Consider the following 137,989-nt stretch of genomic DNA (forward strand, 5'->3'; position numbering starts at 1 on the left):
TTGATTTTTTTTTTTTAAAATCAGAAAAAATTCAAAAAAATAAAAAATATATATATATAAAATTTCAAAAATTATACTAGTTGTTTATAGCCGTTTTTTACAAATTTTTAATTTTTTTTAAATTTTTTTAAGCCCCAAATCACTTCTATAAATACCAAATCATTCCCACAAATTATCCACCATAAAAAACTCTCTATTCTCACTCAAACACACTACATTCTTCATCTCAAAACATTTTTCTTCTCCCAAATTTAATCAATTCATGGATCCATTTGAGCTAATGCGTCAACTAATGGAACAATCGCTAGAAGAAGATCGACGTATGGAGGAGGAGGAAGCCGCGGCGCGTTAAATTGTAATTTTATTTTATTTAATGAAGTGTGTTTTTTATTAATTGGATTTGTTGAAAATAAAAATGAAAAATGAAATTGAATGAATAGTTAAGAGATGAGATGGTTAAGAGATGAGATGGATGTGGGTGCTATCTCTTAGTTAAGAGATGGAGAAGTACAATGGGGCCCATGAATAGTGAAGAGATGAGACGGTTAAGAGACGGATAAGAGACACTGTGGTTGCCCTTAGATCTCCTTAACTTGATTTCCAAATGTTACTATAATGACTCTTGGACAAAAAGTTATCCGTGTATAACGAAAAATTGAGAGGAAAAAACGATAGAGATAGGCCAAAATTTTTAATAGAAAAACTTTGAATTTGTGGTGCAATTAAGCTCATAATTAATTATTCCCTTCGTCCCAGATAATTTGGGACACTTTGACCCGGCACGGGTTTTAAGAAATCTAATGGAAAGTGAGTTGAAAAAGTTGGTGGAATGTAAGTCCTACTTTTAAAATACTCCCTCCGTCCCACATTTGGAGTCTCGGATTTTAAGAAAGAGTTTAAGTGTGTAAATAAATGAAGTGAGATGGTAGAGTATATAATAAATGAAGTGAGATGATGGAGTTGGTTGAAGTTGGGTCCCTTTTGACTTTTGATTTTTGTTTTGATTTATTTTAATGTAGATAATGGCATTTTTATGTAATTTTGATGAAGAATGGGGTAAAATTGTATGACCAAATATGAAAAATTCTAAAAGTGACTTTTAAACTGGGACGAACTTTTATGGCAAAAAGTGACTCTTAATCTGGGACGGAGGGATATTAGTTTTATAATAAAATATGAGTAGGAATGAGTTAGTGGAATATGGGGTCCACTATAAAAAATGGTAAAAGTGAAATGAGACAAATTATATGGGACGGCCCGATATAGAATATTGGGTCGAATTATCTGGGACGGAGGGAGTACTTCATAGTCCATTCTACTTTGATTAGAAAAACTCGAATAAACCTAGGATCTCTAGTAATCTAGTTAGTACATCCAAATTGCAATTATGATAATTTGTTCTGATCGATGTGGATATGATACTCATTCTTAACTTTAGTTTTACTAAAGACAAATTACTCGATCTCCTTATCATTCGGTACCATTATTTTCTCACCCTTTTCTTTGCATCAAAATCTACAAAGACTATACCATTGCTGGTCTTCGGGACACTCATTTTCAACACCCCATGTCTCCTGATGGGCTGTTACATTGTAGCTTACGATGGTTTCTTATTCTCGAGCCATTTTGTCGATGTTATCCTTTTCTCTCAACAATCATTTGCAAACTGGTAATTTATGCAAGGGCGAAGCAGCATGTATTTTAGATTTTATTCCTATTTATTACTCCATGTTTATGCATAAAGAGGAGATAATGCAAGTGATTATGATTAGAGATGTCAAGTGGGACAGGCCGGCCCGGGCCCGGCCCGAGCCCGCCGAGGCCCGCCTATATTGAGGCTCAGTCCCGCCCAGGCCCATGTCTGAGGCGGGCTGGGCTGGGCCTGGCTTTTTTAAATTTTGCTTAGCCCGACCCAACCCAGGCCCACTTGCCATGTGGGCCCGGGCTGGGCTGGGCTGGGCTTTATTTCAATTTTGTGTTTATGTATTTTTAAAATATCGTAAATGTATTATATGCAAAAATAAAACATATAACTTGCATTTATATCTCATTAACTAAACCTAAATTTAAATAATGTGTTTAAGTTCATCTTATTGACTTTGTATTACCAATATTTTTCATATTCTTTATTCTATTTAAAAGAAATTGTATAACTAAAGGAATAACCAATATTGTTAGTTTTGTTAGTAGACAATGACACATGAGTTGATGTTGCATTTTATAATTACATGTATATGAACCTAACAAATTTAAAAATATTTATAATTATTCATCAAATATCAAGGTTTGAATACGTAATATTCTTAAAGTTAAACTTCAAAACCATCTTTTTTACCTCTTAGATAAAAAATATATATAAGAAAAAAAGTTGATATAGCCAAAATTGAATATCGCAATCATGAGTTAGTAGGAAACTTTTGTTGATATTAAACTATTACTGTTTGAATCCATTCGAAGACACCAAAAAAATTGGCATAATAGACAAAATTAACATGTCTCATGCACAAGATGACATGCATAAATAGGGAAATATACTATTATTAGTAATTAATCATCTAATTACATTAAAAACACTAATTATAGAAGGTGGGCCTCTGATGGGCCTAGGCCTGGGTTTACAAAACGGCCCAGTTGGAGCCCATCTCAACTAATGAGCCCAACCCAGTCCCGCTTCGTTTTCACTGGTGGGCCGACCCATACCGTGCATGGGCCGAGCTGGGCAGAGCTAGCGCGGCCCAGTTGACAACTCTAATTATGATTGAGGTCCTCAGCCTTTAATGCATGTGTTCGAATCTTGTTGCTTGTTCAACATTGAAACTACTTTATTAGCAGCAACCCCTTTTTTCCTTTTTATTAATGAAAATAATTTACCTTTAAATCATTTATTTGTAGTTTACATTAAATACGATATTCAGTTGCCGACCAAAATTGTTATTAATAACAGTTATGACAACCCTATTGTCGGCTATTTCGACGTTGACATTGTTTTTAACGGAAATAATTGTACATATCTTCCACTTCTATTACTATCCTCTAATTATTTCTCTCTCATTGTTCATCTATCTCGCATCTTATACGATCAATATCACAATTGCTTCCAGCGATGCAAGTATCGAAAAATACCTCACAATTATTAACATTAGTTTGGGCTCGAGTGTCAACTGGTTTTGTCATTCATTTTTATGGGATTGTGATTTTGATCAGTCCGAGCATACCTCATGAAACTTGTCACATGTTGCACTAATCTTTTGCAATGTGGTAAATGTGTTTGTATAACAATGAGTTGTTTCACACTTTTGACAAACAAGTATATAATCTACATCAAGTAGTTGAGACGTAATACATCGAATCTTCACTTAATCTCAACAAACGATACTTCATATTATCAAGTTTTCGGTTTATACCAAAATTACAAATTAGACTATGGGTGAGCAAAATATCCAAAATCCGAAAATCCGATCATTACCAAGCTAAGCCAAAATTTTGAATTTAGTTCGGACATTTCGAATTTCATTTCAGACAAGATCAGATTTTATATAAATTTTGGATGTTCTGATCAGATTGAATATTTTAAAATCGAAAGTAATTCAAAATAAGTATATTTATATCAAATATCAATAATAAAAATATATTGTTATCATAAACCTAACAAGTATAAAACTTTTATGTTGAACAATTCTTATGCTATTTGGTAGTACTAGATTTTTCAATTTTATTAGATTTTCAAATTTTTGGATGTTTCGTATAATTTTTTGAATATTTTATACAATTTCCTAAATTTTGGATCAGATTAGATTTCATAGTTGGTATTTTGAATTTTCAGATTCGGATTTTAGACAATCCAGATAAGCGATGAATAATTATCAATCTTTTATAACAAAGGGAAAAAAACTTGCAATCCATTGACTAATATCGAAAGAAGGAAAAGAAATGTTTGGATTAGTTTAAGTGATTCAAAGCCCATGAAATGGAGGCCCAGGAATTATAAACAGGCTTAGTTACAATAAATGGCCCAAATTGCAAATCTGAATTAACTAAGGCCATTTGCAATTAAAAAAAATCACAACACGTTTATTCAACTCTCGCTTCTCTCTCTCTAGATTTCGATACCTCTGACCATAAACTCTGCATTCTCTCTCTCTACATATACATAACTATACTCGATTGCATCCTGTTGTTCAGGCATTCATGGCAATGGAAGGTGATAAAGCTGCATACGTCGAGGTATCGACCGAGGTTCAGCAGAATCAATCGTCGCCGCGCAAATCATCGCCTCCTCCGCCAGGTTTCTCCTTCCTCTACGTGTTATATGTATTAATTTCATTTTCCACATGCACATTTGCGGTGATGATTTGATTTTCGTTCGTTTTCGGAAGATCTGTTTGATGCGGATCTGTTTTATTGGGTGAAATTTTGGATTAGTTGTGGAATTTATGTTCCCTTCAGCTCGTTTGTTGTTTAGTAGCTGGAATTGCGGTGAGATGAGGTTTGATGTCATTATTGTGGATTAAATCGGTTGTAATTTGTCGGTTTGAAACCATTGGAGCTGACATTGGTAGTGTTTTGATTTTGTTTGTGATTATTGATTTTGTTCGTGTGCGACGTTGGATGTTGAGATTGGATTATGATTTGTTGCTATTTCGTGGAGCTGAATTGCGAGACAGCCTTATCTGCGACAGTCTTTATTTTGGAGATTTTTTGCAAAGTTTTGTGGTCTCAATCAATTGAGCTGGGATATGTCGTATTAGCAGGAATAAAATATCCTGCTTCTTTAAAATTGGGATGTCTCAATAATGTCTTGTTTCTGAAAATGGCAATGTTGCTTTAAAAAGCTTCTTACTTGAAATGATGATGTCTCCAATTCTCCAAACACTAATTTCGTGAGAAATACTGTAGTATAAAGCCTCTAAAAATATTGCAATCTCAATGTTCGTCTGATTAGTATGGATCGAAGGAAGTTATTCATTTAAAGCTTCAAAATTTTTACTGGATGACTGTGTCCCAATTATTTTGATGTATAAACAGTCATATTTACTGTTCTGAGGTGTTTCCTTATCATTTTGATGTATGAATTCACAAACATAATTTATTCTTCTTTATTTGTTTTTTGGTAATGGACAGATAGCGAAGAGAAGACCACTCATGTTAGGTTCCTTTTATCAAACGCTGAAGCTGGTTCTGTAATTGGAAAAGGTGGTTCAACAATCAATGATATTCAGTCACAATCTGGAGCACGCATCCAGTTGTCGCGCAACTATGAGTACTTTCCTGGCACATCTGATAGGGTTGTCATGGTATCTGGAAGAGTTGACGACATATTAAAAGCACTTGATCTCATTATGTCTAAACTACTGGATGAGGTGAGAACAGTTTTTAAATGTTTTTGGAGAGGACCATTTGGATAGATGACTTTTGACTAAGTGGATATATTTTCTTCTTCGATTAGTTTTATGTGGAAGATGGTGGCCAGGTTGATCCTGAGTCCAAAATTAGACTGGTTGTGCCCAATAGCTCTTGTGGTGGAATAATTGGAAAAGGTGGAGCCATTATAAGGTCAGCATATAGTTTAATTTCCTTGTTAAGCCATACATTTCCAGATTTATGTTTTAGTAAGTATGTAAATAAAAAGATGCAAATGCATGTGAGATCATTTATGTGTTCCTTTGGATGCATGTCTAAAATTGTAAATTTATAATCTTTTCCTGCTCACAGAAGAATCTTGTACACATTTAATCTTGAAAGCGTTTCACTACTAGGTTATTATGCCACAAGAGAAGTGACTATTCCAGTTCTATCTGTCACTGTACTTTAAGTGAACAGAATTACCTATCATAGCTCACTTGGTATTTTATCTTTTAGACTTAGCCGCAAGACTTTCTCAATTTTACCTGTATTTGACTAGAAATTTCAATTATTGAGATCCTACTAAAATGTGTAATACTTGCTATTTGAGTTGTCTTTGGAGGTCTTTGGATAAGCTGTTATGCAATTAGAGAGACATGAGTAGCTTATGAGGTAGATGTAATATATGTTTGGATTGAAAGTTTGAAACTAACTAATTGTTGAAACAGGTCACTGATTGAAGACTCCAGAGCTAGCATTAAAATATCTCCCCAGGACAACTTTTACCCTGGCTTGCATGATAGATTAGTGACTGTGGGTGGTGCCCCAGAAGAACAAATGCGAGCTATTGATCTTATCCTACAGAAATTGGTAGAGGATCAACATTACCTGCAGTCTGCCAATGCTCCATTTCCATATGCTGGTATTATTCTCTTAAACATATACTTGTTGACTTTTGTTTTCCATTGCAATGATATCTGTACATATAGTCTTCTATAGTCTGTACTGTTAATGTAAGCAAAATCCTACAGCTGTGAGACCCTGATTCATGTTTCTTGATGAATTATAACAATACACCTTTCTACTTGTTGGCACTAATGACAAATGTCATATACTTATCTTAAAGGGATATATTTTGGCTAATATTGTCTCATGATGCTACATAATTTTCTCCAGAAAAAAATGTAAAAACAATGAATCTGGAGCATTCCTTCGAATGAATGAAGAACTTCATTAGTTAATCAATGCAGTTTCCTTTTTAGCTATGTCATCTCACTCACTTAATTTTTAATAGTTTGAGTATTATACAAATATTGCCCTTGTCTACAATGTGAAACCCAATAGTTCCATAAGTTAATGATCTTCAGTATCTAAGCCTTTCATTGGGGGGAAAACTAAATTTTTGACTTATTATAAGATGCTCTCTTTTGCATTGTTTTGGATTATTTTGAGTATACATGCTGCTGGGCTGCAGCTGGATAACATTAGAGGTCACTCGTTTTGATGGTAAAAATGAGGGTGTTAGGTTGAGAATTCTTGAAGTTGGAGTATCACTGTTTGGGGGAATTATGTAATCATAAAAATCAATTTTTGTTTTAAAATTGTGAGAGAGCATTGCTTGTGGATGTCAAATCATTTCATGAATGTCCCTGCGAAGTATTAGCAATAATGAACGTTTTTTTAAAACATGGTTGACATTTTTGTATTGTAGATGGAATCTTGTGCGTAAAGTAGGGTAGTAGAATTACAAAAATTGTTTATAAGCAAACAAGCTCTTGATGCATGCTTGCTGAAAATGCTTCAGAAAACTGTATGTATGTCAGGTTTTGTTTTGGAACAAAGAAATGAGAAGAAAACAAAGACAATAGAGTAGTACTAACAACCATTGCCAAGGTTTTGAGCTTCTAGCATGACGAGCATATGTTGCAAATGTCCTGAAAATACCTTCATGGGATGTGCCTATTTGTTTATTCGATAGTTATTTGAAATCTAACAAAATGCATATGTTTGGATTATGTGTATCATTGCTTGTAACCTTCATTTCAGCGGTGGCATATAATGGGATGAACTATGGACCAAATGGTGCTGGAGGGAAGTATCAGAATAATAGGCTTCCGAACAAGGTTCGTGATCATATTTAATCATTTTGCTCAATCTCTTATTTTGTGTAATCTACTTTGTGCTGAATAGTTTCATTGTATGTATAGCATATGTGTAAGTTATGCCATGTCCAGGTCATTATGAGTGTTTACGAACAGTAAGTGTGTTTGTGCAGACTCAGGAGGACAGAAGCAGTTCCGTAACTATTGGCATTCCAGACGAACACATCGGAATTGTCGTTGGCCGTGGTGGAAGGAATATTATGGAGTTGAGCCAGGTATGTAAAAGGTCTCAAAATTCAATTTGGCTCGTTCTTTGTACTTACGTGTATTTTCTACTGCAGCTTAGTGGAGCCAGGATAAAGATATCGGAGAGAGGCGATTTCATGTCCGGGACATCTGATAGGTATGCTAACATACTCTTTCTCTAATATACTCAGCTTATCAAAACACAACCCCTACTCACTTTACTCTTCTTGCAGGAAAGTTACCATCACCGGGTCTCAAAGAGCTATTCACATGGCTGAGTCTATGATATCCCGGAAAGTTGCTTCTGTTACTGAGCAATAATGTGAGCACTGCTCGTTTTCACGTCTGATCATGTTAAAGATACCTCGTTCTGGATCGTGTGGTATTTATTTTAGCGTTATCGAAAAAATAGAAACTTGTTCGTTTGTTACGGTTTAGTAAAGGAAGTTGATAAACGGGAGGGGATAATTACACATTTTGCTTCAGAGAGCTTCACACTATCTAAGTTGTTGGCATGAACTTCTTATTTTAGAAGAGGAAGGCAAATAGTAAAATATTTATTGAGGAAATTACCAAATCTGGTTTGCTCTGTCTTTATACAGTTGTAATCTGTTATGGATAAACTTCATTACATTTTCTGATTTCTGAACTATGGAATCTGTGATAAAAGTTTTGACTTGTTCTTGTTTGTAGTTTTTCTTCCTTAATTCCTTCTTTTAAACTTAATCTGTTGTTTTATTTGATCGTATCTCGTTTTGTCTGATTTGATTTTGGTTGTATTCAGTATTTTGGATAATGAATGTGTTCAATCCATATGACACGTGTTATAGTAATATCATATTCCAAAATCCTGCCAATATAGCTCATTTCCATTTTTTGCACATATTCGGAAAATACATGTGTTTTTTGAAAAATGTAAACTTGTATAATTTGACCTTTATTAATTGCGACACACATTTTTTTCACAAAAACTAAAGTTATTTTAGTAAAAAAGGGGATTGTATTTTGGAATATCCGAAAAAGGAGTACGTAATTAAGGACAAGTACTCAAGTTAATTTGTTGATCTCGGTACTAATAACTTCTAATTATTATACTATGCTTTAACTACATAACCATAACTAATCAAATTTTATGTACATTTCTCTTTTATTATATGAGTAAACTGTTTCTTCCAACCATTCAAAATGAGTGATTTTTTCTTGGACACGAAATTTATGTAGTGTTATAAAGAAGAGATGACGACATTTTCATTTTTGGAAATTTGTCCCTTTTAAGTGGGATATCCAAAAAAAACAGGTTACTTTGAGTGGAACGAAGAGAATATAATTTTAATATCTGAATTGAGGAATTTCAATAGAAAGTTGAAGAAAAAAGTCTCAGTCTCAACAGATCAGACTCTATTATACAGACTTCCAGCGCTATTGAGTTCAAAGATGTTAGTATTTCACAACTTTAGTCCATGAATAACTTCAATAACAATAATCACAGCATGATAGAAGCCAATCACACTGCTCCAAGACTTGAAATTAATCTATTCTTCCTAAACATCTGTTTCGACAGAAGCAAGCAAATCTCCCAGACATCCGATGAGCGTGCGGATTAGATCGTTGCTTACCCGATGGTATTAGCGTGTTAGCGCGATTAGAGATTCCCTCGTTTTACTTTGCACATACACAGCCCCCAATCTTGTAGCTGATGGAGAGCACTAGGATCCAAAAGAACATGAAGTAGAACCAGCCCCTGGATTGCATAATCGCCACTGTCTTCCCGGGAAGCAGGCTTATGCTCGACTCCAGACGGGCGGAACCATCCTCCCCTCGTGAATATCCAAATGAGAGTATGATGTTGAGGTTTGCAGGCTTGCTTAGTAACTTGTCTACTCCATTGCCATCCGTTGACAGGTTTCTTATCTGGAACATGCCGGCAGTGACATGAGCTGATGTAGAAGGCTGCGATAAAGTATTGAGACGACGCATGACATCTTTTGAAGGAAACTCGGCAGCATAGGCTGGTGGAGCAGGGATGCTTCCCAGCATCTGGCTGGCCTTGTTAAAGAATGGATATTGGAAATCTGCAGCATATGAGAGACCGGGTTAGATGGATACGCAAGGCAAGTTAATCGTGGAAATAATAGCATGAATACCAGGGCTTGGCGGTAAATATCAGAGCCTTCAAAAGAAGAGCATCTTGTTGTACCTGATTTGTACGTCGAGGAGTCAAGCGTATCAGATGATGGTGCAGCGTCGCCATTGTTGTTGTTGAGAGGTTGTCCGCTGGGTAAAGTAGATTTCTCTCCAACTTCGGGTTCCTGTCATGATAGAATGAGTTAGAGCAATCTGTTTGGAAAGAGCAAAGAACTCAATGTATCTTGGGATTAGTATTACCTCAAAAGGAAACAATGGCTCGCCAGGAATAAGGTCCTCGCTTCCCAGCATAGCAAAGGAATCATATGCAAAGTCTTGTGAATTGTCAACATTGGCATCATATAATGTAAAGAACTCCTCAAGCATGTCGTCATGAGAAGTATTAGCTTCAACGGGATGTGATAGATCACTAGCTTCAATGAAGCCCACATTGCCATATGGCAGGTCATCAGGATTCTCTTGGAATGGTTCATCAAGTAAGAAATCCAACTCATCAGAATTCCCCGATTTGCTGGATTCGCCAATGAATTCATGTTTGACAGCTCTTACATCCATGTCAAATGGAGCAGGTATATCATAATGCTCGAGTTCACCATACTGATCACCAGCGGTCAATAAGAGCTTTGGGCTATCATCTACGGACTCTGCAGTTCCCTCAACAAAGCTGCCATCTGCAGGCTGACAATTCGATTGAAGAGGGGAATCGGCAGATGGAATATCTGATCCAAGGATCTGGCACCAAAAAGTTTTAGTTAGGTATGTATGACCCTGAAAATAATACTGTAGAGTAATTATAAAACGTAGACAGATCATCCAAATTCTTTCAACAAAAAGAAGAGCACCGACTGTAATGATTGTTTTCTATAGAGTCCCAGATCCTATACCAACATTCTGGTCAGAACTAAGAAGGCAATGCCAGTTCAAGAAATAGAAGTCTCAGCCATTGGGTCCCATGCTTTTATTGACATGTTTACCATCAGGTAGAAACTGAGGCAATCAACTTGACAAAATATCAGTGATGTATACAAACCTGCTCAAGATCATCACCATCCAAATAAGCATCATCCCCAAAGTCAACCACCTCTCCAGCCTCTGCTTTTAGAATCAATTCCGAGTCATCATCCAGCCATTCCTCTTCCACAAATGGTGCCCCGTATTGTTCACCGTTCTTTGGCCCGGATCCACTCTTCTGGAAGACACGACAGAGCACAAATGCATCCTTTTCCACCAAAGTACATACAGTCAGCAAATAAAAGATTACCAGTTCTAGGATCATGGCAAATGATTACAATGTTCGCACCAGGTAAATCATCTACCATATATAAATATATATACACAGGCATGTGTGTGAACCTATATTATGCATAGTGGTTGGAAAATGGATAATGAACCTGATAGAATACAACTGACGCGTGTAGCATGGATTACACACCGCCAGTTCATATATCAGGTTCTTTTCTTCCAAAGTCCAAACCTACCCCGATTTTTTAAATATTTTTTCATTCATATTGATCATATACTAACTCTACCAGTGAAAGTTTTAAGCCATAAAAATGTGAGATCATACCTGATGAATCCCAGCTCTCTCCAGCTCCAAGTCAGTGAGTCTATACTCATGCATAACCCAGTTGGTTCTCTCTCCCTTTGGAGCACGCCCAATGTGATATACAAGAGTCTTCTTCATCCCAACAATCTGCCCTCTGTGGTAGACAGCCCTGTCCTTTCCAGTAGTCTTCCAATACCCTTTTTCAGTGGCTCTGTTCGTCCTTGCTCCGTTACCATATTTCTTATCCAACATACTAAAGAAATACCATTCCAGATCCCTAGTCTTCAGCTTCGAGAAGCCTGCAACCACCAAAGATTACTACTTTATTGCTTGAAACCATACACAAACAAATTGGCCAACCCCACTAGTGTCCACAGTAAATCATAAATCCATGTAAAGCAATAGTCTTGAATATGAACATAAAGATGACTATCACAGGAACCTCACCAAAGGACATGCAATTACAGCTGAAATTCAACCAATACACATAAAATTAGAATCAACACGATCCACGATTCAGATCAAAATGCAATTAGTCCAAAAATACTCATCAACTAGAAATCAATCCTATCAAACACAGAAATCATCAAAAACCTAAATCAAATAATCATCCTTCAATTCCAAAACCAGCTGAAGAAAATTAAACAAAAGAGTAAATAAAATAATGAACTACACAACAACTAAAGTCAGGAAAATCGGAGAAGTGCTTACTAGGAAGATCCCAAGGCTCAGCCTTGTAGATATCGATATCGGAGATGGCATGGAATCGGAAACCTCTGCCGCAGACTTTCCGGCGGAGATAGTAGCGCACCAATTCCTCGTCCGTGGGGTGGAATCGGAAGCCCGGCGCGAGCATATTGGGAGAGCTCTTCTTCTTCCCGGCGATGGCGATTTCCATTTAGGGTTGAGAATTTGGGTTGAATTCGAAATGAAGGAAGCGTGAGCTTTCTATAAAAGAGTCTATGCTTGTAGGAGAAGTAGCTAATTTCTAATTAATTTTATTATTCAAATAAATATGGATGATCCGAATTTCATTCGGGTTACGGTGACGGGCTGCGCCACGGCTTTTTGAAATTTCAACTGAACAACGTGGCGTGGGCACCGCTTTAGATTCTTCCGGCTCCGGGTCGCGCCCGAATACCCGTGTTCAATGTGATTTTTTTTTAATATTAACTCGGTTTAATTGGTTGTAAGATGTAACAATAGTAATTTTATTATATATAGAAATATAAACACATCTAAATTCGAAAGACGTTTTATGTGAGCACTGCGAATTAATTATACTTGATTGCAAACGCTATTTATAGTAAAATTGAGTATTAAATAAAGTTTGCAGTCTTCAAACTACTTCGGCAGTCTTAAATAATTTAAAAGGAAACTTTGGTTTTATCCAATGTGAAAATTATGAAGAAAAAAGTAACAATTCGATGATTAATCATATTTCTACAAGTGGGTTTTCGGATAATGTGACAAATTTAATAAACACAAGTGAGAATAATAAATATAGAAATCAATCCGGGTCGGTGATTCGGGTTATTGTTCGATTCGGGTCTGCGGCCGAAAAAGATAATTTGAGGGCGGTAGTATCGATGAGTTGTTATATTTCCAAGGAAATTCTTTTGGTTCCAGAATAAGTGGTGCTTGAGTTTGTTGTGCTTTTGGCTATATATGTGGTGCATAGGTGTGGGTTTAAGAAACTTTACAACAGAGCAAACCACGTCATCGCAATCGTCAATATACGGCGTTTTGGCTTGTGTGGTTTGACTAACGCCAAGTAATAGGATATTTCATATCACTAGTCTAAAACAATATTGATATTTAAAAGCGAGTGGGTGGAATATTCTAGATCCTTATTTCATATTCATATTTAATGGCTCATGCACGTTTGTTATATATAACGTGAAAATAGTTGTTTTTTTTGGATATTCATAATTTAATTGTATGAAATTTACATACACTTCGCTATGATATATTTTCATATGAGTATTATATTATGAAATAAATTAAAATCTAACATCTCAAGAAGTAGTGGATAGGAGTCTTAGATTTCGAACAAGTTTAAATTCCAATGACAAAAATTAGAAAGATTTCGTATTAATCTGCAAATGTTTGAAAGTGAGCTCGTAATTGAAAAATCAGTGGAATATATCTTGCTTCATTGAATAAGAATACAAACTCATTATCTATATCCTAATAGAGATTTAACTAAAACAATATTAAATCAATAAGGCCCACATCACAATATATCTTAGTTAATGATCATAAACCACACGAATGCGTTTGGTTGCATCTAATTTCATCTAACATATCTTAGGTGGTCCGAACAGTATATCCTTCCAGTTTGTCATGCTTCGAATACATGCCACGTTCATGTTGGCACACATACATTCTCACACTCCTGTGGCTTCGAGCTCATGACCATATGTCGATGCATGGAATTGGACATGCATGGCTCATGATCATTTTGTCATCAGTCCTCTTCTCATTGCCTTGAGTAAAGCTGCTTAATCCTTATTTAATAAAAATAATCCCAATTTAAAAGAAATTGCATTAAATTGGACCAACCCAATCGGAGCCAATTGTATTCTAATCGGCAAATTGATGGCCCAAATTTTCAAATTGGCCCATTGCGGCGGCCCGTAGCTTAAATTGAAAATTGGCATGTTTATTTCTCTCCTTACCTTATTTCCCTTTACGTCCATCTTCAATTGCTCAAAATTAAATTATCTCAAAATTGCTTGATTGAATTAGCCCAATATTATCGAGATTTATCTCGTTATATAAGACTCAAACTTATCTAATTCATACCTAATACATCACTCATGACCACACCTTAGCATCCGAACCGAGTCGAATATTGTGATTTTGTATTTGTATTTGAATAATAAAACGCAAAAACCTAACACAAGAGAAGCGGAGGCCGGAGGCGAACAACCATAGTTATTCTAAACATAATATTTTATTGAAACGAAGTAGGTTCGACAAAAGACCATAGAATTTTCGACAAATGCACAGTTCGTCCGCACCAAACTACAGAACCAAATCTCTCTCTACCGAAGCAATGGAGATGGAATCCGGCCCCGAAAATTACATATAGATACCATGTTCATCGTCCTCCTAGGCACGTCTCCGTAAGTCCTCGTTTTCCTTGGTCACTAGCTCCACCTGCGATTGAAGAATGTTGATCATTGCTTGGGCTCTCATCACCTCAATCTTCAACGTCTCCCGCTCCATGGAGACGTTCAGGATCTCGTTCTCTAAGTTGCTGATAAATTTCAGGTACCCGGGAGGCACCGACTTCTCTAGGTTGGAGGAGTCGAATGCCAGCGTGCTCACGGGCGGGTTTTCTATCGGTTCCATTAGAGGAAACTCCAGTAGTCCGGAAGAAAAATTTGTCGTCATCATCATTGTACAAGGATCCTGGCTGGTCGTGGTTGAATCTTCGGATCCATTTGCGTGGCCTGAGTTGGGATCCTCGTCGGGCTTCCCCCTTTTGCTTTGAGATAAAGAGAGCAACTCGGGGTCTTCAGATCTCTCCCTCTTGCACATAAACTGAAGAGATTGTGTCCCTGTCGGGTTATCCGCCTGGGGAGGAGCCATCGTGAGAGGCGGAGTCTCCTGTTAACAGATCCAAGCCACATCACAACTCAAACTGGAAAATTTACATAGTAGTAGTAAAATAAGCAAGAAGAGTGCGTATAGCCTAACCCACGAACAATCAAGATCTAGGACGAAATAATACAAGAGATATACGCTAGCGAAAGCCAGTTAACTGCATTGAGCAAGATTAGATAACAAGGCTCATCTCAAATCATGCTTGAAAGACACGATTTTTATGCATTTAATAGTGATAATAAACAAGAAGGCTAATCAAGGGCTAGAACGCATACATTACAAGAATTCTAAGCTAGCGAAAACCAGTTAACTGCATTGAGCATGCTTAGATAACAAGGCTCGTCTCATAGTATCTCCCATGCATGAAAGGCGCAATTCTTAAGCATTTTCTACCGGTTTATAAGTGGAAAAAGAAGGAATGAGCGCGATTCCGTTATACAAAGAAGGAGATCAGTTTTGTGACTTGTAAATTACTTCAAATTTGCAACGACACAAATGCCATAAGCTAAATAATTGCATTTTCTGCAGTTACAAAAAGATGGAGCATACGACGAAACCAATCACGCCAGTGGTGATGCAAATCCTAAATAGGAAGCATACAAGTAAACATCTCGAAAAGAAACAAACCTGATCGAGATCAGGGCACTCGACTCGTGCTTCATCACCATTGGCCACATCATCTTCAGTGTCTCCTCCAGGCACCACCACCACTGCATCCTCGTCCCATTCCTCTTCGACAAAAGGGGCATACCTGTCCCCATTCGGGGGTCCCAGGCCGCTCTTTTGGAAGATCCTACACAGCACATACGCATCCTTTCCTCACAAAGCAACAAACTTCTCTTAACATTCCACACCTTTGCAGCTTGAGAGATTCATCAGCTTAAATCACAATCACTTGCATACCTGTATGACCCCATCCCGTTCCAGCTCTGAGTCGCAGAGCCTATACTCATGCATCACCCAATTGGTCCGCTTGCCATCAGGCGCTCGCCCGCTATGGAACACCAACGTCTTCTTCATCCCTATGGTCAGATTCTTGTGGCGCACGGCTCTATCCTTTCCAGTCGCTTTCCAGTAGCCTTTACCTGTGGCACGGTTCAGGCGAGACCCATTCCCGTACTTCCTGTCCACGGGGCTGAAGAAGTACCACTCGAGATCTCTCGTCTTCAGAGACGAGTAATCTTATCCAAACCAAACAACCACATCAAATCAGTTAGCAGTTTAGGATCACCAATTCAATAAACATCCACAATCAAGTTTTGAAATGAACAGATCAACAACTAGCTTTTCCCAAACATCATCAAATTCAATATTTTTATAATCAACTTTTTGAGATTTCTTGCACTTCACTTCACATACTAAAAGCAATATTTCGTCATCTCCTACCAATTCATCAGTAAATTCACACACTACACACAGTATCAGCAAAATCAAAACTGAGATTAACACATCCAGCAACAATAATTGATCCAAATAAGCAATATTTCATCTTCTATCAAATATTCAAATCATCAGTAAATTCACACACTACACAGTATCAGCAAAATCAAAACACAGATTAACACATAAATCGATCCAATTAACGAAATTTAGCTGCGCCAACACAACGCTACACGAAAAGATACCAAACGAATCAAAAAATCAGAAGCAAAAAATAGAAAAATTGATTGAATCTAGAGCATACCAGCGAGCTCCCAGGGCTCAGATTTGTAGACATCGATCTCAATTACAGCTTGGAACCGAAACGGCTTCCCGCAAGCCTTCCTCCTGAGGTAGTACCTGACGAGCTCCTCATCGGTGGGGTGGAACCTGAACCCCGGCGCCAGAGAAGTCGGCGGCGGCGCTCCGGCCGCCACTGCGCCAACAACCGCGGCCTCCTGTCCCATTTCCCGCAGAAGCAAATGAAATAATCAAGTGGTAATCAATTTCGCATGAGCCCCAAAAAGAAGATGGAGAGGTGAAAAGTGGGTGAGGAGGAGGATTAGAAGGCAAGAAAAGGGGGCAAGTGAAGGAGATGGATAGGGGAATTTATGGAATTGGGGTTTGGTTATTGCCCATGGATTAAGAAATGGAGGTGTGGGGAAAGGAGAGAGAGGGAGAGTGGATGCTTGCTTGACACGGAAATCGAAGATTTATCCATGGAAAAGAGGGGTGGAACGCTATAAAGTAATCTTGTTTGCTTCTTCATTGTTTTATTTTATTTTATTTTTGGGTGTAAATTAATATTGCTTGCTCTGTGGAAGAAGCCTCTCTTGATATTTTGGCTATATATACGCTTTGGATTCCATTTCATTTTTTTAAGATTCCTATTTTTTTAGAGAAAAAACAAGTATTTTTCATATTGCTTGAGTAGATTGGAGTACAATATGATGGGCGGGTTTGGCCCGAATGTGGCAATGACTCAGAGTTTTCGGCCCGGTCATTTTCTGACCCGACCGGGTGAGGTATTCAAGCACTGATAAGCCCGGCCAGACCCGACCCACCCGTTTTGCCATATATGACATACTTTATCAAAGATTGTGCTAGCTTTAGAATGCGTGGATAAACAAAAAAAGATTCAAATTACTGTTATTTGAGTATAATTTTATTTTTAGTTGAACACTGGCCTTAGTTCAATGTTGTTATTCGACCACACATATGAAGCTACCGAAGCTTAAATATGGCAGCAATCATGCATTGGCTTCTATTGTTTCGTGTCTAAGTTGGCTGAAAAATTTCATACACTAGTGAATTTGTTGGAACCGGAGGAAATTAAAAAAAAATGCTATGGAGGAAAAAAAAAAGAGTGAAATGGGGACTAAGGGTATGTACAAATAAAAGAGTTTTGGATTTAATAAAATGAAAGCAACGCCACGAGACTGTCATTGACCCACGAATAGCGTACTTAACATGCTGCAACAACTTGTAATCATTGTGATGCATTGAGTACGTAATTGCGACCGTCCTTGTATATAAAATTTAAAAATAATTGATCACACTCAACTACAACGAAGATAGAGATTTTTTATTAAATATTTCACAATATATTCGTTCATGAATATCCGATGATATTATTAAAATTAACATCTCCTTTTTGCAATTGAAAATTTTGACTTTTCATAGTTCATAGTAACTATTCATAAACCATGTCTAAATCAAAACCCACATGATTACTTGTGTATCAATTAACCCAAATAAATAACACACCACTATGAAAAGATGAGTCTCAAGTCTCAATATTCATAAATCAAAACCACTTACATTTAAACATGACAAAATACATATAAAAAATAATTAGCACTTGGAACTCGAAAGCAAGAAACCAAGTTTGACACTCCTCTTCTAAAAATGTTACTTGCAGCTATAAAAGTTGATTTGAAAGCAACACTTTTCTGACTTTTTCTTGCAAAACAAACAAAACTTTATCATTTTATAGGAGTACATGTGAAATTAATTCTCCACTTTGCTTAAGCTATCTGTAACACTAGTCTATAAAGGGAAATGAAAATTTTACATTGTGTAACACAAAATATTCAATATTGTTGTTAAATTAAATTTTATGTAACTGTTGGAAAAAGTAACGTGGGCCAATCGACTAGTTTATGTTTTATTCAATCATATCACCTTTAATTATTACACTCCTATATTGTAATGCGTATTTTTTAATATAGCATTATATAAAGAAATCAACGTAAAATGTTTATCTGAATACAATAAAATGTTTCAGGCTTTCAGTTTTGGATTTATTTTTGTCACGTTTTATTTAAGTTGATGCATGGAAACGTTGATGGTCGTTAAATTTATGTAAATTCTAGTAGGAGTAATTGTTAATTATGCATCAAATCATACACAATTAAATGAATATTTAAATATTTGAAAATAAACTCAGCTCGAGTGACTCCCACACGCGTGAACCACCAGTCAAATTTTCTGTCGTGGAAGAGGTGTACGGCCACCAAACTATGAGAGTCTGAAAAATTTAATTCCAATATAAAAAATGACAAATTAACAAAAAAATTAATAAATTTGCTCAATTTCACAACTTTTATAAATAATTAATTACTCCATATTGTAACTTTGACATTTTTTCAATTATCATATTATTTTGATTTGTGGAAAAATTATGTAAGATATGAAACTCAGAATATTTAGTCTAATCTTATAATACTCTTTTATGGAGTACTAAAATCAAGTAACTGTTGTGAGTGATATGCAAATTTATGAAAAAAATTTATAGATTTCGGCTTCTACGCTATACACAATTATTTTCCAAAAATACGAATAAAAAATGAGAAAGTTTAAAAAATGTGTTATTCCCAATTATTTGTTACAGTATTAGTATTAAATGACTACTAACTTATTACTAGAATATCAAATTTTATTCTGAATTTGATGGATATCAATTTTTATTTCTGAATTTGATGGGTTGCTTTTCCTTATAGGAGAGGTAACAGAAGCTCGGTGCACTTGCAATTGATAGTGAAGATGAAAAAAAGTTGAAATGTACATTTTGTTGGTTTTATTAACACGTCACATCTATTTTTAGAATCATAGGTTTTTCTTGTTAACTTATGCAAGATTTTAATAAGGATTGAAAACAATTTATTTATTATTTTTTCTTTTGTGACAGAGAATACTCTTTGTCCGCTATTATAAACCCTAGTTTGATCGAACACGAATTTTAAGATATATAGTAGAAAATGGATAAAAAATATTAGTAAGGGTGGATCCTACTTTTATATACTATTAATTTTATAATGAATAATGAGAGAAATAAAATTAATGGAATGTCTATTATAGTAAATAAAATATTTGTTGTTGGACGTATAAAAATTATAAAATGAAATGATTTTGGTGGACGGAGAAAGGATATATTTTTTTAAAAAAAAGAATGGTATGGAGTTAATTTAGTCAATCAAATGAAGGTAACAATTTTAGCGGGCCAAGGCCACATATCATTTTGGGCCAGCTGAATAATTACTTAGGTATTCCCTCCCTGAAAGCCCAACTTAACGTAGCCATTCATCCTATTCAATAATCAATAAATTAGTATTATAAAATCTTAATCTTTTCGCAAGTGTACCAAAATGTTGACGACCATTATGCCACATTAATCCATTCTTAGAGCTAACATTTTCAATCAACTCACAATGATACCGTAAATATTTTTTTTATTTCTCTATTTTTGAAGTAAATGGACTGATGCACGTATAGTCGAATAATAGGATATATTCCTATTTGTTAATAACATAGCTAGTAATTTTGCCTATACAATTGCTATAAACTTCAAACATAAAAAGATAATGACATTTCGCTATGGAATATTTATATAGGTCTTTATTTAATACTTTATCTTTATCCAATACAAACTTCACCCAAATTGTCTTCTTTGAAGAAATATTCTACTACTATTTGATTAAAAATAAATCCGATTCTGTCCATGGTGAAAATCATAATAAAGGCGGATTTGTTTGGACTAAGTAACATTTTTAATCCTAGTAAATCAGCCATTTCCTCAAATACACAAAACATTTTCCCAAATACAATTTTTAAAAACTTCAAGCATTAAAGGATAAAATGGCATTTCGCTATGGAATATTTATAGGTCTTAGTTGTTGGTTTCTGGATTACAAGAGATAAAAAGCCGGGCGTAATACAATCCAAAAGGAATACAAGAGAAATAACTGAAACTGAATTACAAGGAGATCGAAACTATAAACCGTAGGAAAAAAGGAAATAGCCGAGTCGAGGAGGCCTCTTTCCGCAAGACGAGATACGCCCCGGTAGTGCTCTTCGGATTGACGTTTCGTCCCCAAAGATAAAACGGCTGCGTCTCTGGTGAAGCAGCACCGCTATCAGAGCTCCGGCGAACTGGATGGAGGAGAGGGCAGAGCTTCGACAGAAGAACATTGCAGAGGGAGGAGAGAGTGTATGATGCAGAGTGTAGATTCTAGTTTTTTGTGTCAAGAATGCTAAAATGACTAGCCTATTTATAGGCCCAAGTACCAAGCCCAAAGAAATGGAGGAGAGGGCAGAGCTTCGACAGAAGAACAATGCAGAGAGAGGAGAGAGTGTATGATGCAGAGTGTAGATTTTAGTTTTTTGTGTCAAGAATGCTAAATGACTAGCCTATTTATAGGCCCAAGTACCAAGCCCAAAGAATAGCCCAAAGACCACCCAAAGACCAATTGCCAAGATCCAAGGGCACGAGGCTTGAGGCGGGCGGCGCGCGCATGTGGGCTCTTACAGACCATCTTAGTCCACTATAATTATTACATGTAATAATCCTTCTTATTAAATACTACTAGTTTAATAAGGTTGTAACTTCCAATGTGGGATAATTAACTTTTTAATTATTCTCTAAGCTTCTCTCATAGCTCATTAAGTTTGCAAGTTTGCACAACTTTAATCCATTATTTCTCACTCACCGGGAATCGGATTTGAGAAAATGAATATACCACGGTCATCTACTCCGAACGTAGACCGACACTATACCATTTAATTTCACAAAATTAAATGCCTCGTTGAAATTTATAATTGGTCAAAGTCCATTGACCTGGATAGATTCCAACATTAGTTAGGTCGAATCCACAAAAGTTGTGTATTTTTTTTTCAAATATCAATTTTATATTGGTTGCATTCCAGCCAAAGTGTGCTTGTCGTTTCATAATTATTAGTTGGTTTAGTCAGAATCATGATGATTTATTTTTGTAATTAATCTATATGAAATAATAGAAAATATAATTAACATATGAATAAATACTAATTAATCACGTATTTAGCTTCTTTAGTTAATGCCTTGAACTGAAAATGCATTTAACACAAATAGGTCCCAATCCTGTTTTATGTATTGGCTAATTATATACACCATACATATTATCTAGTTTTTTCTCATATTATGGCATATTCTTGATTGGTCAAAAATATAATATTTGATCCAAAAGTCCCATGCCATTCACAAAAGTCAAAGCTGAAAAACATATTATGGCATTTTCTTAATATTGTACTATTAATTTGTTGAAATAATAATGCTTATGTATTAGATTATATCATTACCCGATACCCATTAATTATACATTAACATTTAAAAGTGGACTAAATAATAGTCCAAATTCCAATTTTATATATTTCTCATGAAATTCTATTTGATCCCGGAAATCTTATGTAGTCAACAATAATTTAGTCGATCTCAATTGAACAGTCAACACACAAATATATGTAAATCCAAGAAAACATTTTATCAATTTTAATTTGGTGAGTTATAAAAAATTTATACTTCCTCGACACTATAAAAACGGTGCATGGAGTGTTTATTAAAAGCTGAATACACAATACTACCAAAACAAGAATCATGTTTACTAATCGCAACCATGGGTTTTTCTCTATTTTAATCACTTCGTTAATCTTGAATTACTCATGCTTTTGCGTCGCAACAAAATCAATCAATACTACATCACGTAACTCCTTCTCCGAAGCTATTGCCACGTGGTATGGGGCCCCCACCGGAGCGGGAAGCGGTAATATGTCCAATGTGTTTTCAACACCGTTTCATTCGAGCTATCCATCCCTTCTACTTTTATAATCTGTCCCAATTGAAGTGATTCATTTATTATTTATTACTACATTTTTCCCATATTTTTTTTCTCTTTCATAAGATGGGGGAGCTTGTGGTTTGGCACGTGACATACAAAGCCATCCTTACCACGGTTTCGTTTCTGCTGGAAATAACAAGTTATATAAATCAGGAGCAGGCTGTGGGACTTGTTATGAGGTAATGTATTTTCCTTGCTAACTATTATAATATCCTTAAAAAAAGAATCTATCCAAGAAGATTATTCTAACAAGAGAGATACTATTTGATCTATAAACTTGTACTAGCTAGTCTATATCTGATAAAATGGGATTGATCAATTTTATGTCCACAGTTGCATACGTTTAAAAAGTAGTTAAATGACATGAAATTTATGTATATATATTTTGTTAGGTGAAATGCAGATATAACAAAGCTTGTTCACAACGGGCAATTAAAGTAACAATTACAGATGAATGTCCCGGTTCATGCAACGACGATGGCATTCACTTCGACTTAAGTGGAAAAGCCTTTGGAGCTTTGGCATATTCTGGCCAAGAAGACAACTTGAGAAATGCAGGAAAGATCATGGTTCAATATAGGAGGTACTATATAAGCATCATAAGCAATTTCATTACACACCAATTAGTAATTTTAAGTTAGAATTTAATAAACTTCTATTATATGTCACCGATTGTGAGAAATGATTGACCCAATAACATCTGTATATCTTTAGCCGAAACAGAATAATCGACCCAACAATATATATGGACTTTAAATTTGACCCAATTTTTTGAAGGACTAGTTTAATCGACAAGAAAAAGTCCAAAAACTCCAAAATGCACCATGGGATGACTAGAAAATAGGGGGGGTTGGACATACCTGATCAGGGAAAAGTCCAACTCCACTAGAATTTGATTTGTCTCTAATTTTTCAGTGAAAGATATCGTACTAGCTCTCACAAAATCTAACATTACGATCTTCATTTGTTTTGTGATCAGGGTAAAATGCAATTACAAATCAAATATAAAATTTAGAATCGACTCCGGATCAAATCCTTACTATCTAGCCTTTGTGGTGGGGAATTTGAATGGATATGGTGATGTTGCTCGTGTTGAGTTGAAACCTTCAAACTCGGATTGGGTGCCAATGCAGAGATCTTGGGGAGTTACGTGGAAAGCTGATTTGAAGGATTCACAAAAAGGTCCTTTCTCAATAAGGATTATTGGATCAATAAACAGAGCTTCAGTTATAGCATATAATGTCATTCCTTATAATTGGAAGGCTGGACAATATTATTATTCCAGTGTTAATTTTTGAGTTATTTCCATTGGTTTTTATTTGAGGAATGGATACTATTAACATATTATAATTATAAGTAGTTATTTAGTACATTGGTTTTTATTTGCGAGAAACCAATTTTGTCGTTGGAATTTTACTCTTTAAGTCATAACCTCACATGTTAGAGGATAGCTATTATTTTGTTCTGAAAATTAAGTTGATACAGTTGCTAAAGGTTAGAAATAAAATTGAGAAATTACTATTAAAGTTAAAGTTGGAATAAAGATGATTTAAAAAGGGATAGATTCAATTATATACCCAAAAAGCCAACCATATTTTGACTCCAAATAAAATTTTCTATTAATACTATCTTCATTATGTAAAAAATTATTTAGTCTGTTACCATATACTATAATAAAATTTTACCCTAACAAAATACTTGTAATTCAGAAACACATTCGAGAAGGCAAATGCATCAATATAGTTAACCATTTCTCAAGTTCACACCCAGCGTTATTAATTCACACATTAAAATCAGTGAACAAACTCACAGTTTTGGTTCTTTAATTTTTTAATTTTATAAAGTCTAATAAATAAAATTTATGTTGATCTAAAGCTAATTTAACTCATTAGTATTTCAATTAAACTAGAATTTTGGCTACTTAAGTCAAATATTTAGTTCACTACTTGCATATGTTTTGCATTGTTTTTGGCTATTGAGTTTTTGGTTAACTCTGCTTAAATTAATTTCAGTCATATTATTAACGTAATTTTTTTAAAAAAACAAAGAATTGAAAGTGAAATCTTACCCCTGAAGTATTGGGCGTGGATTTTGGAAGGGATTTAGAAGAATGATTGCAATAAATTAGAATTATATAACTCTATAAACCCCATTTTCTAGCATTTAATATACTCCTATGTATGGATAAAATATCATTTACAACCTCTAAATCCTTTCCTAGATAAAAAAATATCTTCATGAACTGATGATAATTACAGACGGATTTAGTTTATGAGTGATAGTGTATATTTATGTATAGTGTATATTTACACAAATTTGAGAAAATTATAGTATAAAGTTAACATGAAATCAACCCTATAAATACGAGTACTAGCTAGGTAAAACACATATGAATTACTTCAAGCAATTGATTGTTTAGGTCACCATGTCCATTTCTAACAACTATAGTCGTTTCACTAGTATCTTATTATTGATTTTGTTTGTCTCAAATGATTTATGCCTTTGCATTCCTTCGAAATTATTGAATGCTACACTCAATGAAGATGGTTTCTCACCGGCGGTGGCGACTTGGTACGGCAGCCCCACTGGAGCAGGAAGTGGTAATAATTTTATTTTAGTCTAAATTTATTTTATTTGATATGGAATATATATGTAAATTAATTTGATTTAATTTTGTAGGTGGAGCTTGTGGTTTGGAAAATGATGTGAATGATGCTCCTTACTATGGCATGATTTCAGCCGGAAATGGCAATTTATTCCGATCCGGTGCTGGTTGTGGGACTTGTTTTCTGGTAATTATGATTTATTTTTCCTATATATAGAGAGAGAGAATGACAAATAAATTATTTTATAATATTGCTGATTTTTTTATAATATTGCTGATTTAATTATAGGTGAAATGCACAAATAATCCAGCTTGTTCAGGATCTCCAATTCATGTGACAATTACAGACGAATGCCCTGGCCTTTGTAATAATGACAATATTCACTTTGACTTAAGTGGAAAAGCTTTTGGTTATTTAGCAAAAACTGGCCATGAAGATGAGTTGAGAAACGCAGGAAGGATCGACATTCAATATACTAGGTAGAGAAGACCATTTAAATTATAGAAAATTGTTTGTCGGTGCAGTTTAGGGCTTTATTTTAGTTTGTGTTTGTCTTATGTGATTTCTTCCATTTAGCTTTATTTTATGCTCCTTATTTGATCAAAATTGTTAGAAACCCCTTTTACATTTGGGTTTCGGTTGGTTTATATTTGTCTTTCCTCTCATTAAATGTGATTTTATGCTTATTTTATCTATCTTAGGGCCTTGGTTAGTTTGTGTTTGCTTTTGCGTGAGTTCTTTTTAGTTTTTAATTTATGTTTATTTTATTAAATAGTTAGAGATCACCTTTATAGTTTAGGGCTTTGGCTTAGTTTGTGTTTGTCTTCGTGCTATTTTGTTATTTGTGATTTTATGCTTATTTTATCTAAATAATTAGATAGTGCTTTCATGGTTATGCAGTGTGCAATGCTATTACGATTTTAAAATAGCAGTGAAGATTGACTCGGGGTCTAACCCTTACTACTTAGCCATGGCTGTGGAGAATGTGAATGGGGATGGTGAGATCGATCGAATCGACATAACGGCTCAAGGATGGAAATCATGGGCACCTATGCAACGTAATTGGGGCGAGACCTGGAAATTTGATGTGCCATCCGGAACCACTGGACCATTTTCAATTAGGTTTACCGATCGCAGTTCAAGATCAGTTGTGGCTTATAACGTCATACCAAGCAATTGGGTTCCAGGAAAAAAATATTATTCAAATACTAATTTCCCTTGATCAATTCGATCTCTAGTTTTGAATTTTAGATTTTTAATTTTAGATAGTTAGGGTTATGTCAAATCAATTATATGATGATTTGTATTGTTTGGAAGTCTTATTTTGGACTTATTTAACATAATATAAATGCAAGTTGTCTTTTTCCAGGAGTGGTTAGTCGTTCACTTAAATGACATAGTATTAAATAATTCTACTTATCAATAACAACCTACATGCATAATTAGCATTTAGATTTTTAGCAAACCCACAGAATGAACAAAATAAAGATTACATTTTTATTGCGACCCACAATTTTGAAAACGCGCCCACTTTCAACATTCTATTTTTATTGAAATTTTGATTTATTAATCTTCATTCAAAAGTTTTACTTTCAAATTAATATTACCGACGTAATAATTACATTCATGCTTTTTACTGATTGATTTTTTTTTTATCTTTTCTATTTTTTTTATAATTTAAATTTTGGTTGAATTAATTTGCATTCATGCTTTATAGGAATTTAATCCTTATAAAAATTGATAAACATATAGATCACTTACGAATATAAATATTCTTAAAAACCAGCTCAAGATAATAAAACCTAAAAACTCTAATTATTATATAACGTGATATTTTGGCCTCAAAATTCTAGTTTCCGATTTGATTGTTTTACAACTTTTTGGTTGATGATGTTATCAATACTGTGAGACTTAATGGACCATATTTGATTTAATGGTGTCTTGGGCTTTCTTGTTTTAGGTCCAATGACTTATTAATTCGAGGCCCATGTGTTTGGCCCGGTTGGTGGATGCCTTACTTACTAGAGCCGCTGGATTGCTGCCACGTTGCAACTCCAAGCGGATCGCCTCTCTACACCGTTGAATGTCTTGTGTGTTTGTTGTGTGAGAGTTAATTAGAGTGTCTCTCTAGTTTCCACTCTAATTCGACAATATACATTCTCTCTCTCCAGCTCTCTCTTTCTCTCTCTGGCGATTCTAGGGTTTCTTCCTTCCTTCGTCATTGATCTTCTCTTCGGTGAAATCACTAGCAGAGGCAACCTCTTCGGTTCCCTTGCAAAGTCCAGTGCTAGGTTTGACTTCACTGTCGAATCTGCTAAGCTGGAGGCAATTTCATTGTGTTCTTGTGAGGATCTGTGAGTTCGTGAGTTCTAGAGGTGTTATCTCGGTGTAAAGGAGGCTGTGCGTGTTGAGACGACAACGTTGGTAGCAATCAGTGAGGTCTTGGTAGATCTCTGATTCAGACGGTTTCACTACACTCATTTGGATAAATCAGTGTGATTGAGGAGGTCCTTGGCCCGGAGCATAGTCACATTGTGACTTGAGCCATATCCGCAAATCTCTGATTTCTTTGTCTCTTCTAAGATCGATTTAGACTCTTCGGAGTCTTGTGCTATTATACTAACCGGTCTATCTTAGTGTGCAGATTTCCTATTGGTGATAGCTTGAAGTCCAGATTGGTTGAAGATCTTGGATTAGCTAGGGTTCCAATTAGGGTTTGCAATCTGTAATAGATAGATAGATAGTGTTAGAGATTGTTTGTAATCTTGTTCTTGATTGCTTGTACTTGGCTTGTAACTTCTGAGATTAGACATCTCAGAGCTCAATCAATAAAAGAAGTCCCGGTAATTAGTGAATCCCGAGTGATCTGATCCTTACAAATACTTTGTAATAATTAAACAATTCTTCAATTTGTTAAATAGTTGACGCCATATATATAATTTTCCATTTCCTATACCGACAACAAGCTTCTCATTATGATTTAAGCCTTATAAAAAGGATAAACACATGGATCACTTAAGAATATATATACTAGATTTGTGTTAAAATGACAACTCCTGTTAAAATGACAACGTGACAACGCTTATACAGCAATATTATTAACGCTACACAGCAATATTCAATACGGTAGACAGCAATCTATAGATTGCTGTATAGTGTGTCGGATATTGCTGTTCAAGAAAAATTGCTGTTTAAAGAACAGCAGATTGCTGCCCGTCTTTTTCCGAATTTTTTTTTTGCCACGTGGCAGCTTATTATTCGTCCACGTGTACAAATGATTGGCTAGAAATGGTGATATGGTGTTATTTTAAGGGGTGGTGGCACCCTAACATGCCCCTATATATACTATTCTTAAAAGTTAGCTCCAGATAATAAAAATAAAAACACCAATTATTATATAAAATGATATTTTGACCACAAAATACAAGTTTCCGATAATTTGATTATGTTATCAAAAATTTTTAATACAAAAGTTTTAAAAGTTATTCAATGAGATTGTAATATCTAATCATTGTAATATAACCCTTGGTTAAGAATGGGTTGTATGCTTTAATTACACGAGATTGTTCTATTTGTTAAATAGTTGATCGCTATATATATAATTTTCCATTCCCTATACCGACAACAAGCTACTTATTATGATTTATGTTCATTGATTTTCCTTTTGTCAATCCTCATTTATGATATCAAGATTTGATTAGTTTCATCAACCGAATATATTAATAGGGTTACTAGTCTAGTCTTTCTCCCATCACTATAAAATGTAATTATGCATGAGCTTTAATCTTATTTCAAAATAAACATACAATACACTCCAATTAACATGAAAGATTACACAATTACCATCCTATTTCTTTTCATAATTTCTTCCCATAACTTTCAAGTAACTATAGCATGCATTATTACGGTCAAATATTTCTCAGCTCATATATCCAATAAGCTAAAGTTGCAATGTTTATCCAAAGATGATGATTTAGGAAATCATACCTTTAGTTTGCCAGGATTTAGGAAATCATACCCTTAATTCTCAAGTTCAATTTTCGTATATAATTTCCATTAGAGTTTATTTTGATCCCTTTTTTTTGGGTTTCTTGACACAATTTTAATGATTGCATTTTTTTTATCTTACTTTTCAAAAAATATAATTGAAATTTGACTAAATAATCTTCATTTTCAAAGGTTTTACTTCCAAATTAATGTTGCCGGTGTAAGAATTATATTCATGTTTTTTACTGATTGAATTTTTTTTTATCTTTTCTATTTTTTGTTGTATATAGTTTAAATAATTTGCATTCAAAAGTTTTTCTTCCACATAATTTTATTAGTTTATAAGAATCCTTAACTTTTATCACGAATTTATTCCCTATAAAAATTGATAAACACATAGATCATTTAAGAATATAAATATTCTTAAGAATCGTCTCAGGTAATAAAAAATAAAAACCCCAATTTTTATATAACGTGACATTTTTGGCCTCAAAATTCCAGTTTCCGATTCGATTATGTTTTACAACGTTTTCATTGACGATGTTATCAAATATTATTTAATAAACAATTCTTCATAAGATTATAATTTCTAATCACTTATTCTTGGTGAAGAATGGGTTGCATGGTTTAATTACACGAGACTGTTCTATTTGTTGCATAGTTAATCGCCATATAAATTTTCCATTTTCTAAACCGACAACGAGTTATAATGATTTATGTTCATAGATTTTTCTTTTGCCAATCCTCATTTACAATAATCAAGATATAATTAATTTCGTCAACCGAATATATTAATAGGGTTACAAATCTAGTCTTTCTCCATCACTATAAAAAGGGTTCATGGAGTATATTTGGATAAACACACATTCAATATAACAAGACAACAATCATGTTAACTAATCGCAGCTATAATCTTTTCTCTATTTTAATTAATTTGTTAGTCTTGAATCACTCGTGCTTTAGCATAGAATTAAATAATGTTAAAGCAAAGGGTCCCTTCCACAACGGTGCTGCCACGTGGTATGGCCCGCCCGACGGAGCCGGAAGTGGTAATCGAACATTTTAACTACGACTCAAGTGATCAATTTCTTTTCGGCATGGGATTTATTGCCTTTTAAATTGAGCAATTGAATTTTAATAAGAAATGTTGGGATAAAGATTGTTATATCGTTATATATATTTAACTTAATTATTACTATTTCATAAGATGGGGGAGCTTGTGGCTTTGGACCTGATGTAAACCATGCTCCCTACTATGGTTACATTTCTGCTGGAAATAACAACTTATTTAAATCCGGAGCTGGCTGCGGAACTTGTTATGAGGTAATGCATCCGTCCACCAAAAATAGAGCTGTTGGACAAAAATAAAACCTAACTCTAGCTATTTTTATGTCCACAGTTACATACATTAAAAAAAATAATTAGATGACATGCAATAACCTTATTAATATGTATTGGCAGGTGAAGTGCATAGATAACCCTGCTTGTTCAAAAAAGGCAATTAAAGTAACAATTACAGACGAGTGTGCCGGTTGCCATGACGCTGCCATGCACTTCGATTTAAGTGGAAGAGCTTTTGGAGCTTTGGCAAATCCTGGCCAAGAAAACAACTTGAGGAATGCCGGCAAGATCAGTCTTCAGTATAGAAGGTATGCTTCAATTAATGAGACTAATTATAACATAACAATCTCCACTAATTTGTTGTTGTGATTAGGGTAAAATGCAACTACAAATCAAACATAAAATTCAAAATTGATCCGGGGTCAAATCCTTACTATCTAGCCTTTGTGGTGGAGAATTTGAATGGATATGGTGAAATTTCTCGTATTGATCTGCAACCTTCAAACTCGGATTGGGTGCCAATGCAAAGATCTTGGGGAGTTACATGGAAATCCGATTTGAGAAATGCACAAAAAGGTCCTTTCTCAGTTAGGATCACTGGACCGGGAAACAATGAATCGATTACCGCATACAACGCCATTGCTAATGACTGGCAAACTGGAAAATTCTATTTCTCCGAGAGTAATCTTTGATCATACTACTATAAATTATTCAAAATGAGTACTTATGTATACATTGCTTTTTATTCGAGGGGTGAAAAACCCTTTTATTATCAAATGTAATGAATAAATAAATTATTTTCCGTGTTAACTCCATTAATTCATCTATGTGATTATATTATTTTCTTCTTTTGGCCAAATCGTGAACCATGATCATATGATATTTAGTGATTTTTATCAAATTTATCACAACCTCTACGTACAATTAATCAATTCTTATCGCAAGTTTTAGCCATTGTTGTGTCAATTATATACATATCCCAATTTTTTCATTGAAATTTTACTCCAACCATTACAAGCCATGTTGGAGAATAACCTACCAACTGCCAAAGGTTGGAAACAAATTAAACTGATAATTTTATATAGCAAGATAGTAAGGGTTAGACCCCGAGTCAATCTTTACTGCTATTTTAAAGTCGTAGTGGCATTCCACACTGCATAACCGCAAAACAGTCTCTAATTATTTAGATAAAATAAGCATAAACTATGGTTGTGGAGAATGTGAAACGGAGATGGTGAGATTGATCGAATTGACATATCGGCTCAAGGATGGAAATCATGGGCGCCTATGCAACGTAATTGGGGCGAGACTTGGAAATTTGATGTGCCATCTCCCTTTTCAATTAGTTTTACCAATCGCAGTTCAAGATCAGTTGTGGCTTATAACCTGATACCGTGGAATTGAGCTCCGGGGAAAAAATATTATTCAAATACAAATTTCCCTTGATGAATTCGATCTCAGCTTGCTTTTTGTTTTAGATAGATAGGGTTATGTAGGAAGTCAATTAGCTCAATAATATGAGCTGGTATTCCAATTCGAATTGATGATGATTTTTATTGTTTTACATCCTTATTTTGGTAGTATCAATATAAATGCAAGTTGATTCAGAAAAAAAAGATATGTATTTGTCCCAAATTGTAAGTTTTTAGCCTTTTTCCACCAGCATTGGTAAGTCGTTCACTTGAATGAAATATTAAATGATTCTACAAATCAACGTCATTTCGAAAATAACCTTATTACAATAAATCAGTAAATTTGAAAACGAGAATGCATGCATAATTAGAACGCCCACAGCATGAACAAAATCAAGATTGCATTTTTAATTGCGACCACACACGAGCCCACATTCAAGTAAAGATTTAGAGCACACAATGAAATTAACTCAATGATCATTCATAGTTGAATGATTGCATCATGAAATTAAGAACTAATAATTTAAAGAATTGTTTAGTAGTATAACAATTCGATTTGTAATTTTGATCACCATAGCTTTTCAACTTAGAATAAACGGGGAATTAGCCACGGTAAAACCAATTCAAAAGATATTTTTGTTTGTAGGGGAGAAAGTTTAATTTTGACAAAATGGAAAAAGAATTATTTCATTCTTGTTAGTGTGGAAAAATAAATTATGCGACTATATAATGTAATGTATGTTAATCTACAGAATCAATTACGTAGATATAGTAAATCATTTCCTGAATGTGTAAATATTGAATTGAAAAAATTAATCTTTCTTACATGATCATAGACTGATAGAAGGATAACTATGTTATACTATTAAATTAATTTATAATTACAAATATGCATTAAATGTAAAATATCTAAAATTTCCAATTAGGTATATACCACATTTTATGTAAATTTATCAGTACTCTAAATTAAAATCATGTAACTCTATCAGCCCCCATTTTCAGGCATTTTATATTACTATATTTGGAAAAAATGTCAACTTCCAAACTAAGAAAATATCTTCATGGACTGATGATGATTACTTACGGAAATAATTATAAAGGAGTATTATACATGTTTGACAAAATTATATACTAAAATTATCACAAAATCGACCCTATAAATAAGAGTATAGCTAAGTAAGACACATACTACTAAATTACTCCAACGACTAAATTAATTAGGTCACCATGTCCATTTCTAACAACTACAGTGGTTTCATTAGTATTTTATTATTGATTTTGTTTGTCTCTAATAAGTTATGCCTTTGCATGCCTTCGAAATTATTGAATGCTACACTCTACGGAGGTGGTTTCTCACCGGCGGTGGCGACTTGGTACGGCAGCCCCACCGGATCAGGAAGTGGTAATAATATAAATTTAGTATATAAATTTTTTAATTTGAAATTAACAATGTTGGTTAATTTTTATTATTTTTTATAGGTGGAGCTTGTGGTTTGGGCAATGATGTGATATATGCTCCTTACAACGGCATGATTGCTGCCGGAAATGGGAATTTATTCCGATCAGGAGGTGGTTGTGGGACTTGTTTTATGGTAATTGTGATTTTTTTTAAAAACTATATGTACATAGATTGAAAAAATCTTTAGTTTTTCTGATATTATTGATCATTATAGGTGAAATGCACAAATAATCCAGCTTGTTCGGGATTTCCAATTCATGTGACAATTACAGACGAATGCCCTGGCCTTTGCAATAATGACCGTATTCACTTTGACTTAAGTGGAAAAGCTTTTGGTTATTTAGCAAAAGCTGGGCGTGAAGAAGAGCTGAGAAAAGCAGGAAGGATTGATATTCAATATACTAGGCAAATCCTCTCACCCTAAAAACTTTTTACTACTGTAGTTTCGGTTTTTCCATTTACTTTGCGTTCATCTTCGTTTGATTTCTTCCTTTAGTTTTAGTTTTTATTTTTTGCTTATTTAATCTAAATTGTTAGAGATCACTTTTGTAGTTTAGGACAGTAATTGTGATTTTATGCTTATTTTGTCTTGTTCGATAGAGATTGACTTTTTTTACGATTTGCAGTGTGCAATGCCATTACAACTCTAAAATAGCAGTGAAGATTGACTCGGGATCTAACCGTTACTACGTAGCCATGTCTGTCGAGAATGTGAACGGAGATGGTGAGATCAATCGAATTGACATATTGGCTCAAGGATGGAAATCGTGGGCATCTATGCAACGTAAATGGGGCGAGACTTGGAAATTTGATGTGCCATCTGGAGCCACTGGACCTTTTTCAATTAAGTTTACCGATCGCACTTCAAGAGTAGTGTTAAATTCTCTAAATTCTGTCCCACATCGACTTGGTGATGATCCAATCTAATCTATATAAGTGTGAATAACCCTCCCCCTTATGAGGCCTTTTAAGGGGTGAGTGGCCCATTTCTAATAAGTAGCTGTGGCTTATAACCTCATACCAAGAAATTGGGCTCCAGGACAAAAATATTATTCAAATACCAATTTCCCTTGATCAATTCGATCTTTAGATAAGTTACGCTTATGTAGGAAGTGAATTAGCTCAATAATATGCGCTGCTCTTCCAATTCAATTATATAAATGCACGTTGATCCTGCTCTTCCAATTCAATTATATAAATGCACGTTGATCCACTTAGCCTTTTTTCTGCAGAGATTCTACAAATTAAACAATAAAATGAAAAGGAAATGCATAATTAGAATACCCACAAAATGAACCAAATCAAGATTACATTTTTAATTGCGACCCACTATCAAGATTCGAACTTTATTTACCCAAAATCAAAACCCTTGAAAAAAAATGCCGCGCAAAATGATAATTGACTCGACAGTCGATTCGAAGTGGGTGCCCACAGTCAAATGTACAATAATCTCAATGAAAACGATATATTTGTACCATGTGGATTGGAAGGGGAATCCTCCGATCCACAAACAATAGATATATTGTTGTTCGGTACGGGTTTTAATGTAGAATTGGTAAAGTAAGAGAGATAGGAGAAAAAGTAGGTAAAGTAAGAGAGATAAGGAGAAAAAGTGAGTAAAGTATGAGAAAGGGAAGAAAAAGTGGGAAAAGTATGAGAGATAAACTTTCCATTTTTAGAAAGTGATCTATTTTTTGTGGACGTCCCAAAATGGTAAAAGTGATCTATTTTTTGTGGATGGAGGGAGTATATGAATAATGGGTTCAAGAAAGGGTAGCTTTGGGGTCAACTATGATTACTCTTTTAAGGCTCTGTTGATTGGGGATTCTGCTGTAGGAAAGAGCAGTCTTTTGCTCAGTTTCATCTCCAACTGCCATCAGTTTCCTCATGAGCTCTCTCCTACTATTGGTATGTTGTGTGTGTGAGATTCACTATTGGGCTAATTGTGTTTTTGTTGTGAATCAGATAATTCTAGTTTTTTTATGATAAAGTTTGGTTCTTGAATTCTTGTGACGTGTATTGACATGATAGTGTTAGGGGTGATGTTTAGAATATTTTGTGATTTATACTTGGAATTTCCTATCAGAATTTGTGCCTTTTGAAGTTTATTGTGTGGTCTTAAAATTTGATCATTTAGGGGCAGATTGTTTTGAAGTTTCCAGCAAATGGTTTGAAGGTTATTGTTGAAGCTGGATGTGTTAGTGTTGTATGGTTTGATGGCCTCAAACTTGATCATTTAAGGTGGTAGAGGAATCGTGTTTGATGTTGGTAGATTGTTTTGGGTTCTCTGTTTATGTTTGTTGGATTTTTCAGGAGTGGATTTCAACATAAAACTGCTTGAAAAAGGCTAAAACTAACAATTTGGGATACATAAATAATTTCACTGCTTCTCCTTATTAATGAGGTCTATCATACTTTTAAAAGCCTTATTGTTAGAGAAATTATATATGTTTTTGCTAAATTTTGATTGGAATTAGTACAATCAGAAGAAGATGATAGTTGTCACTTTTATCTAATAAGGATTGCTTCTCTTTGATCAAGATAATAAGAATGAATAAGAAATTGGGATTCATTAGGTTTATGTTGGTGAGAATATGGTTGTGGTTGAAGTGTCTTTTCCAAAAGGTTCCTGCTATTTAGTTGAAAGTTGTGTTCCTTATTTATGACAGTTAATTTCATATTATGTGAGATCGAATTTTGTCAGAGATAAAATGGAAACTCCAATGTTGATGGGGATCGTTATGACAGTTCTACGAAGAATTTGTAGAAAACGTGTCGGCTGAAAGAAATTGTGATTGAGAAGCCTGATTGTCGAATCTTTTCATCACATATGCCTTTGTTTGGTACACAAAAAAATGGGACATCAAATTACATTACTCTTGTAGTCATAGATTTCTTTGGTACACAATGAAGTTCATTGCCTTTTATCTACTCATTCTCTTATTCTTTGTAAATGGAATATAGCAAATTGTGTTGATCTGTCAGTTGCATTTGGTTTTTGTCTTGGCTTTAAGAACTGAAATATATATATGGTGCTCATGCTTTGCACTTGAGTGGTGTCAGTATATGCTGTTTTACTATCATATTGACACTCATAATGATTTTGGCTTGTCAGTTAATAAGAACACTGGCAAATATGATTTTGAGAAAAAGTTTTACATAAAATTCAATAGCAAATGCAATAGAAAAAAATAGTGATCAAGTGACCTATAAGCTATCTATTTTATATTGTATATTTATAGGGTTTCAGAGCCAATAAAAACTACTCCAAGAAAGAAACGTTTGGGGCAAAAATTTAGGACTATAATTCCAAAAACTTATAACTCCAAAAGCCGTTGAAAATTGGCTCAAGGAAGAAGAGAACGGAGCAATAAATATTGTCCATATTAAATTTGTTGTACATTAATGTTAGAAGAAACAGCTGTCAACATTTATCACGTGTTGATATAACAATTTTTTATGAAAGGAGTTTTGTACATTTAGTTTATTAGTAAATAAAAGAATTTAAGTATTTTAAATATATTTAACAGCTGCATTTCAGGATACGGAACCATGTACTCCCTATGTCTCATAAAAGTTGACTCACTTCATTCCGTGGACCCGTTTTAAAAAGATCGTAATAAATAGTTAAAATGGATAAGTAGTAAAGTAAATTTGAAATTAATGTAGAGAAGACTCTTATCTACGTTATTCTCGATTTTAATTTTAATATTTATCCATTCTAACTATTTATTACGATTTTTTCAAAATAAGTGAGTGCACAAAATGAAGTGACTCAACTTGCATGGGACATAGGAAGTACTATTTTAGAATGTCAAAGTTTTCTTATCTTTTTATTAAATTAATATAGTAGTACTACATTAATTATATTATAAATCATAATCCCCTGTTATATTTAAATTGTGTATTATATTGTTGATACATACTGTATATTTGTAGGCTTTAATTATAGCCCATCAAAACTGTCAAAAACGTATATATGGTGCAAACATTTAGTGCTATAAATATTCAAAATATAGATTCAATATAGCATAAGAAAAATCATGTTCACTAATAGCAGCTATAATCTTTTCTCTATTTTAATTAGTTTGTTAATTTTCAATCACTCGTGCTTTTGCATCGAATTAATCAATGTTACTGCAGCCAGCAACTCATTCTACAACGGTGTTGCCACGTGGTATGGGCCCCCAGACGGAGCCGGAAGTGGTAATCCAACGTCTTACTAGTTCCATGTTCATTGAGTCATTTTTTAATTTTAAAAAATTCTCAATTGATTATTTTTATTTTTGATAATAAATAATAATCTTTTTTATTTTATCCTTTCTCCATCTTTATAATAGTAGTAGTACTTTATTGTCTTCTACGTAGTACCATTTTATTTTTCCTCTCCACATTAAAAATATTAAGCATCTTTTTCTTAATTTTTGTGTCCAAAAAACCTAGCTATTGCTCACAGAAAGAAGAAAAATGTTATAATGTTATTTATTAAATTATAATAATATGTTTTTTTAACTATTTTATAAGATGGGGGAGCTTGTGGCTTGGGATATGATATAGAAAATGATCCCTATTATGGTTTCATTTCTGCTGGAAATAACAACTTATTTAAATCCGGAGCTGGCTGCGGAGCTTGTTATGAGGTAATGTATCCTGGTCACGAAAAATAGAGGTGTTACGCAAAAAATAAAATCTAAGTCTAGCTATTTTTATGTCCAAAGTTACATACATTAAAAAAAAAAATTAGAAGGCATGCAATGACCTTATTAATATGTATTTGTAGGTGAAGTGCGTGTATAACAATGCTTGTTCAAAAAAGGCAATTAGAGTAACAATTACAGACGAGTGTCCCGGTTCATGCAATGACGATGACATTCACTTCGATTTAAGTGGAAAAGCTTTTGGGGCTTTGGCATATCCTGGCCAAGAATACAACTTGAGGAATGCCGGCAGGATCAGTCTTCAGTATAGAAGGTACGCTTTAATTAATGAGACGAAATGTAGCTCCCGTGAAATCTAACAATCTCCGTTTTTGCTGTTGTGATCAGGGTAAAATGCAACTACAAGTCAAACGTAAAATTCAAAATTGTTCCAGGGTCAAATCCTTACTATCTAGCCTTTGTGGTGGAGGCTTTGAATGGATATGGTGATATTGCTAGTGTTGAACTGCAACCTTCAAACTCAAATTGGGTGTCAATGCAAAGATCTTTCGGAGCCACATGGAAAGCTGATTTGAAATATGCACAAAAAGGTCCTTTTTCTGTAAGAATCACTGGACCTGAAAGCAGAGCATCGATTACCGCATACAACGTCATCCCTTACGATTGGAAAATTGGACAATTCTATTACTCCAATGTTAATTTTTGATCATACCACTATTATATATTCAAAATAAGTACTTATTTACATTGCCTTGTACTCGAGGTGTGCAAAAATGTCAATCCCTTCTCATTATTGAATGTAATGAATTAATAAAATATTTTCTTTGAGAACTCCGTTCCTCTATGTGATTAGATATTTTTCTTCTTTTGGCCGAATCGTGAACCATGATCATATGATATTTAGTGATTTTATGAAATTTATACAACTTTTTTTTAATTGATCACAACCTCTCTATGCGTACAATTTATCAATATTTATTGCAAGTTTTAGCCATTGTTGTGTAAAATAAGAGAAAGGTAAAAAATTGGATAAAGTAGGAGAAAGAAAAAAAAAAGAAAAAGTAAGAGAGGGGGGAGAAAAGGTGGATGTATGAGAGAATATTTTCTTTTTTGAAATGAGACTATTTTTCGTGGACATTCTAAAATGATAAAATTGAACTATTTTTCATGAACGGAAGGAGCACTATGTATGGATAAAACATCATTCACAACTTCCAAATCCATTCCTAGATAAAAAAAAATAAGTATATAAAATATCATTCACAACATCCAAATCCTTTCCTAGATAAAAAAATATCTTCATAAACTGATGAATAATGATAATTATTGACGGATTTAATTTTTAAGAGTGATATAATGTATAGTGTATATTCATACAATTTGACAAAATTATAGTAGTAGTAAATTAACTAGAAATTGACCCTATCAATACAAGTACTAGCTTAATTACTCAAAGCACTTGATTATATAGTGAGATTGAACAAATAAATTATTTTATGATATAGTTGATTTAATTACGTGTGAAATGCACACATAACCCAACTTGTTCAGGATCTCCAATTTGTGTGACAATTATGATGAATGCCCCTGCCTTTGTAATAAACGCCATATTCATTTTGGAAAAGCTTTTGGTTATTTAGCAACACTTGACTGTGAAGATGAGTTGAGAAATTAAGGGCGGGCCGACATTAATATATACTACTACTACGTATAGAAGACATTTAATATATAGAAAATTGTTTGTCGGTGCAGTTTAGGGTTTCGATTTAGTTTGTGTTTGTCTTCGTGTAATTTCTTCGTTTTACTTTTATTTTAGTATTTACTTTATCTAAATTGTTAGAGCCCTTTCACAATTTAGGGGTTTGGCTGGTTTATGTTTGTCTTTCTTCTCATTAACTATGATTTTATGCTTATTTTAACTGTGATTTTATGCATATTTTATTCCACTCGATGAAGATTTTATAGTTTAGGACCTTGTTTAGTTTGTGCTTGCTTTTGTGTGAGTTCTTCTTTTTTGTTTTTAGTTTATGGTTATTTTATTAAATCGTTAGAGATCACTTTTACCGTTTAGGACTTCTGTTTGGTTTGTGTTTGTCTTCATGCCTTTTATTAACAGTGATTTTATGCTTATTTTATCTAAATAATTAGAGAGTGCTTTCACGGTTATGCAGTGTGCAATACCACTATGACTAATTTAGGATGGCAGTGAAGACCAACTTGGTGTCTAATACTTACTACTTAGCCATGACTGTGGAGAATGTGAATGGGGATGGTGATCGATCGAATCGAATCGACATATCAGCTCAAGGAACGAAATCATGGGAGTATATGCAATGTAATTGGGGCGAGACTTGGAAATTTGATCGGCCATCTGGAACCATTGAACCATTTTCAATTAGATTTATCGATCGTAGTTCAAGATCGGTTGTGACTTATAATTTCCGTTGTCCGTTGATCAATTCATCTCTAGCTTTTAGTTTTAGATAGTTAGGGTTATGTCAATTCTATTATATGATGATTATTGATTTGTATTGTTTGACGTCCTTAATTTGGACTATTTATCATAATATAAATGCAAGTTGCCTTTTTCCAGAAGTAAATGACATAGTATTAAATACTTCTACAAATCAACATTCAGTCGAAAATAACTACCTAAATGCATAGCATTTAACAAACTCACAGAATTAATTACCAAAATAAGATTACATTTTTATTGCGACCCACAATTTTTTAAACGCGTCCACTTTCAAAAGTTTTACTTCCAAATTAATGTTACCGGTATAATAATTATATTCATGCAATTTAATCCTTATAAAAATTGATAAATATATAAATCAAATAAGAATATTTTATAGTTTGTGTTAAAATGACAACCCCTCTTAAAGTGACACCGTGACACCACTTATACAGTAATATTATAAACGCTACACAACAATATTACAAACACTACACAACAATCTATAGATTGCTGTATAGTGTGTCGGATATCTCTGGACAAGAAAAATTGCTGCATAAAGACCAACAAATTGTCTGGCTGTCTTTTTCAGATTTTTTTATTTTTTTCCACGTGACAGCTTATTATTCGTCCACATGTACAAATGATTGGCTAGGAATGGTGGTATGGTATTATTTTAAGGGGTGGTGGCACCCTAACATGCCCCATATTTTATATTCTTAAAAATCAGCTCAAGACAATAAAACATTAAAACTCCAATTATTATATTAATTGATATTTTGACCTCAAAATTCTAGTTTCCAATTTGATTATGTTTACAACTTTTTAGTTGACGATGTTATCAATATTTATAATAAACAATTCTTCAATAAGATTATAGTACTAATTTCTAATCAATTATTCCCTTGGTGAAGAACTAATGGTTGCATGCTTTAATTACGCGTGTTTGTTAAATAGTTGATCGCCATGGTATATAATTTTAACAAGAGTATTAATTTAATCAATCATGTTGAAGATGGAAACAATGTTTTTGCAGGCCAAGCCCATGATTATTAATGGTCTAGCTAAATACTCCCTCCGTTCCACAAAGATAGTCCCACTTTGATCCGCACGAGTTTTAAGAAATGTAATGAAAAGTGAGTTAGAAAAAGTTGGTGGGATGTGGGTCCTACTTTTAAAGTATTAGTTTTATAATAAAATGTGAGTAGGAATGAGTTAGTGGAATATGAGGTCCACTACCAAAAATGGTAAAAATGAAATGGGACAAACTTTGTGGGACGGACGGAAATGGAAAAATGGGACAATCTTTGTGGGACAGAGAGAGTAATTAATTTGGCATCCCTCCATAAAAGCACAACTTAGTGCCTGTTCGGTTAATCATATAAAATAAGAATAAAGGTCAAAATTGGTCATGAACATATGCCCATTTTATCATTTTGGTACTAAACTTTATCTTTTGGATTTTTTTTTCATGAACATATGTAAATTTGATCATTTTGGCCCTCCGTCAACATTTCCGTTAATATTTAATGGTCAACCATTTTAATCACAATTTTGACCAACTTAAGCAATTTTTAATTAATTAATAACTCTTAATCATAACTTTAATTATTTTAAGGATTTATCATTTAAAATAAAATATAAGAGTTTTAAAAAAGAAAATAAAGAGGAGGTCTGCAGACATTTTTGAAAAAAACGCGATTCACTCTAGCCCTCTCTCACTTCAACGGCGCCGGCGAGCGCCGGCTAGTTTCTCAGAAGATGGAGAAGGAGAAGGGGGAGGGGAAGGGGAAGAGCACCTGCCTCTCTAAATCGGAGGTGGTGGTCGCGGGCCCATACATTACGTCTTGGAAGCCATGGAATTTCAGTCGGAGGTGGTGGTCGCGGTAGATTTTGAGAGGCAGGTGGTAGAATTTGAGTCGGAGATGGTGGTTGCAGTCGATTCTCAGTAAGAGACGGTGCTTGAGGTCGATCAGTCGGATTTGATTTTGAGAGGCAGGTGCTGAGCTTTTTTTTTGATAGAATGGACTTTATCTAGGATTGCTTTAGTCGGAGGGGGTAAGGCTAGATGAATAGTCTAATAAAAATAGTTATATTGCATTATTTATACAGGCTTATGTGCGGGCCTCTTACGAGTTGCGGGCCGTGATTTTTTCAACCGAACACCAATTTAAATCGTCTTTGACACTTAATACTGATTAATAGTGCATACAGAACAGGCACTTAACGTAGGGATTAATCTTTCACGGCCGAGTTAATTTCCTCAATAGGTGTCCAAGTGTATTCTCTGACTATAGAGATCTTTGGAGAATCGCAAGATCTCAATTTTCATATCCTTATCATCATAGGCAGACCCAAATGGAGGTGACTAAGGGCTAAAGCCCTTAATGAATTTATTTTTTAAATATTTTTCTATTAATTTTTTGTGAAAGTCATTGATATTTAATGCAAATTATTGTATAACAGCTCTTACAAGATGAAACTTGTCCAAAAATATACATTGATATAAAAATTAGAAATCTCAGCCTCAATCGATATATATTTCTGCGTCCACCTCTGCTTATCATCCTACTTCCACTTTTTACTTGCTCAATCTGCGATAAATATACAATAATACACTCCAATTAACATGAAAGATTACACAATTACCATCCTATGTCTTTTCCTTTCTTCCCACAACTTTCAAGCAACTATAGCATGCATTATTACGGTTGAATTCTCACTTCATATATCCAATAATTAATCTCCCTCCAAATTCTCGATTTAAGTTGCATTGTGTATCCAAAGATGATGATTTAGGAAATCATAGCTTAGTTCTTAAGTTCAATTTTCTTATATAATTTCCGTTAGAGTTTTTTATCCCTTTTTTTAGGTTTCTTGATACATTTTTAATGATTGCATTTTTTTAAATCTTTCTACTAGTAATTTTTAAAAAAATAATGGAAATTTTGATTAAATAATCTTCAGTTTCAAAGGTTTCACATCCAAATTAATGTTGCCGGTGTTGTAATGATATTCATAACTTTTTACCGATTAAATATTTTATCTTTTCTATTTATTGTTGTATTTATATAATTTGCATTCAAAAGCTTTTCTTCCACATAATTTTATTTTATTTTTATCAGATTCCTTAAATTTTATTATGAATTTAATCCTTATAACAATTGAAATCACATAGATCACCTAAGAATATAAATATTCTTAAAAATTAGCTCAGATTATAAATAATAAAATTTTTAATTTTTATATAACGTGATATTTTGACCTCAAATTCCAGTTTCCGATTCATTATGTTTTACAACTTTTTGGTTGACAATGTTATCAATATTTTTAATAAATAATTCTTCAATACACGAGACTGTTCTACTTGGTTAAATACTTGATCGCTATAATCTTCCATTTCCTAAACCGTCAACAAGTCATAATGATTTATGTTCGTAGATTCTCCTTTTGCCAATCCTCATTTACAATAATCAAAATTTTAATTAATTTTATTAACCAAATGTATTAATAGGGTTACAACTCATAAATCTAGTATTTCTCCCTTGACTATAAAAAAGGTGCATGGATTATTTGAGATAAACACACATCCAATACAGCAAATCAACAATCATGTTGACTAATCTTTTCTCTATTTTAGTTACTTTGTTAATCTTGAATTACACATGCTTTTGCATAGAATCAGTAAATGTTACTACAGAAAATGACTCCTTCTACAACGGTGTTGCCACGTGGTATGGCCCTCCCGACGGAGCCGGAAGTGGTAATCCAACATCTTTAACTCTACTACTCCATCCGTCCCATTTCAAGTGATCGATTTCTTTTTTGCACGAAATTTACTGCCTTTTAGATCGAGGCATTGAGCTATTGATTTTTTTAATAAGAAATATTAGGACAAAGATTGTTATATTGTTATTTATTTGACTAATTGTTTACTATTTCATAAGATGGGGGAGCTTGTGGCTTGGGATATGATATAGAAAATGATCCCTACTATGGTTTTGTTTCTGCGGGAAATAACAACTTATATCAATCCGGAGCCGGCTGTGGAGCTTGTTATGAGGTAATATATCCTATCAAAAAAAAAATATAAAAAATAAAACCTAAGTCTAGCTATTTTTATTTCCATAGTAACATACATTAAAAAATAATTAGTTGAAATGCAATAACCTTATTTATATATATGTATTTGTAGGTGAAGTGCTTATATAACAATGAATGTTCAAAAAATGCAATTAAAGTAACAATTACAGACGAGTGTCCCGGTTCATGCAATGACGATGGCATTCACTTTGATTTAAGTGGAAAAGCTTTCGGAGCTTTGGCATATTCTGGCCAAGAATACAACTTGAGGAATGCCGGCAAGATCAGTATTCAGTATAGAAGGTACACTTTCATCAATGAGACAAACCGTAGCTCCCGTAGAATCTAACAATCTCCGCTTTGTTATTGTGATCAGGGTAAATTGCAATTACAATTCAAACGTAAAATTCAAAATTGTTGCGGGCTCAAATCAATACTATCTAGCCTTTGTGGTGGAGGCTTTGAATGGATATGGTGATATTGCTCACATTGAACTGCAACCTTCAACCTCAGATTGGGTGTCAATGCAAAGATCTTGGGGAGTCACGTGGAAAGCTGATTTGAAAGATTGGCAAAAAGGTCCTTTCTCTGTAAGGATCACTGGACCTGAAAGCAGTGCATCGATTATTGCATACAATGTCATTCCTTATGATTGGAAAATTGGACAATTCTATTACTCCAATGTTAACTTTTGATCACACTAATATTTGAATAATTAGTATCCACATTGCTCATTAGTTGAGGTCTGGAAAATGTCAACCTCTTTTTATTGCTGAATGTGACGAATTAATAAATTATTTTTGTGAGAATCCTATTCCTATATATAAATATAAAATTTTCTTTATCATTAAATTATGAAATGTATTAATAAAATCAGAATTTGTAATAGAATTAAGCAGATTATAAATAACTTAGTAACAATTCAGTACAGTATATGAAGGACACAAAAGTCTTTTTACACATTAACTTGAATTCTATCCATTTTCATATCTTACTCTACCAATCACAGTACTTGTTACATTATCTAGGCTTAACCATGATAATCTATCCAGCTTGGAGTTATCTTATCATATCTACCAAACAGGCACTTAGAGGATATCCTATCATTTGCTTCTAAAATTATTGATACAAATACAACTGCCAAAGGTTGGAAATAAAACTGATAAATTGGAAAGAAAGATGGTAAAATTCTTAATTAACAATGAGATAGATTCAATCACAAACCCAAAAATCCAACCATATTTGACTCCAAATAAACTAATTTACTAGTACTCCACTAACTTCATTATGTAAAAAATCTTGTGTACAGTATTTATTTAGTCTGTTACCATTATTAATCCACTAAAAAAAAAAATATTTTTTGGGACACAAAATTTGAGATCCAATTATTTACGTTAAAAATTTTCAAAAAATAACAATAATTTAGGAGGTAAAAGAAAACGTTTTTAAATAAAGAATAAATTAATTTAATCTTTTATTTTTTAAGGATACTTCCATTTACCTTCTAATTTTAGTCGAGACATTAATAATAAGGACTCTTTTAAAGTGTTTATGATATATTTAGAAACACATATTATCATCCTTAATTGCATTAAAAAATGTCCTCGATGATTTTTTTTGGTTGTAATAATTTCTCAAGTTCACGTATATCCAGCATTATTAGTTCACACATTGGTTCAGACGTTCAGTAACATAAACTCACAGTTTTTGTTCTTTCATTTTTCAATTTTATTTACTCTAATAAATAAAATTACTATTTCCAAAGTTAATTTAACTCATTTGCTACGTAAGTCAAATATTTAGTTCAATCCTCACATACTATGTTTTGCTTTTGCTTTTGAGTTTTTGGATAATTCTAATTCTACTTTAATTAATTTCATTCATAGGCCTTTATTAAAGTAATTAAAGCAATTTAATTATTTATTTTTGTGACAGAATAAGAATTCGATTTTTAGAAATAGAACGTTATTGATTTAATCAATCATGTTGAAGGTGACAACATTTATGCAGGCCAAGCCCCTGAATTATTTATGAGCCAGCCCAATAATTAATTAGGCATTTCCTTCATACAAGCCCATCTTAACGTAGTGATTCATCTTATTTGCTTTTTATTTATGGTCAACCCAACGTAGAGGAGACCGTTCTCTACATCATTTTCTCTCATATTTTATGTTCTATTTATTTTAATTATTTAATACTATAATTTTTAAAAATGAGTTCAAAATAGAAATATGATACTATATGTTACGTGACAGGGGGAGAGGGAGTACTAATAAAATTTGAACATTTTCACAGTTGTACCTAAATGTTGCTAACCATTAACTACATTAAACCATTTTCAGAGCCTAACATTTTTAATCACCAATTCCAAACCAACAATGATACCATAGTATTTATTTTTTACTATTTCTCTATTTCTGTAGTGATCATGTGCCTATAATCGTTTAATATGACATAATTGTTAATAACGTAACATAGCTAGTATTTTTTCCTATGCAATTTTACAAAACTTCAAACATGACATTTCGGTATGCATCATTTATAGGTCTTAATTAGTTTGAATCCAACAAAAAATGTGTGCATTTTGTTCTATTATATATTAATTTTATATTGATCGCATTTCAGCCAAAAGGTGCTTATTGTTTCATCAAATACTTAATTAGTGGAGTAGTTGGTTTAGTCACAATCATGATGATTTTATTCGTAATTATTCAATATGAAATAATTGGAAATATAAATAACATATGAATAACTACTAATCATCTTTTAGCATTTTTACTCAATACCTTGAACTGAAAATGCATTTACCACAAAATGATTCCAACACTGTTTTACGTTTATATTGACTTATACCAAACATTTTATTCTAGTCTTTCCTTATTTTATGGCATTTTCTTAATTGGATAAATATGATATTTGATCCAAAAATCCGATACTATTCACAAAAAGTCAAAGCTGAAAAACATATTATGACATTTTCTTAATACTACATGTATTAATTTGTTGAAGTACTGATGCTATTGTATCGGATTAAATATCGTTACCCGATACTAATAGAGTAATAGTGGACTATATTAATCCAATTTCCAATTTTATATGTTTATCACAAATATTCTGTTTGATATAAATTCAACAATCAACACAAAAATATTAGTGAATCCATGAAAACATTTTATCAATTTTAATCTGGTTAGAAAATAAGAAAATTTATACTGTCTCAACACTATAAAAAAGGTGGTGCTTATATGGAATATATATATTAAATCTCAATGCACAATTATAGCAAAACAACATCATGTTTACTAATCGCAACCATAATATTTTCTCTATTTTAATTACTTCATTAATCTTAAATTACTCCTGCTTTAGCGTCGCTACAAAATCAATCAATACTACAACGCGTAACTCCTTCTCGGAAGCTGTCGCTACATGGTATGGCCCACCAACCGGAGCGGGAAGCGGTAATGCAACATGTTTTCAACTCCGTTTCAATTCCTTTCGTTCTACTGAATATGATCCATTTTTCTTTTTTTTAATCTGTCCCAACTAAAATGATTTATAGTGTTTCTTTATTTATTACAGTGTTATTTATTAATTTCACAGGCCTTTATTAGAGCAATTAACAAAAAGAAAGTGAAATCTTATATTCTAGAATCTAGACATATATAGATCAGTTTGAAGGGTAGTTTGTTGCTTTTGTCCTATTTTTTGACCTTTTCTTATTTGTCTCGTTTTCTTGGCTATTGCTTCTGAATTAGTATTTTGCTTTAGAATAACTGCTGAATCAGTAAACATGACAAAAAGACAGCTTAGGCTTGTTCATAACAACCTTGTTAACTCAGAAGAGGATGAATGAACATCGGTCTTTCCGAATTCATACAAATCAACTCTTTTACTCTATCATTTGATGTTCGTCTTCAAACAAGGCCTGCTTCTCTTGTACTGCCACTATATAACATGATCATAGACGTAAACTGACTAGTTCTCAAGTGCTTCAATGGCTTCGTTCGAGCAGCCAAGAATCGCACTTCTCTCTCTCGTGCTCTTATCTCTTATGTCTTGTATGAACTGCTTAGACATCTACTATGAATGGATTGTCACCGGAGATTTCTATTCCACAACCAGCAATCTCACGGTAAGTTTATACTCCCTCCGTCCCATTCTAAGTGACACATTTTACGTTTTCATTTTTTGGATGTCTCACTCTAAATGACACATTTATAAATACAGAAACATCACTCTCTACTTTACACACAAAACAACACTACATAAAATCTCGTGCCAAATTAGAAATTTCTCTCAGACCACTCTTGTGTGTCGCTATACTTGTATCAATGTATGTATGTTTTTCAGGTTATCAAGATCAACGGAATGTTCCCCGGGCCTCTCATAAACGCAACAACTAACGACGTTGTTCATGTCAATGTGTTCAACGATTTGGACGAGCCCTTGCTCTTTACATGGTACAATCAACTGGTTCAAGAATGCTAGTAGTATTTTTTTTTTTTTGGATATTTTTTTAATTCTGTTTTTTGATCTTCTCAAGGAATGGAATACAACAGAGGCTGAACTCATGGCAAGACGGAGTGTCGGGCACGAACTGCCCGATCGAGCCCGGGACGAACTGGACTTACGTTTTTCAGGCAAAGGATCAGATCGGCTCCTATACTTACTTCCCGTCTATAAACTTCCAGAAGTCCAGTGGAGGATACGGCCCAATTCGAGTCAACAACCGCGATGTCATTCTCGTGCCTTTCCCTAAACCAGAAGCCGAGTTTGACCTCCTCGTTGGCGACTGGATGGACGACTACTACAAGGTACTAACAATCTGCGACAGCCATTTTTGTCGAATGATCCTTAATTTTCTTGATGGCAGAATACTCGGATAACGATACAAGAAAACTCGAACCGAACGTACCCAAATGCCATGTTGATGAATGGGAAGGGGCCTTATGGAAGCCTTGATTCCACATTATACGAGTCTTTCAACGTCACAAAAGGTGAAAATGAGTTGTGGCATTCTTGCAACTTTTGTCTCGAGAGTTCTTGATCTTGGATCGTGTTCGTGCAGGGAAGACCTACCGGTTTAGGATCTCGAACGTCGGGACTCAGTTCAGCTTCAACTTAAGGTTTCAGAAGCATCCAATGGTGCTTGTGGAGACGGAAGGCTCCTACACGAACCAGATCACGCTAGATTCTCTGGACGTGCACGTTGGCCAGTCGTACTCGGTTCTCGTCACCGCTGATCAAGACGAGGCCGACTACTACGTGGTGGCCACCCCGAAATTTTTTGAATTTGATCCATCCAATAGCTCCCTTGTTGCCAAAGGGATACTTCATTACCTGAACTCTTCATCCCCTGTCCAAGGCCCTGTTCCCGACGGTCCTGGTGCGTTCGACGTTGACTTTTCGATGAATCAAGCTAAATCCATAAGGTAACCAATAATCACATTGTTCTCAAGAATTGAGTTAATTTCAACTTATGTTGTGTTTTTGCATGGGAAGATGGAATTTGACTGCGGGTGCTGCGAGGCCTAATCCACAGGGCACGTTCAACGTGTCGAACGTAACGCTGTCTCAGACGTTCATCCTGCACGGGTCGAGAGCTTTGATCAATGAAGTCCAGAGCTATGTTGTGAACAATGTGTCTTATCTTACTCCCACTACTCCCCTGAAGCTTGCTGATCACTTCAGAAATGGCTCGGGTGTATACCAGCTCGACGAGTTCCCTACTCAGTCGGTCAATGGTGTCGCGGTCTACGGGGTCTCAGTCGTGACAGGGGTGCATAAGGGGTGGCTCGAGATCGTGTTCAAGAATGATCTTGTTGATGAGATTGATTCTTGGCATCTAGATGGCTTTGGATTTTTTGTTGTAGGGTGAGGCCTTTTTAACTAACATACAATTTAATGATACTTAATTTTTACTAGTTTTTGTTTTGATGGATTTATTGAGACTATGATTGTAGATTTGGCTGGGGGGAATGGACGGTGGATTCGCGTGACACGTATAATTTATACGATCCGGTGGTTCGTTCGACCGTGCAAGTGTATCCGAGTGGATGGACGGCTGTGTACGTATTTCTTGACAATCCCGGGATGTGGAACTTGAGATCCCAGAATTTGGTGCATTGGTACATGGGGCAAGAGATCTATATTAGGGTTCACAACGACGACCCGAACCCGGCCAAGGAGCGCCCACCTCCTCAAAACCTCCTCTTGTGCGGTGAGCGCTCTAACCTCGACTAACATTAATTATTAATAAGAGCTATGATAATTAGTCTGATGTTCGGGTTTAGGCCTATGTCTGGCCCAAAAATAGCCTGGACCGACATTTGTCGATAGAATTTGGGCCCAATGGGCTCAGGCTGAAGCCGAATAGTTTCATATATTGTTGCATTGTTACAGGAGTGGTGGATGGTGATGATGCTTTAGCACCTGCGCCGGCTCCACAAACCGGGTGGTGAGGGAGATCCAAACGGGTGACTAATTAAGTGCAAGCCGAGTTATCAATTAAGGGTTAATTATGCAAACCAAATATTTGATTAAATTGAATTCTTTCATTACTCGTCTTATCATTTAAATCAAACGTTTTTCAATCGTAATATTTTTTGTACCAAATAATCGCGTTACAACTTTCTTTAGCTTTCGAATTCATACACCCCACCTTATGTAGCCGAAGACTGAAGTGATTCGAACTTTCACTTTTGATTAGTTCAATTCGAACTTTGGCCTATTAATTAGAGGAAGAATATCTTACAATAAGCTGAAGTGATTCTCACTATGATCTATCAATGACAATGAGGAAGTATTTCTTATGATCAATCGGGCATAGTTCATGGTTTGTAAACTACTAATTAATAATGTGTTGTTTGAATCTCTTTTGCAATCTGTAAAAGAATAAAAAAAAAAATACAAGTAAATACTCTAATCAATACTCTATGCAAAACCACTACATCAAATGTAAAAAAATACACATCGGATAATGGTATTATCAGTCAATCTCATCCACTACAACCTCTAAACTATAGCACTGTATTAATTGTGAACATTCCAATTGTATAGTTTGGTGAGATTTTGTTTGGGGCCAATGGAATTGGCATAATAGACCCCATCCCCTCTTGCTTCATAGTAACATGGGTTGTTATGACATCTATTGTCATCCTTTAAGTTCCTAGTTTTATAAACTACTAAAGCTTGATCCTTATTATACCACCAAAAATGACAGAAGAATAAAGTATTATCCCAAAAACTTGTACAAAATGTGAAATGATAATCACCGTTACGACCAATTTTATGGTGGCCAAGATCGTCGTCTCCAGATGCACAATGTGCCTCGAGGCTGTGAGGATTTGGAGGGAGATTATTCTTTACATATACATGTATACGATCAGTGAAGCAATCTTTTAGTGATTCCAGTTCCACTGGTTGTACTTGAATTAATATTTGAGCCCACAAAATGAAAAATAGGAGGAATTTCATTCTGTCATTATTCCTCATTTTGGTTGAACAAAAACTTGAAATTGCGAGTGATGATGAAAATATATACTTTTTTCACTTGTATTTATAAACTATGTTTGGTTCACTTTTAGCCACTAACAAGATTTAAGTGTTAGTGTTTGGTAGAAGTTTATTAAACCATGAATATGTTGTGTACTATGTTTGGTTCAATTATAGTACTATATCATAAGAACAACCAAATCAAATGACAATTCTACCCCCATATAATTTATCTATTGACTAAAACGCACTAATCTTGATTTGTGAAAAATTAGGACGACAATGGAAATTTTCTTCTTTTGGGGATTTAAAACTATGGGAGAAATAGAATAATAATTTCAATAATATGTTCCCAGCATCAATTTAAGCATGCATAATGTGTGTATGTGTAGAAAATATTTCAAAAACTACATAATGTACATATATATACAGAGCTAACATTTTGATCATTTTGTTACAAATAAATTGTAATATATTTATTGAAGTTACCTTTATTAATCCAGAAAAAAAATTCGGCAATCGAAATATCGACGCAGACGCCCAAAGTTACTCATCGAATGCCAAATTACACGTAGATTTTACCAAAATTATACATAGATTACCACACCGGCGTGTAATTTCGGTTGTCACTTCAATTTCGATCGATGGAATTTTTCACAGCGCATTTTGTTTCCAAAAACGGTACAATGGATATTAAATGGTTATTATCTGAACAATGGGACAAAAATCGACCTTTATAAAATGGCATTTGCAAATTTATGTTGACCGAAATTTGGGTATGAGATTTAGAGGTGATCACTATATACGTATTTCAATCAAGAATTTTGTTTATTCTTACTTCTTATGCAAGTGCTGTCGAAAAATATATCAGCTAGGTTCAATAAATATTTGCGCTTATTACAAAATACGTGATCGATGCGAAATTAAAAATTACCCATGTTCATGTATTTTAGTGACAATTTATCCAAAATATGAAAAAAGTATTCCAAGTTAAAATGTTGCAAAAACTCGAATAACAATTTGCAATAACTAAAGATAGACTTTATTCATAATACATCCACATATTAATTCATCAACAACATTTAATGTTCCATTGATACCTTTTCGCTTCATAAAAATAAATACCATCGTCCTTCGCTGTCCATTTGCATGTATTGTTAGGACGCCATTGTCTCCATTCGGAAGAGTAAGCAACAAATCCTACCTCCTTTGAGCCTGGTCGAAGATTGCAACTGAATAAAGTATTTCCCAACACACTATTACAAAAACTCCAATGGTAATCTTGATTAACACCAACCACATGCTTTCCTAGATCATCTTCACCAGATTGACAATGCACTTCCAGTGATGGAGAATTTGGGGAGAGATTGCTAATGATGTGAACTTCAACTTTAGGAGTAAAAATACATTTCTTTGATAATGCAAAGTTAATGTGTGATATAATCAAGATAAATAATAAAAATGTTCTCATTTTTGTACACCTAATTGATTATGATACACATTGATAAGATGTTGTCAATGTCTGTTTTTATAGTTTTAGAGATAAATGGACATTAGCCCCCCATTTTTTGAACATTGGACATGATGAGAGTGATTATGCAAAATGAATTTATGATTACTCTATAATTAGAAAACTATGGTAATGTCAAAATGAATTGCATATGATGGAGTAAGTTTTTTGGGTCACTATATATATGCCGATATGTGCATAATTTCACATAGGGGTGTAGCATGTAAAACCAGGAATTTAATACTTCAACTATAATTAATAATAATATGCTATTTTTCAGTATCAACGTTACCGAAACTATTGGTATAGCATTGGCAATAAATTAAATAAAGACTTTCATGATTTATCTAGAATTTCCCCTCATTACAAAGTACAATTGAAGACAAATTTCATTTGAATACAATTGAAGACAAATTTCCCCTCGTGTAATCATATTCCGAGAAATCATAAATCTCAGAAATTATAATCCAAAGAATCATAATCCCAGAACTCATTTTTCCGGATAACTTTACTTTCCTATCAAATAACAAATTTAGTGATGAAGACAAATATCCGATGGATAGAGAAACAAATGCACAAATTAATGTCGATCCTTTAAAATTAATACACAACTTTAGGAAATCATATATACTCTAGTTTATGATAATCACGATTTATTTAATTTACAAATGCACAAATTAATGTCGATCTTTTAAACTAATGCACAACTTTAGGAAATCTTATATACTCTAATTTATGATAATCATGATTTATTTAATTTCATCAACCGAATATATTATTTATTTGGGTTACAAATCAAGTCCTCCTCTCACCATTATAAAATGATGGCAGTTAATCTTAGTATTTCGAAATAAACATAACGTACAATACACTTAAATCAACACGAAAGACTACACAATTACAATTTTATTTCTTTTCCTAATTTCTCCCAACCACTTTCAACCAACTATAGCACGATCATGCATCTTTACGGAAAAATTCACAGTTCATATTAAAAATACACTCCCTTCAAATATTTCTCAATTGAAGTTGCATTGTGCATCCAAAAATGATGATTTAGGAAATCATACCCTCATCGTTGGTCAAGAATATACGTGGGGCTTTTGTGAGAATTTTATTCCAAATACTTTATTCTATTGTGATGCTTCGTGGGGTTCAAAAAAATGTCATTTTGATGCTTTTTCATCGAAGTGGAAGGATGGTAGATGCAGCCATGGTAAATGTTATTGGGAAGCAAGAGAAGATGGATTTTACTCTAATGATAATCGATCAATTTATAAAAAGTATCATGATTGGAATTAATATAGTGTGGTTATGATCTTATTATCTTATTATGTACTGCACTAGTAGTATTATTGAGATGTCAAGAATTAATAAAGTGGTTTATTTTTAATTTATAAAGTGGTTTGATTATATGTAGATGTATTTTACTAATTGTCAATTAAAAGAATTGGTGTACTTTTCATTGGCGTATGAAAGTTGCCGTGATGGACAATTGAATCAATAGTCGATCAAAGTCGTGGAATCGGACGAGAAAATATATACTCCATACGTCCGTAGATCTTTAGATGTATTCTACTAATTTTCAATTAAAAAAGTTGTTGTACTTTTTATTGGCGTATGAAAAGTTGTGGCTATGGACAATTGAATCAATAGTGGTTCCAAAAATAGACTGCTGTGGAATCTGACGAGAAAATAAATGCTCATTTCGTTCCATAAAAATAGAATTTGACAAGAAAATAAATACTCATTCCGTTCCATAAAAATAGATCAATTTTGACATTTTCAACCATATCATAAAAATAACTTTTATTTTAGAAAACTTTTTTTCTTTCTAATAAATTTAGTAGGCTTTAGTTTTTACTAACTATACTTTAATCACATTTTCTTTTTATCTTTCTTACTCTACAAACTGCGAATTAAAACTCATGTCGTTTCAAAAATTGTCTATTTTTATGGGCAGATAAAGTATAAAGTTAGATTATAAATTTTTATATTAAAATACATGACAATTTAAATAAGAGTACTACTCCTACTTGATATGTGTGATAGTTTACTCCTTGAACTTGAATTATCTACATTTCGCTGACTCTAAATCTAGGCCACTTCTTCTGAAATAGGACTTCATTCATCTTCCATAAACATGTAGCATGAAATTGGGATGTTTCCATTTACATTATTATTTGACAAAACAGAGGATGCAAGATAATTATTAGGACTTATATTGGTCTAATTAGCAGAAAATAAGAAGAGTAAAAACTCCAATTATTATACTCTTTATAAGTTCTAGTACGTGATATGATCTTAAAGTTAAATTAGTAATTCACCTAGAATTTTATATTCAATTTTCTAGTTTCGAGTATAACTATTTATAATCCCCATGTTTTGCAATTTTCTCAAGTAGTAGATGTTATCAATGTCTGGTAATAATCTCCAATATTCTCAATTAAAAGAATTGATGCACTTTTCATTGGCGTATGAAAAGTTGCTGTGATGGACAATTGAATTAATAGTGGATCCAAAAATAGCAGGTCGCGAAATCAGATGAGAAAATAAATATTCATTTCGTTCCATACAAATAGATCTGTTTTAACATTTTCGATTGTATCACAAAAATAATAAATTTTATTTCAGAATTTTTTTTCTTTCTGAAAAGTTAAGTAGGCATTAGTCTTCACTAACAATACTTTAATCACATTTTTTTTTTATCTCTCTTACTCTACAAATTGTATATTGAAACTCTTGTTTTCAAAAGTTGTTTATTTATATGGGACAAATGAAATAGTATAATGTTAAATTTTAAAATTTTAAAATAAAATTCATGACAATTTAAATAAGAGTACTACTATTTTTGCTATGTATGTGTGATAGTTTACTCCTTAAAGTATCTATATTTTTTAAAAAGTAATCAAATTTCTTTGACTAGTACTAAAATTATCTGTAGAAATTAAGTGATGTTAGTCTGTCCCTGAAAATTTGATACATATTACTGTTTCGGTCCGTCCCTGAAAATTTGATACACTTCACTATTACCATTTTTAGTAGTGGACCTCATATTCCACCAACTCATTCATACTCACATTTTATTATAAAACTAATACTTTAAAAGTAGGACCCACATCCCACCAACTTTTTCAACTCACTTTTCATTATATTTCTTAAAACCCGTGTCGGGTTAAAGTGTAGCAAATTTTGGGGGACGGAGGTAGTACAAGATAATCTCAATCTCACTTCATTAAATCATAAAAAATTAATTATAATTTTATAATATAATTATGGTAGATATTTACGCTATAGAATCCTCTTCACATAGAGGTAGTAGTAGTTAATAAAACTGTGGACCAAAAATAAATACTGAAAGCCCACACAATCAATCCTGGCCCAATTTTAAAATAAGGATTAGGTCGACAAGCATTTACGATCTCTTCCTTTTCTTTTTTTAATGTCGATCCTTTAAAATTAATGCACAATATTAGGAAATCATATTAATATATACTCTAAATGATAATCACGATTTATTTAATTTCATCAGAATATATATTATTTGGGTTACAAATCTAGTCCTTCTCTCACCATTATAAAATGATGGCCATTAATCTTATTTCGAATTAAACATACGTATAATACACTTGAATCACCATGAAAGACTACACAATTACCATTCTATTTCTTTTCCTAATTTCTCCCAACCACTTTCAAGCAACTATAGCACGATCATGCTTCTTTGTGGATAAATTTATAGTTCATATTTTAAATAAGCTCCCTCGAAATTCTCAATTGAAGTTGCATTGTGCATCCAAAAATGATAATTTAGGAAATCATACCCTCATCGTTGGTCAAGAATATACGTGGAGCTTTTGTGAGAATTTTATTCCAAATACTCTATTCTATTGTGATGCTTCATGGGATTCAAAAAGATGTCATTTTGATGCTTTTTCATCGGCGTGGGATGGTAGATGCAGCCATGGTAAATGTTATTGGGAAGCAAGAGAAGATGGATTTTATATGTCAAGCGATAAGGATGTTCCATCATTTTATAAAAAGTATGGTGATTGGCATTAATATAGTGTCATTGTGATTTTATTACTTTAATATGTACTGCGTCAGTAGTAATATAGTGGAGTAGTATTTAAATGTCAAAAATTAATAAATTGGTTTTGATGATCTTTAGATGTATTTACTAATTGTCAGTTAAAAGAATTGATGTACTACTTTTCATTGGCGTATGAAAGTTGCCGTGATGGACAATAGAATCGTCGTGGATCGGAGGAGAAAATAAATATCCGTCGATCTTAGATGTATTCTACTAATTTTCAATTAAAAGAATTGATATACTTTTCAATGGCGTATGAAAAGTTGCGGCGACAATTGAATCAATAATGGTTCCAAAATTCGACTGTTGTGGAATCTGACGAAAAAATAAATACTCATTTCATTTCATAAAAATAGACCAATTTTAACATTTTCAACCATATCATAAAAATAACTTATTTTAGAACACTTTTTTTCTTTCTAATAAATTAAGTAGGCCTTAGTCTTCACTAACAAAGGAAACAATATTTCTCGAATCCCCATGACAAGGAACATGGTATTCAAGTCCAATTTTTGGAACCGAACAACAGAGTTTATAATCATTCACGTAGTTGGTGAATTTGAAGGTTGAAGATGACAAGTTGAGGTTTCAGAGCGTTTGCACAAGACATTTTGTGGGTCGGAGAGATGCATTAATTGGGATTTGTAGTGATTTTTCATTTTTATTTTGAGGCTAATTGAAATGAGTAAGTGTCGTGATTTTTGTTGCAGTAGACGTCGAAACCTGGATACCCGCACTTTCGGGGTTGTTTGCCTCTGATCCTGAACGAGAATCGGATTAATGGCCGCTGCCTCACTGACAACTTTGTGGCTTACACTCATCTCTGCTTCGAGTAGAGTAAACATACTAAAAAACAAAAAAATTAAATAAGACGTGACGCTGGAGGGGTGGTTTCGAGAGAGCTACCATGGCTGAAAAAGAGAGAAGGGTGATATAAGGGTGAAGGAAATAAAAGGAGAAAATTCTTTTTTTCGTTATAGGGAACAATTAACATTCCATTATGCATTGCTGTTAATGAAACGCATGACAAACATGCGTCTCTAAGACGCATCTCCTTTATGCGTCGCTTAAGACGCATGAGCCTTGTGCGCTTTTATAAGCGACGCATGTGGCTCATGCGTCTCTTAACATTGTTTATTGCATATTTTGTTTGGTTTTTTCCCAATTTTGTAAGTTAGGGTTTACTCATTGTTGGGCGTTCCAACATCTCCAACACTTTTACTCATTGTTGGGCGTTCATCGGGATTTGTTCGTATGCACCACAATCCAACTATCGTCATCTTCTCTTGAATCTTTCCAATCTCATTCTCATCATCAACATTATTGATCTCTGCCGTGAAATTTGCAATTCCCTTGCCTCGATTCAAGTAGTCATATATCCAATATGAAAAATACTAAGAAGAATTATTAGTGTTTCTCGTCATCCCTTTGTTTACGTCAGCTATCTCTATCAACAATATCCCAAAACTATATAAATCGGGCTGTGAGACACTCGGCCAATGCTTGTGTCGATGATTTTAGGAGCTACAAAGCCTATGGTGCCTCTAGCAGTGGTCAACGTCACACTCTCTTTGTCTGTAAAGTATAGTTTTGCCAACCCGAAATCGGAGATTTTGGGGACAAAATTTTCATAGAAAGTATATTATGAGGTTTAATATCAAAATGTAAGATCTTCATATTACAACCACCATGCAAATACTCGATACCTCGAGCAACTCCAACTATGAGTTTGAATTTCATTCCCCAATCCAAGGAAGCTGCCTTTTCTCCTTCGGATATATACTTGTTGAGAGAACCATTTGGCATGAAATCAAGTATGAGAGCACGCTTGGATCTTTCAACCCAATATCCGACAAGTTTGATGATATTTTCATGATGGATACTCCCAATTGATCTGATCTCATTGATGAAATCTTGGTGGTTTACTCTGCCTTTTTCTCCCAATAGCTTGACAGCCTCATAATCGTCACTCCGAAGCTTTCCTTAGTACACAGAAATGAAACCACCTTCACTTAGTTTTTCTCGAAAACTATTGGTTAGCTTCTGTATTTGTGAATAGGAGTACCGGATTGGGGATAGTTGGTTGTCACTTTGTAGATAGCTGTCTATGTCCTCATACGACGACAAATGCCTTCTTTGGAACTAGTAGATCAAAAACCCCATTGCGCAGAGAAATCCCACGAGGATTCTTACACCAAAGCTATAAACTACCATCTTATAAAGAGCTATGCCATATAAAAAAATAGTATGGTTTTGAGGCATAAAAATGGGTTTAGTAGCACCTAGGGGCCAATACATTTCCACACACATGATAGCAAAATGGTTCAAAAACATATTCAAATAAGTAATAACATAAAATAATCAAGAGAAAAGGTGTGTACTGTAACAAGTCTTACATGCTACTGATTTAGACCAATAATAGGCCGGATTTTCCGAGAATGATCATGGTTCTTGCTGCAATGCTTACCCTTATAATTGCAACAGCTGGAAATTTTTATGCAAAGTTAGTTACTTACTACCTACATATCAATGAAATCAATGTTATCTAGAAATTGATACTACACCATTAAATAGTAAAAGCTCACCAAGTATGGGTAGGGCTGGGTCGATACGATATACCGTATCGAAAATTTTATTTCGTTATCATACCAAAAATTTCGATATGAAAGAATTTCATATCGTTATCGTTTCGAAAGTTTCGGTATACCAAAATTTGGTATGGAAAAAAACTATACCGTTACAGTTTCAAAATTTCGATATATTGTACCGAACTTCGGTATATCGTTCTGAAATGGATATTTAGTACGATATACCAGAATTTTATATCATTTTGAATACCTGTATACCAAAAAATATAATTTCAAAACTGAAAAATAAAACCAAAATTAAGTTTTGATATTGCGGCGTGAGATAGGGATTTGATTCCTATTAGGGATTTAGAGTTTCCAATATAATTAAGTTATATGGATATATATTTATGATTCAAACTTTTAATCTTAAAATATAAATTATATCATTATTATTATTATTATCAACGGTATAAACGGTATGTATCGATAATTCGATACGTATTGATTTTCGATATATTTCGGTATACCGATAATACCGATATATATCGCATATTGGATATAAAACGGTATATCGCGGTATAAGAAAATTCATATCGTTATCGTACCGAAAACTTTCGATACGGTATTGTATCGTACCGAATGTTTCGGTATACCGAAAATTCGATATTTTTTTATATTTTTCAATACGATACGATCGATATACTGTTTTTTTGGTATATTTACCTAGCCCTAAATATGGGCACCTAATGAGGAGTACGAAAAAAGTTGTTGAGAAGTAGCAAATCTTGTTAATTTATAAACGTGGAACTAACCAATTATCTTACCATAAGGTGGTCGGAAGGAGTACATGATATATGCTGCAATTTCAAGAACACAAAAAGGTATCAACAATAGAAAAGGAATCCTTAACTTGTAAAGCTAGCAAATGATCTTACCCTACTTGTAATAAAGATCAGAATGATGCTATAGCCGAGTATTCATTTTGGCACCCCAATGCAGATTAAATCCATATAGCAATGACTGATGGATTTTTGAAAGTGATACATTATTCAAATATGCAAATTTCTAAGATGTTGCTAGTAAAGAATCTATTGTGCACATATATTCCATATCTTTGATATCCATGAACTGAACGTGTATATATGTATATCTGCTAGATTGTTCACAATGAGTAAGTTGGGTAAAGGAGTAAGAATTATGCAACAGATGCTCGCAGCTCATCAAACTAATAAGATCAAAGTCATAGCCATAGCTAGGGTAGATAAAAGAATATTTAAACTTATAATCGTTTGCATAATGTATAGGAAAAGAACAGTTGTTGTTTGCGGAAATATCAGAGAGCCTGATGGTGAATGTTTGGTAATTGATTGCTTTGGCATTATATTTACGAGAATTGAGATAAACCAATGGTACGTTGTTTACGCAAAATATCTCGAAACTGGAATCGCTACAGTTGCTAAGATGGAAAGGGTAACTAATATTATGAATGAGGCCACAGGCAGAAGGAGTGCAATTTGCATAACATGTTTCAAAGAACTCTAGTGAGAGAACCAAGAGAGATGAACAAGTACGGAATATGAAGTTTTGAATGTATTCACGGGTGATAAAGAGTACACATATGTTAATCCAAAACAACTGTTTTATAACTCCAGAAATTAGAAATGTATTCACAGGTGATATAGAGTATATATATGTTAATAGGGAAGAAAGTGAGAAACTCACAACTTCAATTGGTAAGGTCCGAGAGAGAAAGGAGAATAAGAGAGATGAGATTCGATCATAAAAATTTATAGGAAATAAGAGAGCAATAAATGTCCAGTGAGCTAGATGGCACGTGCAGCAATTCCAAATGAGGGAATTATATACAGTGCAAATTTCTAGTTATTCCAACACAGTGCAAATTTCTAATTATTTCAATACAGTGCGAATTTCTAGTTATTCTAACATTGTGCAAATTTCTAGTTATTCTAACACTGTGCAAATTTCTAGTTATTCCAATACAATTCGGATTTCTAATTATTCTAACATAGTGTTTAGGATCACTTTTGGCCTTTACTCTTTTCAATAAAATCTCCAACATAGCAAAACACAGAACACGCGAGTGAAGGAAGGAAAAAAGAAGCAGCAACGAGTTCCAAGCGATTTTCCGACGAATCCAGTCGATTGCGGTAATTCTCTTCAATATCTTGGTATTCCTCCCTTAAACACGTTATTTATTGCATATTTTGTGTAGGTTTTCCCCAATTTCGTAAGTTAGGGTTTACTCATTGTTGGGCGTTCCTACATCTCCAACACTTTACTCATTGTTGGGTGTTCATCGGGATTTGTTCGTGTGCACCACAACCCAACTATCGCCATCTTCTCTTGAATCTTTCCAATCTCATTTTCATCATCAACATTATTGATCCCTGCCTTGAAATTTGCAATCCCCTTGCCTCGATTCAAGCGGTCATATACCCAATATGAAAAATACTAAGAAGAATTATTAGTGTTTCTCATCATCCCTTTGTTTACGCCAGCTATCTCCATCAACAATATCCCAAAACTATAAACATCAGCCTTGTGAGACACTCGGCCAATGCTTGTGTCGATGATTTCAGGAGCTACAAAGCCTATGGTGCTTCTAGCAGTGGTCAACGTCACACTCTCTTTGTCTGTGGGGTATAGTTTTGCCAACCCGAAATCGGAGATTTTGGGGACGAAATTTTCATTAACAAGTATATTATGAGGTTTAATATCAAAATGTAAGATCTTCATATCACAACCACCATGCAAATACTCGATACTTCGAGCAACTCCAACTATGAGTTTGGATTTCATTCCCCAATCCAAGGAAACTGCCTTTTCTCCTTCGGATATGTACCTGTTGAGAGAACCATTTGACATGAAATTGAGTATGAGAGCACGCCTCTATGCACAAAATCGGACAAGTTTGACAATATTTTCATGATGGATACTCCCAATTGATCTGATCTCATTGATGAAATCTTGGTCGTTTACTCTTCCTTTTTTCTCCCAATAGCTTGACGGCACATAATGGTAACTCTGAAGCTTTCCTAGTTATTCCAACACAGTGCAAAATTCTAGTCATTTCAATACCGTGCAAATTTCTAGTTATTCTAACAATATGAATAGCATTATAGTCACCAAAATTATTGATCTCACTCTCGGCCCTAAGATTAAAGTAATCCTATTGGTTTTATATCCCTATTTGTTGAAGAGGAGTAAAAGTTTAGTGTTAGACAATTAGTTACAAAGTGATTAAATGTGCTTTTATTAGCAATCAAGCATAATTTTGCTATATATGCAACCCTAAAATAACAGAATGTAGCCTTTTAATCGAGTGCAAATCCAGCTAATATAGTAATATGATTAATTAAATTAAAAGAGACTTATGTCGTTAATTGTCAGCCGCCAAAATAATTTTAATTTTTTTTTTAAAATCCTTAACTTTTAGTATGTTTAATCCTTATAACACACATACATATAGATCACTTAAGAATATACATATTCTTAAAAATCCGCTCAAGATAATAAAAAAAATAAAAACTCTAATTATTATATAACGTGATATTTTGACCTCAGAATCTAGTCATGATTTTACAACTTTATTTTTAGTTGACGATGTTATGAATATTTTTTAATAAAAAATTTCTTCAATAAGATTATAATATCTAATCACTTAATTCCCTTGGTGAATAATGGGTTGCATCATTTAATTACAGTAGATTGTTCTATTTGTTAAATAGTAGATTGTATATAATTTTCCATTTCATATGTTCATAGATTTCCCTTTTTCCAATCCTCATTTATGATGATCAAGATATAATTAATTTCATGATCAAACGAGTTACAAATCTAGTCTTTCTCCCATCACTATAAAATGTAATTATGCATGAGCTCTAATCTCATATAAAAAAAATATACAAAACATGACTCCAATTAACATGAAAGATTACCCAATTACCATCCTATTTCTTTTCCTAATTTCTTCCCACAACTTTCAAGCTACTATAGCATGCTTTATTACGGTTAAATTCTCAGTTGATATATCCAATAAGCTCCCTTCAAATTCTCAATTAAAGTTGCATTGTGCATCCAAAGATGATGATTTAGGAAATCATACCCTCAATTTTGATCAGGATTATACGTGGAGCTTTTGTCAGAATATTTTTGCAGATACTTTATTCTATTGTGATGCTTGGTGGGGTTCAAAAAAATGTCATTTTGATGCTTTTTCAGCAGCGTGGAATGGAAGATGTACCAAACATACATGCTATTGGGAAGCAAGAGAAGATGGACTTTTTATGTCAGGCGTTAAAGATCAACCTTCATCTTATAAAAAGTATGGTGATTGGATTTAATATATTGTAATTGTGACTTGATTATCTTTAGATGTCAGTGATTAGTAAAATGGTTTTATTATCTTTATTCTTTTAACCCTTCAATGAATTAGCTATCGCCCCATCAATGTATGAAAATTGTTGTTATTGAAAATCAATAGTGGATCCAGAAATAGACGACCTTGGGATCGGACGAGACAATAAAATGTACTCCCCTCGTTCCATAGTAGTAGGGTCATTTTGCTATTTTGGTACGTTCCGTAGTAGTGGAGTCATTATTTTTTTTAGTAAAAGTCAACACATTTCTTCTCACTTATTTTTCGCTCTCTTACTTTTTTTTCTCAACTTTTTCCTCTCTCATACTTTATTATCTTTTATTTAATCTTAATCTCCATACCGGAAAGAAATGTTTTTAATATTATGGAACGGAGGAAGTAATATTTAAATAATAATTATTAATACATTGTAATTTTAACTCCTTGAGGGTTGAAGGGTCTATATTAGTTAAACTGATCAAAATAATTGAGAGATATTTGGGGTATTTAAACGAATGCAAGATCCACGAGCATCAAATAAGATCGGAGGTCAACCATTAAATAAAATTATGGCCCAAATATGACTCTTGGAAGCCCACCCCTTTCAAAAATTCACACGATCGATCCAGGCCCAATTTGAAAGTAAGGATTAGGTCACGACATGCATTAACGATCTTTTTCCTTTTTAAATAATTGATTTTTTTCTAAAATATTCATAAGTTATATTTCGAAATTATTTTTATCTTTTGTGAATTGTGATAATTATATTTACGATTTTTTTTTTTGTATTTTTCAGTATTTGAAATTTTACGCATATAATTTGCATTAAAATTTTATTTTGATCCATTTTTTGGGTTCCTTGATAGTACATTTTTAATGATTGCATTTTTCCATTGTCTACTTTTTCAAAAAAATAGTAGTTGAAATTTTGATTAAATAATGTTCATTCAATAATTTATTTTTTAATAATTTTTTTATACAGTAATTATATTCTCATATACACATGAAATTCATAAAAAAACTTATAAAGTTCCATATATGTTGGGCTTCAGCTCGTTATAAGTTCTACTCCTTTTGTTCCTTGTTAATAGAGACACTTCTTTTAGGCATAGAGATTAAGAATAGTATGTTAAATAGATGGTGAATAAAGTAATAGAGAGGGTTACTTTTTGCTAAAAGTAAAAATGACTCAATTATTATGAAATTTTCCAAAATAGAAATATGACGTACATGAAATGATCTTATAGACCCCCTAAAATTTTGTCCTCAATTTGCTAGTTTAGAGTGTAACTATATATTTATCACCATGTTTTGCAATTTTCTCAATTAGTAGATGCTAATCAGTATCTAATAATCTCCATCCGGCATCCATACACTTTGTTGAGTAAAATTTATTCAATAGTAATTATATATTTTTAATTGTATAGTTCTTGGGTAAAGAATAAAATTGGATGCTTTAATTACACGATATAGTTCAAGTAGTAATTCATATTCTCATCATTTAAGAGCTTTTAGGATAATGGATGTATCATATTCATCTCCAAAATTAAATAAAAATAAAAAACAAGAAGACATGAAATAGCATGAGGGAAGGGAAAGAAGATGAAAAAGTTGTAGATAGATTCACTATAATTATCATCAACACAGCGAAAGACGTTGCAATGATTAGCGTTGGTAAAAACGACATAATTGAAGAATAGAAATATTAATTGAATAATTGGTGATAGATAAACTCATAATAGCAGCATATTCTGGTAATTATGATGGTTTGATATTGCTTATGTCTGAGCATATTATTTTGGCAGCAAGTGAACTACTATCACAAGCAACATTTAAGAGGTAATTTAATGGTATCTATTGTTTGGATATAAACGCCGAAGCAATTAATGTTTAGTGATGAAAACAAATACTCGACGGATAGAGAAACAAATGCACAAATTTAAGTCGATCCTATAAAATTCGTCTGTTGTAGTTCCATTTATTTCATGATATTAGAGATATATCCATAATATGCTTACCATAAATATATTAGAGATATATCCATGTCATGCTTAAAATAAATATTAAAGAATTAAATTGAGTGGGTAAGTGACGGTATATTGATGATGAAGTATTAAACAAAACAACACATTTTTGAATGGTTTGAAATTTTTTTTATTAAAAAAAATATATAATATGTATGTGGCATTTACTAGTACAAATTAAATATGAGAATTCAATCTAAAAGATAAGTAGGTTAGGAGAGAGAGCTTATTTTTCTTTTATTTAAAAAAGGTTAATTAAACCATTCATATGATGAGCAAAAGAGTACAAAAGTTTGTACAAAAACTAAAGCTCCCAAAGCAAAGAAACACCACAAATATACGAGTTGCAAATTTTAAACTATATATATGGGCAATCGACCCTCATTCAGAGGCAACATACGTTATCGTTAGTCACGGCTGGTTCTCAGACCGCACCTCTATGTGGTTGGTCACGACCAGTGGCGGATCCAGGAATTGATAAACGGAGGGGGCGAAATATATATTAGTAGGTTGGTTTAGGGCGAAAATAACAATTTTTTTCGATTTTCGGGGCGACGTCGGGGCAAACGGAGGGGCGGACATGGTAATTTTACGTCCGGAAAAGAAGAAATTAGTCGCACGGAGGGGGTCGTGACTGGTTCTTCGTCAGGCCAGCACATGTTAGCCGCCATTCCGAGTCTGCTCCTAAACATCCCCGTTAGTCATGCCTGATTCCTTCATCATGCTATTATTCCATAGGCCAGACTCCAAGTTGTTGAGCCTCTTAAAGACGGTATCAATATTATAACTAAACATGATAATCTAAAAGACTAGTTTGTTAGGAAATAGAATTTATCTAGTTTATAAATCCGACACTAGTTGTCATTAATAGTCTACACTATCATCCTCGATCGGACAACGATTGAGGTTTTAAAACCATAACTTTCTCTTGTGGGCTGAACAACGGAAGCCAAACATATTGGTTATGTTGGTCAGATTCCAATTTAGATTTGTAGAAATAGTAATTGACGGTTTAACTATTAGTTTTGCTTTAATTAACAACCAAGCATAATTTTTTATATGTGTCAATGTAACCCAAAAATAATTGAAGGTAGCCTTTCAATCGAGTGCAAATCCATCTAATATCATTAATTAAATGAAAGAGACGTATGTCGTTAATTGTCAGCCTCCAAAATATTGATCGAATGATTCTATAAAGTTGTAAAATTGACTGAAATTGCCTCCCATCTTTAACCGTCCAATAAATTAAATTACATTTTATAAAAAAGGGGGACCTATATTCACCCTTTGCTATAATGCTTCGCGAAGACATTAAATATCTCACTGCAGTTCGATACCAACTTATATTTTTTTATTTTCGAATTAATTATTTAAAATAAAAAGAAAAGTAAAGAAAAAAAGAAAAATATATGATTGTGATCCCCTGAATTGACTTTATTGCTTGCAGAGATATATAATATATTTGCATGATAAAGAAAAAGGGTCTAATGAGATGTTATTTATATGGCAGACACAGGCCATGCATGGTAGGTACCAATTCTTGAAAAGTAAGATTAGTTAGTTGGTATCTTTGATTGCTTCCTATGGTCACATATAAACAAATATTCATATTTACAAAGAAATCTACTCTAAAATTCAGACTCGATAAGATACCAACACTGTAAGCCTCGACACTAATTTATTAATTTCGCATGTATTCATGTCGTGTCAAATATTGTCAGATCTACTCTAAATACATTTTAAAGGAAGGATTAACATTAATAACTAATTAAGGTTTTAATTTTCTTATAATTTGTACTCCCCCGTCCCATTAAATTTGCAACATTTGCTTTTCGACACAGGATTTTATGTAGTGTTGTTTTGTGAGTTAATAAAAAGAGAGTAAAGTAAGAGAGAAGAAAAAGTAGAGAGAGTATTGTTTCCATTTTTAGAAATATTTCATTTTTAATGGAACAGACCAAAAAGAAAAATGTTTCATTTTTAATGGGACAGAGTGAGTAGATTTTATGGTCTTGGTCAGATTTTCATGTGTATATGAGGGGAAAAAAAAGGAAAATACAAATGTGGGCTCACAAATAAAGCAAGATGAAAATATAAAGCAACAACTTTAATTAATTAGACTAAAACAAAGTCATCTTCCATATGATGACTGCTACAACATCATAATCTAAAAAAGATACACTGATGTATATATAATTCCCTAAATCCTCACAATATTCCCCACCAACATAGAGAATTTTGCAGCATCCCATTTTCATAATCCATATCATGGGGCCAAATTAGACTACTAACTAACTAACTATAGTAGAAAATTAAAATTAAAATTAAAATTAACTCATCCCAAATCAAAACCTCAAAACCTCTCTCCCTCTACAATTAGTTCAAGGACCTAACACAATTATACAAACCATTAATTAAAAATGTACAAACATCAATTCTTAGCTACCTCGATCCATCGACACATCACATCCGACAGCGACGACGACGATGACGAAGATCAATTTCGAAAATCCCAATTTTAAAAATGGAGACTCTTCGACTCCTAATTAATTAACACAACTCTAATGAGAAATTGGTGTGGTTAATTAATTAATTTCAATTACTAATAATGTTAAGTGGTGAGCAAATTCGTTGGAATTTAGAAGTGGGAGAGAAATCCGCAGTGTTTAACATACTCCTCTTGTTACCCGCGGTTGGGCTGATGAGCATTTTCGTCCGCGGCGTCACCGGCGGAATGTCGCCGGAGCTGAGCTGCGGCGGCGGGTGCTGCCACTGGGGGAGCGGGCCGGCGAGGAGGAGCGTCTGGAGGAGCGGGCCGGCTTCCATGACGGCTTGTAAGAACTTGCCATTTTCCGGCAACGGCTTGCTCACCGGAAGTCTGTCGGCGGCCGGCGGGGGGCTGTCGGAGTCGGAGAGGGATTGGGAATTATTGGTGTTGGTTTCGTCCTCGTTGCTAGTGGTGCCACTTGAGAGTGGTTGCAGTTGCGACGACATTTCCAGCGAAAGTCGCTGGTATTTCGTCGCAAATTCATCCCTCTCCTGCATGATATTGGCTAGTAGCTCTTTGAGTTGGACAATCTCCTCGTCTTTCCTTGAAATCTCCTCGTGCGCCGCCACCACCGCCGCCTCCACCTCTAGCGTTGAGTAGAAGAGGGATTGCTTCAAATCCGCTACTCCCTATGTATATCACAAACAAAATTAGTTACCTTTAGAGTGTTTGATAGTAAAAATGAGATAACAATATAAAAAAATACACATTTTAAGTCAGATAACTCATTTATCTTTGAGTTATCTTAGAGTTCAAAATGCTCAAACTCGAAATCAAATATGGGCAAAAGTTCAACAAAAGAGAAAGAGTGTTCGTCTCAGCAAAACAAAGAAAAGAACGCACTACCGGAAACAAAGATACTTGAAATGGGATTAAAGGAAATAACCTAGTACCTCTTCTTCAAAGTAGTAAGCCCATGTAAGAGGACTGCATTGTTCTTCCATTTTGGTTAGGTTTGTTGCTTGGAGGAAAAAGAAAAGAGTACCACAAAGGGAAATGTTAATGAGGTTGTTTTCCACTTTCTTATAGTAGTTGCTTCTTCTTTTTTTAATTTCAATTTTTTAATGAATACCTATATCTTTTGCTACTTTTGTGTGGTCATGGGACATATGGTTGGAGAGAAGCATAAAAGGCCAAAAGCATAAAAAGTCAGGTGCATATAGTGGTTAACTTTATACTAGTAGATTCTTAGTACACGAGGACCTTTTACTGTGAAATATTATTTCCTCTTCTAAAATAAATATTCATTTCTATATTTTTTAGTGATTTAGACTAAGAGTATTTATTATCGGATCCAATGATTGTTCCTCGTGCTTATTTGTAGGCTTCTCGAATGATGAAACAATTGGCCTTGTGATTTAAAGTTGTTCAAACTACTCTCCTTGTTGATTTGTAGACACTTTTAATGATGAGACAATTGACCCAAAGATTTAAGGTTGTTCAATATCCAAAGGCAAAAGGCAGAGATCGATCCCCTAACTAGTTGGTTAAGGATGAACGAGTCTTGTGCCACTCGAACACACCCCTTGAATTTATATTTCATTTCTAATCTAATATATAGTCATAGCTAGTGTTTTATTATCTTTAATTAGTCCAATTCAATTCTCCATTTGTATTGATTGAATGAAGCACAATACAATAACCCTTATGCCCTCAATAAATTGTTCTAATTATAAATGAAACTTATTTTTTAGGAAGTGTGTTGCTTAGAAATGTTAAAAGAAAATGATGTCATATGAAGAAATGAAAGACATTTATTTAGGTAGTAAAGAAATATAAAGGAGAATCTGAAATGGGGCAGGGGATGGAGTGTGAATCCAGTGATTAAGGTTGGGGGTTTATGTCCCCTTCTTTATGATTCTAGTGAATTTCCTTTTTCTCTCGAATCTCCTATTGGTTCTTTTGGGATTTGCATAAATAGTTTTCTATATTAAATGTAATGAGATTAGGAAAATAGGAAATGTTATATAATTATATGGCCCACAGCTAGAAATCTAGAAGTTAAAAAGTAATTTCATGTTAAAGATTTCTAGGAGAAGACCACATATTTGTGCTGTGCACTTAGGGCATCTGTAACACCGGAGCGCACAGAGTGAGAGAAACAGAGGACAAATGCATGGTGAAGAGAAGTGGTGAGGGCTGCTGATAGCCTCTTTTGCCCACTCGTTGTGTGTAGTATTTTATTATGGAAACTCAATTTTGTTTTCTTTCTTTTCCAATTTTCTGTTCGCAACGGTCTCATAACCAATTTTTACTTAAAAAGATATTTAATCATATTCCTCTTCGCTATTTTCTTTTCTATTTTCTACTTTCTATAAAAATTAGGTCTTCTCCTCCCAACACACGATTTTGCGATGGTTAATATCACGAGGCCACGATCCTAAAGTCGTACCATTTGATATGAATAATATAGTACAGTATGTGGTGAAATGACAAGCACGGCTGAAACTACGATTAAAGTACACCCTCAAGGAAGATTCTGAACGTTTGTGCCGATGCAAGCAAAGATCCGATCATCTAGGAACAACAAAAGATAAATGATTTTTCCAAGAAAGTTGCTACCATGGAGTACAACTTTGTATGTCTTGAAGGCACTCCAGAGCGTGCGTATAAGATGATTCAATTTTTTTTGACCAGGCCAATTGAAAAAATTCAAAAATTCTATCTTGTTTACAATAGTTGGGAGAAAGTTTAAGGTCTATTCAAGTCGCACGTGGATTGACAACTCTATCAAATTGTAGTCTAATCAATTTAAGGTCTATATTTTCAGTTCGAATTGAAATCACTGTCTTTAACGAACAATTCTCTCTACAAGTGGAAGCCTCCGGATCGGATTTTCATCCGACTAAAGATGCGACTGGTTTCTATGACCCGAACTTGGAGTCGAGAGATCAGCATCGAAGCCACAACACATTGATCACTCCACAGTATCTTTACTATTTTACTTTGCATTACTACTGAAAATTCCAAAAATAGTTAATTTAATAGCCAACTCGTGTGGGATTCTGTCTTTTTCATTATTACGCATTAATCAAATTTTGAAGTACCGACTGCCGAAACAAAAATTAATATTGATTATGAATTTATGATAATAATATTAGAGGATCCAGTAATACTCTTATGTTTCGGATTATTGTAATTCGAAGGGACTCTATTTTGCGGTAGGTACAAAACAGAAATAAAATGCAAATTTGTGACATGGACATGTATATTAAACTAATTCTATTACCAGTTGTCTAGCCATTTTTTTATTGTAATGAACTTGAAAAGTTTGATTTTGAGGTACATGAGATTGCGATTTGCCAGTTGAGTCTAGAGTCAAATTATTGAATTAGTAAAAAAATATTTTTATTTGAGTTTAAAAACTCTAGAATTTTGACAATAGTTTGTCGTCTAGCCATTATATTTTTGTATTCTGGAATAGATATTCGAAAAGATATGATATCCCACAAATCACATATAGATATTCTGGAGTAGATTTTTGACATATATTGAAAGCATAACTCTAACTAGCGACTTTGGAATTATGTTTGAGAGACATTTCTAACTAGTGCAATGCTTCATTACATATTAAATCAAATCCAAAGTTTGGATAATAAATAAAGGTTTTATTTGAGACATTTTAAAGAAGATTAATTCCAACGTTCAAATTATATAAATCAGACGTGTTTATACATTCAGAGAAGCTCGAATTCCAATGATATTTCGATATATAGAGTTCAAGAACCATCAGACCAAATTAATAAGCACAACACAAGTTAGAATATTTCTCTATATTTGGAAAAATTATTCGAATAAAAAATAGAAAAATCAAAAGCTCATGTTTCTAGATTCAAAATAAATTATAAAATGTCCAAAGTTTGTGCATTTACATATACTAAAAATTACCTTCTACTATAAAAAAAAAGATGTAATTTTACTGATTGATCAAATTTGTCACATTGGCATTTTAACACGCTAGCTTCAATTTGCACAAAATTAAATTTCAAAGAAAAATCATATTTAGATTTTTAAACATATAACCTAATAAAGAATAATTTAAAAAATAGTGTAAATACCAAATTTGGTTTTTTTAAAATTAGGAAATATTCTATTTTGATAGATGATGGTGAAATTCGCATGCTGTAGGATATGTTTCTTCACTCTTTTTACATGGTCTATTAATATAGGATATATAATTTATTGTGAGTTGGATGCAAAATTTTCCACGTAACCTTATTTCCAACTTTCAATATAATTCATGATATTATTATCACGATTTATTGGTATGCGAAATATTTTCTCTCTTTTTTTCAATTTTCTTATTCCTTATTATCACGCTCACGCCTTATAAAATGAAAATGTCCAACTCTTTTTGTTTTTTAGAAAATAAAAGGTATGAAATCTATCTGAAAAAGGTACAAAAATATGTTGAACTTCACTATGGGATTTTTTATTTTCAACAAAAGACCACATTTCTTCCTAAGTTCACACCCGTAAAATTGAATTATTCAAAAACAAAGATAACTGAATTCCAATAAAATGAAGGATTAAAGCTGAAAAAAGAGATCATTAAACATGCATGTAATCATTACAAACATCTGATTTTTACTTCTTTTTCCTGTAAGAGTATATGCTCAGGTTTTTTCCTCCTTTTTTGACTATCATAGGATACACAAAAAAGGCAAGAAAAGTGAGCAATTAAATTAATTAAACACTAATTCATGAATTAAGATTTCAAGTAGGGATTGTGACTTAATTTGCACCGTTTGTTAGAGATTATTCCAGTTCATATTAATTATGAAAAATTGAAAATTTAGAAAATGAGTTAATGCTCTGTATTTGAACTTGTTTAGATTATTCCCAAGTTATTTGTCATGGATGGAAGCTACAAAGTCATTTTCAAGAATAATTTGTGTTGAAGAAAAATCCAAAATACTTTATTCATATAAAATCTTTTTAATTAAAAACTGAATTAAAATTTTGATTTTAAAAATAAGGGAGGTTATTGGTAGGGTCCTTATGGAAACCTTTTGCACAACAAAGTAAAAAGATTTTGGATTTCTGACCAATTCCAAAACAATGTGTCAAGGGAAACTGCTCCACCACGCGTTGGCTAGTGGGTCCATGCAAAATATCATCATTTCTATCCATTTAATTTATTGTAATTTATTTATTTTTATTAGGAATATATTTTTATAATATTTAATTATATTTTAATTTCATGTGCTATTTTTAATAATTTAAATGACTACTTAAATGTTATATAGATTGCATCTAGTATTAAATCAAGTCAAGTTGGTGTTCTTTCATGCAATTAATCCTAATATAATACTATATCTATCTTTTAAAAAAGATTTTTAAATTGTTACGAGTTTTAATGCAAAATTAGTAAAATAAGAAAATTACCATAGAGAAAAAAATACTATAATAGAAAATTTATAATTTTAATGGATGAACTAAAATAGAAATAGTTTCTATTTTTAAAGAATAGAAATAGTACTCCCTCCGTCCCAAGATAAGTGACCTACTTCTTTTGGGCACGGGATTTAAGGAATGATATTTAAATAAGTTAAAGTGGAGAGAGTAAAGTATGAGAGAGGGAAAAGTAGAAGAGAGAATAGAGAATAAAGTAGGTGGAGAATAAAATAAGAGATATGACTTTTTGCTAAAAATGGAAATAGGTCACCTATAGTGGGACACCCCAAAAAGGAATACAAGTCACTTATCTTGGGACGGAGGGAGTATGTTTTAAGATTTTGTTTTGCATGTGCTTCAACTTGATGCTTGATGTCATTTAGGATAATGCATAATGCTCAACAATAACTAATGCAGAAACCAATTTGTTGTCAGTGTCATAAATTGATAAGTAGAAGTATCACGTGTAGGAATACTAATGCAATCTGAAAATCCGTAAGCTGACTCGAATAGTCCACTGTCTGAATAGGGTTAGAGTTAGAGTTTATGTTTATTATAAATTATAAATAATTAATATCTATAATTTTCATAAATGTTTATAAATATAAAACACTTTAATCTTATTAATCTCTAATTAGGCTAACTTGAAATCCGAACGTTCAAGATTAAAATTGTAAATTTCTAACCTGATAAAACTTCAACTTGATTAGCTCATATTTGATTGACCCGAAACCAAATAAGCCGGTCTAGTTGACATCTTTAATCACATGTACATGTGAAGGTATTTTACTAAAATAATAAGAGTATAAAACATGCATGTTGGCTTAAAGTTGGGGATCGAAGTAGATAATTAAAAGTAAATCAATGCTAAAAGCCTATTAAATATAGGTTCAATAAATATAGATATTATTGTATCATTATGAAATGTACAAAACAAACTCAACAATTAGTAACCCAAGAGAAACCAATAGTCAATACACACACAAACTGTATAAATTGATTGTATGCATGCAATTTAAAATGCACAAATGTGATGTAATAAATTTGAGTACCTCATGCATTTTTTGTCGCGTCTTTTATCAATACATATATGGCTTGTTTGTATTTTGTATGGGATAATGTACGGTAGATTTTATCGATATCTATTACTCAATTAGTAATATATCAATTTCATTTTCATATTTGATTATATGTATTAAGATATCCATAGTTATATGTTGTTTGATAGAACAAACCCTACTGAATTTTGCAATTTATAATAGTATCATAAAATAAATACTCCATCTGTCTCACTCTAAGTGACACATTTTCCTTTTTAAGATGTCTGACTCTAAATGACACATTTCTAAATATAAAAATATCACTCTATCTATTTTTTCCTTGTTTCTCAATTTATTCTCTCCACTTTACTCACAAAACAACTGCATAAAATTCCGCGCCGATTTAGAAATGCTCCTTTTAGGGTGGGACGGATGAAGTATTTATTATAATCGTGCATGGTGTTGTCCGTAACGTTGCCCAAGAGCCCAATTGTTATTTAATTAATTATTTACCATTTTCGGTGGCTTAAAAATATAATATAATACATATATTGTGCAAATCTAAAGTATGTCACTCAAAAAGATTTTGGATAATGTTTATATTTGAAAATGTGCAACCCTACAAATGAAAAAGGAGGCATGCATGAATATTCCAAAGGGAATGATATATTTTAATGGAATGCTTGTTGTATTTTTCTACATTAGCATAACTATGACTCATACGATGAAAATGATATTATGTATTCTTCTACATTAGCTTAACTATGACTCGTATGATGAATCAGTTTTTTGTCTCTGAATTTCGTAAGGAAATGTTAAAAGTTGGGATATTTTATCAACAAATGTAACGTTAGCTTTTTTCCGATATATGTTGAAAGTTGCGGATCTAATAATATTACTACCATTCCTAAACACTATACTCATTTTATCCGCTGAGAGTGTGCAACAATCGTTTTTATTAGACGTCCACAAAAAATACTACTAATAAGTAATAACACCAATCCTTATAATTTATTTTCATAATTACCCCTTTTATACTACTTCCTCCGTCCCCGATTAAATTGTCACTCTTTGACTGTGCACGGATTTTAATAAATATAAAGAAAAGTTAGTTGAAAAAGTTTGTGAAATGTGGGACCCGTTTTTTTTATATTGGTTTTATAATAAAATGTGAGTGAAGTGAGTTAGTGGAATGTGAAACCTACTTACCATTTATGATAAAAATGAAGTGTGACAATTATTGAGGGACGAACCAAAATGAAAAAGAGTGACAATAATTAATTGGGGACGAAGGGAGTAAAATATTTATCTTCGACTAGCTTGAGACTTTCTCAACTAACCAAATAGTATCAATCAAACATTTTATATAGTTCAAGGTTGTATATTTCATAGACGAAGTGAGTAGTAGAGGGTTATACAATTAATAGTTTACTTAAGTCAATTGTGAAGAGTCTTGGCTCGTTTTGTTTGGTGGTTTGCTTCTTTGATAGGGGCTGCTCATGTTAGCTTTCTGGTTGGTTAGTTTTGTTGTTTTTTTCCTTTAGATTAGATTAGCTTCTTTGCTTGTACCTTTTGGCTATTTTTCAGTTTTGTTTTTTTTTGTTTTTTGTGTTTGAACTTCTTGCTCGCCAAGATGGATTGAGCCGACTCCTTTATGCATATAAAGAAAAGTTACTTTAAGTCAAAATGTTTGCATTAAACCTAAGAGGCTAAGACTAAAATAAAATCATCACATAGTGGAGAGGCACGACAATATGGATAATGTAAGACAATACTTATCAATTACAACTAAATAAACATATAAAGCAAGAATTAAGAATTATATAATTATTCAAAGCCAAGTTTCCCACATTAATCAAACAAAAACAAATTATTCCTCTCATGCTGAACCACGAATTGTATCACTCAATTGAAACATATTTTCTTAAATACTATGATTGTTGGGTTTTTAGTTAGTGGTTAAAGACTTCAACTTATGGAGAAAAAAGCAAGTAATGATTTGGAATTCCTTAATATGCATTTAAATGCTTTATTTTGCCATTATCTAGATTAATGAAAGGGAACAAAATTAGTAATATGATACATGTTTTACCAACATCTATATTTATTACCCAATGTAAATGGGGGCGGGGCGGGAAAGAAATGAGTACCGAATTGACTTAGGGAAAAAGCAAAAATTCTTATTCATAACTTTTCGTCTGCATAATTTAATTTGTCATGATCATACAAGTTTGCGGCTAACAAATTGTAAACGTAATTAAGATTGAGACCTATCAATGATAATTAGTTAATAAAGTTCTTTAGATATATAAGTGTGAGTTATACTAAAAACTATATTATTGATTATAATATATGTGAATCTGCATAAATACAACATATAGATACATCAAGCGTACATATTTGTGGCTGAAGACTTGAAAATGATTATTTGTAAGAATCATTTTCATGAGTCCTTCGATCTCACAATATTTATAAGAATAAATAGTCATTTTTTATCCTTTAATCATATAATTTATATATTAAACATAGCATTAATTTTTGTGATGAATGAATGCAACACTCAAGTTCCAATTTCACGACTTTATACGACAGATGCAATGTCCTCAAAAATGTGCTAGTAGTTTTCTATGATAGAACTTTTGTTATTGTGAAAATATTTGCATTGAGCATTGAATGTCTTACTATATATATTTTCAAAAATAACATACACTATTTTTATTAAGAATGAAATTTAAATTTCCCACGAACCATTTGAATAAAATAATATGTTCGCGCGCGCGCCACATTTTGAAATAATCAAGCATGGATGAAACATATTAGTACTCCTACTTTATAGCGCCACAAACGTATATAAATTATAAAATATTTACAAATACTTTTTAGTTATTTTTTAATGATATCAAAACTACTTACTCAAATACATTAACATAGGGCTAACAATTTTTGGCACGATACGATAACACGACAAGAATCCCGTACGAAATTAATGGGTATGTGTCAAGGCTTATTGGGTTTGTGTTCTTATCATGTCGACATGATAAGGACACGAAAACTTCGTGTCATGTTCGTGTTACACGTTAAAAAATAATATTAATATATTATAATATTATAATATTATTATTTTAAAATTTTAAAATTAAAATTTAATATAAGAAATACTCCCTCCGTCCCACTTTAGGAGTCCCGGTTTATCATTTTTTGGTGTCCCACTTTAGGAGTCCCGGTTGAAATATTCCATAAATGGTATTAGGCCCCACATTCCACTAACATTTTTCTATTCACATTTTATTATAAAACTAATACAAGAAGTAGAATCCACATTCCACTATTTTTTTTCACCAACTTTCTTTTACATTTCTTAAAACTCGTGCTGAACTCAACTGGGATTTCTAAAGTGGGACGGAGGGAGTAATATTTATATATATATATTAGTATAATTTTATTATTATAGTGTCGTTATTGTGTCGTGTCATATATTTGTTGTTATCGTGTCATGTTGACCCGAAATGATTCGTGTCGTTAATGGGTTCGTGTAGTGTTCATGTCTGAAGGTAGTGGGTCGTGTTCGTGTTTATTGTTATCGTGTCGTGTCGTTATTGTGTCGACATAATAACGACACAGCACACACGATTTGCTACCCTACCTAAACATAACCATGGAGTAAAGGTCATTATTAAATTTATGCAACTTTGACATTTTTCTAGGTAGATGCCAAAGGTAATTAAAATATCGTTACTTCCAAGTATTTGACTAGAAATATGGTTTTCATAATTTGCCAAAGGTAATTAAAATATCGTTACTTCCTAGTATTTGACTAGAAATATGGTTTTCATAATTTTTCTTCTTAATTAAAATGGGGTATTCAATTCTCAATTCGTACGAGTAACGTTTTATTTTATTTCTTTTGTAGTCGAACTATATTTCATTTTAACAACACACAACAATTCACAACTTATCGATGATCTTAATTAATTACATTACACTAAACAAAGCACAACATAAAAAAAATTAAGAATTGGGAGTTGATACTTACATAATTGAAACAATGTAAAATGTCATGTCAAAAGCAAATATGATCTTTTGCAACAGGACAAGACAAAGGATAATGTAAAGATTTTGTATTTGATTCAAAGCACTTTGTGTGATTATATTTCAATCATGCTTGATGTAATGAAAACGCGTTTGACATAATGATTGTGCAAATGCAACTTTTTTGGCAACTATCTTTTTCTTTTTCTTTTTCTTAATTCTCATTAATGTTACTTAAGATAAAAGACATATATGGGACTAAGAGAAAGGGGAAAAAAGAATCCCACTATCGGCTTATGATTAAGTTTTTTACCTCGTCACAAATAGTTTTCTCCATTCATTTCTTCATATCATTTGATGTAGCATGCAAGTCCATTCTTTTAAGGTAAGTGAGAAACATCATAATACAAATTCATTTATGTTTTATTGCAATTAAATTATACTACAGTATATAATTAGCCACAGGGTGAATTAGCGTGTAACGGACTCTACTTGTGTAAGGACTCTACTTGTGTAATATACATAAGTGTAACTATTTTTAACTACTAGTAAAATCCTTCTCGACTATTCAAGAAATTGTTTATAAGCTAATGAGGAGTATAAATTTAATAACCGCATCCACGATTGACTTGAATCCCGGACCTTTGACCTGATGCAGGCCAACTCACACACAAAAAATGTACTAATAGACGCCTGCTGTAAGGCTCGAACCCATTCAAGAAATTGTTTATAAGCAAATGAGTATAAATTTAATAACCGCGTCTCAATTGACTTGAACCCGAGACCTTTGACCTCATGCAGACCAACTCACACAAAAAAAAATGTACTAATAGATAGACACCTAACTATGCCAAACTCGCACACCTAAAAAATGTACTAGACGCCCACCGTGGGGCTCGAACCCACGACCACAAGGTTAAGAGCCTTGCGCTCTACCAACTGAGCTAGACGGGCTATGTTGAAGGTTAATTGCTTAATAATTATTACTATCTATATAAAATGGGTGTCAAACTTTGTTTTATTGTTTTTTCTTGTTGTGTGGCTCTAAGCTGGTTATGGACTCTTGTTCCCCTTTTTCATGCTCAAAGTTTTACTTTTCTATAAAAAAAATATACTACTACCATATGGAGTGTATACTAGAACATAGATAAGGATATTAATATTTAATTTAACGTATTTTGATAAATTAATGGATTTCAAAGCAACACTAAAGATAATATATAGTACTCACGTAAATGAATTTAGAGCAAAATAAAATAAGTATTGATGTGGGGTCGGGCAAAATTAGTAAGTATCTTTTTTGGTGTATTTTAGTATTTTATATTAAAAGTTGATGGATACAATTCTTGAAAATGAAATATGCATTTAGTCGATGCCAGAGAGGTTGGATTTCCTGTGAACAAATAACGTCATTTCTCCATCTCTCTCTCTCTTACCCTTGTTCGTGCATCAACACGTTAAGAGCTGTTTAGATTTGAAGAATTGATGGATCAAGATTCGAATGTGAAGGTTTTTTGTCACCTTCTTTGCCGACATTTGAAAATGGTTAATTACAGTTGGTGTGTGTTATGGCTGAATTAGTTTTATATTTTTTATGAAGGATTTAGTTTCTTAAAGTCCTGTGCCAAATATAAAATACTCTAACCATATGAAGAGGTAGATAGAGTATAATTGTAAAAGTCGTCGCTTTCGAAGAAATGGATGGTATAAACGCGTTTTGGTAGTAGAATCTTCTTAGAAATTTACTTGATATCACATGGTTTATTTATAAAAATGTTAATTATGAGGAACATCCCAATTAAGGTAGTAGTTACATATAAATGATTTATGTCATATACGGACATTGTAGTATACTAGTATCGATAATGGACCTATAAAATATAGGGTAAAAAACATTATTGTTAGTCTCAATATCATTAGTTGACTAGTTGTTGCATGCATTTATAATTAGGAGAAATTGGTCCTTAGATATTTTTAAAGTAGTGTGCGATTTGAATTCCTCTTCTCATAATTATACTATCATTTTCCCATCGGTTTAACATGAAATATTATGGGGCTTCCCAACATAATCTAGTGATCCAACGTCGTTTTCATTAGCATTCATCTCAAAATCTTACACGAGATCTTTGTTAGGAATTTTACTTATATAAACGTAAGTACTAGTTTTTTTTATAATGATTTCATAAATGAAAACTCAACGGAATTGTTGCATTTTCCTCGGAAAGCCCTATATTTCATATCCCCAACATAAGATATTGAAATTATGATAAAGTTTGAGAAATTTCCAGGACTATTTTTGTTATATCCTCTATTTAAAGGAACAAAAACAATTTATCAAATCGGTCAAGAAGGGATGGAATTGGGCCACAAAATTGCAAATTAAAGCAAATATAGCCCAACATTTTGGCACCTTCGACTATTAGATGTGACTAATTCATTTATCAGGTGTAAAATCCACAAAACCAACAAATCATCATGATATATATCAAGAGAAGATGAATATGAATAGTGTAAGTAGTGAACTTGCTATATACACAAAGATAGAATGCACACTTTGGTTTAGGGATTATCAACCTGCTATATATCATAAGTTTGAATGTAAGTATCAATGTGTAATGTTGCTCTATTTCACTCAGGCCTGCGCAGTTTGACGCATAACGATACCTCCTTGTATGACTGAACCTTCTCCTTTGCTGCCCGTGATGGCCTCGAGAGAAGCTGCAGAGGCTGCAACCTAGGGCCTGACCCGTCTTTGCTGCTTTCGTTTTCCACTAATGCAGTCTCAGATGTTGATCTCTGTTCTCCGACAGAATCCTCGGGCATTTGAGATACAGAAACTCTAGCCTCCTTTGTTTCTAAGAAATCCTCACCATTTTCTACTTCTGCAGCATTGAATCTAGCAGATTGCCTTCGCCGAATTTTCCTGTAGTTGCAATACTCAAAGGAGTAAGTGAAAGAATGAGGTTACCACAATTTGAAAACAAGGAAGAAAGGGGAAGTTTATTGTGCCACTGTGTGTTTCTAGTTTTACAGAGGCACTGTAGAAGTAGAACCTCTTATTTTCTGTCTTGTCCTTATACTTAACTGGTCCAGAGGAGCATTCACCTATCACGAACCAACAAGAAACACTTCAGAGAGATTGTCATTGGAATTTAACCAGGCATTTTAGGAACAATTTTTTCACCATTTTGTTGTAACTTCGCTTTGGTTTCATGAGGCTTCTGATCATCTGTATCTCCTTTTGAGGACTCCATTTTGATACCCTTCACATATCGAAGATTACAGCAAGCCGTGTTGAGGGTCAAAACTTGAATGGAATATTCATAAAGACTTAATTAAAGTGCAACCTATACCTCAACATCAACAACAGCATCTCCCATTGGTGTTGTTGTTTCCCTTCCCTATGAAAAAAATGGTCATTACACAATATAATAAGATAATGAGACGATTTGCTATAATCAGGCTGATAGATAACTTACAGACCTCAAGATCAACTTTGAGAAGACCAGCTTTGCACCCAAGCACATGCTGTAACATTTTCAACTGAAATAAAAGGAACGTGCACAATGTGAGCTTCCGGGTGAAATATGTAGCACCAACCAAGCGAACTAAATGTAAACACACATCAAGTAAGATTCTATGGACATACCCGATCTTTACCTGAATTTATTTCCTGAAATCCAGTTTAGAAATAAATATCAACAATATGCAACAGAAGAACTTCAGAGAAATCAAAGAGTTGCATATATAGATTTCATAAAAGCACCACAAGTATTTGAGCATTGTAAGTTGCCAGATGTTGATTCTGTTCCTGCATTTTGAGCAGATTTACTCTCAATCTGTCAGACTCAAATCCATTCTGTTCAATGATTTTGCTATCATGTAATGTCAAGGAAACAGCGAAAACGAACCTAATCAAAAGCTAATTTATCCAAAGCAATGAGTATCTCGAAACATACAACAGAATTGACACCATAAAGGATACTTCCTCTGTGCTATCAACTTCACCAAAGCCATATTATCCTAAAACAACAAAGAATAAATCTAGAATGAGCAAGGACGAGTAACAAAAATCAATCACGAGATAACCGAATGACTTACAAACAGTGTTACCTTCTGTAGCTTGTGAATGTACTCTTTAATATTCGTCTCTGTAGATTGAGATTTCTCTTTAACTAACAGCCTCTGATTTTGTGGCTGGTTACTGATGTCTGCAAGCTTCCTCCTACCCACATTTTGAGTGTCCTTCGCTTTATCTGGAAACATGTTTGAACATCGCAACGAATTAGCAATCAACTCAAAAAACAATATACCTCGAAAACATGATTTCACCTTCTATACACACAAAACAGCAAATATTATCACAATTCACAAGTGGAATAATAAAAAATTAGTAAAGCAGACTGCTATTCTACAAGCCAAGCAGATATGATTTTGCGACTATGTGAAATTGACAAGGTATGATTGCCTCACTCCACACAAAAGAAATTGTTGGTTTCGTACAATTTGAGATCCAACTAAGGTTATCGGCATTATTCAACAACGCTTCATGAGCAGAATTCTGCATTAAACCCTAGAAATCCTTGTATTTGCGCAGAGTGAGAAAAAACACAGCTACAAAACCGAAAAAGTAATGTAGATTTCAATAATCACCTTTGGTTATCGCAGCATTCTGCGCATCCAGAATGTGAAAACCTTCCGGCTTCGGCATCACTGATCAAACAGCACCGCGAGAAATGTTTGTTTGAACTTTCTCTTTCTATATTTATACAATACAGCCTTCCTTTTGCGAGGGAGAATACAAGAAGTAAACTCCGAGCCTCCATAATGGGCTTCAAATTTAATAATTGCAGGCCCACTAAAGACTGCACCAATCCTTAAAAATATTTTGGCCCAATAAATAAGCCGATTCACTTAATATGGATCTTAAACTTCAAAATAGTTAATTAAATTTTAAATTTGTTTTGAACCCAACCCGACCTATCTTTTCTGGCAAACAGAGATATGTATAAGCTATAGTATAACAAAATTTGAGAAGTTTGTAAATTGTAACTAAATACTTACTAGTACTTACTATAATATATAAATTTACTTTTCAATATAGATTGGACCACGAAATAAGAAGAGTCATACTAACATTAATATGAATCAGTTTTGGTTGGATCAAAAGGTATTAAAGATGAAGAAAATCAAGCTCATTTATGAAATTTTCACAATAAATCTACAATAATGTTTGTAAGTGTTTGTGACTACAATTGAATGTACAATGAATTCTCAAAAGATGATGTATAAAATGTTTTCCAACACTCGTTAGTGATATAAACCATCACTGTCTTATCAAGAAATTAATAAATCCTCATTGTAATTAGTGGTCCTAAAAGGTAAAAGTCTTCTTGATTTCCTCATCCTCTCTCAAGTCATTTTCACTACAAAAGGTGAGGTTAAAAAACTAAACATAAAGATTTTCATACTACTTCTTGAATTCCTTGTTTAATTTCAATGTCAATGTTATCCTCAGTTTGTTTTCACTTTTCGCCATAGGAAAATAAATACTCCCTCCATCCATGAAAATTTGTCACCTATTTCTTTTTCCACTCGTCCCTAAAAATTTGTCACCTTTCATTTTTACCTTTTTTGGTAGTGGACCATATATTCCACTAACTTTTCTATGCTCATATTGTAGTATAAAACTAATATATAAAAGTAGAACTCACATGCCACCAACTTTTTCAACTCACTTTCTATTACATTTCTTAAAACCTGTGTCGGATTAAATGGTGACGAATTATTAGGGGCGGAGGGTGTATTTTTACCAATAAAAGAATTATGATGATGTTGAATTAATTAGTATTTCAATGCATTAGTCAAACATGAGATGACTTTCTCTAAAGAAAATATATCTACAGAAAAGAATCTTGTTTAGTGTTCACTACTAAATACCAAAACTTTACTTCAAGGGATGAGAGAAACATTATTTAAAGCATTGAAAAGATAGAAACTGAAAATGGTTCCATTTTTCATTTATTTTATCTATATTTTGAGAAACGGCTCTTTTCATTGGAGAAACCAGCTGCAGTCACTCACACTGACAAAGCTGTAACTCCATCCAAATGAAATTATTTTACTCCTTATATTTATATAGAATCAATTAATTGTAAATTGTGTCTGTTGAGAAGGTATTGAGAGATTCCCTCTCTCTCTCTCTACAGCCTCCACCACCACCATGTTCAAGAGCTCTGCATCAATCAGCATTTCTGTTTTTTCCCTTTAATTAGACACAATTATTTTATGCTTCATTCATCTCAAGACCCAAACACACACCTCTTCATTGTTTAGAGCAGAAAAAATCAGTTATTCATAATTAATTATCTTCTGCTTCTTCCAATCCCAAAGATGCTGCTTTCTCGCATGTACATTCTCTTGCTGCTGCTATGTCTCATTTGCTCTTCCTATGTTGAAGCTGCCACTTCCTTCAATCTCACCCTCTCTCATCAGCACCCCAACCCTGATTTTGTAGCTCTACAAGTCAGAAGGTAAACACACACACACATGGATATGTGAACTGAACTTTACAGACATTTCTATGCTGCATTTCTTGGAAGATCTGTTGGAAATCATGCCCATTTAATTATTTTTGACATTATCTCTGTTTAAATTGAAAAGATTGGATTTTTTTAATCTGGGCTTTGTGTAGCATTTGGGTTGATGTAGTTGGTATCATTACACCTAAATTTCTGCATCTGGGATTAGGTTTTTGTTTCTACATTGCTTGTGGATTTGATTCTGAGAGGCATAATCTGGATTTTAATTCTTTTTCATCATTTTAAGATCTGAGATTCACCCAAATTTGGATTTTTTTTTTTTTTCTGGTAGTTTTCCCCTGTTTTCCCTTTTATTTACTGTGATGTTTCTTGCCTAGATTTGATGTTTTCTGCTTCTGGCAATTGAATAGTATTATTCACATTTATTAATTACATGTTAGCTACTTGAGCATCACTTTTTTCTCAATTTAATGCTCATATACATTTTAGCCTGTTTGTTGTTGAAGCTTGTATGTTAGTTGCCTAAAGAGATTAATAAGCATAGGTTTTAATCCCACATTGTGCTGAATTTGATCATAGGAGTGTGAATGAATCGCTATCGAAACGCCGCCAGATTCTTGAAACACCCTTGAGTAGTAAGGCACAGTCACAATGCCTGACCGGGAACCCCATAGACGACTGCTGGCGATGTGACTCCAACTGGGGAAACAACCGGCAGCGCCTGGCTGACTGCGCTATAGGGTTCGGCCAGAGTGCGATGGGGGGCAAAGGGGGCCGTTTCTATGAGGTGACGGACTCCTCTGATCACGACACAGTCAGTCCGACCCCTGGCACCCTTCGTTATGCTGTCATCCAAGACGAGCCCCTCTGGATCACCTTCAAGTATAACATGGTCATCAAGCTCAAGCACGAGCTGATTGTCAACAACTACAAGACCATAGATGGGCGTGGTGCCAATGTGCAGATCACGGGGAATGGATGCATCACATTGCAGTATGTGAGCAACGTCATCATCCACAACGTGCACATTTACAACTGTAAACCGTCTGGGAACACTGATATTAGGTCGAGCCCCACCCATGTTGGCCACAGGGGGAAGTCGGATGGTGATGGCATATCAATCTTCAGTTCGAGGAACATATGGATCGATCATTGCACGCTGTCACATTGCACCGATGGATTGGTGGACATCATCATGGGATCTACGGCTATTACTGTGTCGAATAACTATTTCTCTGATCATAATGAGGTTATGCTGCTCGGGCATGATGACAAGTACTTGCCCGACTCGGGAATGCAGGTTGGTTCTTGTGGAAAAGGCAACGTTTTGATCTGTCCCATTTTGAATTCTTGATTTGAAACTGATGGCTGAGGTTTGTTTGTTGTGTTTGGGATGCAATGTAGGTCACAATAGCCTTGAACAGGTTCGGACCGGGGCTCGTGCAGAGGATGCCAAGAATAAGGAGGGGCTACGTCCATGTGGTGAACAACGACTATTTTCAGTGGAAAATGTACGCGATTGGAGGCAGTGCTAGCCCGACTGTGAATAGTGAGGATAACCGCTTCACTGCACCAGCTGATCCAAGTGCGAAAGAGGTAAAACGCTGCTTGCATTATTCGTTGAGTTTGTTGTGTGCATTTCTCACAGCTAAAAACACATATTTCCTACTTGTGATGCAATTTGAACATATGCATACTAACTACGTTGTGTGTCTGTGGTTCAATAGGTGACGAGACATGAGGATACGAGTGAGGGGGGGTGGGCCGACTGGAATTGGAGGACGGATGGGGACTTGATGGTGAACGGTGCATTCTTTGTGTCATCCGGTGAAGGGGCTACGATGCAGTATGCCAAGGCCTCGAGTTTCAACCCTAAATCGGCTAGCCAAATCGAACAACTAACCATGAATGCCGGTGTTCTTGGTGGCACAAGGTACACACATGAATCTTTGCTTCTCTCACAAAATGGTGTTTAAGTTCATATTTCACAAAAGTGTCACTACATTTAGCATGCACTAATACTGTAAAAAACACAAAATAAAACATTATCTAAATTGGCAATGTGATATGCCTTTGTTTGTAGTATAACTTCAACTTTAAAGGAATGCTCATTTCTTTACAGCCTTTCACTAGTAAAGAGTGTGTTCATCTTTTCACATCATGTGGTGTTGGAGAGAATAAATTGGATTCCATTGGTCACAATTTCTTTATGTTTGTTGGTTTAAAAATGTTAATTAGGAAACATTTTTAGCAAATAGTACTCCAATCTATGTGAACTTATAAATTAATCCACATACTATTAATGTATTAATGTTGTTAATAGTTCTACTTTATAAATTGTTTTACCAATGTAGTGCTTCGTTGTCAACTTAACTATAAGCATGAGTAGTAGTAGTAGTACTAAAATAGTGTTATCCTAATATTTAATTTGGAAATATATGAAATTCTCATCCTCATGCAATCCAGCCCATAGATGTGGGCCCAGACTCTTTTTGGGCCCACTTGCAGCCAGCCTAGTGACAGTGCTTTATCGACTGGTACATTGTCATGTAGACTTTTTGCAGAGTGCTTTCTGGGTTGTACCTTCAATATCTAATGACCCTTTTTATAATTAATCAAATTATTTTAGTTACAATTAATCTTGAGTTTATGTATACTTTGTAAATATAATTTGTGCAATAGTAAGATAAATAAGTGACAAGAAATGATTGAATTATAATGCAGGGACAATAGCGTCAGCTCATATGGTGGCGGGTCCACCACCGTGACAGGCGGCGGGAGCGGCGGCGGAGGGTCCAGCGGTGGTGGAGGTGACTATTTTGGGATGATATTTGCGGGCAGCGCCGCCGTAAGAGGGCCATCGCCGCCCACCATTTTGTTTTTATCTTCCCTAATTATTTTAATGTTGTATATTTCCTCCTCCATTGTTAATGGTTTGGTATGATTAAAACCTCATTCATTTTAATATTTGAGGTGCAAGAAAAAGGGAAAAGGAAATCAATATTTTTGTGGGGGGCCATTGATTCCTCGATCCAAACGAGTTGTGAAAAGTTGACAAATGAGGCAAGTAGTTGGAACTTGAACAATCACTTATTTAATTCACCGAATAATAGTCCGACATGTATGAAATAATGTCTAGAGCTCTAATGGCAACGAATTGAAAAGTGTAATTATAAATGGACATATTTGAAGATGGGTCTCTCATATAATTGGTGATGAGCCAGTTGGATGATTGTGAAGTTTATTAGAAGTAGTTCTTGATTTCTTACATTGTCTCAAGTTGTAGTGTTATTTTAGTCTTGTGATGAATTACAAACTCATTTAAGAAGAATTCGTTAAATTAAACATTTGCAAACGAAAATGGGTACTATTGTACTGAGAAGATACCATGATGAGGGGCCCATATTACATGAATAATTCTGTTTTTATATTCTTCCAAATAGTAGATAAATGATATGATTCCATTGGACAACAGCGAATGCAATGAACCTAACAGTAACACTGTCCCTTCTTAAGGGTAATTGTTCTTTAATATATTTTCATTGAATCTTTTTTATCTAGTTTTTCATCAATTACTACAATCTCCTTCTCCACGTGAATCTGTGGTTAATTAGTTAGTCAAACTGTACATGACTAAAAGAGTCATGTGGCATGGAGCCCATGCAACATAGCATACATGTGCAGTTACACTATTATTACTGAAATTGAATAGCTTTTCATGCATATCCATAACTCACTAAATCAAAATCTAGTTCTTAGAAATGACGTCGGGAACTGATTTAAAGAATACTCATGGTTTTGTTATTGTGGCTGATTTATGGCTCATATATGATGGTTTGCAGCTTATTTGTGATAACAATATAACGGAGTATTGAAGTTGAAAGTGACAATCAAGCCATAGTCTTTATGCGATGAAAAGATAGAAAGTTGCTTCTCAAACCTTGTGCAAATATTTGGAATATGCGTGACAAAAATTAGTTTGTGGTACACGTGTATATTTAGGCTAATTCAGTTGCAGATTATTCAAGATACAAGTTTGTATTTGCATTGAGCCAACAATTGTGTACGAAATTTATTATTGAGCAATCACTTGGGAATTGCATATATTCGAGCCGAATAGAATAATGTATTTAAGGACGGCCTTCTCTTGTAGTAAAAAACAAATCTAGAGTTGCACAAAACATCATTTGTAACATACCACGCCAAAGCTGAGGAAATATCCATAACTGATTTTCCCTTCCAGTGATGAAAACCAAGCAAACCCATTAGATTTTGCATAAAATGAATATTAGGAATTAAGACAAAGTTAACAAATACTTTTCCATATAAAATAACGTCACCAATCAAGCTTCTAAAAAACAAAGAGAGGCAATTCTCAAAGCAGTAAAACAATCTTTGATCTAAAGCCTCATAGCTTGATTTCAGTCTATTCTTTTACAAAATACAAAAAACCACAAAATAATTATAGATTACAAAAACTGATCATTATTTGGATGAGTAATAAAATGAAATGTTGCAAATCACAAACAAACACAAGATGACGGCATTTTGTATGAAGCAAAGTAGCATACTTACCTCCATTTTTCCCGGCCGTTTTGCTCCCAATCAATTCGTTTTCTATAAGTTGCTCCTACTCTTTGAGAAGTGATAGAATGTCGGGTTGATAGAACTTCACCATCTGACTGGGGAGATTATTTAAAAATCCGCAGCTGTATGTTTTTGAATCCCACAAAAAAAATCACTAAATGACGACCATGTTTTCTTCACCGGTAACTTGAGAAGCAACCTCTTCCAGTTTCTTCCAAGTTAACTCGCGATGCTCTTTAACTTCTCCAGCTTTTGCTTGCTTATCGTCATGCTGCCTCTGGCATTCTTCAAATAGCTCGGGATCCATCTCAAGGAACATTCTCCTGACATTGGAGCTCAATCCAACGATTGCCTGGTTCCAGTGGCCTCGTATGTTCTTTTCTAGAGCATCAAATATGATTGGTAAAACAATATGCCGATTTTCTGCAATCAGACTGACTATGTGCTCATTGTTCCACCAGAAAAGAGCCCGTTCAGCTACCTATCAAATGGAAAATCATGCCAGTTAGTACATATGTTCAGAGTCATGCCAACCGTACAGAGAAGCAAACAATTCAACAAGATTCAGGGCTGTTATTAATAATGCTTATAACGTCCCATGAAAAGAAGCATCCTCAAAGGGAAGATGTCATTAAGGGAAGTAGATGGCCAAAACACATGCTTCTGAATGTATAAGTGCAAGAGAATTAAATAAAAGCTATTTTCGGAGAATGATATCTTAGCTTTTACTGGAAAGCAATGATTAAATCATTCATATCTGGCACTCAGCCAGAAAGCATTATACAGCTTATAGCATAGTATCTGTATGCACTTGTAGAGCTATTAGGGGAGGAAGAGGTTTGATATATATTCAACTCCTCACATTATTTTAGAACTCATCCAGAAATTCTAAATCTACCTTCCCCCCACTCAATCATACTCTCTTCTTCATAGTCCATATATACCTCAACAAGACATTCCTATTAGAGCGCAACAAAATTCTAACCAGCAAAAGTAGAAGGGTGCTGGCTAATTCTTTTTACTTTCATAGATTGGGACTATACGTACATAACTTCAAATATAAGCCGAAACTCAAGAATTATAAGCAGCACACAAATTCAATTCGATTTTATGGATGTCCACTTCAATCCAAAGGAAGAGCAAACAACTCCATTACGAGCACCATGATAACTCACTTATCTCATTCAGTTTTGAATTTCTTGTCATAATCATATTAATCAGCCAGCATGTTCCATAAGATTACATCCACCCACATCGCTTCTTAAACACTAAAATTAATCCTTATGGAGTACTACCTTCTGGAAAGTGAGAATATTACAGTAGCAACACAATATATATATCAAAGATAACTAATTGCAAGAACCTTTTTTTAAGTAGACATGTAAAGTAACTAGATGAAACCCAGGAAGGATCCATGAAAAACTTCAGACCTGGAAATGTGAGCTAGTGAGGCTTCGTCCAATTTGTCTAAACAGCGGTACCATGCAGCGCTGGAACTCTGCAGACTGTGTCACTTCCAAAATCTCTTCTAGCTCCCCAAGGAAGAGAACCTCCTTGCCACAGTTTGTGACAGGCCAATACTTCAGCACCCCTCTAATCACAGTATCAGCCAACCGGTAATCCTTCTCGACAAACTGTGTTATACAATAGCACAACTGCTGATGGTATGAAGAAATACATTTAGGCTTGTGCAATGGAACAAGTGCCCGTACAAGGAACAGCTTGTGCTCTTCTTTCATTGGCAGTGCAAACCCATTAATTATACTTCCAAGAATCTCTAAAAGCTCACCAATCCCATTGTACCTCTCGGTCTCAAATATGAACCGATAAAAAATGTTGTTTATCGCATTCCGTATGAAGGGTCTATGAACCATAAATCTCCCATATATGCGGTGAAGAATTGTCTTCAAATATTCTCGTTCCCTCATGTCTTCTGAATCAAACAAATCAAGCAATTTCAGTACGAACGAGTGGTCAAGATACTTCTTCGCAATCTTAGTGTCTGTTTCTGATGACACCACATACTTTAAAAGCAGATCATACACAAGTTGCAAGTGAGGCCATGAAGGGTCCATGAACATCTCATCTTCCTCAGGATCTCCACCCTCTGAGCCAGTGTTCTCATGTGCAGCCGGTGGCAAGCACCGGAAAATATTCACAGATATCATCTTGATCAGTTCCTCCTGCATCACCTCATTCATCTTACACGATCCGGACTGCATCAAGTCAACGAGTTCCGCCAGATTTTGCCTCTTGATCTCCTTCTCCCGCACAGACTTCGTCGGATCAGTGAAATCAAACAGGAAGCAACATATTTGAAGTTTCCGGATAAACAGATTATGCCGGTCAGACATTGGAACGTCCCGCAACGTTGGCAAAACCTCTACAGTGCCAAGATTCTGCGGGATGCTAGCAAGGCTCACAGGCTGAGGCGTCGCAGAGGCCAGTCGAGATGCATGATTGACCGTCACACTAGAGGCAGACGACGGAGGTATGGGGGCCTCAATCGCTTCAGATTTCAAGGACCTCCTCTGCCCCCTTTTCATTATCTTATTCAACATTGTGATCCTCAACCGAAAGAAGAAACAGAAACTGTCTAAAGCACTAAAGCAGCACTACTCCATTCTCCCACATACACTCAACTTCACATTTTACTTGCTCTTCCAGTAACTTCCATTCGCAAAGCAATGAAAGCAGTTGGTGGTAAAACTCCGGGACCGCAATCTCAAACCGATCAATTACTTAAACTAACAGTTAGTAACAGCATAGAAACGCTTCTGCCGTATAAATCAAGTACAAAAATATGCTCCGTGCTCGTGCAAAATCGCAAGCAAACAATTCGATAGAAATAAAATACCAGATATATGCTTGAGAAATCCGAAAATTACAAATCCGCGACCCGATCAGCTCCGTCGAACTTAGCAAAGCAGTGTCGCGCAACTGAATCGACGAGTTCGAGAGCAAAACGAAGCAATTATACTCTCAAAAGCAGCAGAAATCTGGAGGCGGGGAGTAGAAATTGGGAAGAAATCGGTTGGATGCAGATGAAGAAAAGGATACGATTTGAATCAAGCCACCGCCGACGAGGAAATTTAGGGCTTCTTTTTGTTTTTTCTTTATCTTAATTATTCAATTATTTATTTATGGTTTCCATTAAATTTGATCTTCTGCGAATGCGCAGGCCATGGACAAAATGGTAATTTTCGAATTTGTGCATCGGTATATAACAGCCGCACCTTTTTCGCATTTATTTCCCTTTGCCTTTTTGTTCTCTATTTTCAGATTTCGACAGTATATTTCTACGGAAAAAACAGATGAGAAATCCTATGTTTTATGCCCAAATAATCAACAATTATATAAAGAAAGTATACTATAATGGCAATATTCTTTGGAGAGAGAAGAGGCATACCATAAATGAACCAACAAAAGATCAGAACTTAATTCAGAATTAAGGATAAATACAAAGCGCATATATTCTTTAATTACCAAAAGCGTTGCGCGGTTAATCACTTAGTCATGACAACACTAAGCCATGTCCAAATTTGATAAGTCTTAAATTTACTAAACTGGTCATGATAGTCCCATAACATAAAATAGCATGGTTAATATAGAGGTGTGACATTCCAGCTCTTTCCAGTCATCTAATACCTGTACCAAAATAGAAATGTAAATTGTCAGTTATATAATTCCATAGAAAGAATCTATCTCAAAATGTATCTGGCCACTCATAGAAAGATACCAAGTTTTATAATCGGAAAAGTACTCAAGAGAGCATAATCAAAAGCTAAGATATGCAGAAAAGCCCATATGGTCTTATTTGAGTGGCGTTAAGGTCTTGCGATTACCTCGATACTCTCACCAGCCACCTTTGCCACTTCCACTTCCGCTTCCACTACCCCAGGTGCTGGTTGCAGCTTTACCCCATGGACCGGATGGTTCGTCGTCCTTAGTAGAATTAGTGTTTGTGGAGGGAGCTCCCCCCCAGGCACCCGTTGCAGGTTTACTCCACGAATCAGATGGTCCTTCACTTTTAGAAGATGCACCAGTTTGCACTCCATCAGTAGTTTCTGGTTTGCTCCAGCCTCCTGAAGAGTTACTATTTACTGGGGGGGCTCCCCAAGAGCTTCCTGTTGCTTTCTCCTTCGTATCAGCTGAAGTCGGAGTTTCATCAGTCTTCCAGCCGCTTGTCTCCTTCTTAGCAGGTGGTGTACCCCAGCCGGATACTTCCTTAGCTGGAGCACCAACTGATTCCCAGCCACTACCTCCAGCACCACTTTGCACAGCATCCTTGCTAGATTCATTAGTCTTGCCCCACCCCCCAGTTTGAGCATTATCTTTTGGTTGGTTCCAGCTCGAACCCCAACTATTTCCACCATTGTTTGAACCCCCACCATCTCCCTGCTTCCAACTGCTAGCATTTCCAGTGCTCTTCCATCCCTCACCGCCACTGTTTGAACCCCCACCATCTCCCTGCTTCCAACTGCTAGCATTTCCAGTGCTCTTCCACCCCTCACCGCCATTGTTTGAACCCCCACCGTCTCCCTGCTTCCAACTGCTAGCATTTCCAGAGCTCTTCCACCCCTCACCACCATTGTTTGAACCCCTACCCCAGCTAGAGGATCTGTCCTGATTTGAATTATCTTCTCTGTTATTCCAGTCACCTCTTCCTCTGCCCCTAAAGCCACCCCTTCCCCGGAACCCCTCTCTGTCAGACCCACCTCTACCACCATATCCTCCCCTATCAGATCCTCCACCTCCATACCTGCCTCGGCCACCTCTACCCCCAAAGTCACCACTGTCTGATCCACCTCTCCCTCGGAAACCACCACGGTCGCCTCTCCCACCCCGACCTCTCCAACCTCCACCTCTTCCGCCATCATCTTGATTGTTACGGTCATTAAAGCCACCACCTGAGTTCCAATTGCCTTTACTACTCCAAGTACCATCCTGGTTCCCAGCAGAATCAGATGTACCATTTTTATTTGACCAGTTGCTTTGACCCCATCCACTAGATGAACCTTCATTACTCTTCCATCCACCAGATGAACTGTCATTTTTCTTCCATCCACCAGATGAACTATCATTATTCTTCCATCCACCAGATGAACTGTCATTATTCTTTGCAACATTCCATGATCCGCTTGACCCACCGTTTCCATTGCCTGCAGAACTCTGATTCCAACCACTGTTTTCCTCAGAAGCTTTCTGACTTCCCCAGTTATTTTCATTTGGTTTCCCATCCAAGGAAGTGGCTGCAGCATTCCAGGAAGACTTGTTATTTTCATTTGGCTTCTGTAATTTGTCCCAACTACTGTCACCACTACCAGCTGCACCAGTTTGCTCGGTTACATTCCAGCCACTGGACTTGTTATCCCCTTCAGCATTTGTGCTACCCCACCCCTGCCCATCAACATCCTTATTTGCATTAGATCCTTGATTCCATGCTGATCCTTCACTATTCCCAGACACATTTTGTTTACCCCATCCATCATTACCCTTACTGCCCTCATCAGGCACAGGATTTCCCCAACCACCTGCTGGGTTGCTGCTCCAACTTGTAGTTTTCCCAACATCGTTTGACCCACCAAATTGACCTTCTTTACTCCAGCTACTTGACTGATCCTGACCAAAAGATCTTCCCCTCCCATAATTATCCCTTCCTCCACGACCACCTCCTCGGCCACTCCTTCCCCCAGAACCACGACCTGAATCAAATGTCTTTGGACTTCCCCAGCTCATTTCTTGGGATGCATCCTCTTTCTTTCCCCATGAGGATCCACCATCCTGCTTGCTCCATGAAGGTGTGCTCTCTGATTTTCCCCATGATGACTTATTGTCCTGCTTCGGCCAAGAAGTTCCACCATCAGCAGAAACAGAACTCGGTTTATTCCAACTGTCATTCTGGCAGTTGTCAGTAACATCATCACCCCCCTTTCCAGTAGCCCAGCCTTTACTCTGACTTTCTTGCTTATCAGCAGCTGGCACTGCCCAACCAACTGCATCAACATTCGATGTACCGCCTGCGCTACCCCATGCACTTGTTTCTGGTTGATCAAGATCTCCACCGATCTGTTTCCCAGATGAAACAGCAGTCTGACCCCAGACCGCTTTACTAGCAGAAGCATCACCTCCGCTGTTCCACTTTTCTGCAGCTTTGCCCCAAGAATCATCTTTTAATGCTTCACCAGAACTGCGTGATTGAGGCTCAACAGCTTTGCCCCAGCCTGTTCCAGTGTTGGTTGCAGCTGCACCCCATGAAGAACTCTGGTTTGGAGTCTCTTTTAATTGCCAAGAAGATTCTTCTGCAACAGATTGAACACAAAAGAACATGAATTAAGAGCATTAATTTCTAGCAATCACATGCTGGCACATTCCATTTAAATTATGACATAAAGTGAAGGAAGCAACCCTCAGCTAGAACCAGACTCCTGACAGAAAGAAAACTTTTAAAGGCTAACTCAAGAAGGTTACCACAAAAATGCTGATTGTGAATGAACAATTAGTGAACCAGCAGAACTAACCAACATCTAGTCCAGATTTGTAATGAATCTTTTCTCAATATCCAGAAGCATGAATAAATTCCATTCCTTCATTATTTCATATGCTTGCCATTGGTATGTTAGATAAAGTATTGGAGCATAAATAAATTCCATATCTAACATGGGTTTTTTTTGTCATCTAACTCACTTATACGGATTTCTCATGCCTAAAAAATTGAATAGTTTAAGTTCCATTGAAGAGATGCAGGCCTCTTACTAAGAGTTTAAGTTAGCATTTCAGAATCTGTGACCAAGTTCCAAAAAACAGAAGTTAGCTATGGTATAACACTACAGATACCTTTCTTAGGATTATCTGCAGGATCACTGGAACCAGATTCCTTGGGGATCTGTAAAATTTAGAGCAACATAATTATTCGATAGCAAAATTAATCGCACTTTGTTTTCAAAATAAAGATGAAATACTCCAACTCACAGAGGCATCAGAGGAAGGAACAGAAGACCACGAAGACCTGCTAGGGAATGCCATTGTTATTAGCTTAATGCTAGGAAAAATAACCACCAAGGAACTAAGGACAGGTATAAGTTAGGATATAGAAAAGGAATTAAGGATAGGTATAAGTTGGCTCTTAACCTTCCCATAGATCCGCCTGCATTCCATTGATTGTCCTCTGTTGACAATGGCGCCGCATCCATCCAGTCTTTGGAACATATAGGTATTTATGCCACAGATGTGACAAAGGTACGAAAGGCAAATGTTATAAGAAAGCAGACAATAGACAATGTGCAAGTCGTACTGCAACAAAAAACACTTACCTCTTGAACCGTCCTGTCCACCAAGAAAATCAAATGGTTTTACAGACCCGGAATCCTCTCTGTTCAGAAGCAACGCACCAAAGTAGGGTAGTTCAATACACGCCAAATACAATAATCGCATAGAGAAACAAAAGAAATCTTTAAAGTTAAAAGGAATCAACAGTACCCCTTTACGATGGCAGGATTCCTTTCGCGAACTTCAGACAAATGCTCGCTTTTCACTAAGAATAGAAGACACTATTAGATTGAGGATCAGTGTTACATATATTAATAAGATAATCCAAGTTTTAGCATCATACCAGTAATAATTTTATGCTTAGAATCCAATTTCACTGTGACATCAGACCGACGAACAGCTAACACTCGACAAATATAACCCTTTAAAGGGCCTACACGGATTCGTAATGACTGGCCAACAGAGAACATCCCAGTATCATCACGTGCAACTGCATTGATAACAGTGTGAGCACCAGTTGGACCGACAGCAGAAAAACTTAAAATTATAATGCATGCTGAGTAAAGTACAGAGATAAGTTTCCAACATACAGTTGCTTTTGCTATCCTTCTCTTGCAAAGATTTATCAGGAGACAGTGGAGATTTTGGGGAAGACAACAAATCTGCAAAACCTGAAGGTTCTGGCTCACCTTCCTGTAACCAAAAGGCAAGTATAAGTGTTGAAGATAAAGCATTGAGATCATGCTGCAGCACTTCATGTGTACAAACCTTTTCATTTGGGTCATCACCAGAAAGATTGACTTTCTCGCATACTTGTGCTTTGATGCATATGTAGCCATTATTCTCCTGTTCACTCTCATCATACAAAAACAGTACCCCTTTATAGATTTTTTTAATAATGCCTTCTCTACCCTGCAATTCATTATGTAACAAGTAAATGCTTACACTACCTCATAAAATACCAACAAAGTAGCACTTCAAAATATCTAGTTAGTAAATACTGCTAAACCTTCAATGGACCATCCAAAACACGAACTTCATCATTGACTGTTAAAGTATTTGAGTGTTGATCCAACACAGTGAATAATTTTCTGTCAAATGATGCAATTTTCAGCTCACTTTGTTTAACATTGACAACTAGTGGTCCTTCTGAACCTTCTTTTATAACCTGAAACGTAAAGGGGGACAATCAGAAGGTGCAGAAGAGGCTGAAAGCACAGATACAGAAAGACAAAGAGAAGAGTCTTGATAGACAAAAGGTTACGAATTATGCAGAGCGCAAACCTTGACAGTATCATCCTTCTGTGTTTCAATTACAACACCAAAATCCTTCCGACTGCCAAAACAATTGAGTGCAAAGCATGTCAAAGAAGGCACCAGTTAAACCCATCACATCGCATGATAGTAGTCAGAGATGTACCCAAAAAATACAAGGTCGTGCAATTCAAAATCATTTTCGGCATTGGCACTAGAGGATCCCTCTCCTTTTCCACCCCCTTTCCCTTTGTCAGGCTTAATACGCTTGACTTCCTTCTTTTTCTTCTCACCAAAAAGTTGTGTAAGCCACTGTACGTCAGTAGATTCATCCTTCTTTGCTGGCTCAAACTTCAAGAGCTCATCTTCAGTTGGCACTATACCCCAAAAACTCAATGAGTCCATTGCTATCTTTTTGTACAGATAGCCATCCTTCAGCATCATCCCATCAAGAATTTCAAACGTCATGTTAGCATCGCGGTCTCGCCGAATATTAATAAGAGGACGGAACTCCCTGGACATACGATAAAAAACAAGTCTAAGAAACCAGGAGAAAGATTGAAGATTCTTAATATATAAAAAATTGGTACTCAGTAACTTACTCAAGCTCGCTAGGGGTAATCAGCCTCTGTGCAGGGACGGCTGTTCTTTTAGAAGGAATTCCTCCACCCTACGGAACATATTAAACACATGAGAAAATACTCACTGTCGATAACACACAGCTCAACTACTCAAGAGCGCAGTTTCTTCCACAAATACTGTATGACATACTGAAACAAGGAATGAGAAAATTGCACCAAAAAGGAAGGAGAATTGCATTAACTCTCATTTAGAAAACAACCACACCACAAGAAAGAAAAGTAAATTTTTCATAGATTACAAGGAAAACACAATCAAAGGGAACACAAGAAACTGAAATGAGGAAAGTGAAATCTAATTCAGATATTAGGTGCATTACATATCTGCATACCATATACACATATAAATAAACATCTACATATATATGTGTGTGTGTGTTTGCGTGTGTGTCAAGAAGTGAGAGATGAGCAACACCTCAGCGCATATAAAATTTAGCTTAAAAAAAAGACTTACAAATTTTTCAGCCAATGATTTTAGATCTATCCTTGGTATCAGTTGCACAGTGACTTTCTTCCGTTCATCATTCACCGCAACAACCTACAAGCAGGATGGGTGACATTGCAAAAAATAGCCTAACTTAAAAACTTAAAAGATAGCAATATAAACATATAATAGATAGATACTAGATAATAACCAAGAAAGCTTAAAGAGTCAATATGGGAAATATTATACCTTTGCCAGATCACCTTTGTATCTCCCGCTCTTCACACGGGCCCACATGTCTTTTGTTATTGCACTAGACTTGCTTCTAACTGTTAATAGACGCGAGATTTCGTTAATCGGAACGGCTGTGACTTTACTCAAATATATGGTGGAAAGACCTTTGCATGCCTGTAGTTTTAAGAAGTGTGTCAGATATATAAGTAAATAAGTGCATATTAAGACATAATAGTCATTAAGAGTGCATGCATGGCTGGCAAATGCTACACTGAACTAATGTAGATAGAAAGCAAGCAAACAAATAAAACATCTCCCCATGCCAACCCAGCCAATAGGATGGAAACGATTGTAGAAAAGAGCAAGAAGAAACCTCATATATATCCTGCTGCTTGTCAGCTTCCACAATAATAAAACCCTTCACATGATCGAGTGCACATGCAGACACTATCTGCAGCTTATTTTGCAATTGTGTCATGTCCGCAAATTTTTCCATAAGACAGACTGCTGAGTGCCTCTCTCGTCCAACCTAGGCAGAAAAGGAAGCAAAAATGAAAAGTAAATATAAAAGACACAAACGCTAATAAGCTTGTAAATATTATAGTATAATGCAACACCAAACATGACAGCATCTACCATGCATTTGACTTTCCATATCGTTGGATCCTTGGAAGATGGCACATAAATGCTTTCAACGGTATTTTGCTTATCATAACCATCTTCTGCATAAGTAACAAAACTACTTCCAGGTTTGTATCTCTCTTCCATCATCCGATCGTACTCTTCCTCACTCATCACTTCTTCTTTAACTTCAGAATGGTAAGATGCTTTCCCGGGATCATTGTTCACTTTAAACTTTGAGCCAGATACATCCTCAAATGTTTCTGTTTCATGATTTAAGAATAAAACATCTAAATGAAAAGAGAAGCATTCATCTTTAAGGGTGTGTACGCATACAGAGCTATACAAGTTGGTGCTACCTACAATATCAGGTCGCAAATACACATCTACATCTCAAACTGATCAATATACAGTAGAACCACATTCACAATGAAGTAGAAGTCATTCAAAACTAACATGCATAAATATTAGCACAGCTAAACTTCAATTACAGCTCAAAAGAACCAAAAATCCATTTCTCTTCAGGTAAAAAAAAACTGAACAACTTTAAATTCAAAACTAAACTAGAAATCACCTTTAATTTCATCACCCACGCTCCCACAGTCCAATCATAAAAACGAAACACAAAACCCCTAAAAGGACGCCACACTAAGAAACCCACATTTCCGTCGATTCTCCTAAAAAGCACAAAATCAGACGAATACAAGCAAATGCAGCACTGAAGGGACAATCAATAAACAGAAATACATCTCTAATCTCATTTTCGAGGGATCAATTACCACTGTCGTAGCCGGAATCGTCGCTGAAATCTTCGCTGGAGTCCTCGCTGGAATCTTCCCCTTTGTCGTCCCGGTAGGCGGAGATATCGATGTACTGAGCCACGCCGGGGTACTTCCGTTTCCGCCCGGTCTTGTCATCGTCGGCCGTCCACTTCCTCTTCCCCTTTCCGTCGGAATCAGTTGCCTTCTCCTTGCCTTTAGCTGAAACCATCTGCGTGTGTAGAGAGAGAATTGAGTGTGTGAGAGCGATAATCGAAGAGGCTCTGAACAAATTTTATGGGGCGAATGATTCGGGTCGGGCCTGATCCGTTTATGGGATTCAAAATATTTGGGCCCAATTACTCTCAAAGCAACTTCAATTATTCTATACTCCTACTTTATAGTAGTAGTACTTCACACTTTATGAGTGCTACATAACTTTATTAAATACGTACTAGTAATACTTTTTCCATTTCATGTGTTCACTGCTAATTTTAAATAATGAACCATATGTGTTTCATCTAAAATTAGATTTTGATAGTGAACCATATGGTATTTATTATAGAAGATGATGCGCACTTCATTTTAGAGATAAATAATCTCATAATTTAATTTTAAAAGGATATTCCTATGATAATGAGTCATAACAAGCGAACGACATTTACATATAACTCCCTCCATCCATAAAAAAATGATCTCAATGGTAGACGGCACGCGTTTTAATGAAAAATTGATAAAGTAAGAGATAAAATGGGTATAATATAGAATATAGGAGGAGAATGGTTGGATAAAGTATGAGAGGTAAACCTTTCATTTTTTGAATGAAACTATTTTTTATGAGCATCCCAAAATGGTAATATGAGAATATTTTTTTGTAGACGGAAGAAGTAGTACCATATAATACTAACAAAATAGGTAAAGTAAAAGAGAAAAAGGAAAAAATAGGTAAAGTAAGATAAATATGAGGAAAAAAATGGATAAGATTTTCATGCATATTAAAATCATTCGATAATAAGATATCTATATCACAATACGAACAAACACGATTTACAAAAACTTAGTGGAATGAGTCTAAATCTAAATAGAAAGAGAATAAATCGACTTTACCAAATTTCCTAACAATTGACAAATTCATGCAAGTTTTTTTTTCCTAGAAAGGAAGAAATTACAACTGAGATCAAGAGGGCTCGAACTCAGCACCTCATACATTGATGTCTTAGCTCATTGCCGCTAGGACAAAGGCTCTGAACACAAATTCATGCAAGTTATTGTCACATAATCTTCAAATGAAAATGTTGCATGAAGTTGTAATTTGTCTAATGCGCACAGAGATAGGAATTGCGAGTTGTCACCGCATACAAAAAACTTGAGTGGATATCACATATTCGTTCTATGTCAATGTAAAATTTGCTAATAAAAAATCATAGCAGCCTTATTTAAGTTAGGTGGATCTATTATCCATTGAAAGATTGAATAATCCTAGTACATTATTTTTTATTTTAACTTTTACGACCGGAGTTTTTCAATCTTTCAATAAAACCATATCTAGAACAATAGTAAACCATATGTAGAACAATAGGAATACTAGTATTTTGGTGTACCTATAGCATGATTGATTGATTGATTAACGTAACACTACTCTCAAACTTGAGCTAGTTATTGTGACCTATTTAATTTTTTATTTGTAATTTCGGTGTTGTGAATAACCCTAAACTAGTTTAATCATGTTTTTGTGGACAATCACGAAGAATGGGAAAGTTTGGAATCTACCATAGACCGATTTGTCCCCGTCAATTCTCTACCCACACATTATTTTCCCATCAGTGATGTATTCCCCTAATTTTTTAGGGTGCTATTCCTCCAATAATTACTTGAAATATAGGCTACCTTATGTTCATATTGTAGAATACCTTATTGAGATTGTTCCACTCCCACCATCAAAGTTAGCGCAAAGGAAACTTTATTTTTCACGTTACTTGCAAGTTCTTCTGCACCCAATTTGCTGATTTGATTAAGTTAATCATGGCCGAACTAATTGATAATATTGTTATAACACGTATTTGCTTGGGGTTAAGTTAGCACTTCATTTTTTTTTTGTATTACATAGTGATGTCCTAACTCTTAACGTTCCAATCTCCACCACCTAGTTGGTTTGCGTATATATTTTAGCTCCGAAATGTTAACTTCACATATAATTCTATAGTCATGTTATGATTCTATACTTTCAATTTCGAAAGCCTTTTGTTCATTCAACATCAAGTATCATAGAATTTATTTTCCCAATCTTTTCCTAATATATTATTTGTGATTAAAGTAATTGATTCTTAGTTTGAGACTACTCAAACAACACGAATTAATGTAATGCATAATAGAAGGATAACATTTCTTTGTACTACTATTAATTAAAAGAACCAAAAAATAAAAACATTGGGCTTGCTCAGTTTGGGAAGCTTTGGATTTTTAAACCACCCATAGGCCCATATAGTAAACACCATTCCAATTTCTAGAATTTTCTCCATTTTTAGGGCCCATTTGGTTGAGAGTGAAATTCAGGTTTTTTCTTCTCCTCCTTCTTGAGCTCCGGCGAAATTCGCTCCGTCACGGATTATCGCTCCCCGACTAACGCCGTCCACTTTGGGGTTTATCGCTCTCAGAAAAAATGGCGACGGTTATGCAGAAAATCAAGGACATCGAAGATGAGGTAATTAGGATAATCAGTGCATTATTTAGAACTTCCATTGTTGTGCTCAGCCTCGATTTCGATTGGTTGGTTGTTTTAAGATGATCGGTGCCTTAATTTTTGGTTCCTAGTATATTTTTTTTAATTCGAATACTTATTGTTGTAACGAACAGTACTTGGTGCTCCAATTGCAAAATGGATTATTTTGGGAATGGTTTGGAAAAATTGATGTAAAAGATATTTCTTTTACTATGTCTTTTAGCTGACTGGCTTATTATTATCCCCACAAAATCATGTAGCAGTTGGAGTGGCAGCGTATGATGTTTTATTTTTTTAGAATGAATGATTTTTGTTGCAGCAAGGCATTCAATGGTGTGGTTAGCTGCTGAAAATATATGTTAAATTTTTCTGCCATCAGTGGTTGTGAAGTTCGAAATTTTCTTCTTGTGCATGCTTATTATAGTTGGTTCATAAGTAATACTGAGTGGTTTAGGAGTGTTAATTATGTTTTATGTGTCCTGTTGCAGATGGCAAGAACTCAGAAGAACAAAGCCACTGCTCATCATCTTGGCCTGTTGAAGGTAAGCTCCACCATATCTGTTGATTTGCATTTTTAGGCTTTTCGTTGGTGTCTGTTTGATTTTGAAGTTGCTAATTTCATTCTGTGAATGTTTGATTGGTTTCCAGGCAAAACTTGCTAAGCTTCGGAGAGAAATTCTCACACCGACCTCAAAGGGAGGTGGTGGCGCTGGAGAAGGTTTTGACGTTACAAAAAGTGGTGATTCAAGAGTTGGGCTTGTGGGCTTCCCTTCAGTTGGGAAATCAACACTCTTGAACAAATTAACTGGAACTTTTTCCGAGGTTCATAATTATTCAATGTTCTAATTCTAGATATTATCTGAGGCATACAGTTCTCTTTAAATTAATGACGGTTTTGTTGTATTTTAGTTGATGATGTATGACTAATGGCATTATGGCTATACTCGGAATTTAGAATTGGCGTCTTCCTTACTATAAAGATGTATAGAAGCAATACACTTGACATGTTTGTCCGATCAATAGAAATACTCATGGAAATGGAATAAGAAAAGTACAAAACATAGCAGTTATGATTCTAGTTGCCAAAGTCCCATTGAGCTTCCCTTACCCGTTTTTTTTTTAAAATCTTGAATTGCAGGTTGCTTCATATGAATTTACAACTTTAACTTGCATTCCTGGTGTAATCACATACCGAGGAGCCAAAATTCAGGTATTATCAATTATCATTACCATGGTCTTAATCTTGATTTTGGTTATCTTGTAAGTTGTAAAGTCAGAACATGAACCCTTTTTTAAACACATAACAATATTGCTTGGCCTTTTGGCATGCTTTTACTTTCATGAGTATTTCATTTTCACCCTAGTTAATTTTTTGCATGTAGCTCACAAATGATATACTCTGTACTTTGCAGAGGAACTTGGGTAATCAACTGGATAATTTTAATTTGGAAAACATGCCCTTGGGTTTAAGTTCTCGTATTTGTTATTATCTTTTGTTTTGCATTTGCTAACATCATTTACTACAGTCAAGAAACATTATCTGTTTTATAAGCACTAATTCCTCTTGTATAATAGACAAAACCTTGTTTAACATTGAATTGCTATATCAAATTTTGGTTGTGTGTGTTGTTCAGATTAATTGAACTTGTGGAAGTTAATATCTTGTTAGGTTGTACTATATTAAAAGAATAATATGACAGTATCCACTTGTCCCATGTCTTCCATTATGATCCTTGATTGAGCACATGTTGTTGTCTGTGAGTAAATCATTCTCTTATTGCAAGTATTTTTTCACTTGATGCTTGCCTTTTGATGTTCGCAATTTGATCAATAACCACTTTTATAACTATAATTTTTAACGGACGTATATGTAATTCAGATTTCCATGAGCAAGTTTAATTAGAATAATGTGTTATAAGCCTCTAATTATCTCTGCTTTTGCTGTTGTAGAATTGCTTTTGAATGTCCAGGAAAAGCTATCTGAGTTTGAATCTTCTAATACTCTATTTTATTGTTTTCATGTTTCTGGCAGCTCCTAGATCTTCCTGGTATTATCGAGGGTGCCAAAGACGGAAAGGGTAGAGGTAGGCAGGTAATATTCGACTGGCTGCTATGAGAAGTTTGATTTTTCGGTGTTTATTAATCTCTCTTTGTGGTTTCATGCAATTCCATGAAGTTGGGCATCTGATTTGCTGATGAAAATGCATCTTATATTCCATCCTCCTATTCCTTTTCATGGTTTACCACTTTACCTTGGAATTACCTGCATTAGCTATGTAAGCTTAGATACTCAACTTTCCTCCTAATACACTGCAATATTCTTCATGCTTCTAGAGAAGTAAGAAGGTTCACTGAGTGATGATGTGAAACTGAAGTAAAATACACCTCAAGAAACTAACACAAGGGGTTCATTGTTTGTGTGTTCCCTATAGCTAATAGTTATCTTATGTAGACCATTCATATATTATGTTTTTCATGTGAAGCCTTTTCCTTCCAATCTACTTTAGAGTTTGGACAGTTAAATGTTCCTCTTTTATTCTTTTCTGCAACACTTTACTGGCCAAGATGATGTATTCATGGACATGGTCTTGATACTTATTCTTTAACTAATTTTTGAATCTGGTCTCTTAAATCAGGTTATCAGTACTGCCCGGACATGTAACTGCATCCTCATTGTCTTGGATGCAATAAAACCAATTACTCATAAACGCCTGATAGAGAAGGAGCTTGAGGGATTTGGCATAAGGTAACATGTGAATTGTTGACCTACTTCATTTTTAACAGAGTTATCTATTACCAACATATAACTGCTACAGCATACTGTATGAAGCTATTTGTTGCATGCTGGTCACAAGACCTGCGTGACTTAAATTGTGCCATCTTGTGCAATATGGAGAATAATGTTACTGGGACCTTATAATAATTGCATAACTTGTTTTTATTTGCTGATAGGGCATGAAGTGCGAGGTTATGATGAATGTATGTTGATATTTTTATATTCTTTTGCCATCCCTTAACAATTAAACTCTTCTGTTTCCTGTTATTTGCTAACAGATTAAACAAAGAACCACCAAATCTTTCTTTCCGGAGGAAAGATAAGGGTGGAATCAATCTTACATCCACAGTTACCAACACAAATCTTGACCTCGACACAGTGAAAGCAATTTGTGGAGAATATCGGATACACAATGCTGATATCAGTCTCCGATATGATGCAACAGCAGATGATCTCATAGATGTCATTGAGGGAAGTAGGGTATACATGCCTTGCATCTATGTTGTGAACAAAATTGATCAGATTACACTTGAAGAGCTGGAGATTTTGGACAAACTTCCACATTATTGCCCAATCAGGTACTTCCCCGTCAAATTTTTGTCAGTGTTGTACTTATTCAGTTATGGAATGATTTTTGGGCTTAAGTCCAGAATGTTTTAAGGAGATCTAGATCATCTTCACGTTATGACGAGTCTCTAACTATCCCACTTTTATTCATGTGATGTGGAAATGAATTGCTACAGTGCTCATTTGGAATGGAACCTTGATGGCCTTTTAGAAAAAGTATGGGAGTATCTCAATTTAACTCGCATATACACAAAGCCCAAGGGAATGAATCCCGATTATGACGATCCAGTCATATTGTCATCAAAGAAAAGGACAGTTGAAGACTTCTGTACTAGAATCCACAAGGACATGCTGAAGCAATATAAATAGTAAGTTTCCAACTCTCAGCTACCTCGGTGATTTAGAGTTGGGGGAGGGTCCATCATCGTCAACAATGTCGATTGTTAACATGTCTTTGCCCATTCATGGAATTTTCTAGTGCTAAATAAATAAATACTCATTGAGTTTGTTGCTAAATGCAGTGCCTTGGTTTGGGGTTCAAGCGCGAAACACAAGCCCCAGAGGGTGGGAAAGGTAAGTTCTATGAATTTGAAATGTTTGACTCTCCTTCATCAGTACAGTTTGCTGATAACTTTACCGGCTGATTCATATATGACCACTTTATCTAAACAGGAGCACGAACTGGAAGATGAGGATGTTGTGCAAATCATCAAAAAGGTTTAATCTCCGAACTTCATCAAATCAAGTTACTACCTGTTCCTGCATTGAATGTCGAGTGTTCCTTTAGTTGCATATCAAGTAGAACCGGATGATAGATGGTATGATCTGTGAAATTTTATTTGTGCCTAACAATAGATTTTGGGTGTGTTCTGAGATATAACCATAGAAATTTTGCTATTACTGTCAGAAAATGTTGCTAGTTTGAGTTTTTTTTACCTTCTATTCCCGTGTCTTGAAGACGATCTATCCTTGTTGTATCAGTATGGGGGGCTCATGTTACAGATGCTCATTTATCTTATTTATTCGTGCATTTTTGGTTTAGTTCAATGCTACCTCAACTGGCATGAGGTATCTACCCGGCCGCCTATTGAACATTTGCATATAACCTGATCATGTTTTCCCATAGTTGAATTTTTTTTCTGTGTATTGCAAAGCCAAACTGAAGAGAAACATACACTGAATTCAGGAGTTGTAGACATGGTTCAACCTCTTCAATTATCCAATTTACATACATACAAATACAACTCTTGCCACTAAAAAAGGTTTTTCTCAATATATACTTGCCTTATGATTTCCGATTCATCAAATAGTGTTGGACAGCTTTGAGATTACAGCCAATTTATGGTGCATTCACATCCACTAAGTGACGGTGAATACTTGGAGCCAAGACCTCCCAATATGTGCAATATCTGATCCTCCTCTGAGACCCTGCAACCAGCCAAGCCTAGCAAATCACAACATGATTTGATCTTGTTTAAGATGTCCCTCTTAGACAGTGATCCCTTCATGAGATTTTGCAGCTGCAGTTTGTAACTGCATCACTCTGGCATTCGGACTGGCTCGTGAAGTTAGTCTCCCACCACCAAGGTCATGGTGCTATCTGAGAGAGAAGATTGCAACCATTGCAGCTAGGACGGTTGGGAGGCACTTCCTTTGCTTCCATTGCACATTCCATACTCTTTGATCCGATAAAATTCCAGCTCGATTAATCCGCACCTGATTAGCCCGTAACCCGAGTAGGGTTGCCCATTGACATACTCATAAGCATGTAAGATGAGAGAGCACACATTAATTAGCGGTCTTCAGTTTCAAAATAAATTTGGAAGTGTATCCTAAATAGGACAAGCCTCTGCAACCATCACGTTTATTTATTAGTGCATAAATGCTACATTATGGCTGAGCGGATTTTTAAGTAATTTTACGAGAATATAAATCTGATCGATAAGAAATGTTTGAAAATCCACATATTTATGACTGAATCTGAATTGTAGTGAAAAATACAAAAAAATTCATGTAAAAATCGATTTTTGAAACAAGTATTATACGCACATAGTAGTATTAAGTTGGGAGGAGTAATCTTTTACAAATTTATATGAAATTCGTTTTGTTTAAAGATAAAGAACTGACCCGACAATCCTAATTTTGAAATTAAAGAAATAAGATTTGAAAATTCGAATCAAATTTAACACTTGAGTACTTATTTAATTTTAAGGTGCTATACCGCTATTGACCGTATTTTTATTATTAATTGACTAATAAAAACATTAGTTGAAATAGACCAAACATGGAATAGAGGAGCCATAAATATAAATTGTGAAGGATAATATTTTGAATTATCGCCGGAGAAGTCTCACATAAGATGATTCAATGTCGGTCGGCATTTATTTCAGATTCCCTTTGGACTTCCATTTTAGAGATCTATATTATGGGAGGAGATCCTCTGCTATTCCACTTAAAATAGCACATCATGCTATGCTACTAAACGCATACAATATTAAATGAAACGACATGATTAGTTCTTTCTCCTTTCTTTTTTTTATATACTCCCTATAGCTGTGATTTTTAACTTATAGGAGTAGTAAACAATTATGCTAAAATAGTCTATAAATAGCAATTAAATTTATGATTAGCATATTTACAATTTCTAATAAACAAATTAAATCGTCCGAGTCTAATATTGGAAAGAGAGAAAATAAATAAGTGGACATGTCCGGATGTATATTTTCCAAAATTTGGACTAGAGCGTTTTCCATGGTCAAAAAATTAAAGTTATGAATGAATGCTTAAAATATCCATTCATTCCCATCTTTCAAAGCGGGGGACCTCAACTCACCGCCGAAAACATATGTAAACATTTGTTTTATGTAAAACAAAAATCATGATTACCCTTAAAAGAACAATTAAAAAGAATAATTTATAAAATTTAGTCAAATTCTGGTCAATTATCCTAATTTTTGAAATTAAAATATTAAATTATAAAATTTAAAATTTTATCAATTATCTCATTTATGAAAAAAGGGGAGTGATCAATTACTAACTAATTAGCAATTCCAAACTAAGACTAAATCTTAGCCATTAGATTAGAAGATCTAGTGGTTGAAATAATGCCGCATAGATTATATTTTAATTAAGAAAATTAATAAATAAAATTAGAGGGTATTAATGTCAATTCACTCTCATTAAAATCATCTTAAAACTTTAAATTTACGTAACTCTCTTGATTTAAATTATTTTTGCGCAAAAAATATATCAAACTAAAGATAATTTTATAAGGATTCCAACGATGACGTTCGGATGATGAAATTTGATATTTTTTATTTTAGTTTTCGTAAATGTTGATAACCAGATTTTTATCAACAAATACATCAAAAAATCTTAATAAAACCATGTAAAAATCTCAATAAATATGTGTTGATATTTTCTTGTATTAGTGTTGATATTCTTATGTCATATTGTTGATATTTATAATACACTATGTTGATATAAAAAAACATTAACGAAAATTATCATATGATAACATAATGACGACATTACCCTTTTGTTGATATTTTGTCTACTATTTATTGAGATTCGTAAGATTTAATCTCATCCAATCATTTTAAAATTTATGGGTAGAGATTCGGTCTTGATTTTGGATTAGGGTGCTATAAGTATTAGAATATGACCCAATGGAAAAAATATCATCTTTTGATAATGTTTAAAACGACATACTAATTTTAATAAAATGAGTTTCTTTTCATTATTTTTTCTTTATTTTTTTATTTTATTGAACCAATATCATTTTTAATATCACTAATTGAGAAAGCTAGACCTTTGTAATTTAATATTCTAATTTTAAAAATTATGAGATAAACCAGAATTTAACTTTAAATGGCTATTACGAAAATATAAATGCAGAAATCAAATTTCATTTCGGGTGAAGTAATCTTTCTCAACCCAATATTTGTATATACTATCTCTATCATTACACCAAACTATCTCTCACTCACTCTTGCCCACACACATAAACACATCAACTACTTTGAAGCGTGGGCACCATTACCATTACCATTCCCATTCGCGGCGGCCGCAACCACCGCCCTCTCCTCCTCGGCCTCCGCCTCCTCCCGGAACTTCTTATAAATATCACTCCTATAAAACTTCCTGGTCCTCACCACCAGCAGCAGCGACACCGCCGCCCCGAACGCCGTCGCCGCCGCAATCACCAAAAACGCCACCCTAAAACACACCGCCCCGTTACAATCCAGCTCCTCCCCCTCCACCCGAGCCCGCCCCGCAGCCCGCAGCTGCTTCATCGCCTCCTCGTCATACAAGTGCCCCGTCAGCCTCACGTTCAGCAAGTACAACCCGATCGGGCTCGCCACCGACCCGAAATTGTAAAGCGTCGAGTAATACTTCAACCCGAACAGCTCCGAGATGATCGCGAACAGCAGCGGCCACTGCGCCCCGAAGCAGAACCCGATTATCACCGACGCGAAGTAGAGCCCGTTCGGGACGTCGAAAGCGATCAACAAATGGCCGATGCACGAAACCGCTAGCGTTAGGGTTAGCATCATCGGCCGCGGAAATTTGTACTTTTTCAGAAAATGCTCCGACCCGAATCCGGCCACGACTCTCCCTAGATAATTCCATATGCTCACCAGCGACACGAATGTGCTAATACTCTTCTTCGGATAGCCCAACGAGGCTCCGATTTGGCCGAGGTTATCGATGGCGGTTAGGGTTCCGCCAACGCCACAAATCGTCGCGAAGAACAGAATCAGCATGTCGAAGCTGAAGAGCGCTTGGAGGATCGTGTAGTCGTCACCGCGAGCTGGAGGATGAAACATGCTCTCCGGATTCCAGCAGGAAATTTTTTGATTTTCCGACGGCGCCGCCGCTGTGACCACCGCCGGCGCCGGCGGTTTTTGCTCGACGATTTGGATTTGCGGAGGGAGATTGGATAGTTCTTGGTTTTTTTTGTTGGTGAGGTAAAGTTCCTCTTTGAAGACTATGACTAGTGGGAGGAAGATTAGGCAGACGACGGTGGCGGCGCCGGCGATGAATTCGGCGCGGGTGAAGTTGAGCTGCTTCTGGAGGATGATGAGGAGCATGAGGAAACCGGCGAGGCCGAGGGAGACGTAGAGGAAGCGGTAGAAGACCTTGAGCTCGTGGGGGATTCGGACGACCTTGATGATGCGGATGGTGCGGAGGAAGACGAAGGAGATGGCGGCCGGGAGCCAGCCGATGAGGAGGATGAGGGCGCGGGGGTCGTTGTGGTATACGGCGTTGTAGATTTGGGTGATGATTGCGCCGCTGAGGCCCACAAAGCCCTTGAGTAGCCCGAGGACGGCGCCTCGGGATTCGGGGAAATTTTTGACGGCGGTGACGAGGGCCCCGGTGTTGGCGAAGGACTGCGAGTTGGCGCCGATGCAGATGTAGAGGCACATGTGCCAGACCTGGGGGCGGGCGATGCGACGGGTGACGGCTAGCCAGATCATGACGTAGCCGAAGAGGTTGAGGACGGAGCCGATCGAGAGGACGACCCATGGCGGGGTGACCTCGTTGATCAGCCCCGCTAGGACCCCGACGTTGGAGCCGAGGTCCTTGAAGAAGGAGAGGAGGTTGAGGGTTGTCTGGTCGTACCCCAGAGATGTTTTGATCTCTGGGGAGTAGAGACCAAACATGTAGGTGGCGCCTGCTGCGGACATGATCAAGGTGGTGGCGAATACCATGAACCACCTCCCTGTGATCACTTGGGCAGCGAAGACCCCGGTGGCGAACTCGGCGCCTCCGTTGGTTGCGGCCACCATAGTTGTGTTGGATTTTTGTGTATATGTGTGGGAAATAGTGTATAGTTTGGTCTCAATTTATGAGTGATAAAGATATTCTACCTATTTGAGCATCGCCGTTAATTAGGACAAGAACATTAATTTGGAGAAAGACCTATGTCTGTACATATGCATGTCTTGTGCGTGTAATGTGATGAGCAAGTGGGCTATTTATAATGTGTACCCGGCAAGTGGGAGGAGGGGGTATGGGGTGGGGGTGGGCCCGCTGGGGTAGGGTAGGGGTAGGGTGCGATTTGTAAAGAAGACTTGATAGTTGACTAGGAGTTGTATATTTAGATCATGTGTGATATATCTCCTTCACATTTTCATATCACTTTATTCAATTGAAATGCTACTTGAAATTGATATAATATTTTTTTTTTATTACGGATGAGTAAGTAAGATTTAGTGTAAAACTAAAAAGTGTTTCTATTTAAACTTTATTTTCTAATAGAATGTGAACTCCAATGTTCGTAAAATGAGAATTGGCAATTAAAGAGTAATTTATTTTGTTAATACATATCGAGCGCACATTTATAATTGGGTGATTACTAGAGAAACCATGAAATTTAGACGACTTTTGATTATCTTTATGAATAGATGATAAGTACTATTGTTTAACTCATATGTATATATATAATATCAATAATACTCATATTGTGTTTGGGCAATCATTTACTATAAGCAAGATAAAAATATAACATGAAACTCGTTCGTGCCGAGTTTTTATGACAATAGAAATTTACATTGAAGATTCAATTACTTAAAATGTATTACTAGTTCGTTTTTAAGATGCGATCGGAAAAATCGAACTTAAAAACATTTGATTTCAATAAAACCTCGTTTTTCCGAATGTAGTTGTGGAAAGTACACAAAGGAAAATAACTTTAAATTTTGGAAGAAGACTTAATAATAGCTGACTACGACGTATTGTATTTTTAGGTGTGTGATATATATCCTTCATATTTTCATATCACTTTTTTCAATGGCAATGCTACTTGAAATTGATAAAATATTTTTATTACGGATAATTCAGTACTAAGGCTTAGTGAAAAGTGTTTCAATTTAAAATTTATTTTCTATTAGTAGTTTGTAAAAGTATTTCCCCTCAATATTCGTAAAATGGGAATTGGCAAATTAAAGAGTAATTTATTTTGAAATGCATATAGAGCGCACGTTTATATTTGGGTGATTGCCAGAAAAATCAGTCAACATTTTATTTGTGTGAAGCTTACATAGTTTGCAAGAAAAACAATGAAATTTGGATTTTTTGCCACATTATCCATCTACAAAAAATTACAATGTATATATGTAATATATTATTGATATTTAATAGGCAAATGACATCCTTTTCTTTATGAATAGATATTGTTTAACTCATGTAGTTACACTTAGGGCTGGCAATTTTTGACACGACACGATAATCCGACACGAATCCGCACGAAATTATTGGGTTTGGATCAAGTCTTATTGGATGCGGGTCAAAATTGGCTCGACCCACTAAGAACACGAAAAAATCGGGTCGGATGCGGGTTGGATGCGGGTCGGGTCGGGTAACCCGTTAAAAATTAATATTTTTTTTATTTTATTTTGAGTAAAGATAAATTTACAAAAATTGTATACATAAAATACCCTTCAAATTTTAAAAAGGATAATATTAATTTATTTTGATTTAATTAATTTAATTTAATTATTAGTATTTTCACTTTTTTTGTTTTGTTCTTTTTACTTCTTTAGTTCTTTTAACTTGTTTCAATTTTTTCTGTTAAAACTAGAACAAACATGATGTAAAATATTTTTCTAAATATAATAAAATATTTTATTAAAATTATAGAAGCATTTTTTGTTTTAGAATTCAGTCGAAAGCATGTTCACTACCCTTTTATTTTTCATATTATTAGACTTAGTCACTTAGGAAATAAAATAATAAATAATTAGATTAGGGTTAGAAATTCTCAAATTAGAATGTGGATTGTGGAATAGCCGAAGTGCCGAACAACCGCCGTCTTCCAGATTTTCTACTTCTATATTTCTATTTCCTACCTCTGAAAGTGAAACCGCCGCCGCTCATCATCGCCGGAAACCTGGAGGATTTGGAACAAAAGTTATGTATTTTGTTGGGTTTTTTTGAATTGTGTTGGAGTTTTGCTGTTTAAAATGGAACATCTTCATGTTATATGGCTTTTTAAAGTCTTGATCATTTTTTGAAGCAATATGTAATCGTGTTGGTATCGTGCTTAGGTTGTTGTCGTGCTGTTATCGTGTCGGGTCAACCCAAAGTGGTTCGTGTCGGTATCGTGTTCAGGTCGATATCGTGTTGTTATCGTGTCTAGGTCGATATCGTGTTGTTATCGTGTCGGGTCAACCCAAAGTGGTTCGTGTCGTTATCGTGTTCGGGTCGTGTCCGGGTCGTGTCCGGGTTTGAAGGTGGCGGGTTGGGTTCGTGTTCGGGTTTGGGGTTTCCTTAACAGGTTGGGTTCGGGTTTGCCCTTATTGGGTTGGGTCGTTATCGGGTTGACCCGATAACGACCCAATCCGCACGATTTGCCAGCCCTAGTTACACCAACGTATAATTTCTCGGCTTTCATATTAGATATAATTTCATCAAATTTTTTTTATTGTAAGATAATTGCGAATTTGTCCTATATGATTTCAATTTCATTGATTATAAATACTCCATAATATCCAATATTCTCATCATTTATATTGTCTTTGGGAAATCATAGTATTAAGCAAGGTGAAAATATAACGTGGAATTCGTTGGTTCCGGTTTTTATAACAATGAAAATTTTACACTTGATCACTAATATAAGTTTGTTACTAGTTAGTTTAATTAAGATGCGTTCGTAAAAATCGCTCATTTGACTTCTAAAACCTCGTTTTTCCGAAAGTAGTTATGGGGAGTAGACTAGAAGGAAAATTGACATAAATGGAAAGAAATTTTTAAAAATAATCATAGAGCAAGTGGTTCCAGGAAACTACCTCGAAAGGGAAATATTAGCTCGAAAGCGATCATATGTTGTGATCACTTGGCAATATTTGTATTACGAATGTCGGGGATTCCGTGAGATTACAAGAGATAAACACTAGCCGGAAGAAGGAATACATAATTGATAATTGAAAAGAAATTATAACGTAATAATCAAAACAATAAACCGTAGGAAAGATTAGCCGAGTCGAGGAGTCCTCTTTCCGCAAGACGAGATACGCCCCGGTAGTGCTCTTCGGATTGACGTTTCGTCCACAAAGATAAAACGGCTACCTCTCGTCCGATGCAGCACCGCAGTCGAAACGAGCTCCGACGAACTGGAATAAGGCGAGAGCAGAGCTTTCGACAGAAAACAATGCAAAAAGAGAGGAGAGAGCTTATGATGCAGAATGCTTGTGAATTCTAGTGTTCGTTCTAGTTTCTGGTGTCTAGAATGCTAGAATGAGTAGCCTATTTATAGGCTCCATCCACCTGCAGGGGTCAACAACCTTGATGACTGTTATCATAAAACATCATAAAACATCATAAAACATAGTTCTTAAACAGCTGTATCTGGACATGTACATCTTGAAGTGAGTATTAACTTGATCAGGTGTGCAAGGCGGCAGTTCTACAAGTTGATCAGGTCGTTGGTCCAAAAAGTAATACCTTGGCAAGGCCCAAGAGCCCAAAGCCCAAAGACCAATTGCCAAGAACACCGGCGCGGCTCGGCACGGCGGGCGGCGGTGCGCGCGTGTGGGCTCTTCAGCCCAACTTGATCCACTAGAATTTATTAAGTGTTGTAGATCACTTAATTTATACACCTCAAAAGAGGCTCTCACTTCCAATGTGGGACAACTAACACTAGTTGATTGCTCCCTACACTCAAGACTCCAAGCTTAGATAAAGCTCAATCGTGCCCAACTTTAATCCACTACTTCTCACTCACCAGGAGTCGGATTTGAGAAAGTGAATATACTACGATCATCTACGCGGAACGTAGACCGACGCTGTAGCATTATTTCGAAAAATTAAATGTCTCGTTACATTTATTATTTGGTCAAAGTCCATCGACCGAGCAAATTTAATCCATGATTCCAACGATGGATACGTAAATAAAGCTTATTGTAAAACTAAAAAGTGTTTCTATTTAAACTTTATTTTCTATTAAACTATTATAGTAAGTATTTTCCTCAATATTCGTAAAATGGGAATTGGCAACTGAAGAGTAATTTATTTTGTTAATACATATCGAGCACACATTTAGAATTGGGTGATTATCATGAAATATAGTCAACTTTTGATTTGTCTTAAACTTAAAAAGTTTGAGGAAAAACTATGAAATTTGAATTTGTTCGTAATTATGCAACTGTGAAGATGCATATATGTAATACATTGTTGATATTTTTCAGCCAAATGACATCGTTTTCTTTATGAATAGATGATATTGTTAAACTCACATGAGGTGACGCGCACGTATGATTTCCGACTTTCATATTGGATATAATTTCACCACAAAATTTCATTGTAGGTTAATTGCGAACAAGTCCAAACTTCTTAGTTTTTCAGCTATTTGTCCTATATAATTTCACTGAATAATATACTCATATTGTCTTTGGGCAATCATATTATATTACAAGCAAGGTGAAAATATAACGTTGAATTCGTTGGTGCCGGTTTTTATGACAATAGAAGTTTTACACTTGAAAAATCAATCACTACTATAAGTTTATTACTAGTTCGATTAATTAAGATGCGTTCGTAAAAATCGACCTTAATATCATTTGACATCAATAAAACCTCGTTTTTCCGACAGTAGTTGTGGAGAGTAGACTAGTTTTATAAAGGAACATAGACATAAAGGGAAAGCTATTTCCAAAAAATAATCATAGAGCATGTGGTTCCGGGAAACTTCCTCGAAAGGGAAATAATAGCTCGAATTTATGATTTTCTGACAAATTGATTTATTTTAGCTAGATAGTACTATAGTTGACGATGAGAGTGAATCTGAATAAAATTTTTGTTGTCAAGTCCAAGATGAGGAAGAAACTTCAAAGCAATAATTAGGATGGAATGCTTAGAAATAGTGGGCTGTCAATTTGATCTTATCTTAACTCAAATATTCTAATTTCTTGGAGATAGTCCCTACTTATTTTAATGTTTGATAAGTGTGTTTTGGTTTTGTAGTATTTGTAGGTGTGTGTAACAAAGAGATAGAATATCTATGGCTGAATTATTTAAATACGTCTATGTTGTGGTTGTTTTCTCTACTTATTATTGGAGTATCATGCCAGCAATGAATGGCGTGGGAGTTGACTCTTCAATTAATGAGATCAAGTTATTTAATCTTAAAAAACAAAATAATTAGTTATAAAATCGATTATATAAATCTGTATGGTCTATAGGAAAGAGAAGTCGTGCCGTTAGATAGTTAGAATTCCAGTGCTCTAAAATTTTAGAATTTAAATTGCAATATTATTATATCAAGATCAAGTTATGTAAATATATAGATGTGATATAATACTAGTACATAGGTTCAAATTTGGCATATGCTAAAATGCGACATGTTTTAGAACTTTTCAGGACCAAAATCGTACGTGGAGGAGTAACATAGGAAAAATAGTGTCTAGCAAAAATCATAAATTGGTTACATGAGAAACAGGGGAGATGGAGTAAATTATGACAATATTAAGAATTATATCTATGTGTAACATTAGGCATATTTAAAATTACTGCCTAAAAAATTTAAACCATCAAATTTTATAGGAACTAAGATATTTCTCATGATTTTTTCTTGGAAGACCTCCAACACATCACCGATCTTTCGTGAAGTCATATAAATATATTTGATAACTACTAAGTTACTAACTAGCTAGGTTGAAGTTTTTAAATTAATACAAATGCGTCACGTATATAATTAGTATGCTTACTGTTAAGTGGTAAATTCATTTATATTTTCACGTTTATATACGAAATAGGAGTATTTATGTAAGTCATTAATTGGAAATAGGATTTGGCGACACCTTTAGGCTGTATGATTATAACTCCCGACTCGATCCTAGTGATTGTTTTTCTCTAGTTATAATTATATTGTCACCCTTCCCTTCAAAAAAATTACATTAATTATCATTATTCCATGTTCAACTAATTGTATGAAACTTTTTACTATATGTTAACAACACGACAACTATCTCGGCTAAATAAAACAATACTAATGTTGTCCATTGTCTACCACCATTATTTAAATTAAATTAAACTTTACTCTAAGATCGTGCTGATCAATTAGTAACATAAACTTTCGCATTTCGGTTATCCGACAATTTCTAAATTGGCATCAATGTATTTAGATATATTTTCCCTAAAAATGTTATGCATAAATGAAAATCCAGTTGATATCGATACTAAATTCAAATATAGAATTTAATTTGTCAACTATTACGTTAATATTTTTATGGCTATATGTTTTTTTTTTATGTAGACAAGTTAAGGAATTTAATTCGCAAAGGCTGAAATTTGGTTTGATTTAATTTGGTGGTGTTTTAAATCGTGTAAAATTTGTCTACCTGAACGAGAGAATCTAAAACTATTCCCCTGAATGGCTAAAACTATGCCAGCCCGTGCTTGAATAAATTTGTGTATATTTGTTGCTGCAAAGTGTATATCTGTGAAATTATTAAAAGAGAGGTGTTAACGAATGAAATATAGAAATTACCATTCCTTAGCTAGCTTTGTTGTCCTAAATATGACCAAATATGAATAATAGAGATAAATTTCATGCTTTGATGTCCTTAAACGAACAAGGTAGTTGTCCTAAATATGACCAAATATGAATAATAGAGATAAATTTCATGCTTTGATGTCCTTAAACGAACAAGGTTTGAGATACAGAGTATTTCACATCTTCCATATCTCTCATATTTCTTTAGGTGGTGTTCGATTTCTTAGGATTGAGTGTGTAATTGAATCCCATGAACCAAACACATTACATATTTAATCACGGGATACCAATCTGTTAGGGAGATTTAATATATAGAACAGAAAAACGGATATCTGAAAGTCGTGATAAACACTTTCAGATCAAATCAATTTCGGTGGTTCTACCAAAGTTATTTGATCGAATAAAATTCAGAGTATGCAGAAAATTCATGTGTATTCAAGATGATGAACCAGAAGAATTGATCAGATTTTGAAGAAGATGAACCGATGCAGCTGTTGACGAAACAGTGCATCCGTTGGGAATTTAACTGAAAATAACTGATTTTCAAAAGGTTTCCGAAATTGCAAATTAGTCCTTCAATTTTCAGAAATTACATTTTCGGTTTCTCAATCAATCCGATATATAATTATACATATTTTATTTTCATGTTTTTATTTCAATTATGTAACCGTACTCAGTTTGATCGACGAACAAAGCTTCCGCGACTACATTTTATCCCTCCGCCAATCACGATTGCGACGCCAGAATCTTGTTAAGGGAAATTATCCCTTAACAGTTTGGTGCCGTGTTGCGATCGATATGCCTTTTGCTAATTTTCTTTTGAATGCTTTGTTTTGTTGTGTTGCTTGTAGAACTCTTTTGCTCGCAACTTCTTGCCTCGAACATTCTCGCTCTATGCACTAAAAAAGGTTTGTTTGTAAAATAGAGAATACAACTAGAAAATTCAATGCGATATTTCAAACACTACACGGAATCATGTTTATATATGTTTTAAAAACAAATGAATTATGATTATCCATACATATGTAGTGCATGTTTAGTAATAAGTAGTAGTACTGTATATCTATCCAATCTATATATTAGGTTAACATGATATGATTCGATCCGCACAAAATTGCCTCAAATAAACATTTACTCATCTTTGAACACAATAAATTAGTCATATGTGTTAGGTTGAATGAAGAATATTCAAAATAATATTTCATTGACCTAATGGTTCAATTACGTCAACAACATACGCTGGTTAATTCCAGTAATTGGGGACAATTTCCTACCAAGAAACTAAAAAAAATGTTCAATTCGACAGTTAATGATACTTAATTCTATAACTCAATTAAATTAATCCGAATGCATTGCAGCAGTTTTTGTCGGGCTTTGTATCTGTTGAACTCTAATTCACCACTTCGATAGGCTTAAGCGTTTGTGTATTATTATATAAAAAAATCATTTTGAAGACGTCCACTAAATTCAACAAAAATATAATACTAAAATCTTACTGTACAATTCTACTCGTTCATTTGATATTACTTACAATTTTTGTTTAAGCTTTGTCATTTAAAATCCTCTCTTCTGTATTTTTCACTACCGGTAAAAAAGATTTTTTTTTCCTGAGCTTCTTTCATTTTGAAATTCAGCTCGACGATATTAGATAAAATATATACAAAACAAAAGTATAAGGATATATTAAAATAAAAATATTGAGCAAGGATGTAACATAACAAAAATATAAAAATTCTCACATACACATTAGGTAATTTGAACACCAAAACCAAAAGGATAACTATAATCAAAACAGTCAAACATAAATCTTTAACACTATTAATCTAGTCAAGGATATTAACTACATACGCAATCCCTAGCTAATTAGACATTAGCAAATTCAATAAAAAAAATAAAATCAATAAACTACTTATTCCAGCTAAGTAATGAACGATTTTGATATGTGCGTATGATATACGTTAATATACTATTGTACTATTAATGCCACTTAATTGGAAATATGTCACATGGGTAAGTAACTGTCATTTAACAAAATTTCTACAGAATATTCTTATGTCACAATCTAAAGTCAATGACCAAGGCAATGTCATATATATCAAACTTTGGAAAATAAAATAAGAAAAATTTATCTCAATATAAGTCGACATATATTAGTCAAATATAGACTATATATTTAGACTGCAGAGTCTACATAAGTAGTCTGCTGGATTTAGCAATAATGCAATTTATTTCAACCATTATGTTCACACTATATTTTCTTTTTATTTTTTTGAAAAAAGCGACAGGCATGCACCACACGTGTAATATCATATCACCGGTAATACTTTAATTATCTAAGCATGACAATAAATCTTGCAACAATTTCTTGCTTTTGTGTATATACGACTGAATATATGAATCTCGAGAAACTTGTGAAATTTTATTGGAGGTTATGTTGAAATAATGGTCATGAGTTAATCGAGAGCAATTGATCATTACTCATATCGCACCGCGAAATGAATTCCGAATTATGATTGGTTGTAATAAAATTGAAAAAAGTGAGATGGATAAGAAAAATATTAAAATATTATTAATGAAAAATAAACTCCGTCCTATTAGAAAGATGAAATTTATAGAAACTATTTATTGTGGATGATGCTATTTGTCATAGAACACCGTGCCGTATCATCTGAATACTAGTTGTAGTTTTTAAGAATAAATGATCAACATTTTTCTTAAATGAGGTCTCTTGATAGTGAGGATTTCCACTTGAGAAAATCGTACTCACAAAATAAAAGGTGACATAGTTGATAATATGTTAAAAGTCTTAAATTTGTAAGTGTTTGAAAATTCGTCGAACGAAGCTCGAAGAAAATGTAAGTTGTAAACCACAAAGTCTAAAGCTAAAAAGGGCATGAGCCAATACACTTTTTTAGATTATCCAAAAACAATTGGATAGCCGAAACTTTGAAACTATGAGAATATATATTATAAGAATTATATTTATATGTATGCTAATTTGTTAATAAGTCGTAATTTTTCAATATGTTATGGTCGCACTCAGTTTATTACTTTCTCCTGGAAAATTAATTAATCAAAAAATAAAACACATTAAATTCTATAGTCTCTTGTTGGACGTAGCAATCAATATTAAGTTTACATAGATAGATACAGGCAATATGCCACAAATGATATCTAAAATACAATCAGTACAGTCTTCGGATTTTTGGAGAAAAATTTAATTAGAAATTATATTTTCAATCCATATTTAAATTTGCAATAGCATTCAGTTTGATTGTCATTATAAGATTATACTTGTGCTAGATACAATTTTAATCAATGTAGCGAAATTGATACGTGATCGAGAGATCAATCAAACTTTAAATGAGGTTTTATCTCAAAGCTACTGTCCGTGTTTAAATGTCTCATATTTGACCGGCACGAGTTTTAAGAAATTGTTTGACTCTATGTAGAAAAGTAGATAGAAAAGCTAATGAAATGTGAGACCTACTTTTATATATTGGTTTTATAATAAAATGTGAGTAGAATAAGTTAGTGGAATGCGGAGTCCACTTACTAAATATAATAAAAATTAAATGGGACATTTATTGACGGACGAAGGGAGTAAGATTCATAAGAAAATAAGTAAATAACTCACTAAAAGTTAAGTTTTATTTTATTTCGCACTTCCAATATATGCCAAGTCACATGCAAATATAAGCACGCCCTTCACATGTGAATAGTAACACACCCCTTCATATTTGTAGCCTTTGTATTAATTAATATCTAAACAAAATCTAACGTTACCTTCACCGACACATTCAGTTTGATCATGAGTCTGCCTCCATACCATGCTAGATTTACTTGAGCTAGATATTGTCTCAGTTAGTCAGTTATTGAAACGTACCTGATATATAAAATTAATTGTTGATAAGACGAGTGACTCAATATGTATTTAAATCGATCCTCATTAGAGTAACATATCTTAGTTTAATCAAAATTTCCAATAATTTTATTAAATATAGCTATTTTTTATAATTCAAACTCATAATAAGTTCATCACAAAATCGTCTTCTACAAATTGAGTTGGGGGTGGGTGATAATTATAATTGGTGATTAAGCCAACATCATTGCTTGTAATATTATTTTTTGCTTCTGAGTTATGTGATAGAGGAGGACGGGTGAACTATTGAAACACAAGAAAGATAAATGTTGCATTTTACTTCAACTAGCTAATTTGGATGGTTTCCCAGAATTCTGAAATATAAAACGTGATAACTTAATTAGTTGGAGATTAAACCTAAATAGATACTTAAATCACACAAGTTATGCATAAAATGATAAAATAGAGAAAGCATACTGTATCTTAAACTTCTAGCATGATACTACTAAACTGAAATCACAATTAATCAAATAACAAAAACACATAATTATACATGTCGACGTTAGTTGATCAAACATGTTTTTTCCAATGATAATTAAGCTGCATGAGCTAATAAATCAAGGAATTAATTTAGCCATTGATTTCTTCAGCCATAAGGGCATCCTTGACCCCATCCCGAATTTGGGTTGCAAGTCTCCTTCACGTCATCATTCCCCTAAATTTGGGGTTCCAGGCCACAACTCCATTAACCCCGCAGGCCACAACTCGGGCCACAACTATTCATTTGCACTATTCACAACTACAACATATTTTAATCGTAAAATAGAATACGTTGAACAATTAAAATCGAGAAAATTCATTGTTCAGTCGAAAAATAGAAAATTAAAAATCCGAGGAAAAAATGTTACAAATCCTAGAAAATAAAAATTACATCCTAGAAAAAATATTAAAATAATTTAGAGGATAAAAATGGAGAAATTGGTGGAAGAATGTTGAAGAAATGGATATAATAAAATGGCAAAAAAATCAAAAAAAGAAAAAAAAGAAAAATTTTGGGGGTTTGCGGCCCGTCCCGATGCATATAACCCTGAGCCGGGCCGGACCCCGGGACCGGCCCAGGGACGGAACTGTGGCCCCGGGACCGTCCCGGGCCGTGACTCTCCCCCCTCCAACATTGAAATCGGGCCGGGACTCGCGAGTTGCGGCCCGGCCCAGTAGCATTAAGGATGCTCTAAAAGGATTTGAGGAGTTCCTATTAGATATCCAAGTCTCTTTTTAAATCTACTCTAAAAAACTCTCAATCCTATGTCAAAGCATCTCTTGTATGTTTGAAAAAATTGCTAGAAAAATCATAAAATTTTGTCATTATCTTTTCTGTCTCGCAACTTAAAAATCGGCCGTAAAAATTTATGAAATAAAAAAAAAAAAAATTTAGGAAATTTATGTATATATTTGTATGAGCTACATATTAGGTTCAAGTAGAAACAACACTCATATGTATATGTGTACTCATTATTATATATATTATCAATAGAAATATAGTACTATCAATTAAAAAAACTTATAAATTCTTTTTAAACCAAATTAGCGCTCGACGGTTTAGCCCGAAACCCGGAAGGTTAGAGTTAGTGTATGAAAATTTATAACTAGAATTTCGAACAACCCATCAACCTGAACAGGTTGATCGATTTATATCCCTAGTGATATGTAGGATGTCGGATCTATTTATTAAGTTTCAGGTAAGTTGTATTCAGATTGTGGAACAATCTCACTACAATTTAATTGGATTAGAAATGACGGTGAAAATAAATGAAACATTTTAGAAAATGAACTAAATGCAGTATTTGGAATAGGATTATAAATAGGACAGTTTCTACATTTAGTAATAAAACAGGGATTTATTTTATGGGCCTTCCTGCTGCATGCGGCCCAATTGATTTTCCTAAAGCCCAGGCGCATTTGATTAAGTCCATTTTGCAATTATGTTTACTTGAAATAACTTCATTATTTGCACGTTTATATACGATATATTTTTATAAGTCAAAAATTAGAAATAGTATTTGGCTACATCTGTATGATGATAACTACTTAAAATATCCTAATTATTGTTTTTAAAGTTATGATTATATTGTCCTATTCCATGTTCAACCAATTAATTGCACGAAACTTTTTTATATTTGAGAACATGACTAATAAGACGACAACTATCTCGACTAAATAAAACAATACTAATTAATAATTTTACAATTTACAAAATTAGTAAAATCAGAATATGACAATATAACAAATTGAATAACTAGAACTTCATACAGAAAAATTTGCACAATATTAGAATAACTAAAAATTTGCACTGTATTAGACGGGTAACTAGAGGTTTAATAGCCCAACTGAAGAACTAGTAATTACACGAACAAACCCAAATTTAAAAGCACTAATTAACAATAGACTCTTGTTTTATTCTATTAGTACAAAAATACTAGTACTTCATCCCTCGCATATCAGTTGAGATGATTCCTTAGCACGAGTGATTTGAATATCTATAATGGAAGTATATATCAATGCCAGCAATGAATGCCCTCCACCATCTCCACCTCCTTCGCCTCCAACCCCGTCTCCTGTCGCAGAGAAATCCACCATATACTTACAAATGGAATAACTGGAAATTCACGCAGTGTTATAATAATTAGAAATATGAACTGCATTGAAATAACTAGAAATTCGCACTGTATTGAAATAACTAGAAATTTGGACTGTGTTGGAATAACTAGAAATTCACACTGAACTTTAGACTTTCTAGTTATTCAAACACAATGATAACTAGCAGCTTAATAGGTGGTGTTAGAATGATAATTAATCAAATGCGGCCGGCGGAGGTGGAGAAGGAGATGGCGTCGGGGGGAAGGGGTAAGGCAGACCCCGCACTGGGGGTCTACCCTTGCTGAGCCGGAAGAGAGAAGAAGGAGAATAGTGAGAAGGAGGAGCATTGTGTTTGTGTTGTGTGTGAGTTCGGATTTAAATAGAAGGGTAGTGTGTGTGTGTGTGCATGCGAGAGTTGGAATAGATGATGATGTATTGTACGGACAGTACGTACGGAGGTGGGGAAGGAGACGGCGGAGGTGGGGAAGGAGTTGGCGGCAGGGGGGAAGGGGTAAGGGGTAAGGGGTAAGGCAGACCCCGCACTGGGGGTCTACCCTTGCCGAGGCGGAAGAGAGAAGGAGGAGGAGGAGCATTATGTCGGGTGTGTGTGTTTGTGTTGGGTGTGTGAGTTCGAATTAAATAGAAGGGTTGTGTGTGTGTGATGCATCACAGTTAAATCTTATAAATGTTATACTATCTCCGTCTCCCAAAATTTATCCCACTTTGACCTGGCACGGGTTTTAAGAAATGTAATGAAAAGTAAATTGAAAAAGTTAGTGGATTATGAGTCTTATTTTTATATATTAGTTTTATAATAAAATGTGAGTAGGAATGAGTTAGTGGAATATGTGGTCCACTACCAAAAATGTTAAAAAATGAAATAAGACAAATTTTGGAGGACGGATGGAAATGAAAAATGGGACAAATTTTCAGGGACGGAGGTAGTAGTATTCAATTTTATAATATCTCCAATTAATTAGAGACAAAAACACCTGAGAGAATGAAATGGTCCCCCATTGCTTATATCCTTGTTACCGTCATCCTCATGCCAGCTCGGACGTTGCATTCACTACTTAGAGCATCTCCAATGCTAAATAGGCCAGCAATAAGCCAGCCATTCTCTTTCCCTGCCACGTCAGCAGGGAGAGATTCCAATATTATTTCGCCACGTTTAAGTTGCATGCACCTCCTAATTGATCACCTCAGCCCAAGCATGCAACAATGAACTTCCCTTAATCACATCCCACAAAGCTTCCGCCGGAGAGTGTTCCTTGCAATGAATAAGCCACTGAGTAATAACCATCTCAAATGTGTGAGATTACTGGCATTTCAGGTCCCGGACCGATAGAGCCGATGCCGGCCGGAGAAGGAACACATGGAAGACGTTGTGAATGAGACAGGTGGAGTAATAGGTTTGGATTGCATATATGATATGTACGACAACTTCCCATGATTTTAGAAAAGATAATTATGGAAAAGATTAAATCAAATACTACTAATTACACTAATTAGGGCTGAGTCAAGTCAACTATTTCCCCCCTCCTCAAACCCAAGGTTCGCAAGCTCCGGGTGGCTACCGTCCTTATCCGGTGCACGACCTAAACGCCCCCGGGTTCGGGTGGGCACCCGAACCCGGATCGGGAGGGAGCAATGTAGCTCTACTCCTACTCCTACTTCCACGTCCTACTCCTCCCGTTCGTGGCACCCGCACCCCGTACACTCCGGGTGAGATGATGGCGATGTTCAAAGCCTACTTGGCAGTCTCCGAAGATCCGGACGTCGGCACGAACCAAACCGGGAAAACTTATTGGTGGCGCATCACTCGCCTCTACAATGAAACCCGGCCGGAGGGAACCATATATCGCAATGATAGTATGGTTCGCAATTGCATGTTCAGATGCAACGAGGCAATCGGGAAGTTCCAGGGGATTTACCTCCAGGAAGAGCGGTCGGCGGGAGCGGCACGAACGAGCTCGGCATCATCAAGATCACTGCCGCCTTGGCGACCTACCAACGGGAGGAGTTCAAACCGTTCAAGTACCTTGATTGTTGGCGGGAGGGGCGCCTACATCCGAAGTATAGGGGCGGCATAGTAGCATCCTCCTCCAGCTCCTCCAGCAAACGGTCGGAAGGAAGAAGTCGACGACCACCCGCCGCCGCGCCCCGACTCCATCCGCCGCCGCCCCCGCTCCCTTTGTGCTTCCTCCACCCCCGAACAACTCGTTGTGGGCCATCTTGAGTCAACTCCATATGACCGATACGTCTCACATTACTCCGGAACAACTTGCAACACATGAGCAATTGATCTAGGGTCTCAAGAGGCAATTGGGGTTAGAGGAATAGTCTTCCACGTTTGTAATTTTTAATTTGTAGGATTTTAATTATGTATTTTTTATTTTAATTATGTATTTTTATTTTTAGTATTTTAATTATGTAATTTGTATTTTTTAGGATTTTAATTATGTAATTTTTATTTTATAATGTATTTTTATAATGTAGAAATGTTTTTAATAATTGGAGTATTTAAATTGAATAATAGAATGGTGGGACCCTTGAGCTTGTCCTTAGCTAAGAGCACGGATGTGGGTGTTGTGCTCTTAGCTAAGGACAAGGAATAAAAGTGGGTCCGGACCCACCTCCATGCTCTTAGCTAAGAGCACGGATGGGGATGCCTCTAACAATTACAAATTAATGAGTCTATCTCCGATGATAATACAAGATATACTCCTCCACAATTTAAATTTATGCTAAGTCAAAGATTCAAAGGGCATTTCGTGGTTTCAAACTCATTATATTTCTAGACATTTAGTAATGTAAATATTATTTACATTACATGATATGGAAACTTCCTTTGGTATTGCTTGTCGAAGATGGGGCCCATTATTGGATGTGAATATATCATTAATGTTAATATGTTTGGATCGAAAAAATATAATTTTTTCAACAGTTTGAAAATATAATTTTTACAAAAAAAAGGGCAAGAAAAGAAAGGGCAAAGAAATAATGGAGTGGGGCCGGTTCTGGAATCGGAGGAAGCGGGGCGGGCCGTGGTGGCGGTGGCGGCGGAGGAGGAGATGGAGATGGCGGCGGTGGGGAAAGGGTAAGGCAGACCCCGCATTGGGGGTCTACCCTTGCCGAGTCGGAAGAGAGGAGGAGGAGAAAAGGTAGAAGGAGCATGGCTAATTGTGTTGTGTGTTTTTGTTGTGAGTGAATTCGAGTTTAAATAGAGTGTGTGTGTGTCTCCAACGGTATAGTATTAAGTCTGATTAGTATGAAGTTAGTGTGTGTGTGTGTCCAACGGTATAGTATTAAGTCTGATTAGATTAATACACTAAAAGAAAATGACTCTACTACTATGGAACATACTACAGTGACAAAATGATTCCACTACTATGTAACTGAGGGAACAAAAAATAGTACTATCTCCATCTGTCATTACTTGTTACTACTAGTTAACATTTTCATCTATTCGCCTACCACATGGTAGCATTTCAACCATCAAAAGTGAACAAACGGAATAACTAGAAATTCGTACGGTGTTAACAATTAGAAATTTGCACAGTATTAGAATAACTAGAAATTTGCACTGTGTTGCAATAACTAGAAATTCACACTAAAGTAAACAAATAGCATAAATTTGTACCCGACTCGATACCCGTTGGATATTGGGTATATAATATCCGATTTTACGGGTAATAGAAATTTTGAAATATCAAGTATTGGGTAATGAGTTTGACGTAATTATGTGGTTTATTAATTTGGTGAATTATGATTTAATACTATGTACTCTCTCCGTTCCACATAATTCGTCCCACTTTGATCGAACACGAGTTTTAAGAAATGTAATGAAAAGTGAGTTGAAAAAATTAGTGAAATGTGAGTCCTACTTTTATATATTAGTTTTATAATAAAATGTTAGTAGGAATGAGTTTGTGGAATATTGAGTCTACTATCAAATATGGTAAAAGTGAAATGAGACAAATTATGTGAAACGGACTGAAATAGAAAAATGGGACAAATTATGTGGGACGGAGGGAATATTTAGAAACATATGGAATAAATCTTAGATCATAAAGAACGTTATTTTTGATCTTACAATCACAATACAAATAAGAATATAAACAAAAATTACACAAATTTTCTAGTGCGAAAAGGAAAAACATAAATAAATTGATTACAATGCAATAAATTAATTAGCTATGCGAATTAGAAAATTGATTTAAATACTATATATATAACTAAGAGAAAACTAAAAAAAATTGAAAATTGATTTAAATACTATATATATATAACTAAGAGAAAACTAAAAAAAATTTAATTACTAGATATCTGAATTAATGTAACTAAGAGAAAATTTGAATTTGAAATAAACTAAAAACTAAGTACAGAAAACGACGCTTCCAGCGAGATTCGAACACGGATCTTGATTTTGGGAGTGCAACTTGTAAACCAAGTGGGCTACTTATGAAGTACGTCAAAATATGAAATATAATATTCATAACTAGGGGAATGTTATATTGCTAACTCAATGCTTAATTGCTAACTACAACTTAATAATAGCCATTAGATATTTAAATTAAAGGCCTAGATCATTAACCACAAAATGTCAATACGATCAACAAAAAGCGTCAATAAGGTTATATGATTAATTCCAATAAAAATCAATAGGGGTATTAATGTCAAGTTAGTTATAACTAACTTTTAAAAGAAATCCCAAAATGTTAAATTCATATAACATATATCAAATTAAAGATAATTTTATAAGGATTCCAACGATATACTACATGCATATGTTCCGACGTCAAAATTTGAAAAAAAAAATCTAGAATTTTCGTATTTTTCGTACACAGGCTAATGTCAATACAGCTAAGATAATATGTCAATATAAAGCATATACAATGTCAATCCTAAATTTGTGTTGACATTATCAAAGCATTGTGTTGATATTTTCAAAACACTATATTGACATTTTCATCCAAAACCCTAATTTGGCGTTTTTTTTTTAATTTTTTTCGATTTAATTAATAAAAACGAAAATTACACGTGGCAAATTGTAGACCATACGTTTTTTAAAATCATATGACCTTAAATTAGTCGTAGTTAGCAATTAAATGATGAGTTAGCAATTAATCACTCCCCTTCGTAACTAAATGTCTGAATGATTAATTTTTGACAAACTTTGTTATATATGATTATTGACAAACTTTTGAGATCGAGCGATACAATACTCATATAAATGTTTTCTCATATACTCCTATAAAAAAAAATCTTCATATCCCAAGAACAACCACAATTTCGTGTAGATATTACAAACCGGGAACAACCAAATGATCATATATACTCAGTTAGATTGACAAAATTTAAGGCTAGATGGAACCAACGTTTAACACTAGAAACAAACAAACCCAAATTTTGTAAAAATGATATTCTAATAAATAATTAATATAGAGAAAACGTAAAATAAGAGAGACAATAATATAAAGAAAATTCTTATTTATATTATTTTCTCTATTACTTTCCTCTCTTTCTACTTTAACTATCTAGTAGTATCATTTTTCCAAAATGAGTGCTTAATGGAACGTCTCTTCTATAGAGGGACGAAGGGAGTACTACTCAATAAGCACCGTGGTTCTTCTATGCTATTACGTGAATTATTTTATTTATAAGAGTCCTGGTTTGTTATTTTAGTCCGTACGTGAATAGGAGTCTCGGAGAACTTTTACTATAAATGGTAACTAGATATCATAATCTACTAACTCATTCAACTCACATGCTATTATGAATTACTAACATATATTTATAAAAATGAGTCACAAATTCCTTTATTTTTCTTCCACCCACTTTTTCTTTATATATACTCCCTCCGTTTCTTAATAATAGGGACATTTGAAACGGCACGAGTTTTAATGCAAAATTTGGAAGTAAGAGAGAGAGAAAAAAAAATTTGGTAAAGTAGGAGAGAGAGAGAGAAAAAAGAGTAATGAAATTAATGTTAGTGGATTATGAGGCCTACTTTATTAGAGAAGTGTATAAGGGTGTAAAGATTTCCAAAAATGGAAAGTTTGAAAATTGCTATTTTTAAGAAATGGACTAAAAAAGAAAGAGTTGCTATTTTTAAGAAACGGATGGAGTATTTATGAAAATCCATACCGAACTCGATCTGGACTCCTGATACCAAATGGAGAGGGTATGCATTTCAGTCACTGGTTAGATGGGCCGGCCCATTTTCTTAAAGGGCTATTCCTATAATAGATAATAGTCAAACAAATTATAATTTGGTGTTAGCTTTTTTCTATTCTTAATTCGATTATAATTGTGAAATTCATCCTCTTCTTCTCTTCTTATTTCTTATCTAGATCTCTCTTGATTTTCTTTTCTTGTCTTCATTCAATCACTACTCATTAGTTAGTTGAGCCGGCCCAATATTTGATTATACAAATGGATCAAATCCTGCGGGTTTATAGAATTCTCTCCACTTGATCAAATTCCGTGGGCAATATTAATAATTGTGACAAAGTAAACTTTATAGTATTATGTAGAACGAAAATCATATATTCATATTTACCAAAAAATAAAATATAATAGTATTACAGAAAAGAGCAAAATGCATAATTAATACACATCGGGTACTTCTTTTATCTAAGCGTGAGCCTAAAATAAAACAACAGCCCACTTTCATTTCTTCTCACACGGAACACCAAAATATCCGCTTCCTTCCCTCTCTCGGTTTGCCTTCTCCCTTGCTCTCGGTCCTCTATAGAAATATATATTAACCAGAACTTTAATATATTATCATAGCAATATAGTACTATCAACTAAAAAAACTTATATAAATTCTTTTTAAACCAAATTAGCCCCCGACGGTTTAGCCCGAAACCCGGAAGGTTAGGGTTAGGATTAGTGTTGAAAGTTTATAACCAGAATTTCGAACAACCCATCAACCTGAACGGGTTGACCAATTTACATCCCTAGTGATACATAGGATGTCGGATAATACACGAAATGTTGATACACAATGTTGGATCACGAAAGACTTTTAAATGTGTAATAATACATGTTTTCTTCTTATAACGATACATTGATTATGCACTTTTATAAATATTTAAATTGATGCCCTTAAATCATAAAAATTTAAATTAAGATCAAAACTCACCTATTATATAGTTATCCTATTATATAGTTATAGATATCACGTTTATAGTATTTTCTTGCTCTAGTAGGAGTATATAATATGTTTCTAGTTTTTATTTTAACAATCACAAACTATTTATATTAGTACATGTTAAATCATAAAATGGGTGAAAGTTTAATAATAAATGGTTTGCGCATACTCGATCTTCATAAATCGACAGTATATGTTAAAAATGAATTAAAGATATTAATGAAATTGAATACGACGTTACTTTGATTTAAATGTGATGCACGATCTCATATTAATTCATAAAGCAATTAGCATCCTATATAAATTTCACATAAAAACGGACTATACATTTAATTTAAATTAATCTACATTTAATTTTAAGCAAGACTAAGAGGAACATTGCAGAGGATTGTTCTGCTGAGCGCCCCTAAATGGGCGCTTGGTGAGCGACAAATGATGTGGCGATCATCATCATCAATTTCCTCTCTCCTTCTTTAATTTCCTCTCTCCTCTCTCCCCTCCCCTCCTTTCCTTTCCTTTCCTTTCCTTCATCGTTTCTGCTCATTCTCTATCCCCCTCTCTCACTACCATTAAGCAAAATCAAGATTCTTCTTTAAATCTATTTTTCGATTTTCATGTATACTCAATTATAGCAATCTCTATTTTTTTATTCAACCGACTTCTAAATCATCTCATTCCTATCTATAACTTTTAAAGAGTAAAATTTCTGAACCATGGCTTCATTCTCTCTCGTCTGTAATTTTCTTTCTCACCAAATTCTCCAACTTTATCAAGGAGCTTTTCACCATAGATGATAGAATCAATACTTCTAACTTTTTAATGTATACAAATCGTTCCTACAATTCCCATGGATTTATTTTTGCATCTGTCAAAGAATTTATGCACTTATATTTTTATGGGTTTCTTCCAATTTTTCCTCAGATTTTGTGAAATCAAGTATACAAGCTTTTACATAAGTTTTCATTTAATAGATCACTGTAGAAAAAAGTTCATGCTCTGCATTTAAACTCGATTGATATAGTATTTTCTTTCACTAAAACACAAAAATTAGATTTTGCAGTTACATCCACTACAATATATAGTAATTCCTTGTCAGTATAAGCTAAAGACTGAGAAATTGTGTTCAAGATCCAAAGAAAAGGTTGCAGATAGAAAGTAAGTTACAAGAAGGAATAGGGGAATAGGGAAGCGACGGCGAGATTTTACCGAGCCGATAAAGCATATTAAATGAAGGAATTTTCACACGACTCTAAAATTACACTACAAAATTGATGGCAGATGACAATCAGAAAATGAAGATGGACATAGGAGGAGAAAAGGGGCGAGGAGGAGAGAGAATGAGGAGATGCAGGAGAGAGGAGAGAGGGAATTAAAAATGAAGAGAGAAAATCGATAATGATGTTGCCACGTCACTGGTCGCTCACGATGCGCCTATATTTGTCGCCCAGCATATCAATACTCGAACATTGTATAGCTATATATATATAAAAATCTTTCTCAAAACATCACGCTAGTCGATAGAATCCACTAAAAGAATTACTATAGTGATGTCTTCCTATAAAAACTATTATTATGCGTGTATTTTTGCAATATCATGTTATCATGTAGCATCGTCACGGTCTTATAGCGAGGAAAGCATGTCCATAAAATATGAGAAATGGATAGCTCAACATGGAATCTCCTATGAGAATGAGGAAGTAAAGGAAGCCAGGTTTCAGATTTTTAAAGATAATGTGCGGCATATTGAAAAGCATAATCAAGAAGGGAATCACACGTACAAGCTTGGGATAAACGAATTTGCAGATCTAACAAATGAAGAGTTTTTGGCTAAGTATGCAATAAGTTCCATGTCATCATTTAAGGTAGTATCATCGAATCAATCATCGTTTGAATATAAAAATTTGAAAAATGTAGCACCTAGTCTTGACTGGAGAGATCACAATGCTGTCACTGCGGTTAGGAATCAAGGAAGTTGTGGTTAGCTCTCTAACTCCATTACCTATTGTCTGTAGTAACTGCTATGTATTTTAATCTATTTTAAGATAGTTATGACAACTCTAAAATGCCCTAAACATCACACATACCATATATAAACTGCAAACTTCTCATAATTTTATAATATTTATTTGAAGCACATCCCATATATGCGTGTCATGTTTTCTTGATGAACAAAATCAGCCAATCAGTGTGTCCTCTTTGATCAATAGGTGTAGATAAATTTTTTCTAGTCATCTTGATTTTCTTCCTTTCACTATAATTGATGTCATAACATTTAAGTCTTTTCCATTCTTTTCTTATATATTGTACATTTCCTTAAGATGAATTCACACACATTTAATTATGAGATCATAAGTCTTTTCCATTTTTTTCTTATATATAGTACATTTCCTTAAGATGAATTCTCACACATTTAATTATGAGCTCAGAATACAAACATTGATTTTATGAAGATGGATATGTTACATAATTCCAATGTGCAGGATGTTGTTTTATATTCTCAGCCGTTACTGCTCTTGAAGGCTTAGAAGCCATTCTATCAGGCAACCTAATTGAATTATCAAAGCAACATATTTTAGATTGCAATTACGATCACGAAGCCTGCAAGGGAGGAAGACAAGATCATGCTTTTGAATTCGTCATAAAAAATGGAGGTCTTGCATCTGAAATCGACTATCCTTACACTGGAATTCCAGGAGCATGTGCCAATAACAAACCATCTTCTCTTTCCTCAAAGATAACTAGCTTTGATTGTATCCCTAATAATAATGAGGCAGCATTGTTAGCGGCAGTAGCTACCCAGCCTGTCTCAGTTGATGTTGACACAACCAGTCTGGAATTTTGACAGGGGAGTGTGAAAGTAATGTAAATCATGGGGTTGCAGTAGTTGGTTATGGCGAAAGTGAAAGAGTTAAGTTTTGGTTGGTTAAGAATTCGTGGGGTACAGGGTGGGGAGAGGATGGATATGTGAGACTGCAGAGAAATGTAGATGCTAAAGAAGGCATGTGTGGTATTGCAAAATTTGGTTGTTATCCCATTGTGTAATTCTTCTACATTTAACTGGGTTTAGGGTAGACAAGAAGGTATAGTTATTTTCTATATATGAAGTGTGTCCTTTTAGTATGAAACTTTATTATTTATAATGAAAATTAGTTTTTTAGTATCCATTTTATATGTTTTGATGTATTTATTATTGTCCTTTACGCTCCTTACAAGATGGTAGTATAAACTTAATTTCTTTTCATATGTATCACTCGGTCTCCTAACAATAGAGATTTTGGACGGTAAATGGTTTAATGTATTTATAAAGTATGGAGATAAAAAAAGAAAATTAATTAAAATAATATTTTTATCTAGTATCACTCGTGAAATACTTTCTCTAATTTGAGTCATTTCTTTTTTTTCGCACTTGTTTGGGAAAATGATAATAAGGTAGTTAAAGTGGAGAGGGAGTAAAATAAGAGAGAGAATAATGTAGATGAGAATCTTCTCGTACGTATTCTCTCTCTTACTTACTCTCTCTTCACATTAACTATTTATTATATCAATTAAATAAATACAGTGAATATATGTGTTAACAGTTTTACTTTTTTAATAATCGACAAAGAAGAATAACTAATGCAAAGTTTAACCTTGTGCAGCTAAATGTTTCATAATTAGACACGAGGATGTCGCGTATCAGTTATAATTTAATCTAATTATCGTTGGTTTGTTAATAATATTTCTCAAATCGTTCAACCGTTCGCATAATGTATTGTTCGATAGAGAATCAACTACCTATAAATTAATGA

At 34.4% G+C, this 137,989-nt stretch overlaps 19 protein-coding genes and 1 non-coding gene across 20 annotated transcripts; 11 read left to right on the top strand and 9 right to left on the bottom strand.

Moving 5' to 3' along the window:
* The first annotated feature begins 4,078 nt into the window (after window positions 1-4,078).
* On the top strand, window positions 4,079-8,383 carry LOC125210832 (protein BTR1-like). Its single transcript, XM_048110433.1, has 8 exons — window positions 4,079-4,285; window positions 5,122-5,360; window positions 5,447-5,553; window positions 6,072-6,265; window positions 7,390-7,466; window positions 7,619-7,720; window positions 7,787-7,848; window positions 7,925-8,383. Exons 1-8 carry the CDS (start codon window positions 4,189-4,191, stop codon window positions 8,010-8,012), a joined length of 966 nt encoding a protein of 321 aa, XP_047966390.1. The 5' UTR covers window positions 4,079-4,188; the 3' UTR covers window positions 8,013-8,383.
* A 616-nt stretch (window positions 8,384-8,999) lies between these two features.
* On the bottom strand, window positions 9,000-12,332 carry LOC125214646 (NAC domain-containing protein 78-like). The gene is made up of 6 exons (XM_048115758.1): window positions 12,094-12,332; window positions 11,404-11,681; window positions 10,867-11,055; window positions 10,077-10,568; window positions 9,889-10,000; window positions 9,000-9,763 (listed from the first exon to the last, which is right to left on the bottom strand). The coding sequence occupies exons 1-6, from the start codon at window positions 12,278-12,280 to the stop codon at window positions 9,351-9,353; spliced, it is 1,671 nt and encodes a 556-aa protein (XP_047971715.1). The 5' UTR covers window positions 12,281-12,332; the 3' UTR covers window positions 9,000-9,350.
* Window positions 12,333-14,322: 1,990 nt separating this feature from the next.
* LOC125214589 (NAC domain containing protein 52-like) lies at window positions 14,323-17,145 on the bottom strand. Its single transcript, XM_048115679.1, has 4 exons — window positions 16,682-17,145; window positions 15,901-16,178; window positions 15,625-15,810; window positions 14,323-15,000 (listed from the first exon to the last, which is right to left on the bottom strand). Exons 1-4 carry the CDS (start codon window positions 16,881-16,883, stop codon window positions 14,500-14,502), a joined length of 1,167 nt encoding a protein of 388 aa, XP_047971636.1. The 5' UTR covers window positions 16,884-17,145; the 3' UTR covers window positions 14,323-14,499.
* A 5,182-nt stretch (window positions 17,146-22,327) lies between these two features.
* Window positions 22,328-23,866, top strand: LOC125210109 (expansin-B6-like). Its single transcript, XM_048109688.1, has 4 exons — window positions 22,328-22,493; window positions 22,632-22,747; window positions 22,961-23,151; window positions 23,548-23,866. Exons 1-4 carry the CDS (start codon window positions 22,328-22,330, stop codon window positions 23,864-23,866), a joined length of 792 nt encoding a protein of 263 aa, XP_047965645.1.
* A 1,127-nt stretch (window positions 23,867-24,993) lies between these two features.
* Window positions 24,994-26,396, top strand: LOC125210110 (expansin-B4-like). Its single transcript, XM_048109689.1, has 4 exons — window positions 24,994-25,168; window positions 25,248-25,360; window positions 25,463-25,653; window positions 26,075-26,396. The coding sequence occupies exons 1-4, from the start codon at window positions 24,994-24,996 to the stop codon at window positions 26,394-26,396; spliced, it is 801 nt and encodes a 266-aa protein (XP_047965646.1).
* Window positions 26,397-26,522: 126 nt separating this feature from the next.
* LOC125210111 (expansin-B6-like) lies at window positions 26,523-31,194 on the top strand. Its single transcript, XM_048109690.1, has 7 exons — window positions 26,523-26,548; window positions 27,346-27,528; window positions 27,819-27,899; window positions 30,125-30,210; window positions 30,369-30,484; window positions 30,623-30,810; window positions 30,876-31,194. Exons 1-7 carry the CDS (start codon window positions 26,523-26,525, stop codon window positions 31,192-31,194), a joined length of 999 nt encoding a protein of 332 aa, XP_047965647.1.
* A 2,028-nt stretch (window positions 31,195-33,222) lies between these two features.
* Window positions 33,223-34,447, top strand: LOC125210112 (putative expansin-B14). Its single transcript, XM_048109691.1, has 5 exons — window positions 33,223-33,316; window positions 33,394-33,506; window positions 33,588-33,778; window positions 34,000-34,232; window positions 34,371-34,447. The coding sequence occupies exons 1-5, from the start codon at window positions 33,223-33,225 to the stop codon at window positions 34,445-34,447; spliced, it is 708 nt and encodes a 235-aa protein (XP_047965648.1).
* A 683-nt stretch (window positions 34,448-35,130) lies between these two features.
* On the top strand, window positions 35,131-38,784 carry LOC125210114 (expansin-B6-like). Its single transcript, XM_048109692.1, has 4 exons — window positions 35,131-35,281; window positions 37,898-38,013; window positions 38,154-38,344; window positions 38,419-38,784. Exons 1-4 carry the CDS (start codon window positions 35,131-35,133, stop codon window positions 38,735-38,737), a joined length of 777 nt encoding a protein of 258 aa, XP_047965649.1. The 3' UTR covers window positions 38,738-38,784.
* Window positions 38,785-43,198: 4,414 nt separating this feature from the next.
* LOC125216233 (putative expansin-B2) lies at window positions 43,199-45,306 on the top strand. Its single transcript, XM_048117893.1, has 4 exons — window positions 43,199-44,249; window positions 44,434-44,549; window positions 44,682-44,872; window positions 44,946-45,306. Exons 1-4 carry the CDS (start codon window positions 44,099-44,101, stop codon window positions 45,262-45,264), a joined length of 777 nt encoding a protein of 258 aa, XP_047973850.1. The 5' UTR covers window positions 43,199-44,098; the 3' UTR covers window positions 45,265-45,306.
* A 3,260-nt stretch (window positions 45,307-48,566) lies between these two features.
* On the top strand, window positions 48,567-51,033 carry LOC125210115 (monocopper oxidase-like protein SKS1). The gene is made up of 8 exons (XM_048109693.1): window positions 48,567-48,704; window positions 48,923-49,032; window positions 49,116-49,386; window positions 49,446-49,569; window positions 49,641-50,004; window positions 50,075-50,446; window positions 50,536-50,792; window positions 50,975-51,033. Exons 1-8 carry the CDS (start codon window positions 48,567-48,569, stop codon window positions 51,031-51,033), a joined length of 1,695 nt encoding a protein of 564 aa, XP_047965650.1.
* An 11,486-nt stretch (window positions 51,034-62,519) lies between these two features.
* LOC125210116 (rust resistance kinase Lr10-like) lies at window positions 62,520-63,125 on the bottom strand. Its single transcript, XM_048109694.1, has 2 exons — window positions 62,754-63,125; window positions 62,520-62,669 (listed from the first exon to the last, which is right to left on the bottom strand). The coding sequence occupies exons 1-2, from the start codon at window positions 63,123-63,125 to the stop codon at window positions 62,520-62,522; spliced, it is 522 nt and encodes a 173-aa protein (XP_047965651.1).
* Window positions 63,126-68,727: 5,602 nt separating this feature from the next.
* Window positions 68,728-70,212, bottom strand: LOC125212803. Its single transcript, XM_048113061.1, has 2 exons — window positions 70,083-70,212; window positions 68,728-69,818 (listed from the first exon to the last, which is right to left on the bottom strand). Exons 1-2 carry the CDS (start codon window positions 70,131-70,133, stop codon window positions 69,237-69,239), a joined length of 633 nt encoding a protein of 210 aa, XP_047969018.1. The 5' UTR covers window positions 70,134-70,212; the 3' UTR covers window positions 68,728-69,236.
* A 10,324-nt stretch (window positions 70,213-80,536) lies between these two features.
* On the bottom strand, window positions 80,537-80,609 carry TRNAK-CUU. The gene has a single exon. It is a non-coding gene; the product is annotated as a tRNA-Lys (tRNA).
* A 1,505-nt stretch (window positions 80,610-82,114) lies between these two features.
* LOC125212537 (shugoshin-1-like) lies at window positions 82,115-84,372 on the bottom strand. The gene is made up of 10 exons (XM_048112738.1): window positions 84,309-84,372; window positions 83,769-83,911; window positions 83,641-83,678; window positions 83,422-83,530; window positions 83,305-83,328; window positions 83,139-83,198; window positions 83,009-83,056; window positions 82,840-82,918; window positions 82,709-82,760; window positions 82,115-82,578 (listed from the first exon to the last, which is right to left on the bottom strand). Exons 1-10 carry the CDS (start codon window positions 84,364-84,366, stop codon window positions 82,284-82,286), a joined length of 906 nt encoding a protein of 301 aa, XP_047968695.1. The 5' UTR covers window positions 84,367-84,372; the 3' UTR covers window positions 82,115-82,283.
* A 1,430-nt stretch (window positions 84,373-85,802) lies between these two features.
* LOC125212535 (probable pectate lyase 13) lies at window positions 85,803-89,234 on the top strand. Its single transcript, XM_048112736.1, has 5 exons — window positions 85,803-86,188; window positions 86,777-87,497; window positions 87,602-87,793; window positions 87,925-88,130; window positions 88,922-89,234. The coding sequence occupies exons 1-5, from the start codon at window positions 86,049-86,051 to the stop codon at window positions 89,139-89,141; spliced, it is 1,479 nt and encodes a 492-aa protein (XP_047968693.1). The 5' UTR covers window positions 85,803-86,048; the 3' UTR covers window positions 89,142-89,234.
* Window positions 89,235-90,503: 1,269 nt separating this feature from the next.
* On the bottom strand, window positions 90,504-94,016 carry LOC125212536 (serine/threonine protein phosphatase 2A 57 kDa regulatory subunit B' beta isoform-like). Its single transcript, XM_048112737.1, has 2 exons — window positions 92,215-94,016; window positions 90,504-91,265 (listed from the first exon to the last, which is right to left on the bottom strand). The coding sequence occupies exons 1-2, from the start codon at window positions 93,343-93,345 to the stop codon at window positions 90,939-90,941; spliced, it is 1,458 nt and encodes a 485-aa protein (XP_047968694.1). The 5' UTR covers window positions 93,346-94,016; the 3' UTR covers window positions 90,504-90,938.
* Window positions 94,017-94,199: 183 nt separating this feature from the next.
* LOC125212534 (protein RNA-directed DNA methylation 3) lies at window positions 94,200-102,253 on the bottom strand. Its single transcript, XM_048112735.1, has 19 exons — window positions 102,004-102,253; window positions 101,240-101,487; window positions 100,977-101,132; window positions 100,619-100,777; window positions 100,400-100,483; window positions 99,910-99,977; window positions 99,474-99,821; window positions 99,338-99,389; window positions 99,063-99,221; window positions 98,822-98,965; window positions 98,644-98,746; window positions 98,397-98,543; window positions 98,264-98,318; window positions 98,098-98,156; window positions 97,916-97,982; window positions 97,757-97,793; window positions 97,622-97,670; window positions 94,630-97,086; window positions 94,200-94,432 (listed from the first exon to the last, which is right to left on the bottom strand). The coding sequence occupies exons 1-18, from the start codon at window positions 102,212-102,214 to the stop codon at window positions 94,640-94,642; spliced, it is 4,593 nt and encodes a 1,530-aa protein (XP_047968692.1). The 5' UTR covers window positions 102,215-102,253; the 3' UTR covers window positions 94,200-94,432; window positions 94,630-94,639.
* Window positions 102,254-104,501: 2,248 nt separating this feature from the next.
* Window positions 104,502-109,085, top strand: LOC125215591 (developmentally-regulated G-protein 3). Its single transcript, XM_048117050.1, has 10 exons — window positions 104,502-104,683; window positions 105,190-105,243; window positions 105,350-105,523; window positions 105,840-105,911; window positions 106,734-106,793; window positions 107,338-107,447; window positions 107,756-108,055; window positions 108,221-108,412; window positions 108,566-108,617; window positions 108,717-109,085. The coding sequence occupies exons 1-10, from the start codon at window positions 104,642-104,644 to the stop codon at window positions 108,765-108,767; spliced, it is 1,107 nt and encodes a 368-aa protein (XP_047973007.1). The 5' UTR covers window positions 104,502-104,641; the 3' UTR covers window positions 108,768-109,085.
* A 2,851-nt stretch (window positions 109,086-111,936) lies between these two features.
* Window positions 111,937-114,006, bottom strand: LOC125215014. Its single transcript, XM_048116292.1, has one exon. It carries the CDS (start codon window positions 113,834-113,836, stop codon window positions 112,061-112,063), a length of 1,776 nt encoding a protein of 591 aa, XP_047972249.1. The 5' UTR covers window positions 113,837-114,006; the 3' UTR covers window positions 111,937-112,060.
* A 21,832-nt stretch (window positions 114,007-135,838) lies between these two features.
* On the top strand, window positions 135,839-137,243 carry LOC125210117 (thiol protease SEN102-like). Its single transcript, XM_048109696.1, has 3 exons — window positions 135,839-136,178; window positions 136,682-136,951; window positions 137,047-137,243. Exons 1-3 carry the CDS (start codon window positions 135,839-135,841, stop codon window positions 137,241-137,243), a joined length of 807 nt encoding a protein of 268 aa, XP_047965653.1.
* The last annotated feature ends 746 nt before the right edge of the window (window positions 137,244-137,989 follow it).

This window comes from Salvia hispanica, chromosome 3, assembly GCF_023119035.1.
Source record: "Salvia hispanica cultivar TCC Black 2014 chromosome 3, UniMelb_Shisp_WGS_1.0, whole genome shotgun sequence".
Lineage (NCBI taxonomy): Eukaryota > Viridiplantae > Streptophyta > Magnoliopsida > Lamiales > Lamiaceae > Salvia > Salvia hispanica.

Bases quoted from the DNA above. Each gene is read 5' to 3' on its own strand.
- LOC125210832 (XM_048110433.1), top strand. From the start codon at position 4,189: ATGGCAATGGAAGGTGATAAAGCTGCATACGTCGAGGTATCGACCGAG. The intron at 4,286-5,121 runs GTTTCTCCTTCC...GGTAATGGACAG, and splicing joins ATCATCGCCTCCTCCGCCAG to ATAGCGAAGAGAAGACCACT. The intron at 5,361-5,446 runs GTGAGAACAGTT...TTCTTCGATTAG, and splicing joins TGTCTAAACTACTGGATGAG to TTTTATGTGGAAGATGGTGG.
- LOC125214646 (XM_048115758.1), bottom strand. From the start codon at position 12,280: ATGGAAATCGCCATCGCCGGGAAGAAGAAGAGCTCTCCCAATATGCTC. The intron at 10,569-10,866 runs GTTTGTATACAT...TTTTGGTGCCAG, and splicing joins ATGGTGATGATCTTGAGCAG to ATCCTTGGATCAGATATTCC. The intron at 9,764-9,888 runs GTACAACAAGAT...CATATGCTGCAG, and splicing joins CTCCTCGACGTACAAATCAG to ATTTCCAATATCCATTCTTT.
- LOC125214589 (XM_048115679.1), bottom strand. From the start codon at position 16,883: ATGGGACAGGAGGCCGCGGTTGTTGGCGCAGTGGCGGCCGGAGCGCCG. The intron at 15,811-15,900 runs GTATGCAAGTGA...TTGTGAGGAAAG, and splicing joins AACGGGATGGGGTCATACAG to GATGCGTATGTGCTGTGTAG. The intron at 15,001-15,624 runs GTTTGTTTCTTT...ATCTGTTAACAG, and splicing joins AGTGCCCTGATCTCGATCAG to GAGACTCCGCCTCTCACGAT.
- LOC125210109 (XM_048109688.1), top strand. From the start codon at position 22,328: ATGTTTACTAATCGCAACCATGGGTTTTTCTCTATTTTAATCACTTCG. The intron at 22,494-22,631 runs GTAATATGTCCA...CTCTTTCATAAG, and splicing joins CCCCACCGGAGCGGGAAGCG to ATGGGGGAGCTTGTGGTTTG. The intron at 23,152-23,547 runs GTACTATATAAG...TTTTGTGATCAG, and splicing joins ATCATGGTTCAATATAGGAG to GGTAAAATGCAATTACAAAT.
- LOC125210110 (XM_048109689.1), top strand. From the start codon at position 24,994: ATGTCCATTTCTAACAACTATAGTCGTTTCACTAGTATCTTATTATTG. The intron at 25,169-25,247 runs GTAATAATTTTA...TTAATTTTGTAG, and splicing joins CCCCACTGGAGCAGGAAGTG to GTGGAGCTTGTGGTTTGGAA. The intron at 25,654-26,074 runs GTAGAGAAGACC...ATGGTTATGCAG, and splicing joins ATCGACATTCAATATACTAG to TGTGCAATGCTATTACGATT.
- LOC125210111 (XM_048109690.1), top strand. From the start codon at position 26,523: ATGCAAGTTGTCTTTTTCCAGGAGTG. The intron at 27,900-30,124 runs GTAATAGATAGA...CTCGTGCTTTAG, and splicing joins CCAATTAGGGTTTGCAATCT to CATAGAATTAAATAATGTTA. The intron at 30,811-30,875 runs GTATGCTTCAAT...TGTTGTGATTAG, and splicing joins ATCAGTCTTCAGTATAGAAG to GGTAAAATGCAACTACAAAT.
- LOC125210112 (XM_048109691.1), top strand. From the start codon at position 33,223: ATGCCTTCGAAATTATTGAATGCTACACTCTACGGAGGTGGTTTCTCA. The intron at 33,507-33,587 runs GTAATTGTGATT...TGATCATTATAG, and splicing joins GTTGTGGGACTTGTTTTATG to GTGAAATGCACAAATAATCC. The intron at 34,233-34,370 runs GCACTTCAAGAG...ATTTCTAATAAG, and splicing joins TTCAATTAAGTTTACCGATC to TAGCTGTGGCTTATAACCTC.
- LOC125210114 (XM_048109692.1), top strand. From the start codon at position 35,131: ATGGGTTCAAGAAAGGGTAGCTTTGGGGTCAACTATGATTACTCTTTT. The intron at 35,282-37,897 runs GTATGTTGTGTG...CTATTTTATAAG, and splicing joins TGAGCTCTCTCCTACTATTG to ATGGGGGAGCTTGTGGCTTG. The intron at 38,345-38,418 runs GTACGCTTTAAT...TGTTGTGATCAG, and splicing joins ATCAGTCTTCAGTATAGAAG to GGTAAAATGCAACTACAAGT.
- LOC125216233 (XM_048117893.1), top strand. From the start codon at position 44,099: ATGTTGACTAATCTTTTCTCTATTTTAGTTACTTTGTTAATCTTGAAT. The intron at 44,550-44,681 runs GTAATATATCCT...ATGTATTTGTAG, and splicing joins GCTGTGGAGCTTGTTATGAG to GTGAAGTGCTTATATAACAA. The intron at 44,873-44,945 runs GTACACTTTCAT...TATTGTGATCAG, and splicing joins ATCAGTATTCAGTATAGAAG to GGTAAATTGCAATTACAATT.
- LOC125210115 (XM_048109693.1), top strand. From the start codon at position 48,567: ATGGCTTCGTTCGAGCAGCCAAGAATCGCACTTCTCTCTCTCGTGCTC. The intron at 49,570-49,640 runs GTGAAAATGAGT...GTGTTCGTGCAG, and splicing joins GTCTTTCAACGTCACAAAAG to GGAAGACCTACCGGTTTAGG. The intron at 50,005-50,074 runs GTAACCAATAAT...TTGCATGGGAAG, and splicing joins AATCAAGCTAAATCCATAAG to ATGGAATTTGACTGCGGGTG.
- LOC125210116 (XM_048109694.1), bottom strand. From the start codon at position 63,125: ATGTCAAATGGTTCTCTCAACAGGTACATATCCGAAGGAGAAAAGGCA. The intron at 62,670-62,753 runs GTAAACAAAGGG...AATCGAGGCAAG, and splicing joins TGTTGATGGAGATAGCTGGC to GGGATTGCAAATTTCAAGGC.
- LOC125212803 (XM_048113061.1), bottom strand. From the start codon at position 70,133: ATGGAAGAACAATGCAGTCCTCTTACATGGGCTTACTACTTTGAAGAA. The intron at 69,819-70,082 runs GTACTAGGTTAT...TGATATACATAG, and splicing joins CTTACTACTTTGAAGAAGAG to GGAGTAGCGGATTTGAAGCA.
- LOC125212537 (XM_048112738.1), bottom strand. From the start codon at position 84,366: ATGCCGAAGCCGGAAGGTTTTCACATTCTGGATGCGCAGAATGCTGCG. The intron at 83,057-83,138 runs GTCTGTAAGTTA...TTTTTTTCATAG, and splicing joins TTCTCAAAGTTGATCTTGAG to GGAAGGGAAACAACAACACC. The intron at 82,919-83,008 runs GTATAGGTTGCA...CGATATGTGAAG, and splicing joins ATGCTGTTGTTGATGTTGAG to GGTATCAAAATGGAGTCCTC.
- LOC125212535 (XM_048112736.1), top strand. From the start codon at position 86,049: ATGCTGCTTTCTCGCATGTACATTCTCTTGCTGCTGCTATGTCTCATT. The intron at 86,189-86,776 runs GTAAACACACAC...ATTTGATCATAG, and splicing joins GTAGCTCTACAAGTCAGAAG to GAGTGTGAATGAATCGCTAT. The intron at 88,131-88,921 runs GTACACACATGA...ATTATAATGCAG, and splicing joins GGTGTTCTTGGTGGCACAAG to GGACAATAGCGTCAGCTCAT.
- LOC125212536 (XM_048112737.1), bottom strand. From the start codon at position 93,345: ATGTTGAATAAGATAATGAAAAGGGGGCAGAGGAGGTCCTTGAAATCT. The intron at 91,266-92,214 runs GTCTGAAGTTTT...TCCATTTGATAG, and splicing joins TCACTAGCTCACATTTCCAG to GTAGCTGAACGGGCTCTTTT.
- LOC125212534 (XM_048112735.1), bottom strand. From the start codon at position 102,214: ATGGTTTCAGCTAAAGGCAAGGAGAAGGCAACTGATTCCGACGGAAAG. The intron at 99,822-99,909 runs GTAAGTTACTGA...TCGTATGTCCAG, and splicing joins ATTACCCCTAGCGAGCTTGA to GGAGTTCCGTCCTCTTATTA. The intron at 98,966-99,062 runs GTTTAGCAGTAT...AATGAATTGCAG, and splicing joins TTTTGGATGGTCCATTGAAG to GGTAGAGAAGGCATTATTAA.
- LOC125215591 (XM_048117050.1), top strand. From the start codon at position 104,642: ATGGCGACGGTTATGCAGAAAATCAAGGACATCGAAGATGAG. The intron at 107,448-107,755 runs GTAACATGTGAA...ATTTGCTAACAG, and splicing joins CTTGAGGGATTTGGCATAAG to ATTAAACAAAGAACCACCAA. The intron at 108,056-108,220 runs GTACTTCCCCGT...GAATTGCTACAG, and splicing joins CCACATTATTGCCCAATCAG to TGCTCATTTGGAATGGAACC.
- LOC125215014 (XM_048116292.1), bottom strand. From the start codon at position 113,836: ATGGTGGCCGCAACCAACGGAGGCGCCGAGTTCGCCACCGGGGTCTTC.
- LOC125210117 (XM_048109696.1), top strand. From the start codon at position 135,839: ATGTCCATAAAATATGAGAAATGGATAGCTCAACATGGAATCTCCTAT. The intron at 136,179-136,681 runs GTTAGCTCTCTA...TCCAATGTGCAG, and splicing joins TAGGAATCAAGGAAGTTGTG to GATGTTGTTTTATATTCTCA. The intron at 136,952-137,046 runs GTATCCCTAATA...GAATTTTGACAG, and splicing joins AAAGATAACTAGCTTTGATT to GGGAGTGTGAAAGTAATGTA.